Source organism: Abramis brama (genome assembly GCF_963993115.1).
Source record: "Abramis brama genome assembly, chromosome: 19".
In the NCBI taxonomy this organism is placed as follows: Eukaryota; Metazoa; Chordata; class Actinopteri; order Cypriniformes; family Leuciscidae; genus Abramis; species Abramis brama.
Window position 1 is genome coordinate 27,608,651 of NC_139981.1, and position 121,896 is coordinate 27,730,546.

The window sequence follows — 121,896 nt, forward strand, 5'->3', positions numbered from 1 at the left end:
AGAGAATAGCCACACATGTGTATCATTAAATTTGAAGTCACAGAGAGAAATGTTTTAAGAGTTGCAAACTTGTAGACTTTTTTTGCTCTTCCACAAACACAACACAACAGTTCTACCAGAAAGACTCAGGAGAATAAATACTGTGACAATTATACATTTATTAACAGCCCAAATCATTTAAAGGAGAACTCTGGTCAATTTTAACATTGAGCTCATTTTTTTGTAAATGTGGAGTGCTGTCAGTACAGAGAACAACGACAAAAATCGGTGTTGCCTACACCGTGTTATCCTCTTTTTAAAATTTGCACCCTGTTGACTTAAATGGGGCAAGTTTTAAACCTGCTTTTAGCCTCTTAACATCCTTGATGTGTCATTACAAGTGCCCAGCCATTGTGAGTGATTCCTTCAGAGTGAACACGGTGAATCTGACTGCAGTAGATGTGAAAGATATGAATAAAAGTGATGTTAATTTAGCCAGCGCACATACTGTACCTGTATTTACTTCCTGTTTTCGGTCGAAGTCCACAGTAGTCGATTGTTGAGTTCTCCTCTGTTGCTTAGTTACCTAGATCACGCGCGTGAACTCGACAATAGAAAAAAATGTAATATCACATTTTTTATTAAGTTAAATTAACTTTAAAAAAAAACATTTCGTTTAGTGACTTTCAGTGTTAGGTTTTACAGTGTAGAGAGGTCATCTGCTGTACAATTTTGTGACCCAGCTTTGTACAAAATTTCAAAGTCAAATGGCTGGATGGCTAAAAACCATGGTGATACGAGCATTTGTGTCTCTCATACAGCCCAACCAGGTCAATGCCCTGTGATCAGTCTCAAGTGTGAATTTGCATTTTCCACAGCCTGCTTAAAACATTCAGTCAAGATTGAGTCCTCACGCTGAAGTTGGGCTAGATTACCAGGGACAACTAAGTCTGCTTCAGTGAGTTCGGGTTATTCTGCCCCTTCCTCAGCTTGCTCTGAAGTTTCCAACAACCCCTCAACCCACTCCCTGCGTTTCTGCAGCCTTTCCTGCTCTGTAGGCCGTGACTCACCTAAACTAGTCTCAGAGCTGAAGGGCATTTCTTGCAGTGTGTCTGGTGTTATTTCTTGGGGCTGTGGAACCTGAGTAAGCTGCTTTGCTTGGGCTCTTGTGACAACGCCACATCATACAGTCTCTTGCACCAATTCAGCTAGTACAGGGAAGTCAGTACCTAACAGTACAGGATAGGGCAGCTTGGTAGCAACACCCACATTCATCAGATATGACTGGTGGATAATAGGTGGGCTATTATTTCATCCACAACTGCATCACAAAACTCATCATCTGTCCGCCATCCATCCGCACCAAAGTTTTTTGACCAATTTTCAAAGCAGCACCCGCCCGCCATCCGCTGATTGTTTTAAGGTCAATGGGCGATGCAAGGTGCTGCTGATGCGAGCCACGAGGCTAGAAAGCTCTTGCCTGTTCTAGAAAGGATACTGATCCAATGCAGCAAAGATATTCAAAGGCTAAGTCCCTACTAGTATAGCCTATTGGCTGTGTTGTATCCCCAGAATATCAGCAGTAAACTCCGTCTCCGATCAGCGCACAGGGACACGAATAAATAAATAGCCTAAATAAAATGCACATCGGCAAACCTGACCTTACCTGACTAGGCTACTGTACAATTTTATCATTGTAAAAAAAAACGCAATTTGGCACATATTTTCAACATGCTGCTATTTAGCCTACTACTAATTAATGCCTATTGCACTTTATTTTTTTGCAAACAGAAAGAAAGCTCGAATAAAATAAGTCATTCACATTATAGGCTAATTAACTATACGCACTGTCATGTCAGAGTGACGACTAGGACGAGCCTGTTCTGGAAACTCTCGTTAATTTTGACTGCATGGGAAGAGAGCGCGTCTTTGTCAGGCAGACAGTGCAATTCATTTTATTGAATTTTTTATTCTAACAATCATTTGATTGGTTCAACCGCCACCCACCCGAATTTAATTAAAATATAATTTTTCGTCACGTCATCCGCCCGATCCGCAGTTTATCTGTGGAGTCTGTGGCTGTAACCGCCAACCGCACATCTCTAAAGCACACAACAAACTATTACTGCGTCTCCTTCACTCCAGGAATCTTTGGGTATATATTGGGCCTGTACCAGCGTATGGGAACAACCTGTGTCCACCAACGCTGAAAGGGGTTTACCATTTAACAGTACAGTGATGACTAGCTCCCGATCGGGCTATGTTCTTAACTGTTCTGGCCGGGGCATATAACAAAGACCCGTTGTCTTGGGCTTTTTGAGTGGGCAAAGGGGGCCTAGTATGACCTTGCTCACCACTGTTATAACATACAACAATCTCTCCCTTAAAGGGTAACTAAACCCTAAACCAACTTTTTTTAGTTAATGATCTGTAAGAATGGGGCTTTATTAGTGCCGTTCATTGATTTGAGTAACTTTTTTGACATTTGGGTATAAAGTGTTTTAATTCTACAATATATGGTGTAAAAATGTCTGAGTGCTGCCCTCTTCAGGTTGAACGGTGGCTACTGCAGTTGAATTTTCCTATTGGATGTTTGCGGTACTGCGTGACGTAAGCGGTACTGCGTGACGTAAGCAGGTTCCAGCTCACCATGCCCTTGGTACAAGCTCACCATGCCCTTGGTACGAGCTACCACGCCCTTGGCAGTATAAAAACCATCTTGTTTCGTCAAAACCACTGTAGCGAGTCAGGAGTTGGAATTGTGAATATTGAAAACAGGATAGAGTATTTTAGCATCTATTTAGCATAGCATTTATATAGTTATTTAGATTATTTCGTGTAGCCTAGGTAGTTAATTAGCATAGTTATTAGTGTAGTATTGTTAGAGGCATAGTTCGTTAGTAGCATAGTATTGCATCAGTTAGGATAGCTTCAAGTTAGCGTAGATTTATCTGTATTTAGTACAGTGATCAGGATGGTACGACGTAGGTGTTGTGTTGCTGGTTGCAACAGCACTGCTGGACTGCATAGCTTTCCAGCAGACTTGGAGATTAGGCGCCAGTGGTTGCATGCACTTGGCCTGGAAGACCGTGAGTTCCCGCCTAGAGCTCAAGTGTGCAACCTGCATTTTATGTGGGATTGCTTCTCCAACGCAATAGAGGTGAAAATGGGCTTCTCCACACAGCTCGCACTGAAAAGCGACGCAGTGCCAAACGCTGCTCCTCCTGCATGGAGCATCTCCACCACCGCAGCAGCATCTTGATGTGAGTGATCATATATATTTTAATCACAATTTATGGTTAGGCTAAAGTTAATCCTCTGGGGTTGACAAACGCGCCAGTGCATTTTGCTGGATTTTTTCACATAGCAGCAAAATATGAATATGCCTACAGAGAGCGGGCGCTATTGACATCAACTTGATAAAACTCATCTAATGTTTTACCACTCAGACACTGGCCCCATTCTCCCTTGCGCGGCTGCTTCGCTAGCATCGTCGGATGCCGATCGCGATGCGGGAGTTAAGACCGCAGTTTGAGCCAGCGGCTCGAATTGATATGGCTCTGGCCCTGTGTCCGCAAACAATTCACCCTCCTCCACTTCAGGTGAAGGTGGGGGAGAAAAGTCCTCGACTTCAAATGACAGCTCTGTTGCAAAGCTACTTGCATCACTCCAGTCACTCTCCATTTTAGAGTCTGACAGCAGCTGTCAATTAATCCGTCACTGCGGGTCTCAGGTGCACGCCCCCCCTCTCAGCCCCGCCCTCGGTTCGTCCCCTCTATCTCTGCTGGGGTCTGCCCACTTTTCCAGCATTTTTCAAATATTGCCAGTGGGTGGAGTCAGGCTCTGACCAGGGGTTTAGTTACCCTTTAACTGTTGTCTGGGGCATTGTGGCCGATGTTGGGGGTTTAGAATGAATGGGCTTAAAGATTTTAGGGCCACTTTGAGAGTTTGAACCCACCCCCAACCCATCAGGACTTACCCTTCGAAGAGTGGAGGATGCCAGCATATCGAGTATTTCCAGGATCCTTCCGTGCAGCAATGTAGGCCTCAACCAATATTGCAGCCTCTGCTGCGGTGTCGGGATCTCTTTCCTTTACCCAAGTCCTCACCTCAGGGTACAACACTTGCAGGTACTGCTCCAGTACAAGGGACTCCATAATGTCCCTCTTATTACCTTGCTCATAGTGTACCCGTTTGGAGAACAAGTCCTTCAGTCGGATGTAGAGTTCTATAGGGGTCTCATCAGCAGGGGTACTAAGGGACCGGAATCTCAACCGGTATGTCTCTGCACCAATTTCATATATATATATTTTTTTAATTGCAGCTTTCACTTGGTCATAGTCTCTGGTTTGTGAGGGGTTCATAGCCACAAAAGCACTTCGGGCCTTGCCAGTTAGCAAGGGAATAAGACGAATGGCCCAGTCGCCCCTTGGCCACTGATACATCTCTGCAAGTCTTTCAAAAGTTGTAAGGTAGTGTTCAATATCATCACTGTCCTCCAGCTTGGCTATTTGAGGTTTATGGTCTATCACCTGCTTTGTAGAGTCAGGCCATGTCTAGCTGCATTTGTGTGACCTGGTGGCTGAGGACTTTGTAATTTTGTTCGCGGCGAGAAGCCTCCCTCCCTCTCCTGCCTTTCATCCCGGTCCTTTTGATACTGCATGAATGACTGGAACATTTGTGCCAGCGCTGTGATGGCAGCATCTCCCCTAGTGGCTGGGATTTCCGCAGGCAGCAATCTCTCCTCAGCAACACCTCCAACAGCACCTTGGTCCATTACTGCATCTGTGCCCTCTACAGGCTGACCCCTCGTTTTGGGTGGCATGTCAGCAGGGCATTACCTTATGCAGGCACGTCACTCACCGGTGGGAGGATCCTACTTCTGACACCATATGTAGGGAGGCCAACCAGTTGGAGTGGAAAAGGGAAATGACGTGCTGTACAAAAAGTTGATGCAAAATCCAAAAATGGTGTTTGTAACAGAGAGAGGCTTGGGATTAGATAGTGGACCTTAACCCCCTGAGGTGGCGCGATAGGCTCGGTTTTTTCCTTATCAGTGCAAAAAAAAATATAAAAAAAAAATATTATTTTTTATCTTATATGCTTGTGTTATACATCAATCGATCCTATTAAGTGTGTATTATTTTTGTGTATACTCACAATAAAAACAAAGTGTTGTGCTTTTCGCCAAATAAAGAAAAATAAACATGATGCGAGTTCTGCCTCCTCTCTGTCAATGAAGTCCATTCTGAAACACGTCCGAAAATGAACCATAACTCAGCGAATACTCAGTCAAACAGACATACAGACACACCGGCATGAAGCTTGAATTCTCTTCTTTTAAATGAAGTAATTTTTATAAAAAAACAAATATTCTCTGTTTATGTAATCTTTATGAAAAGAGAGAGATGTCAGTCGTTCTCATCTCAGCTAATTATTTTTAATGTGACTCCGCCCACGGAGAGCGCGCGTTATTCAAACGCAAATGACTGAGGCATCCATGCAAACTGTGAACGCCCCATATCAGCTCAAAAAAACACATCAAGCTTATACAGATCATTGTACTTCTTTACACCGTCTCGCAGCGCTGTGAGGAATAATAATAATAATGGAAAATGTACCTCAGAAGTGCTGGTATTTCGAGGAGCAGATGCAACTGAGCTGAGGAATACTGTAGTAAGTTTTTTTCATTCTCAAGTGAATCGCGTTTCTGTGTGAATGAATGAATGGCAGAGATGCGCTGTTTACCACAGCTTGCACACTCGCGTTTCTGTGTGTGAATGAATGATCTGCTTTTAGCAAACTGTATTGCTATACTGAGATGAGTAAAAATCGACTGAAATATGTTGAAATAAAATGTATTTGTATAAGCAACGTATTAAACTGCAAATTAACATTTATATTCCTTATAATAAAAACTAAAGACCTATGTTACAGACATATGAAAGACAACATTTCATTGACTAGTTTTGGATATATTATATATTTTTACTGTAAAATATCTGCCACCTCAAATAAGCTTTTGTTTGCCAATTTTTGCTAATATGTTAAATAAGGTATGTTTTGTCAATGTAGGCTATATTCAAAGTAATGAATCCTTAACTTTGAAATATGTATGATAAAATGTATACTTTATTTTTACAAAGAAAGATTACACTTGAATTGTTGTTGTAATTGTAACCTTTTTAATAAAAAAATATATATATTTACAAGGTAGATGTAAACAAATGTTAAAAGGTAAATATAAGCCTTTTCTTTAAATAATTTTTATTGTGTTTTATTATTGACAAATTTGGGGAGAGGATAAATATTCCAAAACTGAAAATACAGTATGAGAATTAACTGCACAATTACTAGACATGTTTTCCTTGGATATTATACAATTTGCAAGCACAATTTGTGGAAAAATAAAATAAAATTGAGATGCTTCCAACTGTGAACCAATGCTCTTGCATTCTTTCTTGTGGCTATAGGTGACACACCTGAATGAATGGCTCATTAAGTATGTGGGCCCCATTGTCTCCTCAGGTGTGAACCACTAAATATGCATGATGTTGAATCGTTGACGCTCTTTGTGCATATTGCCTTTCCAAACAAAAAGTGTTTTACAAGATTTAAATCAATGTATTGTGATATGTGAATGATTAGGCAGGATGATTTTCACATCATTTTGAAGAAAACACTCTAGGCAACGACATCCATTAGTCTTATTGACACATATTTAGTATGTGTTTTGTGGCCTTATTTCAGAAACTTTAGTTTTTAGTTTTTTCAATAACCATGCATAAACATTATTCTCTCAAAAATACAAACATGTACATGCACGTTGCTCACATATTATGGTAGCCCTGTTTGTGCTAAATATAGTGTAATTACACCTTTGCCATTAATATGTTTATAAGCAACTGAAAAAAGCACAAATGTCTCAAGGACCCCAAAAACCCCTTAGACCCCAGAGGGTTAACAGAGTGGATTTTTTTTTATTATTATTTTTTATTAAAGAAGTTAAATTGAGTAACATTTATTTATACAGTGCTTTATACAATTCAGATTGTTTCAAAGCAGATTCACAGTGATAGGAAATTAATCACCAATGCACATTTCATCAAATATAAGACAAATCCAGCAATTTAGCAGCTCTACACAAGAGAATGGTGTTATTCAGTTCAAGTCATTTCACCGTTGATTCAATTCAGTTCAGTAACAGTGCTGATGTTGCAAAATGTATTGTCTACATAAAGATATGGTGGAATCCGGCTTGTCCCGTAGATGGTCTGCTTGCGCACTTTAACCTCGCGCACGAGCAGATCCATTTGCGTTCTGGAGAAGCGTTCAGTCTTTCGGCTTGCAAATTCTGTCATGTAAATAGCAATACGCCATAGCACGAGCGAAACTGGCTTTTAAAGGGAATGAGAGATTGTGGTTGGTTTATTTCACGTTACGCTCAAAACACCCCCATTACTCAGAGAATAGGGACAACCTTTTTAGACCATGCGCCGCGCGCGCTGACTGTTTTTCCCGTCGTTAAACTAGCAAAAGTGGATTTTGCCGTGTGCTTTAGACCATGTGCTTAGATCGTTAAAATAGAGCCCTCAGTCTTTGGCAAAATGAATGAACATGGTGTGATTTAAGCTGCATCACAAGTCAGATTGTGGATTTATGTATTTATTTGTATTTATGTGTATTTATATATTTATTTGTTTCATCTAGCTCCTGCTTGAAGATTAGGTCAGGATACGTCACACCTCAAGCCACTGGCTGCTACTAGCTTGAAAGAGGCACTTTTGACAGAGTTTGAGCAGAGTAGTTTTATTTCAAATAGAAAGGATGTGTGCTCTACATGTGATTGTCAGGGGCTGAGAGATGATTCTGGGAGAGAGAGAGGGAGAGTGTGTTCCATTCAGAAATAATCACCCTGTTCTTTTCATCTTTACTCCTTACCATCAACTGTTAGAGCTTTGGAGCCCTGAAAACTGTGGGGCTCAAAGAATAATTCATTGTTTAGAGTTATTTTTATTTAAAAATAAAAAAATAAAATAAAAAAAAACTGTTTATAATGATTATAAATACTTCAGTGCCCTCCCAAGGCATCATTTAGGTAGTTTGGCATGGAATCCCTTTGTGTATGTGAGAAAGTCTGGTACTCAGTCATACAATACTACAGTCAGTCATATAAACTATTTTTAAAATAATGCCTATTTTGTTATTCTACTCTTTAATTGCAGGCAAACAGACACAGATGAAGAATAGAGTTCCAACATAAAGTTTTAATAATAATAATAATCCAATTAACAGGCAAACAGGCTGAGCAACACACACTAAAAGCAAACATGAACAGTTACCAACCAACATAGAGTGAAGGTGAGGAACATAAATACACATGTGATGAACTAAATGGAAAAGCTGTGATGATTAGTATCCATAGGAACTAATGAGTGGGGAGAAATTCAAACAAAGGAACACATGTGATGAATGATGAATGAAAACAAACTAAAAGTCCATGAAAACAAAACTAAGAACAAACACAACTGAATGAGTATGACATAAATCCTATAAATAAAAATGTTTTAAAAATTAGGGGAACAAATGTTAAATCATTGTGTAAGGTTAGCTAGTTGCAATGAATGATCCACACTACAAACTGGAATACAGAAGAGGGTATTTATGTTTATTGTTGATTATACACAATCACATATTCCAAACAGGAATGATCTTAAATAAGACATTTTAAATAAGAAATTCTCTGTCTCCTTATCTTGCCCTTTATTTCATCCCTCATCAAAGCTGAGCTTTGATTTATAGTCTTTTCATTTTCGTCAGTGAATAAAGTAAACATAGTTTGAACTGATATGTATGTTTTATAAATTATATCTTAGACAAGTACATTTACTGAAGGCTACCAGGAAAGTTATATAGGCAACTAAGTAACTTATTAAATTCGTTCACAATATGTCCACATTCCTTTGTAATCCTATGCTGATGAAAACTGCTTTCTTGTTTCTTGTGTCGTCACATTGACAGTTACAAATTAGGCTACATTTTATTAATCGTGTAAATGATAGCCTATATTTTCAAATCAAATGCTGAAATTAGAAATGTATTAGTTTGCATCCCTCATTATTTACAGTATGAGCACACACTTGCACAGAAACGTGTTGTCAGCGCTGCTCTGATGATTTTGTCAGTAAAATAGTTTAACTTAAAAGCTACATGACGTTTCTCACTAGCAAGGTAATGATGGTGCTCTTGGAGCAGAAACGTACAGTTTTGCTATTAGTAGAGATGCTGCTGCCGAACACTGTTGAGAGACTCACAGATTCAGGTAATTACATACACATACATGCTCGCTTAATCTCTCTCTCTCTCTCTCTCTCTCTCTAATAACATCAAAAACTGCATTAGTCTGCTATCAGTGGGTCAAGCCTCTGTTACTAGCTCTAAAATTACGTTTTGGAATTAGCATCGGAGGCTTGGGATTAGATGCGTAAGACATTAGTCCAACATACCGTGTTTTAAGGACAAAACCCTGAGAAACGTCTTGAAATAAATCATCTGATCAATGTTTTGATGTGTGGAAAAACGTAGTATAAGCAGAGTAATTGACTTCGGGCCATTGAATTATTGAAAAATAATGCACACCCGAGGTAATTACCACCTCGGGTGTGCATTATTTTTCTAATAATTCAATGGCCCGTCGTCAATTATTCCTTACTCATTTCATTATTGCCTATTGTCCGGACCTCGGGGATCTCAATGGTGGGTACACAGCCACCCATTAATGGTAAAAATCCACCGACTCCTTTTTATATTCCCCATAAATCAGAAACAGTGTCTCAAAATGAGTTGTTCATGTTTTCTATGTGGTGTCACAGTGGGAACAGGCCCCATCCACGACTGGTGAAAGACTCTCCATTAGCATAGCTCCTCCCCTGAGGGAACTGCTCACAGTCCGTCATGTTTGTGTCCTTACTAGTGCTAACACAAGCTATGTAGTAAACAATCTTAATATTCTGTTGTTGCCTGTAATGAACATGAGTCTTCATGTACTCCAGTGAGCCAGTGAAGACGCAGTGGTGTAGTTTTATTTTTGATAGGAATGTGCTAAATACTATTAAGGGACATTGGTACATAGCAGACTGTCGTCACTAAATGACTGGATGTCTATGTGGTGTGCTCAGAATAATGTAGGTTTTGTAGATAATTGGACAAGTATTTTAGGTAGAGTCAGGCCATTGACTGTTGTCAGTTCAGAAACTGTTGAAAAGAGATGGTCTCCATCTTTCCTGGGGTTTTTGTCTACTGAAAATCTTTTAGAAAGATTTTGTCAGCTGAACAACTGGCATGTTGTTAAAGGTGCACTATAATAATTACGTTTCATCATTAAAATGTTACAATGTCTAGTAATCTGTTGGGTTACATTATTTAGCAAATAGTTTTTTAGTGTTGAGACAGTAGAACTTAGCGGAGTTTCCCGAGCTTCACAACACAGACGATAAAGTCCCACCCGCCCAAAGCTGGGCCATGATCAGTCCAGTGATAATGTGGCCCAAATCCGGCTTGTGACCATAGGTCCACATTTTAAATTTCAATTCTTTTTTTAAAGGATTCGTAGATACATTTTTGTTAAAAAGAGACATGTATGTATTTCGCAAATGTACTGAGAATGATAATTAAATGCATAATTGAATAACAGAATAATTAAGTGCACTTTAAGGCAGCTGACTGAATTCAATTTGATCATTTCAAATGAAATAAATCAAAGATCTCAAAGACAACACTTTAAAATCTTAAGATGTATAACATTTCTGTAATCATTTAACCATCAATTATTATGCAGTATTTATTTTGTTTGCTGTGGGACATATAAGGAATTTTGTGAATACGCTATAAAAAATGACCATAAATTAAACCACAAACACACCATAAAATGATCATAAAATTTCATTTGTGCACTGTAATCCAAATCTTCCGAATCCATGTGATTGCATTTTGTGAGAAAAAGACCCAAATTTATTCAACAATCTTCGTCTCCATCTTCAGTAGCGATCATAATCCCACACTTGTTAAAAATTCAATATTTGCCACCTTAAGTCGTGTTACGACAAAGGTTTTACGTCAGTGATATCAATTACTCTGGCATGCTTCACCAGAGGTGGACTAAGTACACAACTCCATTACTTACGGTAAAGTACAGGCTATACTGGTCAAATATCACTCCATTACAAGTGAAAGTTGTAAAGACTTTTACTTAAATAACAGTACATTAGTATATGCTTTTAAAAGTACTTAAGTATCCCCGAAAAATAAAATAAATAAACTAAGTAAATAAATAAATAAATGTACTGCAATCATTGAATCAATGAACTTTATAGATCTTGCCTCTCTTTTAGATATAGTCAAATAATTTCATCAACATCATAGCATATATTTTCACGAGTCGTGGGAAAAAAAAACAGTGAATGTTGGATCCATTCTTGTGCCTCAACTTATCCACAGTCCTCTTCCATCGCTAGAAGAAGACTTACTTGGTTGTAAGGGTAATACTTGCCATCTCCAAGAGGAGAATATGCTGGAAGGAACACCATCCTGAAATGTGGGTGATGCTTAAACCACTGAAATTGGAAATTGTCCCAAACATCTACAGAATTTGCTCCTGATCACCCTGCGGAAAGTGGATTTCATTGAGGCAGTTTAAAAAATGTAGAAGCCTTTCTGTGTTGTGCGGCCCCAAGACAGCGTTGTGTGCCACAACACGGATGGCAGCACTTTAGTCAAGGGACATTGACTGTGGCACGATGTTCATTTTGGGCTGAACTCTCTGTCCAGCTTCTATCAAGGAAAGACCATAATTTATGACATGGTCAATTAGGGTGGCTCTGATTTCATCTGAAACCCGTCTGTACCCTATCCTTCTATCTCTCCTCCCTCCTCTTACACGTTGCTCTCCATTTCCCCTCTGTCCATGTCTTCTTATATTTTCTTCTCTTGCTCTTCCACTAATACCATTGCCTTCCACTCTACCATCTATTCTTCCTTTACTCCTCTTTCTACATCCTCAGTTCTTCTCGCTTCTCTTAAATCCTCAACTCTTTTTGCTCCATCTCCTATTCCTACACCATTTATTCCTTTCCCCTCATCTCTTTCTACCTCTTCCACTGTTCTTCTCCCTCTCAGTATTACCCTTACCCTATCCTCTCCAAAATCTCTCACTCTTACATTCTTTCCCTTTCCCATTCTTCTTTTTTTTCTTTTTTTTTTCTTTTCTTTTTTTTTCCGTTTTATAGTTTTTGTAATTGATTAGCTGTGTAAACAATTAGGAAATGTGGGGTCTTCTCGGTGAGAAGAACACCACTCAACGAACAGGTTCCACTTCAGGTTGTAAGCAAGCCTCATTTTTTAGAGGGTGCTCTCGCAGAAGTGATGGAATCTATGATCATTTTGAGGTAGATCACCTAGTACCTCCGCTTCGAGACATGGAGTTTCCTCTTCAAAATCTCTCACTCTTACATTCTTTCCCTTTCCCTTTCCCATTCTTCTTTTTTTTTTTTTTTTTTTTTTTTTCATTTTCGTTTTATAGTTTTTGTAATTGATTAGCTGTGTAAACAATTAGGAAATGTGCATTTTCTGTGTACCCTCTTTAGTTACTGTTTCTAAGTCCGACAAGCATGGCGCTTCCACACCACACATCATGTTCTCACGCAGTGAGACAGAACAGACCAGGTTACTTTTGATATGAAACAAAGTCTCAACTTTCAAATTTGTATATTGTATATTTGTATATAAAATACTGTTTTGTAACTCTTTAGTGTGTCAGATCGCTGTAGCGCCTAGTTAAAGCTGCTTGTAAACTGATCATCTCTTCCTTCTAGTTTATTTATATTTATAGCATCAAATAAACATGAATGAACATCAGAAGTAATGTTGTTTTAACCGCAGAAAAACGTCAGTACACACCGTTTTTCAAGTTCAAGTTCACCGACATTAATCTACTAACTCTCCTGACTGCTTTGTTTGGACAAAATTACATATTTGGCATATTATGATTGGTCAGATCGCCTGTCAATCAAACTCCCGGCTAAGGGTGAATTAAGAACATTCTGGGCCCTATTTTAACGATCTGAAACGCAAGTGTCAAAGCGCAAAGCGCAAGTGACTTTGTGGGCGGGTCTTGGCGCTGTTGCTAGTTTCCCGGCGGGATAAATGACTCTTGCGCCAGGCGCAAATCTAAAATGGGTTGGTCTGAAGCAGCTTCATTATTCATAGGTGTGGTTTGGGCGTAACGTGAAATAAACCAATCAGAGCGTCATCTCACATTCCCTTTAAGAGCAGGCGCGTTTGTTCTAAAGCGGATTCCTATCAAAACGGCGGATTTGCCAGGCGCGCGCCAGGAGCGGTTCACAGCCGAGGAGAGCAACGCTCTCGTCAGGGAGGTTGGGGATGGAGAAACCCACCCAAATTAACTTCGGTTAAAAAGGCGTATGATAATTTGGGTAAATGTGTAAGCTAGATGTATGCTTTTATAATAAATTGTCTGTCTATCTATCTATCTATCTATCTATCTATCTATCTATCTATCTATCGTAATAATGTATGATTTGCAAAAATGAGAACTGCTGCTTCTGTGTAGATGAGAGAATCAAAGTGTATGCGCGTTGTGCACACGCTTCATTGATTATGGCCAAGCATGCGCCCTTAAAATAGCATATGAATAACATGCGCAACGCGCCACTGACTTTAAACAATTTTTTCCTGGTTAGTGGCGCAATTGTTTTCTAAACCTGCAAAATAGCATGAAGGAACGTTTGCGCCGGAACACACCTCCTTTTTTGCGCTGAACCGCCCAATGAGCGCAAGTTCATTCCCTAGTTTAGCGACGTGCTTCTGTGGAGGGAAAAACGCGCTTTGCGCGGGTGCAAAATAGGAATGATACATGCGTCGCTGTACAAAGTCAATTGCGCTGGGTGCAAGATAGGGCCCTCTAAGTGCAACTGAGAATTTAACAAATAACAGAGTTTTGTTTGTTGTGTTTGGAAAAATGGTGTACAAATGATTGTGATTTTTGCAAAAGAATAAAAAGAGCTGCAATTGTGTTTTTTCCCCTGATATATCAAAGTTTTGGTTGGCTGTATGAACTACTTTGAAAACATTTGAGAATTTTGTGCACAGTGTTTTGAAAAATTGATGCATGTGATTTGCAATTTGAAATTGAAATTGAAATTGAAATAATTGAAATTAAGGAAAATTTACTACCTGTTTAAGACAATTACAAAGTATTCAGATCACTGTGTTAACTTTTTTGAGAACAGTGACATAACGTCTCTGTTATGTATGTAACCCTCATTTCCTGAAAGAGGGAACGGAGACGTAGTCGACGTGTCGACTGATCGGGGGATCGCGCTTAGGGATCCTTCACGGATTCGAGTATTGATAAAACAAGCCAATGCACACATTGGCGTGCGAGCTTTGCATCCACGCTCCGCCCCGCAGGTATAAATATGGAAGTGGATGCACGCACCACTTGTTTTTTGCTGAGGAGCCGAGCAGGGCCCGGAGTCAGCGGTGGTCCAGCAATAGTGGCGATGGTACTACGTCTACTGAGTTCGATACTTTTTAGGTACCGACCGAATTGCCTCGATAGTATCAAGTATCGAAAAATGACTTGTTTTTCGGTACCAGATTTCGATACCTAAGGGGTTAACTCGTCAACGTCAGTCCTCAAACAAATACATATGAAATGCACAACGACACGCCTAAAATCGCTCACGCACATACACGCAAACTCTACACACACGAGACGTGCGGAACTCTCTGCGCACATACTCATATGAGACGCGCGCGCGCACACAAACTGTCCATGCACATTCTCGTATGAGACGCGAGCACACACACACAAACTCACGCACATACTCAATGAGACGCGAGCACACACACTCACAATACCTTAAAGATGTGGAAAAGTCGATCAAAAGTGTGGCTACATTAGTGTGGCCAACAGCGCGTGATGCAGTATTTGCGGTAAAATAATTGCTGCAAAGACCGGTACCACAACAAATTTGATGAAGCCCTTGACAGTGCACGGAGTAAACATAATAGCAGAAAGTTGCTCCGTCTTTGACTGGTAAATGAAGAGATACCTTGTTGGTCACTCTGACAGTGTTTATATTGCAATGACCTACTGAATATACATTGCCGTTCAAAAATGTGTTGGTTGGTCAGAATTTTTTTTTAGTAAGGATGCATTAAAGTGATCAAAAATGACCTTAAAACATGTGTAATGTTACAAAAGATTTCTGTTTCAAATAAATGCTGTTCTTTTGAAATTTTTATTCATCAAAGAATCATGAAAAAATGTATCATAGTTTCCAAAAACTGTTTTCATATTTCTGAAGTATCATGTGACACTGAAGTAATGATTTTGAAAATTCAGCTTTGACATCACAGGAATAAATTATATTTTGAAATATATTCAAATAAGATTTTAAATTGTAATACTATTCCACAATATTACAAGTTTTACTGTATTTTTGATCAAACAAATTCAGCTTTGGTGAGCATGAGCTCTTTATAAAAAAATATGTTGTTCCTTATGTATATGTATAAGGAATATTTTGTTCCTTTGTGCTTTTTTTGTTCCTTTGTGCACTGGCTAAGGAGCATGAGTCAAACTGAAAAAATAAAACCAAAGTTTTTCTGAGGTAATGTGTTATGTAATCTTGTTAAAATGGATTTCATAAAATTGGTATCGAAAAAAGTATTGTTCAGGAACCGGTATCGAAATCAAGGTATCGGTATCGAAATTTTTTGAACGATACCCAGCCCTACTCAGGATATCATGAGAGTTGGCCAGCCTGAATTCCAGGCACGATTCGTCGACCGAAAATGTATGCAGGTCCCCTACCTTCTTGATAGAGGCAAGCAAGCAGGAGATTTGTTTCTTTAAAAACAGGATTTTTAACTCAGCTGCCTGCAGGCTCAAGGGGAGGTGTCTGAGTTCAGTAGCACCAGAGAGAAGTCCCAAGAAGTTATGGAGGGGGCGCAAGGCGGATTCAGTCTCCTTGCTCGCCTCAGGAACCTGAGGATCAAGTTGTGCTTCCCCACGGATCTAGATCCACTGCATCATGATGTGCATAAATATAAAGGCAACATACATTTTGAGGGCGGAGGGAGACAGCCCTCGCTCTGACCCATCTTGCAGGAAAGAAAGCACCGAAGTGATTGAATACCTTTGGGGGTCTTCTCGGTGAGAAGAACACCACTCAACGAACAGGTTCCACTTCAGGTTGTAAGCAAGCCTCATTTTTTAGAGGGTGCTCTCGCAGAAGTGATGGAATCTATGATCATTTTGAGGTAGATCACCTAGTACCTCCGCTTCGAGACATGGAGTTTCCAGAGGTCTGGCGCGGGTGCCAATGGTGCCCCGTCCCTGAGATGTCTCAGAGGAATGGGTCAGGAAGGGGCTGTCGAGAGGAGCATAAGTTCGCGTGGACCCGTGGATGAGTTTAATCTTTTCCCAGTTGACCTGAAGACCCAGCTGGCTATGTAGCACACGAAGGGTGGGACTTTGTACTGAGACTTCGATCCCTCGAATGCAAGAACACAGGCATGGCCTGCGTTGCAGAAGGGTAGAGATCTGAAGTATGTGTCATTCAGGTCGAACGCTGCAGACAAATCTCAGGGATGGAGCACCTGAAAATGCGTTTCTGCTTGAACGGAAGCTTGTAAAGGGCTCGACTCAAGAGACGCAGGTCCAAGATGGCCGTAACTCACCACGTTTCTTGGGTACAATGAAGAACGGGCTTTTTTAGAAGCTCGGTCTTCATATCGTCTTCATGCCGGCTGGAGGGACCGGCTCAATCGCTGACAGACGCACATTTGCTGAACACCAAAGTGTAACGAATAGCGCTGAACTTGGGCGGACGTCAGATGAACTGAATCGTATAGCCGAGTCTGGTGACGGAGGAGCCAGCTGGATCGGTTGGGAGCACTTTCTAGGCTTCTACGAACCAGCTCAGGGGGACCAACGGATCCTACAGACGTACCCGGGGTGAGGCAGAGAGGTAGAGGACAGGGACCCAGCTCGGAAGGCCAGAAGGCGGCCCGAAGCGGGGTCTGAGTGTGTAGTACAACACTTACCTGTTTCCACGGGTCGGCAGGGGGGTGCGTGAGAAGGCGTTTGACCGGGTCCTCGAACCGCACCCAGTTGCCGGCTGGCAATAGAAGAGTGGGCTGAGGGGTGCAAGGCTTTACAGGGTTGAACACTTCCAGTCTGGCCCTCTTGGAACTCAGGAACAGAGGAATTTGCTCTTTCTTCGACAATTCGGGTACAGAACGGTAATCATCTGAAGAGCTCGTTCTCCCATCCCTGGGCGGCCTGTCTCAGGGACGCTTGGTCTGACGCTTGCCACCTAGTTTGGCAGCGCCCGAGACGGGCTGGGCGGTCTGCATGTGGCCGGCTCCATGCTGAGACCTGGTTGGAGGCTGCTGCGGTGGCCTAGTGGGAGCGGAGGCAGTGGCAGTGGGATGCCCTCGGCGAGGAGCAGGCAGAGGATCTGCCACCGGCAGCGGGGTGGAGGCAGCAGCAGGTCGCCGGGGCAGGAGTTGCCGGATGGCCTCCGTCTGCACCTGGGCGGAAGATTACTGTTGGGCGCAGTTCTCTACCACGTCGCCGAAAAGCCCATCCTGGGAAAAAGTGGAGTCCAGGAACCGAACCTTGACCGCATCCCCCATATAGGCCAGGTTGAGCCAGAGATGGCGCTCCTGGACCACTAAGGTGGACATTGCCAGACCTATCGCGCAAGCCACAACGGCCGTACCCCGAAGGGCAGGGTCGGTTGCGGTGCGGAGCTCACCTATGAGCGCACGGTCTGGGCTACCCTCGTGCATGTCCATGAGTGCCTTGGCCTGGTAGACCTGTAGCAACGCCATGCAAAGAGGAAGCGGCTTGCCCACAGGCTTTGTAAGCTCTGCCCATAAGAACGGACGAAAACTCACAGGCCTTAGAGGGGAGATGAGGATCCCTCGTCCAAGAGGTAGCAGCTGCCCTACACAGGTGTGTCGTGACAGACTGCTCCACTGGAGAACTAATGAATCCTTAACTTTGAAATACGTATGATAAAATGTATACTTTAGTTTTTACAAAGAAATATTACACTGGAAATATTGTTAAAATTTTAATTGTTGTTGTAATTGTATAACCTTTTTAATAAAATAGCAAATATATATATATATACAAGGATAGATGTAAACAAAATCTTAAAAGGTCAATAGCCTTCTCTTTAAATTATTTTTATTGTGTTTTATTAGTGACACATTTGGGTAGAGAATATATTCCAAAACTTTCTGAAAATACAGTATGAGAACAATTAACTGCACAATTACTAGAAATGTTTACCTTGGATATTATACAATTTGCAAGCACAATTTGTGAAAAAAACAACAACTGTTTCCAACTGTGAACCAATTTTATATTTTATATATATATATATATATATATATATATATATACACACTCACCTAAAGGATTATTAGGAACACCATACTAATACTGTGTTTGACCCCCTTTCGCCTTCAGAACTGCCTTAATTCTATGTGGCATTGATTCAACAGGTGCTGAAAGCATTCTTTAGAAATGTTGGCCCATATTGATAGGATAGCATCTTGCAGTTGATGGAGATTTGTGGGATGCACATCCAGGGCACGAAGCTCCCGTTCCACCACATCCCAAAGATGCTCTATTGGGTTGAGATCTGGTGACTGTGGGGGCCATTTTAGTACAGTGAACTCATTGTCATGTTCAAGAAACCAATTTGAAATGATTCGAGCTTTGTGACATGGTGCATTATCCTGCTGGAAGTAGCCATCAGAGGATGGGTACATGGTGGTCATAAAGGGATGGACATGGTCAGAAACAATGCTCAGGTAGGCCGTGGCATTTAAACGATGCCCAATTGGCACTAAGGGGCCTAAAGTGTGCCAAGAAAACATCCCCCACACCATTACACCACCACCACCAGCCTGCACAGTGGTAACAAGGCATGATGGATCCATGTTCTCATTCTGTTTACGCCAAATTCTGACTCTACCATCTGAATGTCTCAACAGAAATCAAGACTCATCAGACCAGGCAACATTTTTCCAGTCTTCAACTGTCCAATTTTGGTGAGCTCGTGCAAATTGTAGCCTCTTTTTCCTATTTGTAGTGGAGATGAGTGGTACCCGGTGGGGTCTTCTGCTGTTGTAGCCCATCCGCCTCAAGGTTGTGCGTGTTGTGGCTTCACAAATGCTTTGCTGCATACCTCGGTTGTAACGAGTGGTTATTTCAGTCAAAGTTGCTCTTCTATCAGCTTGAATCAGTCAGCCCATTCTCCTCTGACCTCTAGCATCAACAAGGCATTTTCGCCCACAGGACTGCCGCATACTGGATGTTTTTCCCTTTTCACACCATTCTTTGTAAACCCTAGAAATGGTTGTGCGTGAAAATCCCAGTAACTGAGCAGATTGTGAAATACTCAGACCGGCCCGTCTGGCACCAACAACCATGCCACGCTCAAAATTGCTTAAATCACCTTTCTTTCCCATTCTGACATTCAGTTTGGAGTTCAGGAGATTGTCTTGACCAGGACCACACCCCTAAATGCATTGAAGCAACTGCAACAAATGAGAAATTGAACAGGTGTTCCTAATAATCCTTTAGGTGAGTGTATCAACTAAGATGTTATTATAGTGTTTGTTCCAATGTAGGCTATATTCAAACTAGGGGTGTCGCAATATACCGGTGTTGACGATAATCGTGATATTCAAAGCATGAAATATCGACATCGTGTTAATTTAGAGTGTGACAATATACCGGTATTGGCGATAATAACCACAATGTTTACAATGAATAGGACTCTTATGATAACATGACACGTAAATACTACAGCGCCATTACCTGGTTGACCTCTCAAGTGGCAGTATTGCACCCGCGAACACCTGTCAAATAAGAAGACGACGCAGCGCTCGTCCGCGCTCGCGTAGCTAGAGTGAAACACTCTGTCCACAACCGAAAAAAGTAAGCTCGCCAGTAATAAGAAAAGAGTTCTTCGACTTCATCAAAGAAAACAGCACATTAAAGATGGTCGCACACCGGACGAGAAGCGCAGCGCCACGTATTTAAAATTAGAACACATTCTGTATGAGTGTACACCTTTTACAGTCTATGGTGTACACACACCGGCGGCGCCCAGCAACGGCTCAGGACCTTGTTCAAAATCCTGCCGCGCCATTTACATCGTTTTATATTAAATTTACATTATATTTGTCTCAAATCATCCTAAATGATTTCACCCTGTGCTGCAATATACATTTAATTTTACATTTATTTACAGAAATCAGCTGCTTGAATGAAAATTGCTGATGTTATCGGATTTTCAGGTGATATTCTCAATGCATTCAGTTAACGGACGCTCTGAGGTAAAGTGTTCAGATGACAGACTCAGCAACTATTGTATTTAATTGTACAGTATAATCATAACATAGTACAGACATTATCTCAATTCCATAATGTCCTTAAACATAATGATATTGCTGGCCATAAACTGAGAAAGTGGCGTCCGGTGTGCGATACCTCGAGTTGTCATAGACGCGACGCGGCTATTATTTTACTAGTCATGGAATGGGAAACGTGATATTAACTGTTAACAGAGGGTTTCTGTGTTCATATATTTAATAAAGGGTGATTATTAAAATTAAGAACCCTGTTTTCTTTACTCATCTTATTTTTGTATTTGTATTTGCACTTGATTTTTTTGTTCAAATCTGCTATCTGCATGACTTTATTGGCAATAGGTTTAAGAGCTTTTCAGTTCTTCAGGAAACCTTCAGACAGTGTTTGGCTTCAGTTTAAAACCAGATAAACTTCACATGCTTGTCTTCCTTCACAAAAATTTGCCATAGATTGAGTACGCAAGAAGTAAAAATTCATGTGCCTTGTGTTTATCAGTATCCTTATGTTTGTTGGGTAAAAAAGAAAAACTATATAAACAATGTAAAAATAATGATAACTACTAACCCCCCCGCCCCATAGATTCTATAGATATCGCGATATATCGATATCGTGAAATCTTTTGGCCACAATAACCGTGGTGTGAAAAATCTAACATCGTGACAGCCCTAATTCAAACTAATGAATCCTTAACTTGAATGAATGAACAGCTTTTACTAAACTCTATTGCTATACTGAGATGAGTAAAAATCGACTAGAAAAATCAGATAGATTATAAAGTTTTTACTGTAAAATACTGCCATATCAAATAAGCTTATAATGTTGCCAATTTCTGCTCATATGTTATATATATATATATATATATATATATATATATATATATATATATATATATATATATATATATATATATATATATATATATATATATATGTTTTGTCAAAAATAAAGTCATCAGCTAAGATGTTATTATAGTGTTTGTTCCAATGTAGGCTATATTCAAACTAATGAATCCTTAACTTTGAAATACGTATGATAAAATGTATACTTTAGTTTTTACAAAGAAATATTACACTGGAAATATTGTTAAAATTTTAATTGTTGTTAAAAAAAACAAAAAACAAACAAAAAAAAAAAATAAATAATATATATATATATATATATACAAGGATAGATGTAAACAAAATCTTAAAAGGTCAATATAAGCCTTCTCTTTAAATTATTTGTATTGTGTTTTATTAGTGACACATTTGGGTAGAGAATATATATATATATATATATATATATATATATATATATATATATATATATATATATATATATTGTCCTTGCATTCTTTCTTGTGGCTCAGTGACACACCTGAATGAAAGGCTCATTATGCAGCTCATTATGCGGGTCATTGTCTTCTCAGGTATGAATCACGCCCATACGCATATTGCCTTTCCAAACAAAAAGTGTCTTACAAAATTTAAGTCAATGTATTGTTTTATGTGAATGATTAGGCAGGATGATTTTCACATCATTTTGAAGAAAAAACTCTAGGCGACAAAATGCATTATTCAGAAGTCTTGTGGACACATATTTAGCATGTGTTTTGTGGCCTTATTTCAGAAACTTTCATTTTTAGCTTTTTCAATAACCATGCATAAACATTATTCTCACAAAATACAAACATGTACATACATGTTGCTCACATATTATGGTAGCCTTGTTTGTGCTAAATAGAGTGTAATTACACCTTTTCCATTAATATGTTTATAAGCAACTGAAAAAAGCACAAATGTCAGGGCATTGCTATGTAAACACATGGTTGCAGCCCAGAAATGTCCAGAGCAAAGCAATACAAGAAGAAAGTACAGACAGGGCAATTTCTCTGTAGACACAAACATCACCACACACTTAGTGGATCATAAGCAATGATTGAGACGATTATTTTCGTGCCTGCAAAATTCTGCATAGTGCACCTTTAAACAACAGTACAATCCATTGAACACACTGTATTTCTCTCCCTCACTGCCTTATTTTCATTCCTGTCAAAAAACTTAAATATGGCACTATCATGACTAAGGTCCATAAGATCATGAATATATTTTAAGAAAGTAAAAAGGGTGAATGCTGATTTCATGTTGACTTCTGTAACACTTAATAACACTTCTAAATTACTATTTAACTTTCTGTAAACTTTAAGTTATGGATCCTGAACAGACCCAACACCAATTGATAAACTAAAGTAAAAGCAGTCACTAGCTCTGCAGATGGTGAGCTCTGAGCACCTGGTGTGGAGGCCCTTTGTTCCTAGAGCGGGAGTGCTGTCAGATTGGAGGGGTCGTAACCAAGGGAGATTGGTCGTAATGGGCACCTAGCCAGGCCAGACATGAGGACAGCTTTTCCACTGGCAGGTGCTGTTAGGTGGCCATTCGGAGTGTGGCTGTGCTGATTGACGCACCCCGGAAGGCACTGCTGTTATTTTGCTCTAGTGCATGGGTGTGGTGGGCTCATGAAGCAGAGTGCTTTTTCTGCCAATAAGACCCCCATTGACCAGTTGTAGCCTAAAAGATTTATTAGCCTACGTTATGATTTTCTGTCAGTACAATAGGACATCTATCTATCTATCTATCTATCTATCTATCTATCTATCTATCTATCTATCTATCTATCTATCTATCTATCTATCTATCTATCTATCGCTACTTGTAGGTCTGTTTTTTGTAACATAGTGTGAATAGTGTTCATCATCATCATCATCACCACCACCACACATACTCACATAAAATGTACACTCTCTCATATGAAGCATTTTAATCAAATTTCAAATTCACATGTTTGTTCTGAATAAAACAATTTAAATAATTTACACTATTCAAAATTAATTTCGTATTGTCTTTATTTGTGGCAAAATATAAAATATTATAATATTTCTTGCTTTAATTTTACTAAATAATTTGTCTTTGTTTTATATCAGCTATATACTGTGAATAATGATCTTTCGTAATTTTATTGGGGGCATTTATGTAAGAATTTACATAAGACCCAATCTTATTTGATTAAGATGTAGAAATGGGAGAACAACATAAAGGGGTTTTAATACCAGAGGAAATTATACATGTACTACATTTGGCAACCATATGTCCAGTCAATTAGGAAATGCTAATTATATGTACAAGATGTAACATGCATATTTTCTTGGCATGGCTTATTAAAAACCTCTTGTTTGATTAGCTTTTTCATTATTATTGTTCTCTTTACAGTTTTTCTCAATCACTTTAAATTTTCTAAACTGTAAGTTCAATTGTCAACTGCTTGCTTGAACATCAGAACACTATATGTCTGCAAAAAATGAAGTAACTCACCCAAAACATTTAATTCATGGTTCAAAACCGACTGTAACCTCTGTTCCCTGAAAACAGGGAACGAGACACTGCGTCAATGTTGTGTGTATTGGGGAACGCCCTCCACGTGAACCGGTGTCTGAAAAACTATCCAATCACAGCAATCAATATTGACCGGCGACAGCCTATGACATCACTACTACTGTGACCCAGAAGTATAAAAGGGGTGCCTAGAGAACATGTCATCCACTTTTGTCTGAAGGGACTGTTCAGCAGGCATCCCCGAGGCATGGCTAACGACGCAGTGTCTCGTTCCCTGTTCTCAGGGAACAGAGGTTACAGTCGTAACCTAGACGTTCCCTTTCAAAAGGGAACTCTCACTGCGTCAATGACACTACTGGGGAACGATGTACAATCCCACCATGCTGAGGGGAGTGCATGCCAATTATGGCTCGTGAACAAAATGTCAGAACTGGCAGTTTCAACCTGAAATGCCATGAACACACTCCCCCTGGAAGGGGTTCCTTAAGGGAATATGGCCGGGGGGTCCGAAAGGAGTCCTGTCCAGTCACTTTCTGAGGGGAACATAAAGTCAACGCCACATGCCACCAGGGAGGCTGACCTGGTCAAATTTACTGACCTAGTCTTGCCAACAACCTGTCTGAGTCTCTCACAAAATCCAATAGGGAAAAACAGCAAATAATGGCAGTAGTTCACTCACAAACCGGATCATAGAGACGGGCATCCTGGAGAGTAGAACTCAGCATAGCGCTTGTTAACCCTTGCAAACGAGGAGAGTAACTCTACTCGATCCTGGATCTACACAGTGCTTCAAAGCCCTGTGGAGACTAGGCACTCTAAAGGGACCCTAATAAGGGGGGTGCCTCCAGCTCTTGGACTGATCTACCAGGGAGGCCTCGTGAGAGTCCTTCGACCTTCCAACCAGGCTTAGGGAGTTATGTATTCAAACAGAGTGATCCTCAGATAAATTCTGGAACACTATGCTCAACCTGATAAGTACTGATCCATCCTCTGGGCTAAAATCAGGGAGGCCCCATGGGGCCTGCAAAATGATATTTAATGCCTTTGCAATGCTAAGCATCCAACTCGCATGGGGAGCCGCCTTCAAGGCCTTCAAGGCTATCAACTACTTGATAGTGAGGATGTATGCAAAGCCATCAGAAGCCTAGGTGCTCTAACAGACATTTATGTGGGCCTGGTTATACTTATTTAACATTGCCAACAGGCAGTGTACTCAGCAGAAGTGCTATCAATCCTTTAAAGCAAGGAGAGTACAATCTTACGCTACAGGAGTATCAAGGAGGCCTACTGTAAGGCCTACAGCTTCGAAAGTCACGGGCGTCAGCCCGGGCAGTGCTTTGGCTCTAAGGGAGCATACTCGACCATCCCAAGTAGGAGGGAGTCACTAATCTGTCTCTACCTGAGCCTGGGTGGTGAAGGGTGATTACATATGAGCTATGGGTAGCAAAGTGCTCTAATTAATGACCCTAACAAGGGTCGAGGCCTATTATCTTGTAATTTTGTTACTAAACCCAATGGAATGGAGGCCTCAGTAAGTGGCCAACGACATTTGACTTTATGACTTGAATTCTTATATTCAAGGGGCTCAGAAGAAAAATCCTTTTTTAACTTAAGGCCTTACTGCCAGCTACCACATTCGATTCTGTAAAGGGCTCCGGCCTGAGCCCACTGCTTCTTACTCTCTGGATAGAAAGACCTGACAACGCCCATAGATATCTGCATGGGAGGCTTTTTGAAGGTAGCCTGCTACCTATGCTGCTATCTACCCTTATACACCACTAGCATTTACACCTAATGCAAAAGGCGGGCCTTGGCTAGTAGTAAGAGGCCAGTACTAGGAAAAACTAGATTTACAGGAATAAAATCTCCTGATGGTCTAAGGAACCTACACTCAGATACTGAGAGGCTCGAGGCGAGAATGTTTAGCAGACCGCCACCAAAAATCCTAGATACTAAGCCTAAGCCAGATGTCGAGGCAGCCCCATGAGGGCCGACACACGAATATTATATGTCTGAAGTTCAGAGCTATAATCTCAAAATGACTCAAAAGTGAGAGGAGAACTACTGCTCTAGTATAAGGTGGCTATCAAGGTGGCCTGACAAGGGCCAACACTTGATTCTGTTGTTTTATCTGGAGCTTGACAGAGCGGTGGCCTCAGTAGAAAACTCCCGATAGGGAGGAAACCATCTCACACAGAAATGTCTGTTTGATGCTCGGATGAACGGTGGCCTGACTATAACATAATTATCATTTGACAAAGTCAAAGCCTGACTTTGTATAATACGGCCATCCTGTTCACTACCACAGATTGGCACTACCCACTATATAAGCCTGACGACTCTAATCAGAGGCTGTGGAAAGGGTATGCCTAGCCTACCTATATATCGTCGCTGTCGGGCGGAATCCTCGTATCTCCAAAACCATTATTTTTCAGGAAATTAAAAAAACTGCATATTTTTTGAGTTATTAAACATTGTATCGTTAAAGTTGGTATTATAACTTATATTGCTATCATATACTGTTGTATACCAACATTAACACAACATTTCCACAAAATCATGTTTAATCGGAGATACAAGCTTTATGACTTGGGAGCGGGGAAATACGAGGTTATGCTGTCATTGATTAGAATGGTATGGACACAGACGTCGCTGCTGCCAGCAGTCTTCATCAAAGTCTGCGGTCGCATTGAGCCTTTTGACAAGAGATAAGGCTTTAAGAGCTATTCAAATCTAATGATTGTGGTTACATACATCTTCCTAAACTCTATTTTAAACGTTTAAGAGATATGAGTGCGCAATTCCAAAATACTAGGCTGTCTAAAATAGGCGGAAATTAATCTGCACGCAAACAAAGTCGGCGGTCGCGTTGAGCCTTTTGACAAGAGAAAAGGCTTCAATAGTTAACCAAAGCTAACGACTGTGGTTACATACATCTTCCTAAACTCTATTTTAAAGGTTTAAGAGCTATACGTGAAGCAGAACAAAAAACGATGAGGTAACTAGGCTGTCTAATAGGCGGAAATTTGCCTAATCTGCACGCAAACTTACCGTGGCTCACGGGCTTCCTTCTGCACCAAAGCATTACAGCAATCGATTTTTAACAAAACAAGCTTACTCAAATGTATCTAACCTAACCTAACTATTTTCACTCGTTATTGTCTAAAAAAACAGACAGAGTTATGCAATGATAGGCTTAGCTGCTACTGGCGCCAGAAACGTTAACGTTAGACAGACCCTTTTTCTCCCATAAATAAAACCTGCTACTTGGGGTATTTTACATGCACAGTGCCAACTTCGAGTCAGTAAAATAATAATAAAAACAATAATTTAATGCTGGTATCCAAAACATTTATTTCAATTCAAGTATTATATTAGATACATTTTAAAACAATGCACACGTATAATAAGCCTAGTAATAATAAGCCTATATACGTAGACATTTAAAATATATCAATAACTCATAGTTTAACACAGATAAAATCAAAGTTAAGGCTTGCTTTACGTGTTACTCGACGAGGATTTCTTATCGTTGCGACTTTCAATCCTGAGGAGACAAAATGCCGGATTATGCCGCGTAAACTCCTGCCGCGGAGTGAAGAAGAGGTGGAGTTACGAGGATTCTTAGACAGTTTAAGTGTCCAATGGAGTTACGAGATTTGCTCTCAAGCTATTTTCAACACTTTAGATTGGTTAATAATTTGTAAAAATAACAGAACCACGTGGGGACTGACCAATAGCATCGATTTGTGGAAAAATATGAAATTGACCAAATTTGGACATACGAGGTTTCCGCCCGACAGCGACGATATGGGAACTTCATGGCCCTATTTCTACTCCTATAAAAACCCTACCTAACACACCCCTTAATGCTTTCTAACAGGGAACCGAGGTCTACTGTACAACCTTACTAAAACTCTTGTAAAGGGAGTAGACCTACAGAGCTCAACCTGCTGCCCGTAGAGCGATGGCCTAAACGACATTCACTAAATGGAGGCCTATCACCATAAAGAGCTCGAAAGAGCGCACTTACTACCAAACCCGACTCCAGACCAACAGAAGGGTTCCAAATTGAAGGAATCACTCATCACAGGTCCAGCCTCAGGGCTGATGCAAGAAGCGCCTCGGGTGTAGGAGGTGGACTGCAGATTCGGACCACAGTGTTATGCAAAATTTAATGCAGCCGGGCGTGCCTTCGCATCTCTGAACTTTCCGAAAAGTTCAGAAGGCGACACTGGTGCATCGAGAAGAAAAGCTTTCTTTCTCCCCAATGTCATCCAAGTTCAACCACAGATGCCTTTCCCTGGCCACCATCGGCTGTTTGTATGGTGGCCCGGAGAGCTAATCTGTAGTGCGGCGCAGCTCGTTTTCACTGCGTCAGGGGAGAGACCCTGACCTTGGTCCAAATCTTTCAGCAGATCAGTGTGGTAAAGCTTGCAACATAGCCATTGTGTGCAAGGCATCACCAGCCAGACCCGCCTCGCTGTCAGATCAGAGGATGTTAGTGACAACTCATCCTCATCCGGCAGCTCAAACTCGCAAGACTTCAAGGGGCATGAGAGATAAACAACTCTCTCAAACTCCTCGGCGAGCTCTGAAACCCCACCGATTCTAGTCTCTGCTTTGCCTCAGTGTGAGCGGGACCTGAATCGCCTGGCACAGATGTCTGTCCCTCTTCCCTCGAGAAGAGGGCCAGACGAGAGCGAAGTTTTCTTAGAGGAAAACTCTCACATTCTGCACAATCAGATCCCTCAAGAGCTGATTGTGCGTGCTCTGAGCCCAAACAGTAAACACACAAGTTGTGTGTGTCATCTGGTGTCAGAAACCTGAGACACAGATCCACACACTTCTTGAAACGCTTATCACTTGCCATAATTGTTCTTACCTTTTTCAGGTGATTGCAAATACGACAAAACAGTCCCTGAAGACGAAAAGAGGATGACATGTTCTCTAAGCGCCCCTTTTATACTTCCGGGTCGCACTAGTAGTGATGTCATAGGCTGTCGCCGGTCAATATCGATTGCCGTGATTGGATAGTTTTTTTAGACACCAGTTCATGTGGAGGGCGTTCCCCAATAGTGTCATCGACGCAGTGCGAGGTCCCTTTTGAAAGGGAAATTATTGTGTCAGTAAATTGGACAATGCCAATGCCACGCGTTTCTTCAAAAATAGATGTACTGTATGAATACAAATGTATTTTTACAGTACCGCTTTAGCTGCTGGGCAAATCCCATATATATGCTTCCAAATTTGATTGGTTGATTAGTAAGATTGTGCTTACTATTTCAATAAAATGTCAGGCTTTTTGCAAATTTAACAGACATTAACAAACATTCCATGTCAGATATTTATGGAATATACATGCATGATCTGACAGATTTTGATAACTAAATGCATCATGTTGCTTATGATGGCTCACACAATGAAAGAATGTTTAGAAGTTGTGAAGAGTTTAACAATTTTACTGGTAATCAACATCAGTTTTGATAAACAAGCCATTTGCATTTAGTTATTGTGCAAACTGTAGACAATTGTACTTACTCTTTTGCCAAAACACATGCAATTTTCTCAAATCAATAAGAAATTCTAATCTGATGTGAACAAGAAAGTAATTGTTCAGAGATCTGAATTTATTATTTTGAGAAAAGAAAGCCAAATTGATTGAGAAAAACTGTAATATTGTATTCATCTGACAATATTTTCTTGGAGTAATAAGTTTACTTATTAAAAAGTTTTCCTAATTTTCTCAGTTTTGTAATTTAGATTTAATTCCTGGGTCGCTGGATTGTCCAGTGAAGTTCATTCCATAGAGGAACCTAAATGATATGTAAATGTCATGTCATGTTACTGTCTCATGGGTTAATCTCAAGAAGCCTTTAAATACTTTGTTCAGTCCAAGAATAATTTATGAAATTTTACATTATTTATTTGAAAGAATTAAAAGAGCAGTTTCATGTCTATCTTTGTATTGTTCAACTGCTCGAGGTTGATATGGTTTTTAAAAGGTAATTAGTAATAATGCAATTTTAAATTTAGAAAGAGAGTAATTAGTACAGTACTCGACTGGTGAAGATAGCTACTAGCAAGTAATTAATTACTTTTTGAGACTAACTTACCCAACACTGCTTCCAGTACTGCTAAACAATGTCACAGTTTCACATTACAGTAATGAGAATTTTTGGAGAAAAGAATTCATCAAAATAATGTCACATAATAAAAAATAAAATAAAAAAATCTCAACAATCCTAAAAATAGGCTTAATTGTCATATAATATACAATTTATAATGTAAATAATAATATATTCTTCGTCTTCTTCTTTTGATTTTGGAGTGACTGAGACATTTTCTTGACAGGTTTCACCCGAGTGCAGTTTTGTGCAGTAATAACGAATTAATTATTTTATAAACCCTGACATTAATTGAGCATTTGAATTGTCTGAGCAGTGCCTGATGATGTAATGACTTTCCTGTCCCAAATAACACTCAAATACATGCAGCTAAAAATGCTAATTTGAGTCCTTTTAAAAAACTGTTTAATTGACTGAGGTGCTGGTCTAGTTGTCTGTTTATTTGTTTGCTTATCAATCTGCCATTTAATGAAGGCTTTTCTTCCTCTGTCCTGAGTGGATGTTTCATTTTTCAAGTGTTAATTGTTTTGTGGCATTTCTTCTAGGTAAAAACTGAATAAATAACTGATAAGCAAAATGCAGTCATGTTGTAGGCTTCTGTGTTACAAATGGAAAGGTTTGCTGAACCTGAAACTGTAATTTGCATATTATCATGGTCCAAATGGAAATAATTATTTTAAATACTAAATGCCTATTCACAGCTCAGCTTCCCTCCTGGTTATTCTAATCAATGCTTCACAGACTTGAACTTCTTTTTCTTTTTTCTTTTTGCAGAATAAATAATGAATCCATTTGGGTGTACTTTTTCTGTGCATAACCACTGTACGGAGCTCAACAAATATATTTACTCTGATAAAACGACCAAACACAGTTCTTAAGCTTGTGAAATTCTGTATAAATAATTACTATTCCCTCTACGACTTTCAGTTATTCTAAAATAAGAAGGAGAGGAATCTTTTCTCCTGTATGTTGTTTTAGTATCCCCCCAATGTTATTGCGGCTGAAAGCATTCTCTAAAGCGCTGAGCAGGGGTTTAGCTTTGGGGGAACCAGAAACCAGAGGCGTGTAAGTGGAACTCAGTTTCTGGCATATTTCCATAGCATTCTGGGATCAAATCCTCTGGATGGCGAGTAGTGTGCACCATTGAACCACTGTTGATTCATTTCAATTGGTTTGAAATGCAGTTTGAAAGCTACTTGTGCTGCACTCAAAATACATTTGTGGACTGGACCGAAACTGTGTGAAGATATTTATATTATATACATTTAATATGATCGCCCATGGTTAACATGAGCATATAAACATAGGGTTTGCCCATACCATGTTGAAAGGGCTCTCAAATTGGAATAGTTCACCCTAAAACAACGATTTATCTAATTTAAGCATTTACTCACACCCTCATTATCACACTTGTCTTTCCTCTCTGAAATGCGAAATGAGAGCTAGACAAAATGTCTGAGTTTCTGTTCTCTAAAAAGCAGTTGAAAGTAGCATAACAGTACTTCATAAAAGCATGCGCTATATGCCAAGCCTTCTGAAACCATACAATAGCTTTGTGTGAATCACCACACACACACACACACACACATATATATATGTATATATATATATATATATACAGTGAGGAAAATAAGTATTTGAACACCCTGCTATTTTGCAAGTTCTCCCACTTAGAAATCATGGAGGGGTCTGAAATTGTCATCGTAGGTGCATGTCCACTGTGAGAGACATAATCTAAAAAAAAAAATCCAGAAATCACAATGTATGATTTTTTAACTATTTATTTGTATGATACAGCTGCAAATAAGTATTTGAACACCTGAGAAAATCAATGTTAATATTTGGTACAGTAGCCTTTGTTTGCAATTACAGAGGTCAAACGTTTCCTGTAGTTTTTCACCAGGTTTGCACACACTGCAGGAGGGATTTTGGCCCACTCCTCCACACAGATCTTCTCTAGATCAGTCAGGTTTCTGGGCTGTCGCTGAGAAACATGGAGTTTGAGCTCCCTCCAAAGATTCTCTATTGGGTTTAGGTCTGGAGACTGGCTAGGCCACGCCAGAACCTTGATATGCTTCTTACAGAGCCACTCCTTGGTTATCCTGGCTGTGTGCTTCGGGTCATTGTCATGTTGGAAGACCCAGCCTCGACCCATCTTCAATGCTCCTACTGAGGGAAGGAGGTGATTCCCCAAAATCTCGCAATACATGGCCCCGGTCATCCTCTCCTTAATACAGTGCAGTCGCCCTGTCCCATGTGCAGAAAAACACCCCCAAAGCATGATGCTACCACCCCCATGCTTCACAGTAGGGATGGTGTTCTTGGGATGGTACTCATCATTCTTCTTCCTCCAAACACGTTTAGTGGAATTATGACCAAAAAGTTCTATTTTGGTCTCATCTGACCACATGACTTTCTCCCATCCAAATGGTCATCCAAATGGTCATTGGCAAACTTAAGACGGGCCTTGACATGTGCTGGTTTAAGCAGGGGAACCTTCCGTGCCATGCATGATTTCAAACCATGACGTCTTAGTGTATTACCAACAGTAACCTTGGAAACGGTGGTCCCAGCTCTTTTCAGGTCATTGACCAGCTCCTCCCGTGTAGTTCTGGGCTGATTTCTCACCTTTCTTAGGATCATTGAGACCCCACGAGGTGAGATCTTGCATGGAGCCCCAGTCCGAGGGAGATTGACAGTCATGTTTAGCTTCTTCCATTTTCTAATGATTGCTCCAACAGTGGACCTTTTTTCACCAAGCTGCTTGGCAATTTCCCTAGTGTCTCTAGTGTCTTTGGACAGCTCTTTGGTCTTGGCCATGTTAGTAGTTGGATTCTTACTGATTGTATGGGGTGGACAGGTGTCTTTATGCAGCTAACGACCTCAAACAGGTGCATCTAATTTAGGATAATAAATGGAGTGGAGGTGGACATTTTAAAGGCAGACTAACAGGTCTTTGAGGGTCAGAATTCTAGCTGATAGACAGGTGTTCAAATACTTATTTGCAGCTGTATCATACAAATAAATAGTTAAAAAATCATATATTGTGATTTCTGGATTATTTTTTTTTAGATTATGTCTCTCACAGTGGACATGCACCTACGATGACAATTTCAGATCCCTCCATGATTTCTAAGTGGGAGAACTTGCAAAATAGCAGGGTGTTCAAATACTTATTTTCCTCACTGTATATATATATATATATATATATATATATATATATATATATATTGCACACTTTACCTTTAAGAATTTAGTATTCCCTATAACATGCTATAATAATTTTGCACATCATTTGCAAATTTATTTCATTATCTATTCATAATTCTCATCATTATTTTCTCATTTTCTCAGTTTACTTAATGGCAAGCATTGCTTGGGGCAAGACTGGACCTTTTGAAATCAGTTCTCTTTATGTAGTTATAAGAAGGGAAAGTCTATCATTTAGGGATTTGAGGTGATTAATAAATATTTAATGGTGTGTCGTAGTTGAGATATAGAGACAGTTGATTGTCATACACACCTGGAGTCTGGAAAAGGACTGACTGATTAACAACCAATTTTGTAAAATAAATAAATAAATACAACAAAAATTCCAGTAAATGTAGTAGACATTCTCATTTGGGAATCTTATGTATTTCATGAATGTGTTCAAGGACAGTTACAGAGTTACAAATAAGAAAATGTCATTATATTTCAAATGTGCTGGAAAGTGTAAAACCTGAATGCTGCATAACTCTGTGAAGTTAGTCATTTGTCATGCTATGCGGTTGTTATGTGTCATTCTCTTTCACTGTGGGTGAATCTCATCCTTATTTCCTTATTCCTTAAACTCAGTCTTGAAAACCACTCAACACAGAGGACGCCTTTACATTTTACACGTTCTTAGTGCAGAGGGGCAAATAATCACTATAGTGAGATTACTTTATCTATTCCTTTCAAACACAAAGAGGACATAAATCATGACACATTATATCAAAAGCTGCCATTGATTATATCAAAAGACATGCTTGCAGTGTTTCTTTTTATGAAACACTTTTGAACCATCAGGTTTATATCTGACTAAATGAAGATTGGATGTCAGTATATTTGTGGTTCCTGAATACAATGAATGTGAATTCAATGTTTATCAAATTACTTGATTCATTAGGTTCTTCAAGAAGTGAGTTCTGCTTTTGAAACTAGCAAGATGCACTTTAAAATTTAAGTTAGTTTTTGTGAAAATCATGCATTAATCTTTTTTCATTTAACCCTAAAACAGGCAAGAGTGGAAAATGATCAGCAAAAAAAATTAATTTAGCTTGTCAAACTATACATCATTAAAATGTCTTAGCCTCAAGTCTATTTTTTATTTTTTTTACCTCTGTTTTACTATCAAAATCTTTTAGTGAACTGAGTCAAATATGAACTTATGTATTGCTAAAATGTTAAAATGAGCCCAAAATGGGTAGTAAATTAAGTTGCTAAATTACAAAGTTGCTTTTTTTTTTTGAAAAGTTCACTGAACAATGTTGAATAAATATTGAATGACTTTTATTTTAGTCACACTACAGCCAAAGCCTCACGCTTTGAGTGCCGCCAAGAAACAGATATACTGAAAGCTTGTAATAAACACTGATAGTCAGGAATAAACTCCATTAAAGCATTTTATTCACTTCTCTCAACTGCCATTTTGGCTTTTTCAGATCCCTCACCTGTCATCACTCAAGTAATTTTGGTGGACTTCTCATTGAAGTCAGTTTTAAAATACTTGTGTGACGTGCCTGCAGTCTTTCATGTCCATATTCCCAACCCATATCATTGAGTTACTGATTGGTCCAATTAACCCTGCTTCCTTACTCAACAGTCTCAACCCAGCGTTTGGATTGAAAAAAATTAAAAGCATTTTTTTGGAGTGTGATGTGGTGCCATCAACCAATCAAAGCTGTTGTGATATGTAATTAGTCACATGACATTGTGAAGATGGCAGAATTTGAGATGAATGAGAATGCTGAGAATTCCAGGTATTATACGCCTTCACGATCAACAAAGAAAATAACACCTTGCTTCTCAAATCAATTCATGGGGTCTTCTGTGTTAGTTCTACCAGAAAGACTCGGAAGAGTTATTTCAATAAACCATACATTTATTGACAGCTCAGCAAGCTGATAAACTACAAAGTCATTTGGCGTAGGCCCCGTCCGTAGTGCATAATCCGAGAGTATCGGATCTGCAATTCCTGCCTAAAGATGAAGGCAGGGGCGCAGCCGACCCCCCCTGGGAGGTATGGACGGGACCATCCTGGTGGTGGTGGGGAGGATGGGGGTAATCGTCGCTTCAGTATCTGCGAACTCAAACATGTGTAAAAGTACCGTGCTTTTATACAGTGAGCATAAGAATATGATTGGATAGAAGTGAAGGCAATAAGTGACGTAGTAATTGAGTCTTCCCAGCAGAACTTATGCTAAAGCTTTCATTTCTCTTACAACAAGCCAAAGAAGAAATTAGAAAATGCCTTCTCTTAGTTATAGCGCATGAAACTATAGGTCTATAACATCTTGAAATATGCACTAAACCTACTGGTCCTTCATGTGTGTGATGATGAAAGCCACGACTGCTCTCTCTGCTCTCTTTAGAACAGCACGTCAAATTCACCAATAGAGTAAGATGCCTGGACAGCAGACAAGACTAAGGCTGGTTGTAAAACAGTGTTTTCTGCAAGAAAAGAGTACTTTTAATGCATATTGTTCCCTTAGATGAACATGCTAAATGCACATAAATATGACCCTTCCATTTGAAAGCATAAGTGGTACATGGGAACGACAGCCATGTGAATTCAGGCCGTAAAAGATAAGAGAGATAGTTTGAAAGGAACTTTTAATTTTTTTTTAATGAAACGTGGTGTAGTGTGAACGGCTGACAAGCCTCACAGCACTACCACTCTCATTTCAGGCAGCCCGTTGGTGTTTATAAGAATCTTGACAGTTTCTGTTGGCATGGCTTTTTTTTCCCTTTTTCTTTTTTTGCTCAGTGCAGTGGAAGCTAACACATCTTCAAAGCACGCTCACCCACACTCAGATTATCTGCCAGTGAAAATGCTGTGTGCACTCGACAGTGATAACAATAGCAAACTTTCTTTACTTCAAAGTAGTCTCAGATTCTATTATGTATTATGTATATATTTTTGTTGTGGGATTCCCAGGGGGCTCTTCAACGAAACACTATAGTTATAACTTTTTTCAAATTACGTGCTGGCTATTCAGAATGCATTTAGCAGGAAGTAAAATCATTTCAAGATGCTTTTGTGTGTAAAAACACGTCAGTGTGACCACTAGATTAAAAAAATAAAAAAAATAGAATGCTGCCATGATTGATATACCTTGTGTTTTACACAGTGGTATTATTGTTAGTATTATGACTTATTATTAGAGACAAATTTAAGAGAGATTCTTATTATATAGTTGGTAACACTTTAGTTTAGAGTCCAATTCTCACTAGCTAGTTGCTTAATAGCATGCAAATTACTAGGATATTGGCTGTTTATTAGTACAAAGCACATATTAATCCTACCAAATACCTAAATGTAACAACTACCTTACTAACTATTAATAAACAGTAATTTGGAGTTTATTGAGGTTGAAAGTTGTAGTTAATAGTTAGTTAATAATGAGAATTAGACCCTAATCTAAAGTGTGACCATATTGCTATAGATACACAACTGAACTGATCAAGTTTCTCATCTTCTGTGTACATAGCGACAAAGAATGGATTTGCAAGCGTTTGGAATGAATGAATTTCGATGGATTTGTAAGCATTTGCATACTCAGTGTAAGCGCTAGTATATATATAGTAACCTTTAAACCTAGAATGAAATATTGTGTTAAGTTGGTAAATTTGATTCATTACCTATTAGTCAGTTTAAACCAGTGCTTTCAATTTCAATTAGTCTGTTCAAAATTCTTATTCAATTACATAATGTTCACAGAAGTCCCAATGTGGTATTTTTCATGTATATACGATGTTGCAATGAAAATATACATAGTGAAATATTGCCTTTTTATTACTATGCATTGTCATATAGGTGCATATAAATGAAAATTACTAAATATCATTCTGTGTGAAAAAATGGCATACTATTTTTGACTTGACATTTGCTGGTTTTTAGTTCTTCAGTTGCTTAGACATTTTGAATTTAGAGTAATAGTTTTTTTTTTTTTTTTTAAATAAGAATTCCTTGGCTATACTGTCCAGTCTTATCATATATTACTTTGTGTTTGATGTTCCCCAAACTGATTCCTCAGGCCCTCTGAACATTACATAGTTTTGTGGTTTACCTTCTTGATAGAACTCAAAGTGTAAAACTGAGCCCCATAATCTGGTATTGTGTCTTTTTTTCTTTCACTGGGGTGACAGCAGCTTGCAGAGGTTTCGTAATGGGACACCAGTGCCACCATGTGGTGTTCAGTCTTAAAGATTTGTACTTGGTGGTCAGCCTGCTATGCCAGCTCTGGTCAGCAACAAGACATGCAACAACGACTCCATTAGAATTCACCGCGAATGATCGATCATGCAGGAATGACATTTCCAAGCTGCGTGTGATATTGTCAATGATTTCTGTTGCATAAAATTATGAACTGATGCGTCTTGTGTCTGGGAAAGGATTTGCTGAGATTGTGAGTTGCCATAGAAATCTGAGTTCAAAGCAAATAATTCCACTGATTAAATTTTCATATTTTAATTAAAGTCACATTTGAAATCAAAACAAGTTAAATTTCCTACATTTTAATTATTCCAATCAAATTCCTATTGAAGTAAACTGATTACTGAAGTAATTCAATCAGAAAATAAAAAATGAAACAGTGCCACTGCTTGTTTAAATTATTAAAATTATGATCTCATTATTTAAATATTATAGGAGGAGACAAATTCTGAAAAGAAGCACCAGGAACATAGATACAGTGGCACCAAAAATAATTTGGACAGTTAAGCCACACTTAAAAATGTATCTGTCTTAACATTCTATAACACAATCAAACAAGATACCAAAAAGACACACACACACACACACACACACACACACACACACACACACACACACATTTGCTATTTTTCTTTGGCTTGGTGTCATTTAATGGAACAAAGAGTGGTTTAAGTGTCCAAATACTTTGTGGCCACTGTAAACTAAATGCATTTATTTCAAAAGAAGAAAAAGTGGTTCTGATTGGAGATTTGCCAGGCAATACAAATCGCCAAGTCATGCATTGTAAATAAGGAAGTATAGCAGTGCATTCTTGGCAGCAAAACACCTCAAGCTAGGTGTTCCATATACATGAAATGATTTGTGAAGTACAACTGGTCCAAGAACCGAAGAAAAGTGCTGATGCGTTTCAGATGGGGTGGTAGCTTTTCTAATCGCATTCATATTTTACAATAAGTGTGTGTGTGTGTGTGTGTGTGTGTGTGTGTGCGTGTGTGTGTGTTTGTGTACAATGTAAAGGCAGATATGACACTGGTAGTGATTTCCAACTCTTTTATTAACACAATACCAGCAGAAAAAGGCAAGGATGTGAGATGAGGTTGAGAGGAGCGCTGATGGGCTCATGGCAGCCGCTGGGGGCTAAGTGGAGGTCCTGCACTCTTAGGGCATCCATCCACTCGAGAAAGCAAAAAAGCCTCTGGATTTCAGTTGCTAACTGAAAGAACAGCTTTTAAACAGAGATTTAATAAACTAACATCAAAGCTTTTCCCCCAAGCAAAAGGGAGCCAAAATCATTAGGGGCCCACTCAGCTTAGGCAACCCAGATGACAAACTGTTTCGCACATTTTCTCATGGCACTAAATATAACTCGCCCAACCCTCCTTCACACAAACTTCCTACTCTCTTTCTTTTCATGCTAAATGCTTGCTCATTTTACGATATGACGATGCATTTGGGGAGGAAAATACTACTTTTCTATTGTACTTTTATTATTTGTGCACTATAGTTCAATTACTGTTTGCAAGGCAGCATAATGTTGAAGGGATGCACAATATATCTGTTGTTATGACAGATTTTTTTTTTTTTTTCTTGATCAATATTGGGTATGTACTGTAGGGCTGAATTCAGGTTGATTGGGACATATTTTCCCCAGTCATCTCAATGGCAAAAAGCCACTAAAGAGAGAGCCATTGAAAAAGTCAACCTGAATGCACCCCTAATTGTGCATGTGCATGTTCATTTTCATTTATTTTTTATGTTTTTGTTCTAAACCTCAAAACCTAAGAATTAAACTTTTGCAATTCGTTCAGCCCAAACCGCTTATCGTACAGATGTTTTGTAGAGAATTTTCAGTCAATTTGGGGCCAAGTCTTATTTGCATACTGAATTTCAATTGGTTTTGTCTTCCTTGTTGTATTTAAAGAGTGTGTAAATTCTGTGTCATTGGTAAGACAAACAGATACCCCCATCCCCTTAACTCACACCATTGGTTGTGCCTAAGTTGCTGTATCAGGCTGGTCAGGATGCTCAAACAAACAGCAACACAGAGTCAAACGTTACTTCCGAATTTCATTCATAATACCCTTATTCAAACGATTACCCTTATTCATGGTCATGAAGTAAGTTTCAAACCAAATGTAGTATCTACAGACAGTATGCGATGCAGCTAAAAATTGTTTACACTTTTTAGGGCAATGAAACTATGAATTATTTATTATACATGTCTGTGCATATTATGCTGACAGAAAAAAAAAATTGAACATCAGAAAAATGGCATCACCTTCACTGATTTATACCCATATAATCAACTATGTAAATTTCTGTGTACAGCTGAAAGAAATCAAGATGTGTGCTGAGTGTCATGATGGCAGCATTTTGTTTACATCAAACCAAAACCTAAACTCAAACTTATTTTGCTGCCTTGCAAACACTGATATTTCTTAGTGGAAATGTAAATCTAGTCGTCTTTGTGCTGTTGGGGCAAATGAGAGCAAAGAGCTAGGCCTTTACTTCTTCCTGGTGGGAGTGGGAGACTTCATGCCGCGGGGCGGAGTGGGGGATTTGGCGTTTTGGGGAGGAGCTGGAGACTTGGCCGCAGCAGGTGCAGGGGTGGCAGGTTTGGTGGTGGGAAGTACAATCGGAACTGTGGGAGGCATGATCCTTTTGGGTGTGGGTGTGGGTTTGATTTCTGGAATCTTGTCGCCGTGTTTGTACACGCTGACGATGATGTCCACCGACTCGCCACCGTACTTGTTTTGCACCGTCATGGTGTACTTGCCGGAGTCCTCCAGGGATACGCCTTTGATGGTGAGGCTGGCGAACTTGCCCGAGTCCATGGCAATGACGTACTGATCGCTGGGATCTACTTCTTGATCATTCTTAGACCAGCTGACCAGAGGTTTGGGGTCACCGCAGACTGTGCAGGTCAGACTCAGAGTCTGAAAAAAATGAAAACCAAACGAAAGATTTGATAAACGCATATGTAATCCGAAACATCCTCAGAGGAAGTATGTTGTCATTATCACACTAACGGCATAAATATGAGAAACATCATGACTGCATTAAGTAGATGCACATAATTTCGAATGATAGTACGATATTCTGATGGTGAGATGCTAAATAAAAATGCTTATGTATCCCTTAATGATACTAATTCACATGAATATAGGGAGATTATCATTAATAAAGTGGCCATATAATTTTACTGAAACCTTTTGTTTTTAATTGTTATTAATTCAATGAAACATGTATGGTGAGAAATATATTTCTGAAGAAAGTTTCTAGCCTCTACAAAGATGGTAATGATAAGCCTTAGTACCCATATAGGTAGAATTTTCCCACTAACTTTGTTTTCAGATTTATGTTGCATTTTTTCCAGTTAACATGACATATTTCACAGTAACAGGTATCAACAAAATGGCTCAATAAAAACTAAAATATACAGTACGGTCAAAGCCCTGTGGGGAGCTCTCACTGGAAAACCAGTGTACATGACCTCAGCAGGTCATCATGTGAAAGGTTTCCTTTCCCACATGAGTTCACCTCATCTTTCCGTTAATGGATCTGAGAGCCACTGACCTGCTATGTCTATTTGATCTGAAAGAAAAAAGGATGTCGGGCATTTCCGGCATCAACTATTCAGGCGAATCATAATCCCACCAATATCCTTTCACAGTCAGAATACACCATATTCCCCAAGCTGGATTCATGCTGCTAGCAAGCAACGGATTATGAGGCAGAAGACAATGGACATGGATCTTAGGGAGCGGAGGAGTATGACGCCCTCCAACGCGCACTCCCAGGGTTGAAGAGAAGAGCCGCAGAACGGCACTCACCGGCACGACTGCCTGCGGCAACACAGATCACTAATGCGTTGGCTATAGCCCTCCATGGGCGTCTGAAAGGAATGCTCCATTTGCAATACAAGTTTAGGTCTATTGACAAGGCACTTAAGGCATAATGTAGATTATCACAGAAAGTAATGTTGACTCATTGCTCAGTTTATAATATCAAACAAAAATCATGTGTACAGTAAAATTCTTACACTTGGGAGACAGTTACAGTAAGGTACTTATGATGGACATAGTAGTGGATCCTAACCATACATTTAGGTGGCCCAGATTCATAGTGCTAGCTTTAGATTATGTAATTAATATGAGTGTACGATTGTGATTAACAACTTGTTTTACATTTGTACACATGTAGATGCACTTTTGCCACAAGTTCTTACATAATAAATTTTATTTTTAAAACGCTGCTCCACAAATCACCCTGCCTGTCGTTATAGATCAAAAAACAGACGTGTTCACAATCTGACTTGCTGAACTAATGCATACTGATATACACACGTTGCTGAAGCGGATTGATAATTCCAGCCAAAGCCATAAGCTAAATTTTAATATAGCTAACTCACTTTACAACTTAAAATAATCTAGAATAAAAACGGCATAGTTAGTTAGTAAATTCAGGATTGATTAAGTTTATATAGAGGTCTATAGCGTCAAGTAGATCAGAATCTCAGAGGGTTCAAACTGAAGAGTAATTTTCTTATTTTGCTAAAGCATTTATATTAGTTATTCAGTAACAACTTTTTATTATTTGAGCTATAAAGTTGTCTAAATAATTATTTTGAGGTGGGACTACCTTTCCAGGCGGAATAATTTCTGTATTACAGTAAGGCATCTTAAGTCTATGGTGTGAGTCACTTTATAGATGAAATTAACTAATTAAATAAATGATGATCTGAACAATGACACAATTTTCTTTTAAAGCTGCTTTACAGCTAAAATGAACTGTTTGCATCATTGAATCATTTACCTGAATCATTTTTACTTGATCGATTGCTCCTGTCTGCCTTGCTGCTGGTTTGTGTCTGTAAGCTCAGTATAGCTTTCTGTTTTGAATCTCTATTTACTATCATTCCTTGTTGTTTTTATTTGCTAAATTTAACTTACTCATCAACATATATTATATATTGTCTAATATTGCCTATCACATTAATCTGACATCACTAGCTTTTAAATAAATCGTTATCACTAGCACAACACGCTAGTATCTAGCTAGCCTGTTACCTGCCATCCGTGCTTGCCATCTTTATTTCTCGTGCGCACTCGCGCCCGCCTTTTACGAGTCTATCAAGCACCTGTGGTGAGTAGGATCAGTCAACAAACACGGTGAGTAATGTCTTCTCCTGTTATTGTCACTTGCACTTCGTGTCACATTCTCATAGTATAACATTCTCTGTCAGCAATGAGGGATTTAAATGTGATAAATGCAGGAGATTTCAGAACTAGAGACACGCATCCAAACTTTAATCAAGGACAGTAAGAGTGCAAGGGCTTTAGATACTGCTTTGGATGCGACTAGCTTAGTAAACTCTTTACATTGTTCGGTTCCAGCTGAAGAGCCCATGCAGTAGGGCAGTTAGGTGACCGTGAGACGCTGTGGTCGTGGGACAAAAAAACAGATGAACAAATGATAAAGCTCAGGTTGCTGAATATTCGATCCCTTACTTCAAAAGCACTTATTGTTAATGACATGATTACATATTTTAACCTAGATGTGCTGTGTTTGACAGAAACCTGGCTAAAACCAGACGATTACATTACTTTAGTCCACCCCTCAAGATTACTGTTATAACGTACCTAAAAACAATGGGTGATAGGACCTTCTCTTCAGTTGCCCCAAAGTTATGGAATTCTCTGCCTTCCGAAGTTAGAAATGCACCATCCTTGAAAATGTTTAAATCATCCCTTAAAACTTATTATTTTAAGGAAGCATTTGGGTGAAAGGTGATTTTTGTGGTTGTTTATGTGATGTATTTTATGGGTTTACTATATGTCTTGGATACTTATTTTTAAATTGTTTTTAGGTTTGTAAAATTGTTTGTAATACTTTTTTGTATTGTGTTTATCATGCCTATTTTATCTATCTTAATTTTGCTTATGTAAAGTGCTCTGAGAATTGACTTTTAAAAGTGCTATACAAAATAAAGTTATTATTATTATTATTATTATTATTATAAACATGAACCTCATCTGAAAGGCAAAGGGGGAGGTGTTGCTGTAATTTATAGTAATATCTTCAGAATTACTGAGAAGTCTTGTTTTAAATATAATTCTTTTGAAGTGTTGGTGCTTAATGTAACACTATCTAGTGTAAATGATAAATCACGTTTGAGATTTGTGCTGGCTACTGTATACAGGCCACCAGGGCACCATACAGATTTTATCAAAGAATTTGCTGATTTTCTATCAGAGCTACAGAGTACTGGCTGCAGAAAAAGTCCTAATTGTTGGTGATTTTAATATACATGTAGATAACAAAAAAGATGCATTGGGATTGGCATTTAATGACATTCTAAACTCTACTAGAGTTAGACAACACGTGTCAGGACCTACTCATTGTCGTAATCATACTCTAGATCTAATATTATCACATGGAATCAATGTTGATGCCGTTGAAATTCTGCAGCAGAGCGATGACATCTCAGATCATTATCTAGTCTCGTGTATACTCCATCTAGCCAAGGTTGCAAAGCCGACTCCGTGTTACAAATATGTTAGACCTATCACTTCTGCCACTAAAGATTAATAATATTAATAATAATAATATTATTATATAATATTATATTATTATATAATTTAATATTATTATAATATTATAATATATACATTAATAATATTCCTGATCATTTTCATCTCCTCAGCATCCCAGATAGCTTAGAAGAACTCGATATTGCGACAGAAACTTTTGACTCTCTCTTTTCCAGCACTTTAGACACAGCTTCTTTACGCTTAAAGAAGATTAAAGAAAATAGTCCAATGCCGTGGTACAACGAGCACACTCGGGCCCTTAAGACAGCAGCCAGAAAAATGGAGCGCAACTGGAAGAAATCAAAACTAGAGTTTTTTCGCATTTTATGGAAAGAGAGCACGATTGCATAAAGAGAGGCCTTAAAAGCTGCTAGATCTGCTTATTTTTCAACCCTATTAGAAGAAAATAAACAAAACCCTAGGTATTTATTTGAAACAGTAGTTAAATTAACGAAAAATAAAGCTTCAACCCCAGACGTTTCCAAGCAGCACAGCAGTAATGACTTTATGAACTTTACTTACAAGATTGATAATATCAGGGAGAAAATTATAACTATGCTCCCGTCTACTACAGTCTCACTACAAAACACATCTCTTCACATCAGGGAGTGCATTGTAGTCTCCCTAAGGAACAATTTGATTCAGTCATTGCTATAGGAGAGAAAGACTTTTCTAAACTCGTTAAATCCTCTAAATCGACAACATGTATGTTAGACCCTATACCGACTAAGCTATTGAATGAGATGCTTCCAGAGGTCATAGATCCTCTTCTTAATATCATTCATTCATCTTTGTCATTAGGATACGTACCAAAAACTTTTAAGCTGGCTATGATTAAACCGCTTGTTAAAAAATGCAGGTTGATCCTACAGAATTAGTCAATTACAGGCCGATCTCGAATCTACCTTTTCAGTCAAAGATACTAGAAAAGGTAGTATCATCACAACTATGTTCCATTTTAGAAAGAAATGATATCTGTGAGGATTTTCAGTCAGGATTTAGAACGTACCATAGTACTGAGACAGCTCTCATTAGAGTCACAAATGATTTGCACTTATCATCCGATCGTGGTTGTATCTCTCTATAGTGTTACTCGATCTTAGTGCTGCATTTGATACTATTGACCACAACATTCTTTTAAATAGACTCGAAAATGATGTTGGCATTAGTGGAATTACATTAGCATGGTTTAAATCATACTTATCTGACCGTTATCAGTTTGTAGCAGTAAATTAAGAGATGTCTTATCGATCCCAAGTTCAGTATGGCGTACCACAAGGCTCAGTACTAGGACCTTTGCTGTTCACTCTGTACATGCTACCCTTAGGAGATATCATTAGGAAGCATGGCATTAGTATTCACTGTTATGCTGATGATACTCAGCTCTATATTTCATCACGCCCTGATGAAACTTACCAATTCACAAAATTAAGGGAATGCATAGCTGATAAAAAAACTGGATGAATAGTAATTTCCTACTACTTAATTCTGAAAAAAAAAAAAAACAGAGATAATATTTATTAAATTTAATATTAGTAAATTTAGTAAATATTTAATATTTACTAATTATTTGACAAAAAACTTCCTCACGTAATAACCTAGAATACTGTCTAACACTTGATGGCTGCTCTGTCAAGTCTCTGCTCTGACATGTCTAGTATCTGTAAAACCGCATTTTTCCATCTTAAAAATATAACTAAATTACATCATATGCTTTCAGTGACAAATGCAAAACAATTAGTTCATGCGTTCATGACATCAAGGCTAGATTATTGTAATGCTATTATGGGTGGTTGCCCTGCTCGCTTAATAAACAAACTACAGCTGGTCAAAAATGCAGCAGCTAGAGTTCTTACCAGAACCAGGAAGTATGACCATATCAGCCCCGTTCTGTCAACACTGCATTGGCTACCTATTAAACATCGTATACATTTTTAAATATTGATGATTACTTACAAAGCACTAAATTGTTTAGCTCCCCAGTACTTGAGCGAGCTCTTAACACATTATAGCCCTTCATGTCTATTGCGATCTCAAAATTCCGACCAGTTGATAATACATAGAATATCAAAATTGACTGCTGGTGGTAGATCCTTTTCCTATTAGCACCAAAACTTTGGAACAGTCTTCCTGACATTGTCCGTTAGTCTTCCATACTCTGTCAGTTCAAATCTAGACTAAAAACACATCTCTTTGACCTAGCATACACATAACACATTATAGACTTCTATAATTCAATGTTAGGCTGCATAGATTAGGTCAGCCGGAACCGGGAACACATCCCCTAAATCCTGATGTACTTGTTACATCATAAGAAGGATGGCGTCTACGCTAATATTAGTCTCTCTGTTTATACGAGGTTTACCGCAGTCCGCCGGATCCAGGTCGTATCCAGATCTGATGAAGGACCTGTGCCTGGACACGACGACAACGCAGTCCTGAAGTGTCAACTAGTCTCTCCCCTGTAAAGGCCTCTTTCCCTTCCTTTTACCTCTGTACAGATAAAAAGTTGTCAGTTGATAAAGTTGATAATTCCGGTTGATGTGGCTACGTGGAAGCGATAAATAATTCTTTATAATACATTTTTAAGGCCAGGCAAGTAGTTTGCTGAGGGCTGGTTTGTAAAGAAGGACTACACGGCTGCACACATATACTGTATATTCAAACACGCATACCTATAGACTAAACACGTGATACACGCCGTCTGTGTTTTCGTGGGTTAATATATAACCTTATATAAAGGTTAATAAGATAACCTTTTTTTTAAAAAGGTTCGAGCCACCAGGCACTGTTTTGTGCGGATGAGCGGGCCGGAGCGCGTTGAGTGTTTTCTGTTAGCACGGTGTCGTGTAAGCGGCCCCTAAGTAAATAACTAATGATATTTTCAAAGGAAGTGAATCAATCAATCAAAACTAACTTTAGCTGGACAATAACTTTATCCTAGAGCTGCTGTAAAGCCAAAACACTCTCCGTTACTGTAATTTAATATTATCACTGTAAAGCTGCTTTGAAACAATCTATATTGTTAAAAGCGCTATATAAATAAAGGTGACTTGACTTGACTATGGGGCCCAGGTCTTTGGGTAAAGACCTTCACATTTTTATTAAAGACTATAAATTATTCAGTAAAATGTCTCAGGTTGCGTATGCAACCCATTTCCCTGAGAATGGGAGTGAGGAGCTACGTCATGGAGTTGTCGTTTCACACATACTCCGTTTGCAGTGCGTAGCCTATGCGGTGCGTATTTTTTTCCATACCCATGTTAACAGGTTAGAGCTTTCACACTGCACGCGGATGCGGTCCGGCTATACGTTCCAGGAGCGGTGCGTATACAGCAGTGCAGCGATCGTTTCCGTCTATCGAGTCTATTTTTGCTGTGCTGCACGCGCTGAATTAAAGTGACAACGCATGGTTTGTGGTCAAAATGAACAGATTGACATGAAAATATAATAATCTCACCATAAATGCATTTAATTAAATAAAATGTAGTAATCTCACCATAAATGTATTTAATTTAATTCTACTATTTTTCACAGTCATCTTTTTTACTTTAAGACCGGGGTAAAGCAAGGAAAACTACAATTTACCTCAACAAGGCGACATAATGAACAACACTCGTCTCATTCATGGAGGTGGAAAAACAAGTTCTTTGTGACATGCAAGATTTATTGTATTAAAATTAAAATTTTAAGTTTTAATTTAAAATGTTTGCGATTTTAAGTAGGCTACATGGTTAAATATTTTACCACTTGCTTGAGCAACTTAATATATAAATCTATATAGAAGTAGCACTGAATAATATGTTGTTTAAATTGTGTTAAAACGTCTATTAAAGAGTGTATATGTGTACAAAGAGAATCGCAATGCTGACAAAACTTTTTTAAATAAAAGTTGCTGATAACTTCTGGATTTGAAATACAAATAGAGAGTATGTTTTTGTGGTACAGCCGTGGATCAGTTACGCACTGCAACACGCACCGCATACGCACTACACACAGAGTATGTGTGAAACGGGCGTTAGAGTGACAGGTGTCTGAAGTATGTGTTCACGCCAATATTTATTGGTTGACAACAGTCCATAATGTCACAAGCAGAGCACCCGTGAGTATAAAAGGTCACCAGCAATACACGTCATCAACTCATTGAAGTCGCCCACTCCCACCCGCAGCAAAGGTAAAATTACCCGCTCCCGCAAGATTTGTGTTGGGTCCCCAATCCCAATGAAGCCGTCTACATTGTACTGAACCAATCAGATGACAGGTCATAACTATTGCGACACACCTCACATATTATCAGTCCAGTATCTGAGCCTGATGTAAGTGCTTAACAACCTCTCGTGCTCCAGCACCCTCCTCAGAGGGTGGGGTGTGGGTAGCAGGGTGGGAATTATACCGCGGCCACGCGGCCATGGCCGCCGTTGCCCTACACTTTGGCCTTCATGCCCCGTGAAAAAAAATCATCGTACGGCCACAGTGGCCTGTGTGCCCTGGCCCTGTCCAAGTTCCACCCAAGTAGTCTCTGAACTTCAATTAGTTTGTGGATTCGCGCAGGTGCAGTGTCATAATCACATCGATGATCTCACACATCAAAACAGCAGTGCAAGAAGCATGTAACGTCAGCACCAACAGAAGAACGACACTCTGTTGTCGACACTGGTGCATAGATATATACACTAGATTTCGCCTTGGCTACGGCATTCGTTCATGAACTGCCGTAGCCAAGGCGAAATCTATATGTCAATCTATGCACCAGTCTGCGCACACGTCACACAGCAGGAAGCGCGGGCGCCCTCAGATCACTTGGACGTCGCTGTGTTACAAGAGGTAAAAACGATATAAATACTGTTCGTTTTCTCACACAAACCGCTCGTTTCGTGTCTTAGGCCATCAATGTGTACTTACGATGGGGAATTGTTTTAATTTGGACTCTGTGGATGGCTGCTCTTTGAGACCGTGACCATAGACCTGCATTATATGACTGACAGACAAGAACGGTTTGACCTAAAAATATCAAAATCTATTTGCTAGTAACTTAGATAAGTGCCCTTTTCAGAAAAGGGCCCTATGCAAGGTTCCAGAGGTAACGGCGTCGGCGCACTGAAGCGTTTTTTTTTTAATAGTTCAAAGTTACTATAAGATTTAATGTTATTACCTTGACAAACTATAACTTACATCATTAAAAAGATATAAGACTCACGTTTCAGTATTTGACCACTATTGTATTCTGAGAAATTTATATTGACAGTTATGTCTTAATTTGTGTCAGGAGTTGAAATGCAAAAATGAGTCGATACCTTTAATATGAATTATGAGCGTCAGACGCTCCCATTCATAAACTCCTGTGCTGTCACCATGAAAGCGAGTCACAAAACAACGTCCCTCACGGCTTTTAGCTCAAAAGTGTGCAGATTTGGAGAAATATTGATATATTCTCAGTTTACATCAGATTTCTATTGACAGGAATAATATTTTATTGAATTTATGAGCGCTGTATACTGATGTGCTGTTTCAATTCATACCAGCAGCCTGAGGGCGCTCTACTGAACATTATAGTCCATATTTGAAACGCATGAAGAAGAGCGTTCGACAATGCAGGCAATTATTAATTTATTGGCATTTGTGTTGTTTCTGAATGCTTTTATTGGCATTTGTGGTGTTTCTGAATGCTTTTATTGGCATTTATGTTGTTTCTATTGTTGTGTGAGGGTGTATACCTTCTGGATGTAATGGCGCTCTCTCTCTCTCTCATTAAAAAATGTTTTTTTTTTTATTAATAAAGTCATAATCCATGTCTTATTCCAAATTAGGATGTTATGGTATTAATCTGAATGGGAAAACCATTGAATTGTACGATGGCCTTTGTGCCCTGTCATATGGCCTTGGTGCCCCTAAAAAAAAAAAAAAGGTGGAGGCCAAATGGCCTTGCCCCTAAAATTACATAATTCCCACCCTGGTGGGTAGTTGGGATTTTCTTTTCTTTTGGGTCTTTTCTTTCTTTTGATATATTGCATGTTCATATATTCATACAACAAAATATATGTGGGTGTGTGTGTACATTTTGTGGTGTTTTTGACATGATTTTCTTCAAAAGGAAAGTCAGATCAGATTCCAATTTCTTTATGCATTGCATCCATTTTTCATATTGTTATGGCTCACACATAACAAGCTTGAACAAACCTTCTTTTCCATGATAGTCACAACATCAGGAAGACCACCAACCACTTTGCCACGATCTGATAAGAAAACATTGCAAAGTTAATTTTAGGAATATAATTACATATCAAAGCAGGACCCCCAAGAGTGTTGGGAGTGATTGAGTATACTCACTCTTTTCAGCATATGCTTCCGCTCTGAAAGGCAAAAGAAGAATAGCATTGTTGAGTTCATTAGCAGACCATTATATTTTATCCAAACACTAACGTGCAGCTCACATGCTTTGTATCTCTAAACATTTAGGACGTGGAAAGCCATGTGGTGGCCTGATGCACTGGTTATCTTACTTGAGTCTCTGGAATTCTGCATAGGCGTTGTCGTAGACTAAAGGGGGGAAAACAGGAAAAAAAGAGTAAAAGTTAAGAGCATATAAAATATGAATAAAATTATTTTTTTTAAAGGAAAACTGCACTGTGTCTCTACTTGCCGCGTCTTGTCCCGGAGGCACAGCATAAAAAGAAAATCAGCTCTCATTAATTTAATAGCATTGTTTTCCTGCTTCACTGGAAATAGCTCTTCTTCCCCTACTCATTACTGTCACCATTCAGCAAATTGCATGACCTGTCAGACACCAGCCCTTGATTATGTTTGTCATCACACAGTCTATTGACTAACTGCCAGTATCTGCACCTTTGATACTATGATGGCATTTTTTCATCCATGGATTTCCCTAAATACATTTCCTGTGTGCAGCTGTAATACTGGCCATTACTTCCAATTAAACACATCTACACAGGATCAATGCCAGAACATGCGTTTCAGGTGACCATTTTGGTTATAACAAATGTGGTGTAGGATTTTGGAGTGAAAAAGCCTTTGAAAATAGACAAAATCACTTTGAAAACATCAGTCTTCAGTGTTGATGTGGCGTTTTTCATTGGAGGTGATTTGAAAACTATTTGAGCTGTTCTTAAAGTATTTCACTTGATAATTAAGTTCAAATATAAAAGGGTTATTTTCCACAATACTTTCCTTTAAAGGCATCATACATTTTGAATTAATTTTTTCCCCCTGAGGTCCACTTATAATATTTAGTCAAGGTTGTTTTATGCTAAAACAGGCATAATTTAGTTTTCCGTGAGTATTTACGACCCGCTCTGAAGCCATTAGGATTAAACGAGGAGGAAGTTTTATGTCCAGAAGGTTTTTAGGTCAACTATTATTAAATGCCTTTAAAAATTATCAGAAAGCAGTATTAAAGAATGACACATCCAAACAACTCACGTTGTCCAGAGAGGTCCAGGGTACGAGTGTGCGTCTTCTCAGCATCCACAATGTCAATAATATACATTCCTTTGTCCTTATCAGTAGGTTCGACTATCTCCAAAGTTGCCATTGCTGGGTTGCCACCAATTCTCATTCTATCTGATGCAGTGATTTTAGATTCCCTTGAAACACAAAGAGCAAATGAATGCACAGAGACCTGATAAATATCTGTTCATCAATGAGAGAATTACAAAACCAATACGACCATGTGCAAGCGCAGCGCATGCACATCAATGCTTTTAAAATGTTTCAACGAAGGCTTGTGTAATCCCTTTTTTAAACTCAATTGTTTGCTCATTTTTCCATAGATTAAATGTTAGACATGCCTTTTTTAAAAGTGGAGCATCAAATTAGCATGTCCCTAGAGTAAAATTAGACACGGCGGGCGTTTTTTTTGTGTTGCAACTGAATGTGAAATCACCCCTGCATTAATACCTGCCTTGCGTAAGATTCAAAACGTGCAACACGGGGAGGAAAGACCCAGAATAGCCACTTCAAAATGCTAATACAGGGATTTGAGAACCCATGCGAGCAGGAAGAGCCTTTTCTCTCTATGTTAGTATTCCACATGCTTCTGAATCACCTCCAGGGCAGAGCATTAGGCAGCTGCAATCAGAATGATTTGTTTTGTGTCGACAACAGAGCGTGGAACAAGACAGACTCTTTATTCCTGTAATTTTCTGTAGTTCAGTAATCTTTTTTTTTTGTACACCTCACACTAAAACAACACAAAATTATAGACCAAAATCTGAAGATCATGTAATGTTGTTGTCACGCCTGGGGACACGAAGAGGCATGTGCATTTCATTTTCTAGGCTATTTGTGTATCTTTTTTTATTCTAGGAAATCTTTTCAAGTGAGAGTGGAAAATGTGCATACTTTTGTTTCCAATGGATCTTCATCTCCTCGGTGTAATATTTCATATGGCACACAATCATAATGCCTTCCGCAGTGCACTGAATCGACAACTCGGAGGCACTGGATCCTGTCCAGGTCAAAAAAGAAGGAAAGAGTTCTTAAAATTCACCAACAGGGGCTGGTTGGACAAAAAGCTGCATTGCTGATATTCACCATGTGTTTGAGCAGAGCTTCTATTGTTATTTATACATAGATTTGCAAGTGCACTCATCTAAAATTAACAACTGTTCTTCTCACAATTGCAGTAAAAAAAAGTGTTGGTAAGTAATTGCATCATAAAGATTGAGAATAGAAACTGAGCTCAGGTGGTAGAAATTCATCGAGTTGGTCAACCGCTGTAGTTCACATTGATTATGTATAAAAAAATGTATGTGAAAATATGTGGAATATGTCAAGAAAGGACATATTTCACCTCAAAATCAGTAAAAAGTATATATAAATATATATTTTGCATTGTGACATTATGTCCATGTAAATTTAGCCATTTTTCCTCCCAAATTCTCATTATTATAATTCAAAAAATAATATCCATCCATCTATCCATCCATTCTCCAAACCACTTGGAAAACACCCTGGATGGATAGACAGTACCTTACGGTACTGAAAACATTATATATATTATGTTTCAATAATTTGTATGTATTTTAGCAGTCAAAAGTTTCTGTAGCACTTTAATTTACAGTCCTGTTCCCCATGTACATACTATGTACTTCTTATAGTAACTGGGTAATAACTAGGTAATAACTAGGTACTAACCCTGAAACAACCCCAAACCTAACCTTAACCCATGTAGTTACCTTATATTACCCAGTACTTTCTTAGGTAAGTACACTGTGAGTATATGTAACTGCACATACTGTAAAAAGAAAGTGCAACCAAAATTTCTTAAGATTTTAAAAACTTTGTGAATTAATACCGTAATGTTAGTTTTGTATAATTTTAATACAGTATATACTGTAGTATTTATAATTGTATTTGTATCTACTGTAGGTATGTAGGTAAATTTCTTTTGATGGCTTTACTAATATGGTTAATTATGTACTTTTTTTTTTCACCTAGATATATTTTCATTCACATAAATAGCAGAACAACATGGTATACTAGCATAAGAGTATCAGAGTTACAGTCTAGGGTTACAGTTATATAATTCCTCACCAAGACCCTGACTGCTAGAGCAGCACTAAAAATGAACTATGGGGAAACATAAAAAGTTCATAATTGAATTTCTAGCCCATTTAAATGTTAGACTCCATTTACAGAGAAGATGAGAGAGGGGTGCAAGAAGACTGATTTAAAATCAGTTGGGGTTAACACAGGGAAAGACATACTGGCTTTTGAGAGCCAAATGACGAGCACAATGATACATGTCATACACACCAGAGATACGACTGAGCTCATTTATGATGTCATCAAAAGCTGTGGGTGACAAAAAAGACATCTTTAACACATTTTGTGGAACATTTTCCAGCACACATTTACATTTTTCTATATTTGATAAGACAATCCTGAGAGACGGTACCTTTGCCAGAAATATCAATCTGTGACACATCTTGACCTCTGTCATCGGTGATGGTTGCTTTATATAGTCCCACATCCTTCTTGGAAAACTAGAATATCAGGATAAAAAAAAAAAAAAATGGAAGAAAAAAATTCAGCATCTCACAAAAACAGGCCACCTGAGTGATGCTTTTTTTAGAGCATTACCGGCAGAACAGTTTCTGTGCTACATTGTCTTGGGAGTAATTTATAGCTATTTCAAATAGTTTTGCAAAAATACATTTGACAAAAAAGTGTCAAAGAATAACCAGCATTACATAAAATTACTACAGCACTCAATTGATTCACACCTCTGGTTTCAATCCTTTGGGAGTCAAAAGCTCTTAAGGTTATTTCTCATGTGAAATGTTCTTATGTTATTTTTCAGAAGATGTCAGGAGCGATTACATCAAATACAGTATAATTTTGTCATGCATCAAGCTTGGCTGTATTTATTGAGGTTGTACAAGCTGTTTTTGTAAATGGGAAGAATATTGACTGAAAAACCCCTAGAACAATTACCCTTAACAGTCCAACAGGGATTATTTGTCTGTTTACTGAAATAACCTTAGCTATGGTACTTAACATTGAGTATGCTTCAATACACTTCTGATATATTTTAAACTTTGATTACAAAAAACACAAACACACATGCTGCCTGTTACTGACTAAACTAGTGGTCACGACCCAAAAATGGGTCACTAGTAGTGTTGCATGGTGTATCGATACTTCAAAAGTATCGCGATACTCGGAAATGAAAAACGTCACGATACCTAAATTTATCAGTATCGATACTTAAAAAAAAAAAAAAAAAAAAACGCCTCCCTATGGACGTCTGTGTTTTTTTCCTGACGCACGCAGCAAAGAACCTGCCGCTGTCAGTGTCATGTGACAAAACACTACATGTGCGAGCACAAGTGGTCCACGACTCGTAGAAAAAGATGACGCGAGGAGTGACATATGGAAGTACATATGGAAGTACGTTGCCTACCTTGCACTGTTGCACGGTGCACTGATACTTCAAAAGTAAATCGGAAATTAAAAACGTCACGATTCCTTAATTTATTAGTATCGATACTTCTAAGAATGACCGCGTTCAAGATTTGTAAGGCCGGTGACACACTGGCTGCGTGTCGTGTCCGTTTTTATTTCGGCTCCCATGTTAACTGCCTGCGTGACACACGCGTCTGGGTGCAGCTCGAGACGCGCGGAAAACGTGTGCATGCTAGAAATAGAACCGACGCCTATTTTTCACGCGACACGCAAGCGTGTTGGAAGCGTTTCCAGGCAAAATATGTCATTTGTCATGTCATGTCATTTTGACACAAATACATATTAATAAATGACATTTTGATGTTTGAAAGTTTTGACATAAATATAAATGTAATTTAAAAAAATATGATCGATTTTCAAATATTGCACCTCTCAATACAGAACGAATTATTCTGTAGCCTATTTTGCCGTCAACACTGCCGACGTTGTCTTTGCTGCTATTTATGTTTAACATGAAGTATAGGCCTTCCACAACTCTCTCCCACGTCAAATATATCACCAATGAGGCTTATCATATGTTACCAATATTAAACATTGTTTAATATAATCGCTGTTCATATTTTTATTCAAAGTTCAGAATCAAGATAAAGCTCTTATGTTTCTTATGATAAATGAGATAATGCTGCTAAATGTATCATTTTTTTTACCTTGAATGTCATTGCTCTAATGTATTTTTTATATTTTGATATTTCATATTTTGTTCAAATGTTTAATATATCTGCTGTTCATATGTTCATTTATTAGTGTGTTATATGATTAGAATGTTGTCCCGGTTTTAAAATAAAGCACAGCAATGATATTTGAGAGTGTTTCTCCCTTTTCAGGAAAAGTATCGAAAAAGTATCGAAATCGCAATACTTGACTTGGTATCGGTATCGAAACAATAATTTTGATATCGTGACAACACTAGTCACTAGTCTCTTTGTTCTGAGGGCAGCATGGAAAAAAACAATGGTAATTGCTAAAAATATATCACAATAATTAGCCATATATATTAAGATACCATGCATATTAAGAGAGAAGTAGAAAAATCTTCCGGCTGTGCATCAAAGTTTATTTTTATTTTTTTAAGTTCTAACTCCAGTGTTTATGAAGTGAAGTGCTCACATGAGTTATGGCGAACTTGCAGACTCCTGAGTTCAAGTCAGCAGGCACCTCAGGAATCACCTCTACACTGTCTTTATACCACTGAAACGCAGACTCCTTCTTCAAATTAGCCACCTGAAAGTGGTCAGACATGCAAGAAAACACCAATATATCATCAGTCAGTCCAAGACGTTCAATTTGCTTGGGCTAAATCATTCCCATTCAACTTACCTTGCAAACAAGAGCGACAGAGGCGTTATCCCCATATTGAATGGAGAGGAACTCCGTAAAGTGAGGGCCTGGAAAATAAAATTGGTAAACAAACATTTTGAAATGATGGGGAACTTGAAGAATCACATAGAATGCCTACTTAAAGAAACTAAAAACTTAAACAAGCCTATTGGTGGTTTAGCTTGTCTTACGGCCTGGCCAAGATGCCCAACATTTGGGATGCGTAAAGCTACAAATTTTCAAAATCTACTAGTTTGAGTAGAATCTACAACATAACGTCTCGGTTACATACGGTAACCCTCGTTCCCTGAGGGAGGGAATGGAGACGTACGTCGTGGTGACCGACGAATAGGAATCTCGCTAGAGAGGCCAATCTACTTAGAGTGAAACTAAAATGAGCCAATACACATTGGTGTGCAATCATTTGCATAAGCTGTTCAGCCATGCAGCGCGGGTATAAATGAGCAGCAGGTGCGATTGCACTTCAGTTTTTTGCTGAGGAGCCGAGCCAGTGAGCTGGCTGCCTCGGCGGGTCGCAGCAGATGTGGCGACGGGACGTACGTCTCCGTTCCCTCCCTCAGGGAATGAGGGTTACCATATGTAACTGAGACGTTCCCTATCGTCCGGTCACTATGACGTACGTAGTGGTGACCGACGAATAGGAATCCCTACCAAAGCGCCACAGCTGCTGCACCCCATCCAGCGCCCTGTGTAAGCCTCTACACCTACTTGCCTGGAAGGACAATAGGAGAGGGCTTACACCGAGTGTATCTGTCACTGTTGTTCCGTGATGACCCATACAGTGAGATTATTGGATAACACTGGGAAAGCGTGCCCAATCTGAGGGAGGGGAACGCTGCGGGAGCCACATTCTTAAGGAGAGTTATGTGGGAATACACATATGGACTAACCCGAGGGTTGTACTGCATATGAATAGTGGGTGACTTAGCCCAAGGGAAGACACAGGCTTCCGTTTAGGAGCAACCGTGGAAAATATACACATATGGGATCCCCGTAGGGTCACACATATGGGACCCAGCCTAGTCCCGGTTCTCAAGGATTCAGCGGATAAAGGCCTGGCACCGGACGCTCCGCCATGTCCGGGCCAAGGGTGTTGGAGGACTCAACAGGTTTGACTCTGGAGCAATAAGGATGCACAGTAGGGTGCAGCAAGCCGACAGAGCCGGTACTCACAGTGCTTCTACCCGTTTAGGGTGAGAACACGGGAGGACACGGGCTCTACACGTAGGCTATAGTATCTAGCGAACGCGTTAGGTGTCGCCCAGCCCGCAGCTCTACAGATATCTGTTAGCGAGGAGCCACATGCCAGCGCCCAGTAGGATGCAACGCCTCTCGCGGAGTGTGCATGCAACCTGAGCGGGCAGGGCACGCCTTGAGCTTGGTAAGCCAAGGCGATGGCATCCACTATCCAGTGGGCCATCCTCTGCTTGGAGACAGCCTTTCCCTTCTGCTGGCCTCAGTAACAGACAAAGAGCTGGTCTTGACGCTTTGAGTTCTGTCCACGTACATACGCAGAGCGCGAACGGGACAGAGCAAAGCCAGGGCTGGGTCTGCCTCCTCCAGGGGCAGCGCTTGCAGGTTCACTACCTGGTCTCTAAAGGGAGTGGTAGGAACCTTGGGCACATAGCTAGGCTGGGGTCTCAGTACAACATGGTTGTCACCCGGCCCGAACTCTAGGCACGGTTTGTCGACCGAAAATGCTTGCAGGTCCCCTACCCTCTTGCCAGTGCAATCAGCAGCAAAGTCTTCAAGGAGAGAAGCTTTAAGTCTGCTGACTGCAAAGGCTCAAAGGGAGCATCCTGAAGTGCTCGAAGCACCAGGGAAAGGTCCCAAGAGGGTATGGAGGGGGGACGAGGAGGATTTAATCGTCTCGCCCCCCTAAGGAACCTGACGACCAGGTCGTGCTTTCCAACTGTTTTGCTATCTATGTGGTCATGATATGCTGAAATAGCAGCAGCATGTACTTTGAGGGTGGAGGGAGACAGCCTTCGCTCCAACCCTTGCTGCAAGGAGAAAAGCACTGACCCTATCGAACATCTTCGGGGGTCCTCTCTGCGAGAGGAACACCATTCGACGAACAGGTTCCACTTCAAGGCGTACGTATATCTCGTAGACGGCGCTCGCGCAGAAGTGATGGTGTTAAGTACCTCTGGGGGTAAGTCACCTAGAACCTCCGCGTCCCGTCCAGGGACCAGACATGGAGTTTCCAGAGGTCAGGACGCGGGTGCCATAGGGTGCCCCGTCTCTGAGTCAGAAGATCTTTCTTCAGAGGAATGGGCCAAGGAGGGACTGTCACGAGGAGTATGAGTACCTGCTCCTCGTCCTCCCTGACTTTGCACAGGGTCTGTGCAAGTAGGCTCACTGGGGAATGCATATTTGCGGAGGCCCCGGGGCCAGCTGTGTGCTAGTGCGTCCGTGCCGAGTGTTCCCTCGGTCAGGGAGTAAAACAGCTGGCAGTGGGAGGTCTCTGAGGAGGCAAACAGGTCTACCTGATCCTCCCCGAATTCTCTCCAAATCAGCTGAACCACCTGGGGGTGGAGTGGCCATTCTCCCGGGAGCACAGCTTGTGACAGCTCGTCGGCCACACGGTTGAGCACACCAGGGAATACATGGCTCGAAGCGACCTCAGATGGTTCTGACTCCAGAGGAGGAGATGGCGGGCGAGTTGCGACGGGAGCGTAGGCTACCTTGACGGTTGATGTACGCAACGGTCGCAGCGTTGTCCTTACGGACCAGCACATCTCTGCCCTGTAGCGGCCTCTTTAAGCGGCTCAGAGCAAGACGTACTGCTAGCAACTTGAGGCAGTTGATGTGCCAATGTAGTTGGGGGCCCGTCCACACCCCTGACACTGCATGCCTGTTGTACGTGGCACCACAGCCGGTGGCAGAGGCATCTGTGAATACCACAGCATGCCTGGACACCTGTTCCAAGGGGACTCCTGCCCCAAGGAATGAAGGGTCTGACGACGGGCTGAAGGTCTGGCGGCACGCCGGTGTGATTGTCACCCGGTGAGTGCCGATATGCCACGCCCATCTCGGGACTCGGCCGTGAAGCCAGTGCTGAAGCGGTCTCATATGGAGCAGCCCAAGCGGAGTTACCGCTGCTGCTGCTGCCACATGCCCCAGGAGCCTCTGAAAGAATTTCAGTGGGACCGCCATCCTGCCTTTGAACGTGTTCAAGCAGTTCAGCACTGACTGAGCGTGTTGCTCTGTGAGGCGCGCTGTCTGTGCGACCAAATCCAACTCCATACCGAGAAAAGAGATCCTCTGCTCTCACTGTAGTGGAGTGGATGGCCCGAAACTTGGGGGGACGCCGGGCGAACTGAATCGCATAGCCAAGCCTGATGGTCCGAATGAGCCAGTGAGACGGACTGGGGAGTGCTAACTAGGCTCGCAGAGATGTGCAAGCGGGACCAAAGGGACCGTAGGTGTACCCGGAGTGGGGCAGCGAGGTAGAACACAGGGACTCGGCTCGGGAGGCTCTCTCTGGGAGGCGGCCCGTAGCGGAGTCTGAGTGTGCTGAGCAACACTTACCTGGTTCCACAGGGCAGGAGGTGCAGGAGGCAGCTTGGTTGCGTTCTCGAACCGCACACTGCTGCCCGCTGGCGATAGAAGAGGCGGATGAGAATGGTGAGGATTCTCTCCTCCCACTGCACTCCTGGCCCTCTTCAGACCCAGGGATAGAGGAACTGCTCTTTTTTTTTTTTGAGAGAATTTAGGTACCACTGTGACTCCAGTGGTGGAACAGAATTTTGACTCAAAAGATTTGTTCCCTGGCCCTCCACCGGGAGAGAGCAGCTCCACCCATCTCCGGGTCACCCATCTCAGGGGTGATTGTTTCACCAACCACTTAACCCCCTGAGGTCGGCTATCGCGCTGGCTCGTTTTTTTCCTTATCAGTGATGAAAAAAAAAAATCGAAATACTAATATTATTTTTTATCTTATATGCTTGTGTTATACATCAATCGATCCTGTTTATCGATCCATCAATCGGATGTTTAGTGTGGGTTTTTTTTGTGTATACTCATAATAAAAACAAAGTGTTGTGCTTTTCGCCAAATAAAGAAAAATAAACATGATGCGAGTTCTGCCTACTCTCTGTCAGTGAAGTCAATTCTGAAACGCGTCGGAAATTGAACTGTAACTCAGCGAATACTCAGTCAAACAGGCATACAGACACACAGGCATGAAGCTTGAATTCTCTTCTTTTAAATAAAGTAATTTTTATAAAAAACAAATATTCACAGTTTATGTAATATGTATATAAAGAGAGAGATGTCAGTCGTTCTCATCTCAGCTCATTAAGTTTTAATGTGACTCCGCCCACGGAGAGCGCGTGCTATTCAAACACAAATGTGAGGCGATCCATACAAACCTGTGAAACGCCCACATCAGCTGGATCACACACACTGCGAGTTCACTTTCAGACTGTACTTTACGACGCTGTGAGGTAATACTATCTTGATAATAATCCTGGAAAATTTACCTCAGAAGTTCTGGAAGTTTCATTTCGAGGAGCAAACGGATCCGGCTGAGGAATAGGTCAGTTCAGTTCCCTTTGTTCTAATCGCAATAGTGTCTGTCTATAGACGCAAAAAGACTGTTGAAATATGAATCGCGTTTCTGAGTGTGAATGAATGAATGTACATATGCACGCTGTTGTGTAGCTACTACAGCTGGCAAAAATACTGTTTAAAAATGAATCGCGTTTTTGTGTGTGAATGAATGAACAGCTTTTAGCAAACTCTATTGCTATACTGAGATGAGGAATATATACTGTATGTGTTTTGTCAAAAATAAAGTCATAAACTAACTAAAGAATCCTTTACTTTGAAATACGTATGATAAAATGTATACTTTAGTTTTGAAAGACGTTGACTAGTTTTGAATAGATTATAAAGTTTTTACTGTACAATAGACTGCCACATCAAATAAGCTTTTGTTTGCCAATTTTGCTCATATGTTAAATATAGTATGTTTTGTCAAAAATAAAGTCATCAAATAATACGTTTTGTATACTTTAGTTTTTACAAAGAAAGATTACACTTGAATTGTTGTTGTAATTGTAACCTTTTTAATAAAAAATATATATTTGCAAGGTAGATGTAAGCAAACTATTAAAAGGTAAATATAAGCCTTTTCTTTAAATAATTTGTATTGTGTTTTATTAGTGACAAATTTGGGGAGAGGATAAATATTCCAAAACTGAAAATACAGTATGAGAATTAACTGCACAATTACTAGACATGTTTACCTTGGATATTATACAATTTGCAAGCACAATTTGTGGAAAAATAAAAAAAAATTGCGATGCTTCCAATTGTGAACCAATTTGGTAGTGTGTATATATATATATATGTGTATATATGAAGAGTTCAGATGCAAAAGCCTCTAAATGGCATCTGAAATTTTCTTCTAGAATGATCATTTTTATGAAGCTTGTATATTTAAGTTCAATAATTTCTATATATATATATATATATTGCTCTTGTATTCTTTCTTGTGGCTATAGGTGACACACCTGAATGAATGGCTCATTAAGTATGCAGGGGCATTGTCTCATCAGGTGTGAACTCCTAAATATGCATGATGGTTTTGGATCGTTTACGCCCCATCCGCATATTGCCTTTCCAAACTAAAAGTGTTTCACAAAACTTAAATCAATGTATCGTTTTATGTGAATGATTAGGCAGGATGATTTTCACATCATTTTGAAGAAAAAACTCTAGGCGACGACATCAAAAGTCTTATTGACACATATTTAGTATGTGTTTTGTGGCCTTATTTCAGAAAATATTTTCTGAAAATATTTTCTTATTTTCAGGCCTTATTTCATCCTCCTGCAGAGGACACAGTAGTCTTAGCAGGCTATGCTGTTTCTTTTTTTTTTTTTTTGCAGGGGCGGTCCACGAGGCATGCTGGTGGTACGCCGGGGGAAGCGCTTCAGTCTGCTGCTGACTGCGGAGAACTGCTGGGCCAGTTCTCAACAGTGTCGCCGAAAAGGCCACCTTGTGAGATGGGAGCATCGAGAAAGCGTAATTTGACGAACTCTCACACCTCTGCAAGGACTGCCAGGGGCGCTTCTGGACCACCAAGGTGGACATCGTCTGACCGAGGGCCTGTGCTGTGACCTGAACACGGTCAGTCGACAAGCGCAGCTCAACCCCGGCTCAGAACTACCTTCGTGCAATAAGACTGCCTTTGCCTCGCATGCAGGGCAGAGGTGGCTCGCCAGAGTGCGTGTGCGCCACCCCACCATCGAGGGTAGCGAGAGAGGTGAAAACTTTATGCAGAATTTGGCACTTTTGGCATTCCATATTTTGGCACCAAATATCTCCATACTGCTAAGTTTTCAATGCACATCCGAGAAAGACCCGGGAAAGCATGGCTGTCAGTTCTGAATCTGATTCAGCATAAGCACACACACTATTACAGTGGGAACTCAGCATCATCATTTCCAGAACAAAACAGCCCCTCTCTCCGATGCAGCAATCGACATCTGCCCTCAGCTGGAGCCCTGAATGAAACGCTAGATTCCTCCAATTTTGAAGGTCCAGCAATCCCATCCAGAAGCTGCACAGCTTGTGATGCGCTAGAGAGGGAGGGGCCCCCCTAGGTTGGTTCCCCGAAGGAGAAGCCCTCAGCTCTCAGATCACCCAAGCCATTCTACTGAAGTAGACCTCTCCTGGTGGCCACCAGGGAGGGCGCTACAATGGAGAATAGACAAGGAAACCGCGCACCTAGAGCGCTGAGCGAGCGCTTGGTTGCCGTGACAACCCGCACTGCAGCCCGGCAGCTCGACAGCACACGACACGCTGAGGAGCGAGAGACCCGTCAGGTTTTGCGGCGGAAGCTCTCGCTGATCTCTACGGACTCCCAGAGTGTCGAGCAGACCTGCAGCTGTGCTTTTACACACAAGCAGCGGCTGGCCAACAACAGAGGGGACTCAAGCTTTCTAAAGAAAGAAGAGTTGACCGGCGTGCCGACGTGGTCATGTTCCCATGCGAAAACATGAACCATCCACGAACACAGACTCACATGTTTCCCAGGCATGCGAGATAGTGATCGTGGCCGTCAGTGAGGACAGGAAACGACCGCAACCAGAAACACACGGGTGGAATGTCATCTTTAGAAAGATGCAACTCATACCCATGTAAGCTCTTTCAGGGGAATGCTCTCCTTGGTACTGAAGCGCGCAGGGGAACGGTCGCAGCGGACACAGACAGGAATGTGCAACCTGTCATGCGCTGTTTCTCTTCACGGCGGTCTTACCAGCCGTAAGAATGGCTATTCAGCGCTCTTGGCGCACCGTTACCAGCTGTGAAAACAGCTTTTTGTTTTGCTCAGTAACACAAAAACAAAAGAGAGAGAAAAAGAAAGTCGACCCCGCTGCTGCGCTGTATCGCCCGCACCAGACACGAGAGATCATCTTGAAGAGCTCGCTCGTTGTTTGATCACTCAGTAGATTAAACAGCATCGAAGCGCTCGGCTCCGAAGCAAAAAGCTGAAGTGCAATCGCACCTGCTGCTCATTTATACCCGCGCTGCATGGCTGAACAGCTGATGCAAATGATTGCACGCCAATGTGTATTGGCTCGTTTTAGTTTCTCTCGAAGTAGATTGGCCTCTCTAGTGAGATTCCTATTCGTCGGTCACCACTACGTACGTCATAGTGACCGGACGATAGGGAACTGAGGGGAAAAGAGTGACTGGAATATTATTTAAAAAAATGTCAGTAACACTTTCTATGAAGTACATGCTTAAAATTAATTATAGCCCCATTTATACTTAAGTATAGTAAGTAATACTATTCAATAAATATATTTATAAAGACTCATTAAGACCTATACTGCATTATATGAACAGTTATAGTTACATTTATATAATTTTTATAATTACTTATAAGTCATGCTCATAATCAGTTTCATTTAAATCATTTATAAAATAGTTCCAGAGACCCTTGTTTGCTGTACCAATTAGTTGTCTTTTCAATTATGTCTTTAATGGCTAATGATTGCATTAGAGGTCATGAAATCATTTGTTAAAATCTATATCTCCTCAGCCATATGCATGTTATTGCTTATAGCAGTTTGGAATTATACTTTAAAAAATATTGTTGCAGTGTTTTGCTAGTATGTAATTTTAAAAAATATATTTTTTAAATGCAACTTTGTATTAATGATTTCTGTTTTTCTTTTAATTATTTTATTACAGGAATTATTGTTCATTAATTACATTTACAAATAAACAATTTAAAATGTATGATGAGCATATCTTCATGATTTCTTAACATTTGCATTAGGAAAATTGCATCCTATCATACACCCGGCGCAAAGTGTTTTTTGCTAGTTTCAGCCCTATGCTGTTATCATTTTCACGTCCTGCGCCATGTTGTTTAAATAGCAAATGCATTTGCGCCCATTTGTGCACCCATGGGCGTGCTGGTCTGAAAACGAGATGTGTTCTGGCACATTGTTGGATTTTAAGGCAACTGAAATAGACTGCGCCATTGACCAAATGAGACCAGTCAATGGCGCACTATTATTTTTTTTGTTATTTAAAGAGCTTACAAGAGTAACATGTGCCTATAGGAGGGTCCACAACGAGTACACTCTGCTTATTACACACTCAGGTTTGACAGCAGTCAAACATGCCAAATATTAAAATTAAAAGGATTACAATGTAAAAGATTATCATTCTTGTACATATTTTGTTTATAAAGATATTTTGGAATCCGGCTTGTCCTGTAAATGGTCTGCTTACGCGCTTTAACCTCGCGCACGAGCAGATCTGTTTCCTCTCTGGAGAAGCGTTCAGTCTTTCCGCTTGCAAATTCCGCCATGTAAATAGCAAATCCGCCATGGTGCGAGCGCAACTGGCTTTTAAAGGGAATGGGAGATGAGACTCTGGTTGTTTTTTTGCACGTTACGCCCAAAACACTCATTACTCATTAAGAGAATAGAGACAACCTTTTTAGACCATGCGCCGGGTGCGCCGACCATTTTCCCTGTCATTAAGCTAGCAAAAGTGGATTTGGACACGACCTAAGTGCACTTGCGCTTTAGACCATGCGCTTAGATCCTTAAAATAGGGCCCCATGTTTTCACTTTACTTATAGCCATCAATGATGCATTAGTAACTGTATTATCACTCACAATAAGTATTTATAAGAACACAACACGGCTATTAATAACAACATATTCAGTTATTTGACAGAAATAAATCTGAATTTCTAAAAAGTCATTGCAACTATAATATAATAACATTATAGCAATGCAGGCTGCATCTTTATTAATACATTCATGAAACCATATGACTGACTTATTAATACTTATAAATTAATGTATGATGGATTATGAGCATGCACATTGAAAAAAAGCAACACTAAAGCAACGTAGACCGAACAGAGAATAAATGTGAGGGACCAACTTATATTGCAAACACGAACGAGGATGATTAATAAAACACAGCTGACACAAATAAACAAATAATGAGGAGCGGGAAAACTGAACAAAGGAGCACATGATGAGAATAAAAACATCATAATGAAAACAAATCATAATATAACTAAACTGAACATAATGGTGACATAACTGTTTTTTTAATGCAGTGTAGGTCTTAATTAGTCTTTATAAATATATTTATAAAATAGTAATACTTACTTATAAATAAGTATAAATTGAGCTATAATTCATTATAAGCATGGTCTTCATAGAAAGTGTTACCAAAATGTCTTCTTCTACAGAAGCAAGATAGTTTGGAACAACATGAGAATCAGTAATAGGGATGCGCCCAAAACCGAACCTTAAAACCTTATTCGGAAAGGCACAGATAATGGCTTCAAAAGAAATAATGAATTCTACCAAATAACAGCAAAAATAATTGGCAGACACAGTCACTCCTCGTTCTTTGTGGATAACAGTTGAGCCAGGGGATAGCATGCTATTATAGCTATACTAATGAGTGTATGTACAGTAGTGAATGTGTCTTAACTCTATATATCATATATAAGCATATTTTAGAAACTCCATTATTAAATGTATGTTTATTTGCAACAATTATATTAACAGCAGTAATAAAAAAAAATCCTGTTGTAAGAACAGCTAATAGACACCGCTTTGCAGTGTCATGGAAACATTCCAGGCGAAGATATAGGAAAATATAATTTTATAATTACATAACTATAACTTCTGTGTGAACTATTCATTGAAGCCATTTTTTCAGCAGGGAACCAATAAGACATTCTGTCGATGATGCAAAGCTTGTTTGTAAACCTCAAAAAGTAATAGCATTACAAAACCACAGGGTCTAATTCACTCTATCAGAAGTTTATTCAACAGCTACATCAACTCGATGAGTGCAGTACCCTCTTTCACACGAATGTACTCCCTCCTTTGGTATTCCGCCTCAGCCAACGCTGCCTTGAAGGCTGGAACAGGAAAATAAAGCAGAAACTATAAGAGGTCAGTGAATAGAGTTCAACAGAAGAGCACAATATCTCAAGATGTGAGCTTCTGCAAGCCCTAGGGCGATGCTGGCTCTCACCATCTCCAATCAGCACCAGAGAAGACTGGGCCTTAGCTCTGCCATCTTGGATCTGCACGGTGAAAGTGCCCTCGCTGTCTTCAGTGAAATGATCCATCACCATCTCAATAATGCCCGTAGCTGCATCGTGACTCATTTTAGTTTGCTGTGAAAAAGCCAGAGAGGTAAACATTTCTCTCCTGGGCTTTTCTTACGAGGCTCAAGCAAATGAACATAACAGATGGTAGTATTGCAAAGGAGATGAATCTATTCATTTGGATTGGCTATGTTTTCTTGCACAGCATCAGTTGGAGCTAAACTTAAAGGGATAATTCACTCAGAATGACAATTCTGTAATCAAATACAAAACCGGTATGACTTTCTACCACAGAACACAAAATAAAATATTTATAGCAGGAAGTCCATGCTGGCCTTTTCAGTTCAATGAAAGTGAATGGGGAACAATTGGGGTCAATTTCTGTCTAAAACTAAATAAAACAATGAGAATGGCAATGACAATTATAATGTATAGTAGTGTACAGTGCAAACAAATGTATATTTATTTTGAGATCTGCTCAAAAAGATTACATTTAACAATTTCTGTCAGGACCACTATTGTCAAATACGATTGACAATTAGCATACAGTTAGGATTGGCGGTTTAGTTCTGTTCTGGGCAAGAACTCCCTGCGCAATCCATGCAGCCTAGCATGGATAAGAGCAGGGAGAGCAGCAATAACCCCCCTTTGGGTAAACAGAACAGAACCAACATGAATGTATTGCAGATATCATTAATTCAAATAATTTGAGAATTTATTCTGATTCAAGGGGAATCAGAATGCCAAATCCTGACTGATGAGAGGAGGAGCTGGGGATGGAGGAGGGTAATTAGCTCCTGAGAAACGCAATAGCTGCTGATAGTACTGAAGGAGCTTATATACAGTATGTATACAGTGATAGGTGTCGTATTCCTATAGGTAGACGCAGATCAGCTGAGAGTCAGCTTTCTCAAATATATACATGCATGTGTGTGTATTTATATATACAAAAATAATTATACACAGTACCCACACATTGTACACATTTACATATTATGTAAACACATATCATTTTAATAAAAAAATACAATTATATTACATTGGCCAATATATATACAAAATAATCAGATAACTAATACTGATATTTTGCGTAATCCCTAACGACCAATTGGTGTCATGCTGTTGGATTACAAATTTATTAAATGTTTAATTTAGTTTGCAACAGTAAAAGTTGAGTACATTGAAGTTAGCATTTTAAGGTTAGGTTAGGATAATAGTAACAACAGTTTCTGCCAGTCCTGTTTTTCTCTATTGTGTTTTAAATGAGTCAGATCACTGAGATTCTCACCTTTCGGAGCCCAGACGTTGAATCATTAGGTTGATTGACTTTCACCTTTTGTCTTTAATGGCTCTCGGATGGCTCTTGGAATTGGAGTTCCTGGCCAGTATCAGCATGTGAATAGTTATGCTGATTCAATTGGACTCAGAGTAGGGTGTGTTCCCACTTCATTTGCATGCTTTATTCAGAGTTCCCGCCTCTATGTAATCCCTCCCCCTTGGAATGTATATAACTACAATGCATACTGTATTAGAATTAGATCATGTTGGAAGTACTACAGCAACGTACAGCGGAGTTCTCAATAAAGAATAACTTCCGTTGAACGCGATCCCAACTGTCTCCTGGTCTCTGCTTCGATGAAAGAAAACTTTACAACAATGCCAAGCAATATTTTCAGTGAATATTGACTTAAATCGTATAAAATAGTGGACCATGTTTATGATATTTGTACTGTGATGTTAAACATATTTTATGTTCCACAGAGTAAAGAAAGTCTTGGGGTTTGGAAGAACCTGAGGGTGAATGAATGATGACAGAACTGTCATTTTGGGGTGAACTATTCTTTTAATATAAAACTCCCTGATTTCTGTTTATGAAATGAAGGCTGTACAGTATTTGTCAGTACCATTCTATTTGACAGTTATTTACCTCACAGTTGACAAGCTCCTTGTTATTGGCAAAGAATTTGTAGGTCACAGAAGAAGAGATACCCTCAGCTTGCAGCCAAAAGCGCATACGGCCTCTCTCTAGAATCTTATAGGCCAGTTCAGTCTTCAGAGGAATAACTGCGACACAGAAGAAGTGACGCATGACAAGCTGACGTGTGTTGTGTCACAGTTCATATGCACCTTAGACCTGTGAATTTACACATGCTGATTCTATATAAAAAACATCTAGTTTATTTAAAGCAATAAGCCATACTACATGTTCCAGTGATTTTAACATGCTTAAATGGTGTTGTCAGGCACAGCGTGAATCTAAAACCCCTTTAACTTTGATAAAATCACTGTAATAGCCTCAAATGTTTTATAATACAGCAGCATTAGCAATTTTAAAAAAGACACTAAAGTTCAATAAATAGTGACACTGTTATTAATAATATGTCATGTAATAAAGTTCATTAGTATAGTGCCATTAGTATTACAATTCAGGGTTCAGGGTTCCCATACCTGAATATTCCCATCTATGGCTTTTCTAGATAAGGACTCCTAGGCCTGGTTTCACAGTCAGTACTAGGATTAGGCCTTAGTTCAATTAGGACATTTAAGTAGCTTCTTTAAAAGTATTTCTATAAATGTAAACATTACTGGTGTGCATCTTGAGACAAAACAATGGCAGTGACATATTTTAAGATGTGTCAGTGCAAGTTTCTTTCAATTAAAACAGCTCAACCGTGCATCTGGGACTAGGCTTAAGCCTTGTCTGTGAAACAGGAGGCTAAATCATAGATCAGAGATGAGTTATTTTAGACGATTAAATATGTTAGAGCTAAGCATAACTAGAAAAACAAATATGCACAATAGACATTTCGGAAACACAACGTTTTAGTTTTGCAAAAGCTAATATTTATAAATTTGTAACAAGACAAACTGTATAACAATAATTACAAATTAACATGTAACTAATGTTAACAAATTGAAGAATATTGTGAAATTACAATAATTCCCATGACCTTCGGATTCCATGACTTTTCTAGTATAATGGATCATTTCCAGGTTTTCCAAAACTGTGGGAACCCTGAATACACTGTTCAATTGATGTGTCAAATGTGCATTTTGAACATGGTTCATTCAAGTTGAGTCTGAACACCATTTGACAAAATTACATACTGGACAGATTATAGGGTAAAAAACAACAGTATAATAATCTCTACTACAGAGCCCCTTAGGGGACATAGTGGAGGAAAAAAATATGAGAGGGTAGGAAAAATAATATCAATGCTTTTGGGTTCTCTCGCAAATGTTTTGTGTCCCCCTGAGAAACTTTGCGTTCAGGGGAACGCAAAACATTTTGCAGGCAAACGCAAAGTTTCTCAGGGGAAAGAATGCAAAAGCATTGCCAAATAATTTTTCCTCCCATCTCCTTTTTCTTCTTCACCATGTCCCTTTAGGGGCTCCATACTCTACTCCTTCATCTGGGGCCACTTACTTGGGTTGCGTATGTCGTAGCTGAGGGCCAACATCTTCTCCAGCTCTAAAGGATAGAGGTAACTATCATTTTCTATCAGCTATCATCATTATCAACACTTGTCAAGTACATTACAGCAAACAACATAAATCTTTATTATTATTAAAATTATTATTATTAAATTAAATATCTTTGAAATATATAATATCTTAGTAACTGTTTTACTGCAGATGATTTAACATCCATGTCATACACCAACATATATAGTGTACCGACATCTGAATCAAATTGATTGATTTGAATCTGTCAATGGAATGTTTTGATAGTGTATTGTACTCTATATAACTTTGAGGGAGGGCATTAATAATGAAGCTGATGGTCATTATATATTAAGAAGCCTCACCTTCAGCTGAGATCTTGTAGCTGGCCGAGGCACCATCAGTATGTGTAACAGATACAGAGAATGTGCCCAAATCCTCTTTGTCTGGGTTCTTAAAAACCAAAGTTGAGCTAAAGAAACAATGAGCAAAAATTAGTGCCTGTTCATTGGGACAACACAAGGAAAACAAATAGAATTAAATATGCACAGACTGTGGCATTGCCCTAAATATGCTTTGAGCTAATATTTATCTGAACCAGATCAAGTTAGGACACACTGAGCGTGTGTTGTGCTTACTTGCTGCCTGACGTCTTGACGATGATGCCCTTAGAGAAGTCAGTAATTTCTTGGTAGGACTTCTTCCACACAAATTTTGATATCTCTGTCATTTGGCAGCTCTCAAAAGAGAGATAAATGTCACCTGATTCCTCATCGACGCCACACTTGATTTCCTGGGTGCCTTCAAAATAACAGAAGCACAGAAGAATTTGCACACAAGTCGACAGGTACTACTAAACAAAAGCTGTAGGATATGCTGGAGTTATGGTTGGAACACAGTGGGATTATTGGTCAATGCTGTTCCATAGGAATGATTTGAAATCTCGGGGACACAATATTAAATTGATCAGTTTTCTTATAATAAGTACACTTTGATATTAAATTAATTCATATATTTATTTATTAATATTAATATAATCTAAATGTAATTTAATGCTATTTTGCTCCTCTGAAGCTTTAAAATGGACAACAAATGTCACATATAAAACACATCCGCTGATGGCATTTCACATCACTGACGTCAAATGCCATTTGCTCCAATGTGTCTTGAAACCAAATGTCAAACCTGATGCAGCACCATATTTGATTTTCAGTGAAAACCAGCATTTTGGTCTGTTTGTCATACAAAGCTATAGTGCTGCTTCAGAAGATGCATATACATATAACGTACAGTATCATTAAAATGGTACATATGACTGCACAATATTTTATGTATATATGAGACTTATGTACCATTTTAATGATACGTTACTGGTGTTTTTGTCATTTTGTGGCTTTACAAACCAGTTCTAATTCACTTTCATTCATATTCAGGGAATTTCAACTTTTCCACACATAAAAAAAAAAAAAAAAAAGTTTAAAAAGAATAAGTTTCAACCAAGAAAATCACTTTAAATAGCTATTTACTGCATCAAAAAAAATAGTTTTTTTGTTTGTTTTGTTTTGTCTAAATCATTGTATTTAGGTCGTCAAGTCACCTTTATTTATATAGTGCTTTATGCAATACAGATTGTTTCAAAGCAGCTTTACAGTGATAACTGGAAAAGGATGCATTTCGGCTGTTCCTCAGCTGAAGTCAGTTTAGTGTTGATTCAGTTCTCTTATGTGGATTCAGTGATGTAAAATAATATTTTTGACTCGAATAAAAGCAGTTCCTTTAGAAGCAGTTCCATTTTTAGGTTATCATTTTTCTCAGTATAGTGGTATCTAAAAGCATAATAAAATTTGTAAAAAAAAAATCAAATCAAATAATTAATTAATGAACATGTAACAGGTGTGCAGAAGGTTGTGAATGATGGGTGTTCAAGTGCAGAAATCTGTGGAGATGATTATGACCAATCAGCCCAAGCAGGGCTTCCCTTCTCAGCTGTACTGTAGAACATCTCACACAACATCACACACATACTTTCTATAGACACACGAATCCACAGTGCACTCTACTGGCTGATGCCATTTTTATCAGCCACAAACCTTTCGGGCTACTCGGAATGAATCATCTTGGATCATCCCGTGGCTGCTTTTTGCTTATCTGTGAATGTGCAGGCAGCTGCTCCCCAAGACACTCCAGAACACCTCCCATGGTGCAATCCACACTGCCCTGAACAGCTCTTTCTCAGCCCCACTGTGAACTCCTCCCATTTCCTCAAAAATAAAACCCCCTTCTTTAGAATTCACAGATATTCTGCTATTCTGGATGGCTGTGTAAGTTGTTTGGGTTTAAAATGTAAAACTGACAACTGAATGCGACTTCCTGGTCTTACTGTGCACAATTCATCAGTGCACAAAATAAAACAAAAATCATGAAAATAAATACCAATACCATCACTGTAATAACAACCTCTCAAATCCATCCATCCGTCCTCGAAACTGCTTGTCTTATGTAGGATAGCAGGGATGCTGGAGCTGATCGCAGCATCTCGGGCCAAAGGCAGGAAAACACCCTGGATGGATGACCTCCTCTGAAATGACTTTCCTCTTTTTTTTTCTGATGTCGCCAAGCCAATGAGGTCTATAGAATTTCTGAGGAAGGCTATCCGTTCATCAACTGAAGCAAAACCCTCAGAAGTGTGTGAACTGAATAGACACTCAGTTTTCACTTCTCAGTTCTGGGAACAGACATTCTGAGCCAATCACCTGAGTCATCATAACTAATCCCTGATAACTCTGGAGCTGCAGGAAATTAATGTCCTATTCAGTGTGTGTGTGTGTGTGTGTGTGTGTGTGTGTGTGTGTGTGTGTGCAGTATTGATAAAAAGAAAAAAGAACATAACTATTTTTTTATATTTTTGAAAGAAATATCTTATGCTCATCAAGCCTGCATTTATTTGATCAAAAATACAGGAAAAAACAGCAATATTGTTAAATATTATTACAATTTAAAGTCCCCTTTTAATGTTGTTTACATGTCGATGTGGTGTTTTTAATATGTTTTAAGACAAACCATGTGTACATTTATAAGTCAACACCACTGCTGAGTATTTTTTCTTTAAAACTGCAGTGAACCAAAGACTCAAAAACGCGGTTTGAAATCGCTGGTGTGTCTGACGTCACAAACTACCTTGTAACCAATCAGGTCAATGTGTGATCCTCAACAAGTGGATCTCTGAGCTGGTGCGAGTGAGTGGAGGCGGGGCTAATTTGCATATTCATAGAACCGCAAATACTATATGAGGCAAGGGTGTAGAGTTACAAGAAATGTTTTTCTTTCAAGGAAAAATGCTTAAAATTTTTATTTTGGAGATCAAAGATGAGTTTTAATGAATACAATTATTGTACAGGGTATTATTATTATTATTGTATTGTATTGTACTATTTGAATATACTTATATTTAAATTTATTTCTGTGATGCAAAGCTGATTTTTTATTTATTTTTTATCAGCCATTACTCCAGTCTTCAGTGTCACATGATCCTTCAGAAATCATTCTAATATACTGATTTATTATAGAGGTTGGAAAAGGTTGTGCTGCTGAATATTTTTTTTTTTATACCTGTGATATTTTTTTCAGGATTCTTTGATGAATAAAACGTTTTTAAAAAAGAACAGAATTTATTTAAAATAGAAATCTTTTGTAACAATATACACTACCGTTCAAAAGTTTGGGGTCATTTTTTTCTTTCTTTTTTTGAAAGAAATGAATAATTTTATTCAGCAACTTGCAATGACGTATTAAATTGATAAAAAGTGATTGTAAAAAAAATATATATTGTTAGAAAATAATAATAAATGCTGTTATTTTTTTAAACTTTTTATTCATTAATGAATCCTGAAAAAAGTATAAATAATAAATAAAATAAAAATATATGTTTTCTTACTACTATTATTTTGTCGGAATACACTTTTAACTTTTCAAAAGCCGTCAATGGAGAAAAACAGTAGAAAACTTTGTTGGGCCATGCTAACCAGTTAAAATCTTGACCCCTTCCAACCACCCGGTGATATCAATAAATCACAACCAATCAATATTTTTTTCTTGTTACAAATCCTGTTTCACATGTAAATTCATCACGTTATGGAAGTAAAATAGGTTGCAAAAAGCATTTCATGTCGGCAAAAGTCCCCTTAAGGCAGTGGTTCACCATATTTAACAGCTGGAATATCATTTTCATTAGTTTCCCAGGGAGAAGTGATGTGAGCCACGTGAACAGAATAAAAAAATTGTATGAGTGTTAAATAAATATGTCAAAATATTCAAACTTTATTTAGGTAGCTTATCACAAACAAGAATCATTGTTATTAATATTATTATTACGTCTGTTCATTTGTTTTTGGATGTTATACACTATGTTGCTTTCACAGGTCCAACAGCTGCGCTACAGAAAGATGACAGAAAAACTGAAGAAAAGAGTAGTTGCTATGGAAACAATACCTCGTCTCGTCTCGTCTAGTCACACTGGTGTAAACTGGTAGGTTTTAGAATGTTGCAGACTACATTCTTTTGCAAGTAGTTAAACGGTTCAGCTCGTATCATTGTGAATCTTTGCTGTAAACTCGCCTTAAACAAAACCCCTTTCAAAAATATTGCTTCCAGCACCCAAAATGTTCTCTCATTGAGAAATGCTGGCTTAAAGGGATAGTTCACCCAACAATTCTAATTATGTCATAATTTACTCACCCTGATATCAATCCAAACCCATAAGACTTTGGTTGAAGCTGCAGTCGTAGGGGTCGTAACTTTTTTTGTGTTCAAAATTTACAAAATGTATATAATAAGCGAGTACATCATGAATCCATTTTCCAAACCGTGTTTTTGTCTTATCCTGAATCACTACGGTACACCTATAATAAGTCTTTATATTCAGACTATTTTAGACTGGTTCGGGTCGTAACTGCGGAGTAGCCCAGTACCTGCGTGACTCGTCATAGACATAAAAGCCTTTGACACAGCGCGCTGATCCCAGGAAATTGCCGTAAAATTGCTAGAGTGCCTTCTGTGTGAACGCAAACAAAGACATACTTGACCACACCTGGCACCGGTCAGAGCTGAGGGTGTGTTTTCATTAGCTGGAAACATTGTTTCAGCGCTCAGCACTCGCTGCAGATCAAGTTGACCTTCTGGTGTTTTTGACGAAAAATATGTAGATGTGTAGTGAGTACAAGTGGATTGTTTCTGAACGGCAGTTTGCTATTTTGTGTTGATGTAGTTCATTACGCTGTGTGTTGAAGCGTTTTCTCAGTTACTGATGCTCGAACACAGTTTTATGCACTATTGTAGCCTAATTGTCCTTGCATGCACATTGTAATTAAGGAAATTATATTTGATTTAAGAACAATTGTTTGAAAAGTTAAAGCATTTCATTTCAATAAAAGATGTGATGCTTGATTTGGTTTATATTTGTTTATTGCGTTCGTTTGCGCCCTCTTGTGGGCGTAGGAGACAATACAATACTTTTTTCCTCTAACGTTAAGTATTGCCTTTAGAATTCGAATGTACTCCGAATTTTGCTAATATTTAAGAAAGAAATTCGAATTTAGCTTTTCAGCCATTTTGACAGCCCTAACGCACGTGCCATCGCAATGACATCCTGATGCCACGTGTGTTTACGGGATTTTTACGGGATGTGTGTGAACGTACTCACAGATTCTGGAAAATCACTGGCAGTGTGAATGAACCAATCAAACGACATTATCCGTGTATTTTCCGGAATCTCTGCGTGAAAGGGGCTATAAACAGAGAGAAGCTCCGGCTACAATGTTTTTCCACAAGACGAGTGCAGTTCTGTTTATTAACCGCTATAAAGCGCCAAAAGTTAAAAACTGCAGCTTTAATCTTTGAAACACAAATTAAGATATTTATTTTTTATGAAATGTGAGAGTTGTCTGTCCCTCCATTGAAAGTCCATGTAACCAAAAATTAGAAGACTATTAACAATAGTCATAAAGGCATCATTAAATAATTCCTTAAAAATCAAACAATTTAAGACTTTGGGTTTGGAATGCCATGAGGGTAAGTAAATGATGAAAGAATTTAAATTTTTGGGTGAATTAACCCTTTAAGGCAAGTAATTTTTCAGTGTCCGTTTGCGTAATGGGCAGCTAAATCCAGCATAAATCCAGCATTTCCTATCTACTATTTTGACAAACAATCTATGTAATTGTTTTTCGAAATGACATTTCATTTACAAATTACATTTATTGTCTCTTCTTCTTATTGTGATTCTTAAGCTCAGAATAACAAAAAAAAAAAAAAAAATGCATGCTAGTTTTTTCGCACACAAGTTCTAGAGTAAACAAACTAAATTAATTGTCGCTTTAAATTGAAAATGGGACATCTATTCTTTCAGCTGACACATTCAGCATCACAATGCATCCATCAAAGAAGCAACTGACTCTGTAAGGCAGAACCACATTGATTTTTTTTCCCCATTCAGATGTGTATCTCTATGCCTTGAACAGTGTCTGCTCTACATTACATGTTTACCTGGCAGTGCCTTGACACAGACAGGGTCAGAGGGGGTTGAAGCCATGCCAATGCCCTTGGCGTTCTCGGCCAGTACGCGGAACACATAAGATGCGCCTGTCTCTAGACCCTTGACCTGTAAACATTGAAACCGTACATTTGATAAAGCCACAGAGAAGTGCACATGTTTTCATACTTATATGTCTAGCATACTGAAATAGTAGTACAGAAAATCTGAGAATATGAGCTTGTCGGCACTCACAAATCAATACCTTGAGATAGCAGTGGTTGACTGAACTTTCGTTGACTTTGCTCCAGGTATCAGAGCCTTTCCTGGATTTCTCAATGAAGTATCCAGTGATGGCACTGACCCCATTGTAGACAGGAGCCTTCCACTCCACCACCAAAGAATCATCCCTTACCTCAGTGAAGGTCAGGTCATAGGCTGGACCTACCAAAGCCAAACACAAGGCAATTAAAGCTCAAGTTTTTCATGCTTTAAAACATATTTGGGTAAATCTCATGAAAACATGTCCAGGTGACATTTCACCTTAAAATCCAACAAAACTGTGGAATGTGAAATCATTTATGTAAATTTTCATGCAAATTAATCTCCCAAATTCTCTATATAATCACTATAGTAAACCATGGGCGTTTTTCTTCTGATGTTATTATTATTATGCATTTTTGTAAGCCAATTCGAATTTACACAGTACATTAAATACCATGATGTATAAATACTTCAAAATTAAATGTAAAAAAAAAAAAAAGTGAATTTATTTTTTATCTTAGGGTAAAATATAACGTTATATTTGGGTCATGTTCTTGAAAGCTTCTGTGAGGATCGCACACGTCTTTTGAGTTTCTTGCAGTTCTTGACTGTCCAATACACTAATGTCGAAATTGGAGCATTACATAATGCAGCCTGGATGTGTACGACATGTGTCACTTTGATAAAAACAGCTTTTTTGTGTGATAACAGCTATCAATCACCTTACTTGGTTCACTGGAAACACAGTAACAAGGATTGAGACATGTACTATTAATACTATTAATCCTTCATTTTTAATGATGGTGATGTAGTCTAGAGGTGACTGGCAGGGTCAATATATAACCAAACAGAGAGATATAGAGACCTCCTATTCCCTTTGTAGCCTTTGACAAGGGTTTTTAACCACATAAACAAGACATCTTACTGCAGAGGATCTGTATCTCCAATAAAAATACTGTAAATCTGCTGAACAAAGTATGAATGTTTACCAAGAGTTGTGGGTTGGTCTCAAGGATGAGTGTTTTGCAAACATAAGACTTTTACTTCCTCTAAAGTGTTCTTAGGGCAGCACATAAAACAACATGAGCTTAATGGAGATTTGTTTTAGTTTGTTAAAGGAACAGTTCACACAAAGATAAAAATTGCCATAATTTATTCACCATATTCATAATGTTCCAAACATGTATGACTTTCTTTCTTCTGTGGAAAACAAGATTTTTGGAGAATCTTCACATACACTGAACATCATCTGTTCAACGTTACCATGACTTTCAAACTTCAAAGATTGCAAAAAAAAAGAAAAAATCCCTATTAAAAAAGGCCATGTGACTTTGACTTTGCAGAACTGGCAATTGCTTTTTTGGGCCATTTATTGATCTTGTACAGCCTTTGTTATGCCTTGGTTTCAAAGTTTCAAATTCAGCCGATTCTGCAGTAACATTTTACAATAAGGTCTCATTAGTTGACCTTAGTTAATGGACTAACTAACATGAACTAATAATGAACAATACATTTGATACATTTGATAACAGTAGTTATTCATATTTTCTGATATTAGATAATGAAAATTATATTATATTTTTTAATTTCTCCTTTTGTGTTGCACGGAACAAATAGCAGCATGCAGGTTTTGAACGACATGAGGGTGAATAAATAATGACATAATTTTAACAGTACAAGTCAAAACTATGTACACACTTCACATTACCTGGCTCAGGCATGGTCCAAGCCTCACATTTGAAGGACGTGCTTGGGGTTGAGGCACCACCCAATCCAACCAAATTAGCTCCATAGATCCTAAACTGATACACTGACCCAGCTGTCAGACCTCCAACCTTCAGAACATACAGTTCATCTTAGTAATTATTTTACAAGGTAATATTATATTACATAATATTATTAGAAATCCTTCAGTATAACCTGATGTGACAACATGCACAGGATGCTGCAATAAATAGACACCTTGTGCAGGGTTTCCTTAATGGGTGGGATGTTGACCTCCTTCCACGTCTTCTTGCCCACATTGAATTTATCAATGTAATAATCAGTGACCTCTGCTCCTCCAGAATGGATGGGCTGCTTCCAGTTGAGAACCATGGATTCCCCGTCACAATACAGAAGAGAGATGTCGTAAGGGGAAGAGGGCAACTCTGTGGAGAAGACAGATTGCTGTAGCTGACCGTTCACATTACTCAGTGTCTTCAACAAAGAGGAACATGCGCTGACGTGCAGGCCGCATCTCTGGCTTGTAATACGCACATTTCAGAGGAAAAGATGTGTCCGGAGATGTAATCTAGAATGGTGAAATGCATTTTGTTACACATTAACTGTTAGCCTCAAACTATGGGAATGCTTTTCCATAAGATAATGTAGGGCTTTGTCCGTTTAAAACAAACAGCATTTCAGTTATGTTAGATTTGGAACACTGGAACAATGTACATAGGCAGCAAAATGGGCATCATATACACTGCCATTCAAAAGTTTGGGGACAGTAAGATTTCTTTTTAAAAGAAATTAATACTTTTATTCAGCAAAGATGCTTTTTGATGTAAAGTGATATCTACTTAAAAAAAAATATTTTTTTTTTTTGAAAAAGTCCACAAAAATATTCAGCAGCACAACTGTTGATAATAAGTAAGGGATAATCCACTGCTAGCTGTGCTTAAAACCATTTTAATGCACGACGTGGAGGCAAAGAACGGCACAACATGAAGCAAAACTTTTAAGGATTAGTTCGCTTCAGAATTAAAATTTTCTGATAATTTACTCACCCCAACGTCATCAAATATATTGATTTCTTTTTTATATATATATATATATATATATATATATATATATATATATATATTATTATTATTATTATTATTTATTTATTTTTTGGATGATGTTGGACGTTTCTGAAGTTGGAGGAGAAAATGAGATGGAGTTTTTTTGCCCTACCCTACATTTTCTGCCTACATCATGTTACCGCCTGACCTTTCCCACGTGATTACGTAATACGTGAAGTCGTGGATGTTTAAGATGAGCATTTGTTATTAAAAAGTATATATATTTTAATTTTTTTTAGAAAATGACTGATCGTTTCAGTGAATAAGACCCTTATTCCTTGGCTGGGATCATGTAGAGCCCTTTGAAGCTGCATTGAAACTGCAATTTGGACCTTCAACCCGTTGGTTCCCGTTGAAGTCCACTATAATGAGAAAAATCCTGGAATGTTTTCCTCAAAAATTTATTTTCGACTGAAGAAAGAAAGACATGAACATCTTGGATGACATGGGGGTGAGTAAATTATCAGGAAGTTTAAATTCTGAAGTGAACTACTCCTTTTAAATCAGAAACAGAGATAAAGTAGTACGGTAAGGTAACATATGACTGGGGGAGGGGGGGGGCAGCATTGTCAACTTGTTTGTGTGTGTGTGCAGCGCGATCTCCAGTCTCTGTGTGCGAGTAACGTATGTATGTGTGCGCTTCAATGAGAGCAGAGCATTAATACAGAATGGCGATTAAACTGACTTGGAACTACCTGTGCATTAAACAGTTTTATTGCAAACTTTCAAGCCAACCAGAATCGTGTATTCAGACAGGCCATGGTATAATAAGAAATGTTTCTTGAGCACCAAATCAGCATATCAGAATGATTTCTGAAGGATCATGTGACATTGAAGACTGGTGTAATGTCTGCTGAAAATCACATTTTAAAGGAATAAATTACATTTTAAAATATATTTAAAATAGAAAACAGCCGTAAACATAAGTCTTCTTTCAATTTTTTTTTTTTTAAATCTTACCGACCACAAACTTGAACAATGGTACAAATAGTTAATTAAATAAGTAATTAAAAAAAAATAGTTTATTTTTATTAGAATGAAGTATTTTTTTATCAGTATTCTTTGATAATTAAATAATTATTTCTATTGTTTGTCCACCATCAAATTGATTTATCTCAAAGCATTATGGGATTGCATTCTGCACAAAAGATTCCATGCTGCCTTACAACTGACCAAAATATCTTTGAAAGCAGCATAATCATAATCAACATGTGATGCTTTAAAATGTTTCCTATAAAGTCATCTCACTAGGCTTTAGAACAGAGCCTATAATTTTTTTTTAAAATAATTGTGTGCTATCAAAATGCTACAGAAGGGAGTTCTGAGAGGATTTCAGCACTTTGTGCGGTTTGCTAGGGTGTTCCGAGTTGTTGCTAGGTGTCATCATTATGTTCTGTTTAGCTTCAGTTTCATTTTCATGGACTCTTATTATGTTCCTCTTTGTTGCCGTCTGCCTATGTTCCTGTATGGATGTCATTAATCAGTTGTCATGGTGATGCAGTATGTTCCTAATTAAAGCACACCTGTTCATCATTTGAGTTCAATCACCCTGTGTATTTAAGTTCCTCCTTTACATTCAGTTGTTGTCTGGCATTGTTTGTGTATTACATGTTGTTATGTTGCCTTCTTGCTATTAGATTACCTGAGTTTGTTTTATTAAAGAACCTTTTATTTGTGGAAACTTGTTTGAACCTTTTTCATCGTCTTCATCTGAACCTGATCGTGACACTAGGTGGTTTGCTCTGCCTGTTTTTTGTTTTGTTTTTTTTCATCACCAGATAGATGATATATTCTCCTCAAAAAATCAATATTGTCCATAACAAAAATGGTATGAGACAAGATATACTATTTCATAGATGCTTGTTTGAAACACTTTGAGAAATACTTTCATCTAATAATTTCATCTAAAGAACTCATCTATTTTAATTTAACCACTGTTTTGACTGGCTGTTTACTACAGACAGGCCTGCACTCTTAGGACAAAAAGTTTCATCTTTATTTTCATCTTTTGAAGTCTCAGAGTATGGAATAGTCCCCCTGAGTCCAAACAGAGGATTCCTGTTAGCTAAAGCTAAAGAGTTACAAAGCAAACCGCTCTACAAATCATCCAGATCTGTAAAAATTTAATGGTCTGCTGGCTGAAATAACTTCTACTTGTTGATTAAGTGTCCCACAGAGATAGGGAAGACAAAAAAAACACATTCTGATTCATTTGGTATAAATTATTAAACCAATTTAGCAAATGGTGCAAGGTTTGAGGGGAATAAAAAGATTTTTAAAACCTTTTGCATACAACTGTGTGCGATCATATCTTATATATTCATAGTGTGATGGCTATATATTTCATACTATGAACAATTTTATATCATGGTGACTGTATATAACACACATAATGTGTATACTAATATGTAGTCATATAAAATGCTGTTCCATATCTTATTTTGCAAATCAAGCATAATTTACAAAGGAAAGGTATGACTTGATTAAATGATTCATCTGATTATTTTCTTTTTATTTGTAACTTGATGGATCCAAAAGAAAAGATTATGCATAACTAATGAATCATAAGTCTCATACTGTAAAATAGTTGTAAAATAGCGGGCAATAATAAGCAATCTACAGTTACACTTTGTTTACACATGATGTGATTTGTAAAAACTAAATCGCTTCCATTATAATTAACAATGTTGTCTACAGTGCATTAATCATGGTAAAAATCACTGTAACACACATTCTCTTATGGTTTATTGCTTTAATAAACACTATAGCAGAATCTACTGGCTGATACATTTCACCGCTCAACTCTACTGTATATTAAAAAAACATTTGACTTGTAAAATGAATCTTTTCTGTTGTTACTGTGTGGCAACTTTCCTAAGAACTGCCTATGAATAAAGATAAATATACACCTTTTCCAACCTGTTGTTGTCATTAAGGCTGGTGGGCCATTTCTGGTGGGTACCTTACTTTTTGTCATTTACTACACCATGGGCTATCAATAACAAACACCTAAGGCTGAGAAACAGCTTTTGAGTGTGTTTGGAAAAGGTTCAAAATAAATTGTAGTTGGCTTCTTGATGGAATGTAAAGGAGATTGGGTCATGAGAGCCAAACTTACTGAGAGCGGCTCTCACAGAAAGAGGAGCCGATTCCTGGGATTCATCGCTGAGGCCCAGCTCGTTGATGGCTTGTACACGGAAGACATACGTCTCACCGGTGGTCAGTCCATGCACAACAAACCTGTGAGAACCCAGGAATGAGGTAGTGAAAGAGGAAGTTTCCATTCCGTTATTTATCCTTTGCAGGGAATAACATCATCAAAAGAAACATGTCAGCAACAGGAAATCCTGATACAAGCTTTCTGGCATTTCAGTTGTTTTTATGTTGTAATGTGCGGTCACAATTTGATTTGGTTTAAATTACCATATACACTGTCATGCACTTTAGGGCACTTTCCATGAATCGGATTTACCCTGGTGTCCCATGACTTATTTAAAAGCATAAGAGGTACAAATGTAAGGTTAAGTTAGTTAAAAATCTACAAATGTTAGTAAAAGCAAAAAATAAAATACATGTAAAATATAAAAGTATATATTTATATATTTTTATATAACCTCGTAAAAAAGCAACATTTTAAGGAAAAACTGAGAAAACCACGGTTTTGTAAAACACTACATCTGGATCATATTCAGAATGATGATCAAAACATAGATGGAGTAGACAGAGTCCATCAACACCCCCAAAGCTTCACAGTCCTATAGCTCTTTTTTCATTCAGTATCATTAGGCAGTTTTGATTTATAGAGTTTAATGTTGATGATCACATTATTTTACATGTGCATATGATTACATATGAGATAGCTTGTTTTTATGTACTCTGTCAATTTGTAAAAATAAGCAAATAGCTGGAAAAAGATAAGAGACCACTGCAAAATTAGCAGTTTCTCTGGATTTACTATTTATATTTATGTATATGTCTTCCAAATTTCAATTAAAAATTAAAGCTGCAAGCAGCGATGAAAAGGGCCCTCGCACCCATGCCACCGACCTGAGTGCCTTTAGGAAAACAGAGCATGGTGGGCAGTATGTAAATATAGGAGGACTATGTTAAAGTAATTTGTATTTACCACACTTCCTGCTACCAGCAGGTGGCGCTATTACTATATCCGAATATGAGGATGGTCATGTGTTCAGGACAGGACTCTTATCAAACATGTGAGGTTTGGGGCAGATTGGACATTGTATAATTGAGTTACTGCAGGCTGTTTGTGGTTGCCTAGCAACATCGGAACTGCAAGCAACTTTAATATAGAACTTATCTGATGATGCATATATCACCCAAAGAAAAAATAAATGTTGTTAGTAGTTTATAGAATGAAACAAAAATGTTCAAAGTGGTCTCTTAGTTTTTTCCAGAACTGCTTGTTTTACAAGTAGGTTACGTTAATTATCATGAAATGCTAAAAAAAATTGAGAGTTTTTCCAACCTGGGTTTCAGATGCTTTTGTACCCTATTTGTGTGAGAACACCCTAAGCTCAAATAATTTCATCACAATCCTTTCTCAAAAACTGGAGGATGATCAGACGCCAGGCCCATAACTATTAATATGCTAAAGGTACCCCAAGGCTTTGCTATTTTGACAAACTAGGAACATTGATTTCAAAAATAAATATTTGCCATAAAAAAACAGATAGGGAATTGGAATGTTGTTGTCATGAAATTATGTTAGGGTATATTTGTATTATTATGACATATATGTTATGGTATGACTTTAAATTTGAAGAACTATAATAATTTTAGTCACATTACACTATTTAAATTTTGAGCACCTAACCTGACCCCTGCCCAGGGCCATCACCAGAACATTTAGAAATGGGAGGGCATTTTGTTTTCACGGACACACTTTTTGCTTACTGTATGTCTTGTATGATTTAAATCTATTCATCATGCTACACCCAAATTGCACATTGCAAATCTAATAAACATAACTACTTGTAACACAAATATATACATATTGAAAGGTCTGCTGCTGGAGACTTGCTATTAGCTGTTGTATTTTAATATTTAATGAGGTAGGTCTATACAAGGTTTGGCTGCTCTTTTGGGATGCTTTTAATTGTCATTCATAAATATAATCATGTTTAAAGTTCTGTTTTGTGTAATATATGGATTAATGAATTACATATGTATATAAATATATATTTTTTTTAAATGTTATAGGATAATATTTAAAGTTACCGTCATAGAGATTAATGTTCCTGTGAGCTAAATGCTGCTGAATAGTAAATGTTGCATTTTAAATATTTGAATGGCTCAATGTTTTTTTCTCTCAATAGTAAGTTTGCTGAATGACCATATAAGAGAAACATGAGGCAAGTTATTAAAACCAATGGCTTTCCTAGTTCATCAAGTGTTTGACCAGTATATGCTTTATTTTTCATGCCTTGTGATTGGCTGAGGTAATGTTACTGAGGTTACACATTTAGGGTTCCACTTTATTTCGATAGTCCACTTTAGACATTCTACTAACTACAAGTAACTTTGCAACTACATGTCAACTAACTCTCATTAGAGTATTAGTAGAGTGTCGTAGACTGTTAGGTTATGGTAAGGTGTTAGGGTTTGGATTAGTAGAATAAGTTGACTTGTAGTTGCCAAGTTACTTATAGTCAGTAGAATATCTGTTGGGGGACCATCAAAATAAAGTGTTAGCAGATATTAAGCAGACAGTCTACTAATAATCTAATGACAGTTAGTTGACATGTAGTTGCAAAGTTACTTATAGTTATTAAAGTGTAAATCGAAATAAAGTGTTACCCTAATTTAATTTATTTTAATATTTTCTTTAATATTTTGTTTTATTTTATTTACGTTCATTAAATGTTAAACATTTTTCAAGAGTTTTTTCTGACCTGAGTTTCAGACCCTTTTGTCTCTATTCGTGGAATTTGCCTCAAATAATTTCACCTTGACTGAGCACATACCTGGTATGCTTATGGGGCTTGTGATTGGCTGAGGTCCAGTCCTTAGATCCTTTCACGCAAGAATCAATGTAATATCCAATCAGGTTATTGGGATCCTTTGGAGGTGCCCACTGAATTAGAACAGAGGTGTCTGTCTCCCTGGTTGCAACAACTTGTCCAGGAGCTGAGGGCACACCTGAATGAACACAGAGCTTCATTTCAGGGGTGACTTCACCAACCAGCCTAATCAATCCCTTAATGACCTATCATGCATGAATTATTTCCACTACAGAAAGGCAGATAAAATTTCCACTACAGAAAGGCAGATTACTGCCTTAAAACCAACATCAAAGTCACAGCCTGACCAAACTTCAAAGATCTATATTCCATTTCATATGCAACAGTTTCAACATTTCAATATCTTTACTAAATGCATCAGTGGTGTGGTGGCCTTTGACATGGTGGATTTAAAGCATTTACCCTTCAGTTGAAGTGTTGTTATGGTATCGGTAGGCTCGGAAGCATCGCTGATGCCGTACATATTAGCGGATAGCACACGGAAGAGATAGTCCTTTCCCTCGGACAGGTCGAAGACGGCATAGCGAGGTGATCTGATGGGTACTTTAGTGTTCACTCTCTGCCACGATCCTGCTCCGACTTGAAGCTGTATGAGACCACAGCCATTAAAAACACACGATTACACAAATATGTATTGTAAAATGAGATGGCAGAATGACTGCTGTGCTCCTTACTGTGAAAGGCTTTTTTAAATGAGATTAAATAGAGCAATGGAGCAAATGATTGACAATGGATTTGCCACAATATCAAAGTCTACAATCACAAGTCAGAGTTCCCAATATGAACTCAACATTTCTCAATGAGTAATTTTTGTAGATCTGTGTGTTATGTGTTACGGTGAGCACACACGAAGATACAAGTGAAGAGTCTTTATTTTAAACCAACAAACACAGGAACTAAATAAACGCAAGAAATAAACGCAAACCACTTAAATGATAAACGAGAGCCGACACTGAACTGAACATTACAGGGAGTATAAATACCAGACGAACATAATGACAGACAGGAGCAAATCAAACATAACCATCGGAACAAATTAAGACATAATCAGTAACCAAGAAAACCTAAACTAAACAGAGCCAGGAAACAGGAACTAAAAGAATATCACAATAATAGTCCATGACAGTGACACTCTGCTCTTAGTATATTGACTCATTTATTTGTTGTTTTTATTTTTTGAAGGAAGAGAATCTGAAACAACTGATAACTGGGATAACTGAGAACTCCATATTCTTATTTTAGATGTTAGATGTTCTCTTTCATCATCTCGTTTCGAGATCCACCTATGGGAAGGGCATCCGTACCTGACCTCTGCAGAAGCATCCAATTGCACCAAGTCTGGCTAGACAGACAGAAGCGCGCAGCCAATGCCAGGTAAGGCCACACCCCCTTACCTAGGCATATAACTTCTCCGCGCGCTGCTATTCCTCAGTAAGTATATTCGCTTCTCGTGCGGCAAGCGGGGCAACGCTGGTGGATCTCTCCACTCGATGTTTTAACTGATTAAAGGTGATGTAAGAAGAAAACCAACCAAACTGCTGAATTAAGGTTTGTGACTATTCGGCTGGGTTAACGTCTGGAAGTGAGCTGAAACTAACCTTCTCAATGTAATACCACATGGGGGCTTTGCTATGGTAGACTGGAGGGACCCAACTGAGCACAACATATGTTCGGTCCGTCTCTGAAGTGCAGACTTTAGAGGGAGGTCCTGGAGCTTTTCCCTCAGCTGCAGGCAAACCACATCAAACAGAATTACTGTTCTACCCTGAACACATAGACACACACCAATACACACACACACACACACACACACACTAGGAAATATCCCACCATTTTCACTAGCTTTAAAAGCAACTTTAATATTATGGACTGATATAAATATCATCTTTGCTGCTGCTGCTGCTGCTGACACTGTTATCTGTACACACATACACTTATCTATGCACATGGGTGACACTGGTTGATGTGTTCATTTCAACTTGAAAAAGAACCACAGATGTTTGTACGTTCCCTTCCTGATGGAATTCTCATCAAAAACTAATCAGTATCTCTCAGAAGAGAACCAATTGTGGGCTGGATAATTATTGCTAATTTTGAAAGCGAAAACCATGAAAAGAATAATGGAGAAAAGCACAAAGTGACAGCTGTTGTCATCTATTACAGATTACATATGCAAAGGTAGAGTGACTAAGTGAACAAACGGAACGATATCATAAGGCAGTTCCGCCACACAATATTTAAGGATGCAGTATGGATGTCATTTTTGAGCACTTGAAGGACACTGAGGTACAGGGACATTTTCTTAGTTGGGTCGTTCCAAATGAAAGAATGAACTATTATTGAAATATTATTGAAATTTCCATGATGGTTCCATTATTTTAATCGATTACATACATTTCCATGACTTTAATAGACATACAAATCACACTTTTAAATTTTCCAACATTTTCAGTAAATGAACCAGGATTATACAGTACCTTCAAGGTCATCATAGTAAGTCACAACGTCAAGTCTCCCACCAAGTTTTGTGGCTGTTGAAACAAACACCAGTACATTATTAACTAATTAGGAGCATTATTAACACAAAATCGAGTAAATAAACATAAGGACTTTTTTGCTTACTATGAAGTCTCTCAAACTCTGTGGGGTCCAGAGCGGCAATGGGCTCAGATACTCTGGAGGGTCTGCCAATGCCACGCGAGTTGACGGCACGCACACGAAAGTAATAAGAGTGTCCCTCAAACAGACCCTGCACGGGATATTTGCATATCTTAATAGGGGAGTCGTTACACTGCACCCAGTTCTCTGTTCCAACTTCACATCTGCCCAACAAAAGTGAAAGGAAAAACATGAAAAACAACAAATATGGACAGTAAACAAGATGTTCCTATCATTACTTCCACATTACTCTGAATCTGAAAGACTGAAAATTACAACCCACTTTTACATTCTGAGGAGATGATTTGAGCTAAAGAGCATTCATACATAATTGCCGATCCATGCATCACTTAGTCTGATTACCGTCCGACAAGAGTAAATTTCAGCTCGATACTAGTGCAGTTAAAAGTGACAGGGAACAAACTAATCACAGTCTGTACTAGCATATGCAAAGTAACCTATGTTCCAGGAAAAAAATATGTGTTTGTATAAGCAACTTTGAAGAAGGGACTTTCTTTTGTATTACAGAGAACCTACAATTAAGCTACTTCAATTCAATATAACACTTAAAGCACACTTTAAAATGTATGAATGTCTTTGTCTCAGACAACAGAATATCAAACCAAGGTAAACTTATTTTACAGAAACCACGAGCACACTACCAGTGTTTCTCAACTAGGACCACATCCCAGAAAGGTTTTGATATCTCCCTTGTGACACTGTCACATATGCCACGTTTCAACCGCTCTATATATTATAATGATATTATGTAAATTAGAGTTTAAATAGGTTTACATGTTGTCTTAGTCATTTTAGTCAATTTAATTTATATAATCTGTTTTATGTGTGTAATACTTTAAATGATTATGGGTCTGCCTGTCATGCGAGTGATCACATGACAGGAAATAGGAAGTAAACTGCATAAAGGAAGCAGCATGGCAAACAATTAGAGGTCACTAACAAATGCGCTGATGATCACCGAACCGGACTGAGGAGTTGTATTCTTACCTTTCCAGTTACAAGCATTTTGACTATCACTTGGATTGTATTTACACTGTTGGACATTTGCATTAGGACTATCAACACACTGGGATTCATTCGGACTGTTTAAGGGTAAGGTGTTTTAAGTCTCATGAAAATACTGTAAATACACCCTTGCTGTTGTCTGTCAATTTTTTTAAACACTTCTAACTCTGACACAGTATAATTTGACCCGATTGTGAATAAACCGAAACGGCCGAGGGTTACACCATATTCAATATACTAAGAAGTTGATGAGTTGAATTAGGTGTTTTAATTAGTGAGTTATCTAAAGTCAGAAAAACACCAAGCCAACAGTCGGCCATCGGGCAATGTTGGGCCGTTTTTGAGCGTCAGTCGGCTTAATTTCTTCGGTGTGTTCCGCAACGTTGGCTCTAGTCAGTGCTGCTTGCTTTGTATAACCACAGTACTGATGCACGGATCGCGGTTATATCAGCAGACACTGTCAAGTAATAAAAAGTTACATTCCAATTAATTGTGAGTGGGATAAATCATTAATGTGTTGATTTTAATGAAGACACAGAACTCTCATTTCACAGTAAAATGCAACGAATGTGCATCACTCTTTTACTTTTGTTTACAACAACAATGTATAAAATTCCATAAAAACCCTCATTTGCCCGCATTTCATTATGGTAGGGGATACACACGTAGATGGGCCACCAAGGAGACAGCCCCTATTAGTTCTGGCTAGCAGCCATATCAGTTCCGGCCAGCAGCCATTTCACCATGTAGCCCAAGACTGGTTGCCCACTGAAGCTAAGCAGGGCTGAGCCTGGTTAGTACTTGGATGGGAGACCTCCTGAGAAAACCAGGTTGCTGCTGGAGGAGGTGTTAGTGAGACCAGTAGGGGGTGCTCACCCTGTGGTCTGTGTGGGTCTTAACGCTCCAGTATAGTGATGGGGACACTATACTGTCAAAGAGCACCGTCCTTCGGATGAGACGTAAAACCGAGGTCCTGACTCTCTGTGGTCATTAAAAATCCCAGGATGTCCTTCGAAAAAGAGTAGGGGCGTAACCACGGCATCCTGGCCAAATTTGCCCCTTGGCCTCTGTCCATCATGGCCTCCTAATCATCCCCATATACTGATTGGCTTCATCACTGTCTCCTCTCCACCAGTAAGCTGGTGTGTGGTGTGCGTTCTGGCGCAATATGGCTGTATAAATAAATACTATACATAAATAGTGTATGGCAACACTATATAAATGTAACAAATTAATTATTAGCCGGTCTATGGCAGCCCTGGTGGCTACGGAGAGGCATTTATTGTTAAATTGATCTGATATAAAAGAAAATGACGTCCTTTTTGCTGGACGCCCTGCTTTCCCCTCCTGGTCCCTTCATTGATGCAGTCGTCGAGAGGTTTTAGGAGGCAAAAAAACAGGTGGCAGCATTCCAGAGATTCTTCCCTCGCCGGACTCCGGTCCCAGCCGTCTACTAGCTACTCACATCGGCAACAGCAAAAACAGAGTGCTGCTTCGAGCTCCCCCTCAAAAAGAATGGGGCTCTGGATGGCTCTCTAAGCCGATGTCTTTGTGGGGCGGTCGGAACTGAGGACCGGCTTCGGCTAAGAGGCCCTGATGCCAGATGGGTCAGGCCCCATCCAGGGAGAAGTGGTCTATACCAGTGTGCACTCTCCTTGGTGCCTTTAGGGAGACAATCTGCCAGTTAATTTTTTCAGTGTCCGCCCAGTGACACTGCAGCTCTGCTCTGGAGTGTACTGGAGGAATATGTTCGCTTATTCCCTGCAGGTCAACCGCTTCAGGGCACCGAACATATAACTCGAAATGCACTCGCTTTGGCTCTGTGCTCTCAGGAAATTAATCTGCCACCTCTGGTGTTTCGGGGCGCAGTGGTTTCCAGCGAGTTAACCCTCTCATTTCTGAGGTGCTTTCTGGGCCCTGGAGGTGTTTTGATATGCCCTGACATTTGTACTTATTTCTGTAATAACATTTTCATGGCTAAAGTCTGATTACACTGTATTCAGCACAAACTCTGCTACAATAATATGTGAGCAGCATGTATGTAAAAGTTTGTAGTTTTGAGAAAATGATGCAGAGGAATGATGAAGTTTGATGCTTTGTTTTGAGGTGATGGGGCGTTTACAGGTTAGCATGGCTCACGCGTGGATGATTAGCGTGGGTGTGGTCACATTATGGATAATGAGCAGACGCTTGAGAAACCGCACCTCTCATTGGTACCTCTCAAAAAAACAAAGTACCTGACTCAAACCCTTGGAAAAAAAAACATATTCTGGGGGTTTAAATTAAAATATTGGTACATTTGAGGGTAACAGGAGGGTTAAGCTGGACAGTGACCTTTTTTCTAGAACTGCTGTACAGCCAAAACAATATTTGTTGCATTAATTTCCTATTATCACTGTAAAGCTGCTTTGAAACAATCTGCATTGTATAAAGCGCTATATAAATGAAGGTGACTTGACTTGACTAGACTTGGACTCCACACCGGGTTCTCAAGTGCTGATGTCCTAAGCATGTGCTCGCCATGATTCACACTAGGACAGGCACTTGTCAGTATGGCGTAGAGGGTATTAATGTTCCCATAGCATTATCCTCAGACGCAGCGTAGAGTTGCCTTGAAAGGGAACGTCTCGGTTACAACTGTAACCCTTGTTCCCTGAGAAGGGAATGAGACGCTACGTCACCTTGCCATTCCTCCTCCATGCCTGTGAGCGACTTCCTTCAGACAATCAGAAACTGACGATGTTTGGTACGTGTATCCCTTATAGCTTCCTGGTTATGAAGTCATGTGTCACAAGATGATGTTCCACCAATAAGTGATTTTACATGTGCTTCAGACACAATCACGCAGAGGAATTCCCATATCATCATCAGACACAGCGTCTCATTCCCTTCTCAGGGAACCAGGTTTGCAGTCATAACCGAGACGTTTTGCAGTGACTAAGCTAGTGTTTAGTGGATCCATGTTGAGTTGTTTAAAAATCATTGAAAAACTGGCTCAAAAATTAGCTCAGAGGAAAAAAATCTAGCAGATATTTAAATATGTTATCTAATGCAATAACATTCAGACACTTTAAAGCGGCCAAATACTTTTTTGAGGACACTGTATCAAGATAATTTAAATAAATGTATTCAATAAAACAACTCCCAGACAGACACTTTAGTCAGCGCAGTCACCTGTCAACAAAGAATCCAATGATAGGTCCTTCAGTGGTGGTGTTAGGAGGTTTCCAGGACACGATGACATAATCTCTATTAGCGTCATGGATCTTGATGTCCATTGGGGCTCCGGGAGCTTGAGGAACTGGAGGTGGACCATCTGTCAAGGCAAAACATGATGACTCCTACACATCACTGATGCACTAAGGGGAATCACTCTGAAACAGATGTATGTTCTATATGAGATTGTCAGAGATGAATTATGCTAATCTGGACCTTTAAAGGCCATCAAAAGAATCACATAAGATTTTCCATCAAGCCTTGGAAAAGTTCATAACTCTTTACCATCAACGTAGACGTAAGCCCTGTGGACCGCATCACCTCCCTTTGTCACCATGCGGAGGGTGTAAAGACCCTCATCATCCTTAGCGAGTTGAGTAAGCGTGAGCTTGGCAACACCTCCCCCAGACTCCATTTTCACCCACTTCGACTCTTTCAGGAGATGCTCTGGAGGGCCAAAAAAACAACATGGGGTATCAGAGGAGAGAAAATGAAACTATAACTTTTGTAGAATATAATGAGATGGGAGTGAAATGAGTCATAAACTACAACTAGACATAAAAAGCTATTTCTTTAGTACATGACTCAACTGCAAAACAAATACCTACAAAACAACTTGAAAATTAATATCTGACCGGGGTGAATGACACAACAATGAATTAGTTGCAGTTGTCATTAGGACAGTTAAATAGCTATATAAAAAAAAAAGAAAAGTGTTTTAGTATTATCCAGCCTTTCACCAAAATATATATTTCATTATTTATGCATTTATAAAAAATAAACAAGAAAGCATGTTAACTTTATTGTAATATTCACACTGTTGCCCAATGAGCGAAGTGTGTAATTTCTGTGCCACTAGCAACACAAAAAACGGAATTGTTTAAGCAGACTTAAAAGACTGGCTCAACCAACTGGCACGTGTTTGTCAGTCAGTAAATAATAAGAGATTAAAAACAGTCATTATGTTTGCAATGCACAAAAATGACATGCTTAAAAAGGGACCTATGAATTATTCTTAACAATAAGAATAACTGGTGTGACTTTTGGTGGCCACTTCCTACCATCTCGGTACCACAGCGCCTCAGGTTGCAGGTTTGCAAGGTTGGGGTTAATGGTCATCTTGCAGGTCAATGTGGCCTTTTCGCCTTCTTTTCCAAAGGTCACGCCAAACGTTTCAGTGAAGGTGATGTTAATCTTTGTGTACTTGATTTCAGGTAAAATGGCATCTGAGAAACAACAAAACAGTTCCTTTCTTTCATGACCTGTTTTTAAATCATCCCAGTTATTCACTCTTTATTGAAAGGAGGCTTGCCCACTTACACTGGTAAGGCATCCAGGAATAAGGACTGGACTTCTCTTCCTCCTTGCACCCTATAAAGCAGTCACAACAAGAAGTAAAGGTAACACTTCAGAATACTGTTCCATCATTAATGAATAACTACACAGGAACAAATGTGTAACGCACCATTAACATTCTAGTAACTACTAACTAACAAGAAACTGATTAACAAATTAGTAAGTAATAGCGCTCAGTCGAATGTGGTAGTTCACTATTAGCTAATCAGTAACTACTATTTTTCATACCTCACTGAAGACTACAAAGAACTACTATTAACAGGTTCATAATTAATATTAGTAATGCATAATGTATAATATAAGGTAATGGTAACCAGTAATGAATCAAGTGTTACTACAGCCTTCTAAAGGAACTACTAATAGGTTTTTGTAAGGTTTTGGATAGTAATGACTCAACTGTTACTACATCTTTCTACAGGAAGGAACTACTAATTATTTGGATCAGTTTTCTAAAGTGAAGATCATGGGAACACATCGGAAGGAATTACTATTCAAAATCTACAATACATTACAATGGCTTACAATGACTTCAGTCAATATTAGGTAGTTATCATGTTTTTCGCTTTAAAATACTGATCCAAATAATTAGTAGTTTCTTAAGAGTCATTACTAGTGGGTTACCATTACCTTTTATTATAAATTATGCATTATTCATGTTAATTATGAACCTGTATATAGTAGTTCACTGGGAGGTATGAAAAAAAAAATAGTTACTGATAAGCTAATAGTGAACTACCACATTCAGCTGAGCGCTATTACTTACTAATTCATTAATCAGAGTTTCTTGTTAGTTAATAGTAGTTACTAGAGTGTTAATTGTGCGTTACTCATTTGTTCCTGCATAGTTATTCATTAGTGAAGGAACAGTAAAGTGCTACCAGAGAATATATTGACTTTTTAAAGAAAGGGATCATTGTCTACGTTTGGATAAAAAAACACATTTGTAATTTGTAGACTTTTTGGTTCTCCTGCAAATTGTATCTTATTGTAAGGATGCTTAGATACCAGAAAACAGGAGAAAAAAGCTTACTCTTCACAATGACGGAGGCCTGGGAGGAAGCCTGTCCGTGCAAGTTTGAGGCTACAGCCGTGTACATTGCAGTGTCATCAGTTGCACACCTACAGAAAACATGTATAACTCATTCACAGGTGTCCACAACTTCAATCAATACACGACTGGACCGCAACACTGTCTTCTCCCACTCCACTAATTAATCAGTCAATAAATAATCAACATGATTGCTATTTGATTGGATATATGCCACAGTCATTTCCTAATTGACATTTGGAAAGCACGTAAAGTGCTTCCCCATCATGATGGATAAATTGGCAGTTAACTAATGCTCTAATGTCAAGAGGATAATTGCTCCAAACTAAATGCTAATGTAGACTAACGGCTGCTTTCGAAACGTGTTCAACACGGGAGCCTCTAAGGCTTGAATGGCAAACACGAGATGCAAGGGAAAGGAAAATGAGAAGACTGTAATGTGACCTTCGGCATGACCGTACTATATTAGAGACGTTCTCTTAGCCCCTGCGGTCTTGAGAAGCATGGCTGTTTGTCAAAAAGTGAAAGGTTTGGTCATTTTAGAGGAAATGCGGAACACCAAGATTCACCTGTGAGATTTGGCCTCTGAATGCAAGAAGCCATCAGGAAAGTGACATAAGGGCCAGGGTGAGTTTTTGTGGGACTGACAGGGTGACAGCAGTGAAAGTCATCTCTCTGTAAGGCGCCGGAGTGTCAGATGACACCAGACTCAGCACTTTGACACGAACAGCTGACAGCAGCTCAAGACGTGGGCGACCAGCCCTGGACTAAATTGGAAAAGTTCGCATGCAATCCCATTGACATGACTTCCTTTTGTGGAAATTCACTTGTTAGTAACATTTAAATGTGTTTTAGAGGGTGAATCTCATGAAATATCTAAGAGCATATCCTTTGAGGTCAAATTGCACCACAAAATATTTTATAAAGAAATAATTATTTGAACTAAAAACATTTGGAATATTTTAGAATTATTAAAATGTTTTAGAATAGTTTGACAATTATGCATATTTCCCCTATTTTATTACTGTAAAAAATTATTTATGTATTTCTTGTACCACCATTAGTTTAATTATTATAAACTGTTATTACAATAATTATTTACATAAAGGCAAAAACATTTTTTTGGAATAACCACTGGGACTTTTTTTAAGAAAAAAAAAAATACTAAGGCACATTGCAAATTTGGTGGGAATTTACTTTTTTGGTAACACTTTACAATAAGGTTCATTAGTTAACATTAGTTAACTACATTGGTTAACATGAACTAAGAATGACCAATTCTTCTTCAGCATTTATTAATCTTAGGTAATATTAATTTCATAATTTACTAATACATTATTAAAATCAAAGGTTGCATTTGTTAACATTAGTTAATGCACTGTGAACTAACATGAACAAACAATGAACCGCTGTATTTTTATTAACATTTACAAAGATGAATAGATACTGTAACAAATGGATTGCTCATGGTTAGTTCATGTTAGTTAATACATTATCTAATGTTAACTAATGAACCTTATTGTAAAGTGTTACGACTTTTTTTATTTTACTTAATGGTCATGATAGTAACGTCACAATGCAACATCCTACTGGATTTCAAATGTTCTATGCAAGTGTATTTATTTATTTTGGGAGAAATGCAACCTGCACATGTTTTTCCTGAGATTCCTACAAAAGTTTTTCGAAAGTTTAATAACTTGGAAATCTCTTAAAAGTTGCCTGCTTTCTGTGGCCATCCAATAACTAAGTGAGTATGTAATGAGCACTCAACCTGAGTCTTGTCACATATTTTGTCCCCATTCAAGTTTGTCACTCATTCTGTTCAATACAGATCATCAGTAAACCACATTCTGTCATTGCATCCCTATCCAAAAAAGTACACAGTAAAGTTTGAATTACTTGAGGATGGTGAGGGCATGGAATCCAGCGTTGTTCTCCACAAAGTACTTTCCAGAGGAAACGTCCAAGATGACATCATCCTTGAACCTGTAGAATGTTTGTGATTTAAAAACAACAGATCTACTTAGCGTTTCTTTGGCCTGTTCCATATATGATTAAAAATATTATGAAGTGTTTGATGCAATTAAAATACGTTTTTCTTTATTTAAAGAAACGCTTTCTTGTAGCTGGCCACATATAATGCTAGACCTGTAACTTTAAACTCACAAGTTACATTGTATGACCACAGACGATATGTGAGAGCAACCGCACTGAACCCTAGTGTGCAGGAAGCACGGCAGGCCTGTTTGTGAAAAGAAACCTCACCATTTGACGTGTGGGGTGGGATATCCCTCCACCGAGCAGAAAAGTTTAATGGCACTGTTTTCAAACACTGTGTGGGACCTCAGTCTAACCAAAAACTTGGGGCCCCTGATCATGGACTCCTCACGGATGTGTTTTTCAGGCATCTTCCTATCCACCTATTGAAAAGAGACAAACAATTCCATGACCTGTTGGATCATAAAACGTCTATGTATGACAAAATATATGTCCTAAAAAAGAGTCAGTTCTATTTAACCTCTGATTTACTCGGCTCACTACAGCTAACAGCAAATGTCTTGAACACACATTAAAATGCACATTGACTAATGAAAGTACTATAACAGCAGCAGGTAAAAAAAAAAAAGTTTGTTAAAAAGAAAGGAATGATTATTTAAAGTGCTTTACCACTCCCTTGATTCTCTTCTGTGTTTGGTATTGATATTTCACCTCTTCAGCCGCAGAGCTAAAAACACACATTTTCGTATATTAAAATGTTAACGGTACAAACATCATGAAATATTCATCAGAGAATTCATAATATCACCGTGGGTCAGTAATGCTTCATGTCATCCCAGGTTAATCAGTTTACTGATTTTGATATGCATTCAAACATACATATTTCATGCATTTCAACCGAGACATTTTAGGGCAGTCTACAGTGGAAAGAAACAAGTAACAAAAGAAACATGCACTTTAAAAAAAAAAAAAGAATCTGATAAAATACAAAATTTGACATTTATTATCTTTACCCATGGTTTACAAAATGGTTTCGAAACTGAAAATTGCCCATTTGCCCCTCAGAGGGGGTCAAAAGGGGCAAACAAGCCATCATCACAATTCTCTTTTCTATAACATAAAATGTTCTTTAAACCAGCATCTGCTTTTGTCCTGATATATTAAAATGTAACTAATTTTGACAATAATTTTAATGAAGATTTTTTTTTCTTATCCTAAAACATCTGATTTTAACGATCAAATGAAAAGCTTGTCAAACTTAAAACATGTCTCTATAAAATTTACTATTGAAAGCAAAAAGTTTCCTGACAGTATCAGGGTATTTAGTGCATGTTCTGAAACTGATATGAGTGGTCAAGTGAAAGTGCATACATCAGGCCCTATAACTAATCCTCCTCTCTTTTCAGTTCTTCACCTTCATTTTAATCTGCTAGTTAATATTAAATGGTCCTGCAATGTGACAAATGTAGACTCTAGTCTCTCTCTCACTAATATGAGGTCATATAAGCTGCACGCATAATTAGAAAATAGTTTTACATGGAGTATAGCATGTCACACTGTAGGACATGTAAACTTCCCGAAAGTATGTCATGTCAACTACCCAGAGGAAATCAGTTCATGCATGACGGTATCAGTTATGGCTCAGCTACTGTTGGTAATATGGTTTATTAGAAAAGCTTCAACAGATAATGTTATTATATGTTATAAATGATGTTGCTATTTTATTACAATTAGCTTTAGTATTGCTGTGAGCATCATGATTAGCTGTGACTTGCTTGAAACAATTCCATGGCCTGTTGGATCATAAAAAGTCTATGCGTGACAAAATATATGTCCTAAGAAAGAGTCAGCTGTTGTAATTTTTCACCTTACCTGGAGTATTCTCGAACAACATATTTAGACTCAGTATTGAGGTATTCTTGATCGAAATGCTTGTGTCTGGTTACAACTGCAGCCATATTGAAACCTCAAAGGACCTATGAATCAAAACGGGAACAAAAACATGCACCATCTTTGCACACAAGACAAAACAAAATGCATTGATGGATGCACAAATTCCTATCCTCAATTTCCATTTTCAGTGTTTAAAGTTATTTGGGACATGGCATTGCAGTAAACACAAATTGTGGCACACTCCTGATTAGACTTAGGTTAGGAAAGTGGAACTGTTTGTGGAGATGATGAGGAGGGGGTGTTCTGGAGCCTTGGGCCATAGGGAAGACAAACATCATGGCAGTTTAAAATTAGAGTTTGGGGGTGGGGATATCGGACAGTCCAAGGAGATGGGTACAGTATTCCAGGGTAATTTCTACTGTATAGTGTATACTGAAGACACATGCTATTGTTGCATACATGTACTGAAATATGGAAAGATAACCACTTCTCATAAACGTTTATCTTCTAACAAGGACAAATAAACTACACTGCAAGACAATCTCAACAAGAAAGCCCAAAAGAACAAGAACACATTCCTCACATTTCTTTAGAAAAATAATTAAACAAATAAACAAACAAACAATCATGCTTACTCAAATGCAGCATTACATCCTCACATTCACAAATGAACAACACATACAATATAATATAATGTGCATATCAAACATAAGAACACTTTATTTTACAGTGTCCTTGTTACATATGTTACATGTACTTACCATAGTAATAACAATAAATTATGCATAATGACATGCAACTAACCCTCAACCAAATCCTAATCCTATCCTCCCTAACCCTATAGTAAGTACATGTAGTTGCTTAATATTACTCAGTACTTAAATATATAATTACACTGTAACAATGACACCTTTTTGGTTATAAAGTGTAACCAAAAAAATGCACAATTTTCAATAACAGCTATATTTGGCATGTAAAAATTAATGGATCATAATGCATCTACAGTCATTCATGGGGAGGGGGTAAACAGCCTATTCTAAAGGTCATTTCAACCAACACACTGTTTCAAAAAACAAACGAAACAATGTCAAAGTTTGTCCAGCTATTAATTCACCCATATTCACAAAGCACTGAAAATGTTTTAACTGCCAACGTTTTATGAATCCTTTCAAAGTCAAGTGCAGCAACATCATGAGATAGATCAATATCCAACCAAGGTAAAGTTCAAAAGTCTTCACCAGCCTCAACGTTTTTGTACCTGTTTCTATAAGGACAACTCTGCTTTATAATTTAATAAGTGTGTGAATAAGGGGGCCAGACATACTCACCCCAGGAGAATAGAAGAGCGCGACGCGGAGGTAGATGAGCCTCTACCCGCCTGTATGAAAGCAGCTGATGAAAAGCAAAATATTACCCATGCGGAATGCTGCCTCTCCCGCATCCCATTTATGGAAAGGCATTAGACTATATATAGCATTTACACAGACTTTCCACATCATTTCGCTCAGATATTAAGATCCCAGACAGACGTTTTAAATTGACGCTGCATGGATACTGAATGGGTTTTTTTAAAAACAAGAGTTTAGTTAAAGGTGAGTCGAACAGAAACCATAATAATGTATTAAAGTCGACACATCAATTGCTCTGAATTAGCACAATTGCTAAAAAGACGAAATGCACTCGAAACTTTTAAAGCTTCTTAATGTATGTGTTTTTTTATTGCTCAACAACAATTTTGTTTAGATGATGATGTATGATCTATCTTGCTTGCTTATAGGCTACTGTAGCCTACTAGGCTCCTAGCGGCATCAAACGGTATTAAGCGGCATCAAACACAAATATAGGCCTAACTTTTTAATATTGATGGGTAGGAGCTCAAAATAAAAACACAAAATAAGATAAATAAATAGGGTAATTTACGTAAATACTTTGTAGTACAGCAAAAATATGCCTCCTAAAGTCCTAATGACAAATTGTATCTATTTAATTTGTAAGTTAATCAAAAGGGGGCTATTTAAGGCAAGATACCCCCAGGTGAATAGGGTAATACAATTGAAAAAAATAAATAACTAGATATCCCCATACTTCTCCCAGTTGATTACATTAAGAATTGCAATAAAAAAAAAATAATAATAATAATATTACAAGTTTTCTGAAATGTTGTTTATGCAAATGCAGCATTATCTAATTAAATATGCACCAATTTGCATACATGTCTGGAACAAAAAATCTAAACATTGGATAAATCCAGGTTAAAAATTATTGTGTTTTTTTTTATTATTATTATTATTTGACATACTAGACTTAAAGGTTTTTACATGGGGGATTTTGGATATCACTTATCACTCCATAAATCAGAAAAACTGTCAACAGCCAGAAAAAAAATTAGGCCTACATTTTCACCATTTTTTAGGAACAAAATGTTGTAGCCTATAAAATCAGGCAAATTATAAATGAACAAACCCCCATGTAAAAACCTTCAGAAAGAAATGCATAAAACTGTAAAGTGTAGTGTATGTAAGTGCCGCTGAAGTGGAGATTTCTGGCTCAGGGCATGAGAAACAATCTTTGAAAACACAGCCTTTAAAGATATGTACAATGAATTCTACATACGGAAATAGATAAAGAGCTATACAAGATATAATACACCAAAAACTGTATTTTGTATGTTTTCTTTACAAAATCTCTAAATTGACAGATGTATGAAAAAAACTGTGTTTTTGCCTGTAGTGTCTCGCCTTAAACAAATAGCCTACCCGAAAGGAACTGTACAATGACATTAGAAAACTCCCTGGTTTAGACCAGTTGAGACATATAGCTTAATCTGCATAATCCACCTTCACATGACATCAATTGCCGTTTATCACATGACTTGACGGCGCACGCGCAGTGACGTACCAACGTAAACATGATCAAGGCACACAGAGGCCGCAGTGTGTGTGTCTGACAGGAAAGGAAGAGAAGTGACTCCACCGCACAGTTTCTGAAACAGTGGCTGGGGCAGTCCGATCTTACAGATACTGTAGACTGAATAACAACCTTTAAAACGCTGCTGCTCTCTGATACTAATAGGACGTAAAAACTGCACACAAAAAATCTAAGCTGTATATCAGACAATAAAAGGTAACTTATTTGACTTCTTAACGCAAGTTTATGTTCTGTGTTTGTTGTTGTTTGTTTGTTTTCTATCTCACATTCGGTTGTTACTTTTGGACGCCACTTTGCGTTATGCTCTGTGTTTTGACTGTGTCTTGTAGATGCTTTTTACAATGTACGTTGTATACGTTAAGAATAAATCCTTCTTTTCTTCTTAGATGAACGGACTTGCTCCATCTGGAAGAATGAGATTCATTGCAGTTGCTGTCGTACTTTGTGCTGGATATTTCTGTTCAACGGCCTTTGCCCATCCTCGGTATGTCATTCAAATACATTTAGATAAATGTATTTATACATATTGACCCTGTTTGAAGTTGGGGTGCATTAGCAGCCAGACAATCAATACTGTAAATGTTGTCTTACTGTAGGCCTCATGTTTGTATTTTCCACAATTTATTGGACAAGATACACACAGTACACAGTAAACACTACATAAAATCCAATATGTTTAAAAGGGTAAAGAAAATAACGTTCAACTGAACTTAATGTACTGCCCATATCAGACTGTTTCTTTTTTGTAGACGTCAACGGGACAGATAACAAAATGTGAAATAAATGTAATAAATTTAGCCTAATTCTTACTAAAGTTGTTTAGCTTGTGTAAAAACAACTTTAGTAAGAATTGGGCTAGGTTTATCACATTTATTTCACATTTTGCTATCTTTCCTGTCTCAGACAGGACATCCTGTGACTTTTCACAGCAATGAAAACAAAACACACTAACAGTTCTTGGTTCATTAATATTGAACACGATATTAATAACTTAGAGAGTCAGATTAATTCAGTTATTTTTGATCAACTAGAAATAACCGACTCGTATATATCTGACTACACTGGTCGAACGGTTTTTGATTTACTAATGAACCGTCTCATAATAAGAATCACATTTTAAAGAAATGTTCTAAGAACTTGTTCTCGCTCAGCAACCATGATATGCATAATGTATAACAAAATGCACACTTTTTACAAAATGTATGTCAGATTGTAATTGTCACACTGAAATCATACATTGTGAATTGACTGCTTCTTTTAGGGGAGAATGGACAAAACTCATCCTGACCCAACACTGGCCACTGACATTTTGCAGTGTAATGTATTTCTTTTGCTTGACATTATTTTATTGTTGACGCACCATCTATTGCTCCTCCACTGGGTATCAGGTGGATAAATGATGCTGTTTTTCATTTATAGATGGAACACTGCAAAACAAATTTGAGCTATTGGACTCTGCATGGATTATGGTAGGTTTATCAAGACAAAATGCATCGTAATATTTGTCAAAGTCTCACAAATATTTCCTTTTTTGAGGTGCACATGCATGATCAGTGACTATATTGGTTTCTTGTTTTTATGGAAGACATGCTGTATTAAAAAAATAAAGGTGAAAAACATAAGTGTATAGATTTGTAAAAGCAGCCATCATGTTAATCCGCAGTAATAAATATATGCTTTTGGTATTAACTGAAGACACCTTTTCCTCAAACATTTAACTAACCCACAAGCATAAAAAAATACATAATGCTAATATAACACCTCTTATTTGAATAAATAAAAAAATAAATATTTTCTGCATTTCACTTCTGCTCCATCTTGTGTAACATAAACTTTATACTTGACATTGTGTACTGCAAATATTGTTATGATATATTGATTATGATAAAATTATATTAGTGCAACCCTGGTTGTCATGTGATCTCAAAAATCCTCCAGTAATGGTGACAATGCCAGTTGGATGATTATGGTTTGTGGCAGTAGAAGTATTTGGAGAATATTTTTGTTATTACAGGCCCAACACTGGCATAAGGTGCAACTCATCCTGGCATTTTAATGCCACTTTGATTGAGGTAATTTGCTCTCTTGCCCTATTGCATGTCATATATTTTAATTCAACAGCATGTGCTTGACATGTTGTATGTGCATGTCTTGCAGGACATATTACCAGAAATGGAGAAATTCTGGCCAGATCTGATAGTACCTTCTTCCCCAGAATTTTGGTATGTCAAAAATTTGAAAATGTAAAATACATTTAAGCATTACTATGATTTTATTAATGTATTTTTTTTTTGTTCTTAGGAAATATGAATGGCAGAAACATGGAACATGTGCTGCAAAAGCAGAGTCTATGAATAGTGAGCATAAATACTTTAGCAAAGCTCTTGAGCTGTACCACAAGTATGACCTTAATAGGTGAGTTCTTGTCTTTCAGTGGTTCTTGTCACTGTATACTCTGATTTTGTGGCTTTCGGTAAATTAGGAAGTCGTGAGATGGCAGTAAAGTTGGTGGATTCAAAGCAAAATATACGTTTATCTATAAAGTAAATGATTGATAACTGTCTGCATAAACAGGCATTATGTAAAACTTCAGCTAAATTAAAATACTCAATACAGTAAAGCTAGTATTATAAAACTGATAGTTCTGACTCAAAATTCTTATTGGAGCCTCATTCAAAGCTTTTGTAAAATAGGTAATGTATACTTGCATGACTCTTCAATTTAAATTCTAAATTAACCCTGTAAAGGATATCGCATAACAGAACCTTTAGACAAAATCTAAAAAAAGATTTTGGTTGTGTGTTGAGAATATATATATATATTAGGGGTGTAACGATACCCTAATTTCACGATACTGAACTCACGATATGATATTATTGCGATACTCCAAGACATATAATAAAAGGTTAAGAAAAAATGTACTGTTGATTAAATGTTAAATTTGATATAACATTGTGGGTGTAAAAGGCTTGGACAATGGTGACACCAGAATAAATATATTCATGATTCTGAACCTGAAAATACAGAATTATTTTAGACGAATATGCTTGCACTCTGTCACTGGCTAGATATATTTAAAATAATGTAGGCCACTTTTTACTGGTAACATAAGACTTATAACATAAGCATTATCAGGACCCACTAATATTCCCCCATTATTATACATTATATTCAACATAATATATTGTAGTTTAATGTAGTACTGATTCTGAAAACATAAATTTTTTCTCACAGGGTAATTTTTATTTTGGGTGAACTATCCACGATACATATTGTCACCATCCACGATACATATTGTTGCATTTTTGTATTGCGATATATTGTGACACGATATATATACACATATATACTCATTCCCTCATTGTGTACGTAAGCATATTAAAGCAATCCTGCCCATAATGACTTCACAATTATAGTTACAATGTTATAAACACTACCGCTTAAAACACTTCTGCTATCTCACAGAAATGTTAGCTGCTACCATCATGCCTCCCATCCCTAGTTGACATTGATTTCCTAATGAGTCTTTTGTGTTTTCAGTCTTTTAAAGAACAACAACATCGTGCCCTCTGAGGAGCATTATTACACTGTAAGTGGTTTAATTGTTCTCACTGCTGTAATTATCATTTATGAGACACTGAACTATTTGTGGTCCTCTGTAGATGATCACGTAAATATTTTACTTTGACCTTTGACCTGAGAGGTGGTCTGTGATTAATAATCCGGAAGCTGTGGTTGAGTTGGAGTGTATTTACTGTAATGTACCAGCTTGCTGTGTTTTCTTTTCCTATCACTGATACCACAACATGTGCTTACATGAAAGAGATAATGGAAATAACGATCAGGTTTAAGTTTCACAAAAGTATCATCCATCTAATAAGATGCCTCAAAGCATTATCCTAAACCGCAGCGTGTGTAATTTGCCCAGTGTATACACTGCGATAGGTGCAAGATCAGCATTTCAGCACACAGAGCCTGACTTCTTGCAATGTTCAATTGCGTTCATTCAACTTCTCCATTTTTGGCCTGGAGTAAAATCATGTGATTATGGTCACATGTGAGTAAATGTGTCATATTTCCTGTTTGTTTTAGCTTGATGATGTGGAGACAGCCCTTATCAACTTCTACAAAGTGAAGCCAAAGATTCAGTGTGTCCACCCAGGAAAGGTATGAATGAAGAATGGCAGAATATTCTAACCACCCTTCCATCAGCAGACAAGAAAAGTTGTTTTAGACTTTGAAGCATTTTTTTTTCTTTTGTCGTGTTGTGTATATTACTTTAAGACTGTGTGCTAAATATTCCTGGCTCAGTCGATAGCATAGGGGCTTTCGCACCAGAGGAATCTTTTCATAGTTCCTAGAACTATTGGCAGAAGTACCCAGATTTTGGCGTGTTCGCACTGCAGGAACTAGGAAGGATTTTAGTTCTTGGAACTCCTTTTGGAGGAACTTATTTAGCTCCTACTTCAGAGTAAAAAAAAAAGAGCTCCTACCAGCACTATAGGAACTACCAGTGACCTTGGCTGAACGCACGCGAAACACCAGCACCCGCCATTTTTAAAAAAGCTGTGTAAACACCAAGCGGCAACCTTCCGGTCTCTCTCTTGAAACCAACACGGAAGTGACTTAAACTACAATTCATCGACTGGCCGCTAGAGACAGGCTCCAAAAGAGAGTCAATCCCATATAGCCCCATGTTAAAATGCCCAACTTTACAGCAGAAAAAAATGTGTTTACAGCCTGGTGCAAAAAGTGGTTTTGGTCTATATAGCTGCTGTCTGTTAGCGTCACGTCCCTTCAGCTAATCCTGCCTTTTTGCCCATTTTCGTTTATCCGGGAGTAACGTGCTGCCAAGATGGCGACGGCCGGCTCCGCCCACTTTGGGCTTCAAAAAAACTGTTACATCACGGACACTACGTCCATATTTTTTTACGGTATATGGCTATCACACAGATTGTAGCCTATATATTTACTCCACAAACTGACTCTACGAACATGGAAAACAGTGATAGATGGGCCTCTTAACCTTTACGCTGAGGAGAAAATCCAACGCAACTTTGAGGGGACCAAGCGAAACATGATTATGTATTTCTGCTCAGCTAGCAACACTGGACATCAACCACACAGCATACGCTAATACCCTTTCATATACTGTCTACTTTCTATGTATAACAGTTTTATCTAATAACCAATGTGAGTCATGCAAGCACTATATGCTCAGCCTCTGGCATTCTCACCGCCGCCAAAATAAAGGTCAGCCGCTCCGTCAAAATAAAAGTCACAAAAGTTACTAGAACTACCCAGTGCGAAAGCCCCTCATGACTGGCATAATGGTGATTACCACAAAAATGTATTTAGACTCGTCCCTCCTTTTCTGTAAAACAGTTTAAAATCCAGGCTACAGTAAGCCACTTCCAATGGAAGTGAATGGCACAATCAATTTTAGAGTGAAAAACTGCACAATGTTATAGTATATCTAGATTTAAAATTTTGTTGCCATGAGAACATAAATTTATGAAATTAAACGTTACGGCTCAAATAATACATGCGTTTCAAAAGAAGAATTAATTTTAAGTTTTTTGAATATGCTGTCAATTGAGCTTTTGATGTAACTTTTATTGAACTCAAAATATTCCTTTAAGAAAGTAAATGTAGCCCATTTAGATTTTGTCTTCTGCTCTGGGCAACAGTTAAATTCACTCGGACCACAATTTGCCATCGGTTTTGCTGAGGTGAGATCTAATTTCTCTCTGTATTTCTCAGGGGGGCCAGGTTCAGACTTTGGGCCAAATAGAGATCTGTTTTGACAGGGATTTCCAGCTGATCAATTGCGAAAAGTCAACAGACGAAATCTGGAGCAATGACATAGTCATCAGTGGCAAATCAGTCCTCAGTGTATGTGATCACTCCATGCCGATCTATTACCCTCCAGTGCCGAGCAGATCATAGAGGCGGGCGAATCCAGACCTCTTTTGGGAGTGTGGAATCACTGAGAAAGAGACGAGAATTCAAGAATTCATTTGAGAGTTCCTGTCTAGCATTTGAAACACTGGAAACAGTTGGAAATGTTTTCTATTTACACTATCTTTTTAATTAATTGCACATTAAATTCCTTTATTTTAAATGATGATGCTGGAACATTTAAGGGTGTCAAAATCACAGACTGCATGCTGTATTCTATGATTTGCTGGGTTCGTATTTACAATTTATTGGTTTTACAGTTTGCTCAGCCAAACTGTTGTCATGTTTAATTTTAGGTGAATATCACAAAAATATATCAAGAAAAAATACAAGAAAAGAACAATTTTAAATGAAGCATGTTTAACATTATTTTCATGACAATTAAACACATTATTCTCAATGATTTTCATTATATTTGCATTACATAACTAATGTTATTATAGTATTAAAAAATAAACTAAATTTTTTTTTTTTTTTAAATCAGCATAAAGGCAATGCAACTACTACAACTATATAAATTACTTGACAATATAGATAATATATTAAAAAATATATTATTTAAAAAAATAAGAATCATATTTGATCCTAAAAGTAAGCCAAATCTTCTATATTTTCTTAAACATAATGTCAGTCTTTACTTTTTTTGTTTTGAAATTGTTTTTGACAGGTTTTGTGATATTCACTCCCTTGTTTTTTTTACAGGCCTAGATTTATGAAATATTTTTTAAATGTTTTGTTGCAGAAGAATTTGTTGAAATAGGCTGTATGTGTTATCTGTAATATTCTTCCCACTATATTTTTAATCTGATATTAGCTTTGCTTAGCATTGAAAGAGGCCATTTAGCCCTAAAATTGCAATCTTAATGTGTAAAATTTGTGGTAGATTTGGAGCTTTGTGCCTAATGGCAGCATGCAGTTGCAGATAATGCACATCTAAGCTCCTGCCACTGGAGGGCAGCACATGCATTCTGGCAAAGACAAAATAAAGCACATTGATGTTGTTTACATATATGTTGTTCACATGTAATGAACAACATTTTATGAATGGGCGATGGCATTTGGCGATGATTTGCACAAAATGTTCAGGTAAATAAACAGTGTCTTTTTTATTCAGTGTCGCAATTATCAGATGATTTTTGTCAGATGCTGCTTTCATCCATCAGATGTTTACTTATCAAAAGAGCCATATCAGATGTGGGCATTTTTGATATGTTGCTTGGTTGGCAACACGGTATGTAAAAATATGTCTGATTGTTCTTAGTTTGATTTTATACTGTTGAGACATTTATACTGCTGGTGAAAAACTTTTTACAGGTTTGTTACTTTTACAGTATGTAATACATGCCTTATTCACATCAACATGTCAGTAATGCAGTTTCAAATAAATAAATGTCCCTGCTGAACTGTCTTCATGTGACATTACTTACTGGCCAATTCATGGTGTCAAATGATTGCAGTGTGTGGCCTTCAGTTTGTCTTAGTGCTGTGTCCTTATCTTGATAGAAACAACAATATAGACAATGTAGACTTTTTACAAGGCCATTTTGGTGTTTGTGGCTGCTGTGCCCAGTGCATTAGGGAATGTGATGAGAAGGACTTCTTCAATAACCTGTGCATGTCTCCTCATAGCCATAACTTGTTTTTGCAATGCAAGGTTGTTAAGATGCTATACTAACTTGTTTGCTTGCTAGATGTTTGCTAATGGTTTGTATGCGTAAATAACCTGATGATTCTACATTACACTAACTATTTTCCCACATGAAGGAGCAAAGGTAAAAGAGGAAATATTTTGACAGAACTGCAAATAGAAGAATGCACGTGGAATATACGATTAAGAGGTTTAAATTATATAAGCCGTTGACATGAACCCTTCCAATCAGCCTGACACAAACCCTGACAATATGTGTGGCTCTGTAGTTTTATTTGCACAGATCCATGGTGCAGAGATATAAACCAAACTCTGTCATTTATTTGTCACATTATTTAGTGTAACACAGATGGTTAAAAAAATCGAATGAGCTGCCTATGAAAAATTTAGCATTTTAAACCATCGCAGGCACTTTTTTTGGCCAACTTCTCAGGAAGCATTGCATGTATTTTTACATAGAATACAATCCCATGATGCATTGTTCATAATTGTTTTACTCTGTACAGAAATACACTTTTTAGTTGTTAAATACTAATAATACATTTTATAAAACACTTTTCTTTAGCTATGTTTACAATGGTAGTCTACAATTGGTAGAAATTCCCAAGAGCTTTTCTGTTGTCAAGACATTCTATGTGCCTATATAGAAACTGGCCCACCCTGAAATATTCATTGGAGTAAAATGTGGATCAATGATTAATAACGATTGGTTTAATTAGTAACAAATACGATTTCTCTGACCCATGGGAGCAGATCTACAAGTGAAATAAGTAGTGCATTTACTTTGAACCCAAATTAAGGCAATTTCTTTAAAAAAAAACAAAAAAAACAACTACAAGTTCATTACACAGAGTTCCTGCCGATTCAGTGTTTTTTTTTTTTTTTTTTAGGCAGATTACTTGCAAAATCAACTGGGTTCATGAAAAGCTCTGTTTTATTAAATGTGTGGGATGATTTTATGTTATGGAATAACACAATAGACCATGTCTTTTTGCTCCAGATTTCACTGTTTCTGTCCTGCTGTAAAACCACAAACCCTTTAAACACTCAAATTCCATGAAATCTAGTTACCTCACTTAATCCCTTAACGTTAAATCATAGACAACGTCGGAGAGCTTTGAAGATTTTCAGACAAATCCTTTGGTGAACTAGAAAAATGACATAAAATAGAATTGTAAGGTAACTAGATACCAGTTTCTGATGCTCTACATCCATCACTTACATGTTCACTGTATTTATTTATAAATAAATTCACTGTTTGTTTATTTGTTTATTTACTTATTTTTGTCAAGCCAACATTGGTATTTTTTGTATAACTGTAATATGTGATATCACAAAGAAAATAAGTATAGTACAGAATTAGGATGTACTTAATTTCATAAATAATTTATTCTGTGAAATTCAATTTGTTTTCTACATGTGTATAGGCTACAGTAAAATCAAACAATATATAAATATGTCTAATGTGTGTTAGTGTTCATTTATTTTGATGGTGTTGTAAAAACATTTTTTATTATTTAATTTATTTATTATTTATTTATTTAAAGATATACTTTATTTACATATTTTCTTGAGCATTGCTTATTATATGTTTGTGTTCATAATTAATTTACTTGTTTACTGTTTTTACATTTTTAAAGCCACTTATAAACTCATAGATGTTGAAGTTATGTTCCTCTTTGGAAAATTAAACAGACCTAAAAGGTACAAAACGATATCATGAAAGGTCCTCCATGTACTTTTTATGATACGATTAATAGAAAGGGATAAATGTCTTATTTGAAGTACAGGATTTGTCCACTCATGCACCTTTTGTTCTGAGAGAGCACAATTACTGAATAATACATTGTTTTTGACCTTGACTGCAACTGCAGATAAAAAATGTAACAGTGAGTGTCTGAGAATGAATGTCTGCTCTTGCATCCTGTCTCACTCTTTCACTCTCTGAGGGAGAGGGAAACAGAGATTATGTCAAAAAGACTGAATTAAACAGCTCTCTCCTGTCTGATGGATTACTTTCAATATGAATGGAAGCTTCAGTGCACCTGTAAGATAACCCATATGGAGCAGTGACAGACACAGTGGGTGGAGTTCTTTCCGGGCCTTTATCTCATCTGCCAGAACACCATCACTCTCAGGGATATGCAGCATTTTGAAATGAGAAGGCCTTTAAAGTTCCAGTTCAACTCCTGAATTTGAATTTAGAGAGCAAGCCAAATGCAGATTTGTAATTCAAATTTGAATTTAACTTTTTATTACAAAAATATTTCATGACAACTCTCTTGTAATAAGGGATCCACTGGAGGCAAGTTGTAAATGAGAACCCAAGTGCAGTTTATTTGAAACAAAACAAAACATGAAACAAAAACATGACGTGGCATGAAAACAAAAACCATGGCATGAACATGAAACTTACACTACAGCAGAACTACAGGAAACAATACTTGACACAGACACATGGCAAACAAGAGGGCTAAATACACAGACTAATGACAAGACAAGGGACACCTGTGAACAATGATCAGACAATTAACCAATGACAAGACATGGCAGGATCACATAACAAACAGGGAATCACATGACAGACATGGAAACAAGACATGAACAAACCCAAAACGTGACATCTCTGAACATTTGGCATTGTAATAGATATGACAATCTTGATATATTTGGTCTTGGCATAATTGATCTGATACACTGCTGCTGCTGTTATTGCTGCTGCTGCTTCAGAGCAAAAACAGGTCTTGCTACTGCCAATACATAGCCTACACATCATGCTGAATAATAAGATTGTTATAACACCCCCCGGGAAGGTACATCCATGCGTGTCCTCATAACTGATTATATGAGGGAGGGAGGCTGGGGGCTCTGGAGGTGGACGAGGGGCCGGCGTAGAGCAGGAGCCAGGCAGGTATGCCGACAGAAGAAACCAGGGTGGTTGGAGGGGCCGTGGATGTAAGGACCCATGGAGGATCACAGAGCGACACAGGAGACAGCCAGGAGGAAGGTGACCCGCGGCGGAACTGATGGAGGGAGGAACTATGGTGAATTCTTAATCCTAACCGATAGAGGTGACGCCGGGAGTTGTGGAGACCTAGACAGGGTCCGATGAACCGAGAGACCAGGCGACACATATGGACCAGGTGCGCTGGACTTAGTTACGTCCAGCTTTCTGATGAATATTTACACCTGTTGCACCATCTAAAACTACAATTAGGCGCAGATACGTTTAGCACAGACGATGCGCACACGCTGACATGTTCTACCACACTGATAGTTGAGATAACGTTCGCATTACTATGGTTACAAATTCTCCATATACAGTGAGGAAAATAAGTATTTGAACACCCTGCTATTTTGCAAGTTCTCCCACTTGGAAATCATGGAGGGGTCTGAAATTGTCATCGTAGGTGCATGTCCACTGTGAGAGAAATAATCTATTAAAAAAAATCCAGAAATCACATTATATGATTTTTTAACTATTTATTTGTATGATACAGCTGCAAATAAGTATTAGAACACCTGTCTATCAGCTAGAATTCTGACCCTCAAAGACCTGTTAGTCTGCCTTTAAAATGTCCACCTCCACTCCATTTATTATCCTAAATTAGATGCACCTGTTTGAGGTCGTTAGCTGCATAAAGACACCTGTCCACCCCATACAATCAGTAAGAATCCAACTACTAACATGGCCAAGACCAAAGAGCTGTCCAAAGACACTAGAGACAAAATTGTACACCTCCACAAGGCTGGAAAGGGCTACGGGGAAATTGCCAAGCAGCTTGGTGAAAAAAGGTCCACTGTTGGAGCAATCATTAGAAAATGGAAGACGCTCCATGCAAGATCTCACCTCGTGGGGTCTCAATGATCCTAAGAAAGGTGAGAAATCAGCCCAGAACTACACGGGAGGAGCTGGTCAATGACCTGAAAAGAGCTGGGACCACCGTTTCCAAGGTTACTGTTGGTAATACACTAAGACGTCATGGTTTGAAATCATGCATGGCACGGAAGGTTCCCCTGCTTAAACCAGCACATGTCAAGGCCCGTCTTAAGTTTGCCAATGACCATTTGGATGACCCAGAGGAGTCATGGGAGAAAGTCATGTGGTCAGATGAGACCAAAATAGAACTTTTTGGTCATAATTCCACTAAACGTGTTTGGAGGAAGAAGAATGATGAGTACCATCCCAAGAACACCATCCCTACTGTGAAGCATGGGGGTGGTAGCATCATGCTTTGGGGGTGTTTTTCTGCACATGGGACAGGGCGACTGCACTGTATTAAGGAGAGGATGACCGGGGCCATGTATTGCGAGATTTTGGGGAACAACTTCCTTCCCTCAGTTAGAGCATTGAAGATGGGTCGAGGCTGGGTCTTCCAACATGACAATGACCCGAAGCACACAGCCAGGATAACCAAGGAGTGGCTCTGTAAGAAGCATATCAAGGTTCTGGTGTGGCCTAGCCAGTCTCCAGACCTAAACCCAATAGAGAATCTTTGGAGGGAGCTCAAACTCCGTGTTTCTCAGCGACAGCCCAGAAACCTGACTGATCTAGAGAAGATCTGTGTGGAGGAGTGGGCCAAAATCCCTCCTGCAGTGTGTGCAAACCTGGTGAAAAACTACAGGAAACGTTTGACCTCTGTAATTGCAAACAAAGGCTACTGTACCAAATATTAACATTGATTTTCTCAGGTGTTCAAATACTTATTTTCAGCTGTATCATACAAATAAATAGTTAAAAAATCATACATTGTGATTTCTGGATTTTTTTCTTTTTTTTTTTTTTTTTTGATTATGTCTCTCACAGTGGACATGCACCTACGATGACAATTTCAGACCCCTCCATGATTTCCAAGTGGGAGAACTTGCAAAATAGCAGGGTGTTCAAATACTTATTTTCCTCACTGTATATCTAGAGGATTGGTACGATCTCTCATTACTCTTTCATGCCGGAAAGCCCGCTAATTGTGTAGCCTGTATACCATTGACGCCATTGTCTCAATGTTTTTATTTATCTTTATTTTCACCATGGAAACAAGTCAAGACTTCTCACTTTACACCTACCTTTGACTAGGTGTAAGATTTAGTCTCAGACATGCGCTATGCCCAGGTGGTGCAACAGGTATTAATCCTACGCAAGACTTGAAACACATTTTACGTTAAGCTTAGTCTTATGACCGGGAGTATGACCAGCTGGTGCAACCGGCTCCAGGAGACCAAGATGGAGACGTAGTGATGAGTGGTCTGAGGTAGAGCCACGGTGCCAGAGGTCTGAGGCAACGCCGGTGTAAGTGAGGACAGAGGCAGAGCCGGAGAAAATGAGGAGCTTGACGGAGCCGCAGGGGTCGAGGGATAAGGCACAGCCGAAGACCCTGAAGTTTGTAGAGATGCTAGAGCGATGACTGACCAAGGTGGAGCCAGTTGGAGCCGGAAGGACGATGGTTCCAGGAGAAGCCGAGGAGACGAGGAGCCGACTGATCGACGGGCCAAGGTTGAGCTCCAGTCTTGTGAGAATAAAAATCACAGTCCCTTTGGGGCTTCCTCATCGGGGCAACATTTATGGATGCTAGATACATTTCATTCTTGGTCTGGTATTCTGTTACATTTCAGGGTGTGTTCACACTTGGCATGTTTGGTTCGTTTAAAATGAACCCTGGTGCGACTGCTCTGTTAGTGCGGTTCATCTGAACGTGTGAAAGCTGCCATCCGAACCTTGGTGCGCACCAAACAAGCGGACTGTGATCGCTGAAAAGATGGGTCTGTGTCCGCTTTCAAATGAACTCCTTTGCGGTTCGAATGATTTATGAACGCAACATGAACCAAATACATGTAAACGAACCAAAAACAGGAAGATGAGACCCTAAAAAGGTCGAGTCATAGTCACAAGTTTGCAGTACAGGCATCAGTTCAGTACAGGCATCAGAACCGCATCTCCTTGCAGCAGATCTTTGTTTGTGTGTGTGACGGAGGGATTCCTGTCACTGTTTTGACTCCTTTACACATTTTATAAGCTCTTCACGAGGTCTCAGCTGGTCAAAATAACATATGCAGGCTACGCACACACAACAAACGCATTTATCCCAGCACACACAGCATTGTTTTGAATGTCCAGTAAGTTCCGTCTCAAAATAGGCAATATGTCATAAAAGCCGACCAATCAGGTTGTGAACATATCCCTATGCCTTTAGGTTCGGTATATCTTGGTTTGGTGATAAAAATGCTAATGCTAATCTTAATGCTAATCGGACCAGGACAATGTTTATTTTTATTTTTATTTTTTTTGTCCGGCCCAAAAGAATCAAACTACAAGTGTGAACACACCCTTAGTCAGATGGGTTATTAACTAAAGCAAAACTCAGGCAATCCAATATGATATAACACAAATGAACAGTGTGCATTGCACAAACAATACCAGACAATGAACTGAGAAAACTGAAGGGCTTAAATACACAGGATGATGAACTCAAATACAAACAGCTGTGCTAATTAAATGAATATCCATGGCAACTAAGGACTGACGGGAACAAATACAGAAAACAGGTAACTTAAAGAAACAAATTAAACAAAAGTCCATGAAAACAAAAGTAAAAACACAGGCAGAACGTGAAATAAGAACTGTTCACTAAAAGGCTCTTCGGGGGTTTTAGTAACCTTTATTTTTAAGAGTGTTAAAAAAATAACAATGGTCACGAAAGACCGTTTCCACCTCAGAATAAGAAATAAGAAAGTAATAGTGACATAATATGCATAATAAGAATTAAAGTCACATTGTGTGACCCTGATACATAAAGTAGCATTTGTACGATATAAAGTTGAAATGAGACAGGCACTTTGTGAAATATTGTCACAATTGGGAGAATTAAAGTCATAATTGCAGGCAATAAAGTTAATTTGTGAGATTTAAAGTTGCAATTACCCTTTTTTTAGACTGAAACTGTTTTCCAAACAGTGTAATTTTTTGCGTGCATAACAAAAATAATTATCTGCCCTTCTGGCTACTGTTCTTTGTAATGACATTTTGCAGCAATAATACATTTATGCACACTTATTTACAGTTACTGAGATTAATCAACACTGGAGTTTTTCCCTGTGCTACCTTTGGAAAATAATAAGCGCACTGCCCTTGGTATAACCACACTACACATTATTGTTTGAGCAATTATTGCGTTTTCATACGCAGCATTTCTTACATTTACTGCTTGACTTCAGAGCTGAGGATAATTTACAGTATCCGTATCTTTAAATCTCAGAGCTATTACAGACAGACAGTGTACTTCCAGCCCCCACAGGCACATTACCCCACAGCAGGAGTTACACATCATTACACACATTAACGGCTATGAATGCAGCAACTTCACCAGGCAGAAGACCCCTGAAGGACCACTTCATTTCTCAAGCCTGATTTAACGGTGCTAATTGGCTTTTGTTCTGCAATACATCAGGGCAAAGTGTTTACTCCACCAGGGACCCAAGTACAGTCATTTGTCCAACTTTTCAAACCTTTTTAAAAGTATGCATCCCCTTCCATGTACATTCTTAAATTTATTCAATGATAAATGTTGATGTTGGAAACTTGTGTTGGTGAAATAAAGCAAAAAAAAAAAAAAAAGTAGATATTGACAATATTGTGTTTAAAATACATTAATAACAAACACTTAAATCTCTTAATATCAACTTAATCAACCTATTCATTCATTCATTGTTCTAAACCATTGGATAAAGTATAAAATAGTGATGATCTTATAAAACAAGGACGAATGAGTGTCTGGCTCAAGGTTGCACCGCCAGGCGGACATGGTATTTCAAAAATGACTGTCCGACCTAAAATAGGTCTTTTTTTGGAGAGAATTGGCTTCTTTGCTGCCTTTCTTGACTCCAGGCTATTGTCCAAATTATTTGCCTCACTTTGCTTGCAGATGCACTCGAAACCACCTTGATATTGAGCAAGCTCTGCAATAGTGGTGACACGATTCAGTTGTAGATGGTCCTCTGCTGAACACTCTGGGATACCCTGAAGCCTTCTTTACTGCATTTGAACCTTCAGTTCTTCATGATCCAGTTAATGGTTCTTTCAGGTGCAACATTCCGATTGCAAAGCATTGATGGCTGCATGTCTTACTTTGGAGGTAACATTGCTAACATGAGGGGCCCTATCATACACCCTGCGCAATGCAGCGCCAGGCACGACGCAAGTGTTTATCGCTAGTTTCAGCTCGAAATAGTTATCATGTTCATGTCCTACGCCACGTTGTTTAAATAGCAAATGCATTTGTGCCCATTTGTGCGCCCATGGGCGTGCTGGTCTGACAACGAGGTGTGCTCAGGAGCATTGTTGGCGCGTGGCTATTTTGAGGCAACTGAAATAGACTGCCAAGGGCGCAATATTTTTTTGTTATTTAAAGAGTGCGTTAGTAATGTGCGCCTATAGGCGGGTCCACAACGTGTGTACACTTTGTCCCATAGATGGTCTGCTTGAGCGCTTAGAGAGGTGTTCAGTTTTTCCGCTTGCAAATTCCGCCATGTAAATAGAGAATCTGCCATGGCAGGAGCGCAACTGGCTTTTGAAGGGAATGGGAGATGAGACTCTGATTGGTTTATTGGACGTTACACTCAAAACACACCCATTACTCATTAAGAGAATAGGGACAACCCTTTTAGACCATGCGCTGGCACGCTGACCATTTTTCCCATCGTTAAACTTGCAAATGTGGTTTCGGACATGCCAATTGTTTTGGCTACAACTGTATGTATATGGGTGACCTTCAAATATTGTGTTGGGCAACAATTTGACACCCTTGAGTCAAAATGATAGAGAAGCACTGATCTAAAAGACATTCTAAACAAAGCACTGCATTTTTGTGATATGTAAATTTATTATAAAGTGATTTATAATGACAGTACATTTCATTCATTATCAGTTTGCTGCCTGAAACTGATTGCAAAAGAATGCATGCAAACAGCATTCTGTTGTTATGGTTATTTTCTCTGGAGAACGCCATTTTAAAAGCATCTATTTGGCGGCAGAAGAAAATGTGAACTCTGACTAACTTATCGACTGAAACATTTAGACCCTGTTGTAACCTATATATTCTAAGATAAAAAACTAACTTTTGCTAACTAACTTTTGCTGTCACTGGGTTTGGGCACTCCAACCCAATGTCAACAAAATTCAACAAAATGATTGAAAAAGACATTTCTATCAGCTAGAACATCTCTGGCCCTCGAGATCCACTTCCCTGCAGAGGTTTGCTCCAATCCTAATCAAACACACCTGAACAAGCTAATCAAGTGCTGGGTCCCAATTCACCAATTCACCTACTATCCATCTTAACCCTTTCATGCATAGAGGTCACTACAGTGGACAGCTATTAAAAAAAGCATTTTCTTGATTTTGCACCTGTTTTGATGGCATAGTTGCACATCAACCTCTACAGTGGATCCTGGTGCATCATCCTATACATTGCCACCAAGTGGCAAGCCGTTGTGCGTCGAATTATCAGCTAATAAGGGTAATAAATTGACATACTCTGGTACACTGGAGGGAGCATCTGAGTGGTTTCCACAGTTGTACCTTGACAGGCTGTAGACATTTTTGATGGAATCACGTCCTCATGTTCTGATATCAAAGATACACGAAGTTCAACTTGTATGAAGTTCAGTTGCCTTTGCAATATTTTGCATTTATATTTTTATAGTTTTCACATGATTTGAAATAATTGTATTGATTGGTTTGTACACACATTATATCTGTTTGATTATTGTATTATGTTTAATACAGTATCTCTTCCGTTTAAACCATAAACGCATGCTGTCCACTCAAGTGGACATCTGAAAATCTGAAAATGTGTTTAAAAAAAACAAAAAAACAAAAAAAACATTTCAAATCTTGTTTTTTATGCCCTAAGAGCAATAAAAACACATAGGAAAAAAAAATCCTGACTGAGGTTTTCATAATTCATGCATGAAAGGGTTAAATAGTATTCAAAATTAGAATTATTGTGTCCCAAAATGTATTTAGTAAATCGTAAATCGTTTTCCAAAGAAACCCGGATGGTCTACTTTATCCGATTGCAATCTGAAATTCAGATCTATGCACACTCTTACGGCTAATATTGGCCACAACCCATTGCGCGTTGGACGAGAATTTGATCAGAACTACAAACAAAAATAAAAAGTGTTTAACAAACATGACAGATATGCAAGACCGACTGATAAATAGTGAGGTTTAGAGAAAGGGGTTTGATTAATAATCAAAATAAATAACCTGTCAAAAGCATATTTATTTATGGTTGAGAACCCCTGAGCTATGGCTTTCTGATTGGATAAAACAGGACACATTGCAATATATATATATATATATATATATATATATATATATATATATACAGTAGCGTACCGTGGGGTTTCAGTCAGGGCCTTCAGTAACGATCTAACGTAACGATGTCGATGACATCAGCATCGCTGACACATCGCTGGACCTCTGGGGCGTTCTGTCATACGCATCACAATTTGATTGGCTGATAAAACACGTCAGTCAAAGTTATGATCAAATGGAAAACGGCAGCTTCAACTGAAGGCTAGCTATACTACTAGTGCTGGTCCACGGAGCTGCGTTTAGATGACATATGTAAAATCCAGCTCAGACTCACAAAAAATAACCATATTCTTTCTGGAAATATAATTGTAACGTACTGATAGACAGTAATTGAATTTAGACATGTTCAGACACACATTAATTTAATTATAGAAAAAATATCTATTTTTCTATTTTGACAGGGCCAGCAGAGAAGGCCCTGCTGGCTCTGACGGCACACCACTGTATATACATATATATATATATATATATATATATTATTATTATTATGATTATTATTATTATTATTATTTTTAAAGTAAATCCTACATTTTTTCCCCAGTGCAGGCTGCTTAACTCTTTTTTTGCTACCTGAGGTAAGAGAGGTGTAATATGTTATAAAAGAGAGGTGTATTATGTTATGTTATCTATCATGTTGTGATGATTTATTTTTAAAGAAAAGTTGCTTACAGCACCTTTAAGCATTGAGTAGAATTCACTACTAAGGCTGCAAGTACCACCGGGCGTCTGAAGATGTCCCTGCTCAGCTTTTCAAAGCAAGATTAGCCCATGAACCCAGGTCAGTCGTTTCTATTTATAGAGCACAGCCAGCTCTGTTTTCAGTGCCGCTGATGACTCACCTCCTCATTTAGACAGTCAATATAAAACTCACGAAATACATTCAATCAGTGTCATGAACTGTTTATACTAATAATTTATCATATATATATATATTATGTGATAAATTAGGTGGGATGAAAATTCAGCTGAATGCTGTTGAATACTGTAGGCTATTTTCTCATTTGTAATTGGCAAGACATACCTAACCTCTGCTTATAAATTGACAAAACAATGTAAATGCAGACATGTCTTTTATGCAGCTTGATAAAATACAGTAAAGTCAATGCCCAAAAAGCAACAAAATGAATGCAGGATAAAATAAGCACCACTGTTATAAAACAACATGTTTTCACCTCTAAACTGTTCAAGGGGGGTTGTATCAATGCAATCTCTCCTTTGCTCTCAGCACAAAAACCCCCGCGGCTAAAAAGAGCTTCGGTCAGAGCACTTACCTGCCATAAACAGTTTAAACACTCCAGGCATCACAGAAAAACTGCTGCAATAAAAGAAAAATTCATTTCAATGGATTCAATTTGATTTTAGTACACAAACTATTGCACTAAATTTGCAGTAGCACTAGCATATCATTTCACTACTGGTCATATAGTCAAGTCAAGTCACGTCACCTTCATTTATATAGCGCTTTTAACAATATAGATTGTTTCAAAGCAGCTTTACAGTGATAATAGTGAATTAAAGTAACAGAGATTGTTTTGGCTTTACAGCAGCTCTAGAATAAAGTTATTGTCCAGCTAAAGTGAGTTTTGATTGATTCACTTCCGTTGCGAGGATCATTAGTTATTAACTTAGGGGCCGCTAACACGACACCGTTTTAACAGCGTACTACAACACTTAGTTTGAAAAAATGTTTATCTTTGCACCCTGCATACGTTATATGGACAAATTGCTG

General features: G+C 38.4%; 2 protein-coding genes across 2 annotated transcripts; one reads left to right on the plus strand and one right to left on the minus strand.

Moving 5' to 3' along the window:
- Window positions 1-38,455: 38,455 nt before the first annotated feature.
- Window positions 38,456-100,699, minus strand: myom2b (myomesin 2b). The gene is made up of 36 exons (XM_084092612.1): window positions 100,584-100,699; window positions 99,235-99,338; window positions 98,032-98,089; window positions 97,630-97,784; window positions 97,264-97,350; window positions 95,347-95,435; window positions 94,281-94,331; window positions 94,022-94,186; window positions 93,246-93,407; window positions 92,919-93,060; window positions 88,683-88,882; window positions 88,538-88,591; window positions 87,659-87,786; window positions 86,463-86,646; window positions 86,004-86,178; window positions 83,138-83,259; window positions 79,154-79,341; window positions 78,900-79,026; window positions 77,193-77,371; window positions 76,942-77,056; window positions 71,040-71,202; window positions 70,767-70,873; window positions 70,385-70,429; window positions 68,885-69,021; window positions 66,882-67,026; window positions 66,703-66,765; window positions 56,316-56,383; window positions 56,106-56,219; window positions 53,929-54,016; window positions 53,787-53,825; window positions 52,371-52,476; window positions 51,450-51,613; window positions 50,513-50,549; window positions 50,340-50,362; window positions 50,190-50,245; window positions 38,456-40,355 (listed from the first exon to the last, which is right to left on the minus strand). The coding sequence occupies exons 2-36, from the start codon at window positions 99,318-99,320 to the stop codon at window positions 39,924-39,926; spliced, it is 4,254 nt and encodes a 1,417-aa protein (XP_083948738.1). The 5' UTR covers window positions 99,321-99,338; window positions 100,584-100,699; the 3' UTR covers window positions 38,456-39,923.
- Window positions 100,700-102,154: 1,455 nt separating this feature from the next.
- Window positions 102,155-108,625, plus strand: rnaset2 (ribonuclease T2). Its single transcript, XM_084092753.1, has 10 exons — window positions 102,155-102,378; window positions 102,570-102,667; window positions 103,445-103,499; window positions 103,603-103,652; window positions 104,198-104,255; window positions 104,341-104,405; window positions 104,485-104,598; window positions 105,724-105,772; window positions 106,276-106,350; window positions 107,947-108,625. Exons 2-10 carry the CDS (start codon window positions 102,570-102,572, stop codon window positions 108,130-108,132), a joined length of 750 nt encoding a protein of 249 aa, XP_083948879.1. The 5' UTR covers window positions 102,155-102,378; the 3' UTR covers window positions 108,133-108,625.
- The last annotated feature ends 13,271 nt before the right edge of the window (window positions 108,626-121,896 follow it).

Excerpts from the sequence above, each read along its gene's own strand:
- rnaset2 (XM_084092753.1), top strand. The coding sequence starts at position 102,570 with ATGAACGGACTTGCTCCATCTGGAAGAATGAGATTCATTGCAGTTGCT. Across the intron at positions 103,653-104,197 it reads TGGACTCTGCATGGATTATG|GCCCAACACTGGCATAAGGT; the intron begins GTAGGTTTATCA and ends TTGTTATTACAG. Across the intron at positions 105,773-106,275 it reads CTGAGGAGCATTATTACACT|CTTGATGATGTGGAGACAGC; the intron begins GTAAGTGGTTTA and ends TGTTTGTTTTAG.
- myom2b (XM_084092612.1), bottom strand. The coding sequence starts at position 99,320 with ATGGCTGCAGTTGTAACCAGACACAAGCATTTCGATCAAGAATACCTC. Across the intron at positions 97,785-98,031 it reads AGAAGAGAATCAAGGGAGTG|GTGGATAGGAAGATGCCTGA; the intron begins GTAAAGCACTTT and ends TCTTTTCAATAG. Across the intron at positions 87,787-88,537 it reads TTACTATGATGACCTTGAAG|CTGAGGGAAAAGCTCCAGGA; the intron begins GTACTGTATAAT and ends GTTTGCCTGCAG.